The 144,179-nt window shown below is 43.1% G+C and overlaps 1 protein-coding gene across 7 annotated transcripts; it reads right to left on the bottom strand.

Moving 5' to 3' along the window:
* Positions 1-49,748: 49,748 nt before the first annotated feature.
* On the bottom strand, positions 49,749-141,908 carry LOC118369421 (potassium voltage-gated channel subfamily H member 1-like). Of its 7 annotated transcripts, none has more exons than XM_052498720.1 (16): positions 141,613-141,908; positions 139,253-139,279; positions 136,062-136,185; positions 132,819-132,925; positions 132,308-132,436; positions 131,801-131,919; positions 131,164-131,346; positions 129,580-129,804; positions 117,203-117,229; positions 116,869-117,026; positions 115,262-115,533; positions 99,629-99,840; positions 97,719-97,971; positions 91,542-91,738; positions 55,044-55,454; positions 49,749-54,932 (listed from the first exon to the last, which is right to left on the bottom strand). In XM_052498720.1, exons 1-16 carry the CDS (start codon positions 141,683-141,685, stop codon positions 54,483-54,485), a joined length of 2,967 nt encoding a protein of 988 aa, XP_052354680.1. In that variant the 5' UTR covers positions 141,686-141,908; the 3' UTR covers positions 49,749-54,482. The 7 variants fall into 7 exon arrangements, with proteins under 7 accessions (XP_052354680.1, XP_052354681.1, XP_052354682.1 ...); XM_052498721.1 differs by having other exon boundaries at positions 99,641-99,840; XM_052498722.1 differs by having other exon boundaries at positions 131,164-131,331; positions 141,613-141,907.
* Positions 141,909-144,179: the final 2,271 nt, after the last annotated feature.

Raw genomic sequence — 144,179 nt, 5'->3', positions numbered from 1 at the left:
TTCCTTATCTCTCAGATGATTATTATTTCACAGCTTTGTGAAAGTTACCTGTGGCGCTGATGTTTAGGCCGAGGTATGTGTAGTTTTTTGTGTGCTCGAGGGCGATGGTGTCTAGACTGAAATTGTATTTCTGGTCCTGGCGACTGGACCTTTATTGGAACACCATTATTTGTGTCTTACTGAGATTTACTGTCAGGGCCCAGGTCTGTCAGGGCCCAGGTCTGTCAGGGCCCAGCTCTGTCAGGGCCCAGGTCTGTCAGGGCCCAGGTCTGTCAGGGCCCAGGTCTGTCAGGGCCCAGGTCTGACAGAATCTGTGCAGAAGATTTAGGTGCTGCTGTAGGCCCTTCTTGAATGGGGACAGAAGCACCAGATCATCAGAAAACAGTAGATGTTTGACTTCAGATTATAGTAGGGTGAGGCCGGGTGCTGCAGACTGTTCTAGTGCCCATGCCAAATCATTGATATGCAGTGCATTCGGAAAGTATTCAGACCCCTTGACTTTTTCCACATTTTATTACATTACAGCTATATTCTCAAATGAATTAAATAAATAAAAATCCTCAGCAATCTACACATAATTCCCATATAATTACAAAGCAAAAACAGGTTTTTATTAATATTTTGCAAGTTTATAATAAACTTAAACCAGAAATACCTTATTGACAAAAGTATTCAGACCCTTTCCTATTAGAATCGAAATTGAGCTCAGGTGCATCCTCTTTTCATTGATCATCCTTGAGATGTTTCTACAACTTGATTGGATTCCACCTGTGGTAAATTCTATTGATTGAACATTATTAGGAAAGGCACACACCTGTCTATATAAGGTCACACAGTTGACAGTGTATGTCAGATCTAAAACCAAGCCATGAGGTAGAAGGAATTGTCCATTGAGATCCGAGGCAGGATTGTGTAAGTTGAGATTTGGAGAAGGGTACCAAAAAATGTCTGCAGCATTGAAGGTCCCCAAGAACACAGTGGCCTCCATCATTTTTAATAGAAGAAGTTTGGAACCACCAAGACTCTTCTTAGAGCAGGCCGCCAGGCCAAACTCAGGGGAGAAGTGCCTTGGTAAGGGAGGTGAACAAGAATCCGATGGTCACTCTGACAGAGGGGCAGAATTCCTCTGTGGAGATGGAAGAACCTTCCAGATGGACAACCATCTCTGGAGCACTCCACCAATCAGGCCTTTATGGTAGAGTGGCCAGACAGAAGCCACTCCTCAATAAAAGCCACATGACAGCCTGCTTGAAGTTTGCCAAAAGGCACCTAAAGACTCTCAGAACATGAGAAACAAGATTCTCTGATCTGATGAAGCCAAGATTCAACTCTTTGGCCTGAATACCAAGTGTCACGTCTGGAGGAAACCTGGCACCATCACTACAGTGAAGCATGGTGGTGGCAGCATCATGCTGTGGGGATGGTTTTCAGTGGCAGGGACTGGGAGAGTAGTCAGGATCGAGGGAAAGATGAACTGAGCAAAGAGCAGAGATCATTGATGAAAACCTGCTCCAGGGCGCTCAGGACAGACTCAGGCGAAAGTTCACCTTCCAACAGGACAATGACCCTAAGCACACAGCCAAGACAACGCAGGAGTGGCCTCAGGACAATTCTCAATTCTCTGAAAGCCAGAGCTCTGACTTGAACCTGATCGAAGATCTCTGGAGAGACCTGACAATAGCTGTGCAGCGACGCTCCCCATCCAACCTGACAGAGCTTGAGAGGATCTACAGAGAATGGGAGAAACTCCTCAAATGCAGTTGTGCCAAGCCTGTAGCGTCACACCCAAGAAGACTCAAGGCTGTAATCACTGCCAAAGGTGCTTCAACAAAGTACTGAGTAAAGGGTTTGAATACTTATGTAAATGTGATATTTCACTTTAATATTCTTAATAAATGTGCAAAAATGTCTAAAACCCTGTTTCTGCTTTGTCATTATGGGTATTGTACGTAGATTAATGATGAATAAAAATAATTGAATCAATAGAATAAGAATAGAATAAGGCTGTAATGTAACAACATGTGGAAAACGTCAAGGGGTCTGAATACTTTCTGAATGCACTGTATATGTTGAAGAAGGTGGGTCTAAAGTTGCATGCCTGTCTCACCCCACGGCCCTGTGGAAATAAAATAAAATGTTTTTTGCCCAAACCTGCACACTTGTTGTTTGTGTTCATTGATGTTATAATGTCTTGTGTTTTTCCCCTAACACTGCTGTCCATCAATTTGTATAGCAGGCCCTCATATTCCAAATTGAGTCAAAAGCATTTTTGAGGTCAAAAAGAGAAGACTTTGCCTTTGTTTTGTTTGTTTGTCAATTAGGGTGTGCAGGGTAAATATGTGGTCTGTCATGTGGTCATTTAGTAAACTGACAATTTGACATTTGCTCAGTCCTTTTTTTTACTGAGGAAATGTACGAGTCTGCTGTTAATGATAATGCAGAGGATTTCCCTGAGGTTGCTGTTGATGCATTTCCCACGGTAGTTATTGGGGTCAAATTTGTCTCCACTTTTGTGGATTGGGGTGATCAGCCATTGGTTCCAAATATTGGGAAAGATGCCAGAGCTGAGGATGATGCTAAAGAGTTGAAGTATAGCCAATTGGAATTTGTGGTCTGTATATTTTATCATTTCATTTAGGATACCTTCAACCTCACAGGCCTTTTTGGGTTGGACGGTTTGTATTTTGTCCTGTTGTTCATTCAATGTAATTGAAGAATTCAGTGGGTTCAGGTAGTCTTTAATAGTTGATTCTAAGATTTGTATTTGATCATGTATATGTTTTTACTCTTTGTTCTTTGCTATAGATGCAAAAAGATTGGAGAAGTAGTTTATCCATACATGTCTGTTTTGGATAGATACAGTGGGGCAAAAAAGTATTTAGTCAGCCACCAATTGTGCAAGTTCTCCCACTTAAAAAGATAAGAGAGGCCTGTAATTTTCATCATATGTACACTTCAACTATGACAGACAAAATGGAGGAAAAAAATCCAGAAAATCACATTGTAGGATTTTTAATGAATTTATTTGCATATTATGGTGGAAAATAAGTATTTTATGTCTCTATGTTTTTGGTTGGATATGTTTCTAAAATGTTTTCTTAGGTTTTTGTATGCTTCATCAAACCATTTGTAATCTTTGTTAATTTTCCAAAGTTTACACTTTCACTGTTACAGTGAAACGATTTGTCCAGGAAGTTGTCTCGAAGGGATTGAATTTGTTGTTGCTTAATTGTTTTGTTGGTAGGCTTCTACAATACTTTCCTTCCATCTATAGAATGTCTTCTTATTATGCAGTTCCTCTGGCTTTGATGCCTCATGATTGAGTATTGCTCTGTTCAAGTAGACTATGATTTTGCTGTGATCTGAAAGGGGTGTCAGTGGGCTGACTGTGAACGCTCTGAGAGATTCTGGGTTTAGGTCAGTGCTAAAGTAATCTACAGTACTACTGCCAAGAGATGAGCTGTAGGTGTACATACCGTAAGAGTCCCTCGATGCCTACCATTGACTATGTACAGACCCAGCATGTGACAGAGCTGCTGGGGTTGTGACCTGTTTTTGTTGTTTTGTCTTAGTTGTGTCTAGGGGGGCATATGTGGGAGGAAATGCTGTCACCTCCAGGTAGGTATTTGTCCCCGTGTTGCTGAGAGTGTCAGATTCTTGTCCAGTTCTGGAATTTAGGTAGCCACAGACTAGTACATGTCCCTGAGCCTGGAAATGGTTGGATGGAGAAGCTGTCATCATTTAAAGCATGGGGATTATTTTGGGGGATATAGGTAGCACACATGAGTACATTTCCTCAGTTGAGATAATTTACTCATTAATTTCTAGCCAAATGTAAAATGTTCTTGTTTTGTCGCTCTGGATAAGAGCGTCTGCTAAATGACTTAAATGTAAATGTAATAGAGGGTTAGGTCTGCTCTATATCAAATTAGCCTACCCCCTGAGTCGCTTCCCTATCTCACACCTGGTAGTTTGGTAGATGGGACTACCAGCTCTCTGTAAGCTGGAGGGCAACCAGTGGGTCCTTCTCCTCTATACCATGTTTCTTGTAGGATGATAATGTCTGTATTTCCAATTTCTTCCAGATGTTTATGCCAAAGGCAGATGACCTCAGACCTTGTATATTCCAGGATGAGATAGTAAAAGCTTTGTGTTCTATAGTGTCTAGTGTTGTTTTCAAGGGGTTTAGGCCCGGACCACTACAGTTGGTATGAGCAGATCATGTTGAGCATCTGATACTTCTTTGGTCGCAGGATGGGTCTTGGGCGAGTGTATTAGTGGGGGTTGGGACTGTTGCTCTGCTTACGGCCTGGATATATGGGGGGGGCATAGGTCTGATCTGGGGGGCTTATATAGGGTGTGGCCAGGGTTTGTTTGATGGGGTCTCGGCTGGTTGGGGTGGGGATATGGCAGGTGATACTGTGGTCTGGGTGTAGGTCCTCTTGGCGTGGGTTCTCTCGGTGCAGGTCCTTCGGGAGGGGATCTTGCAGGTCTGGGAGGGTGTTTCGCTGGTCACGGCAGGGCGTCTGTTGCTCTTGTGTGAGGTGCTAGGTCTCCAGTTGAGGTTGACGTCCTTCAGGGTCCTGGCAAAAATTGGGACTGCTGCCTTGTAGAGGTGGACCTGGTCGTAAAGGCTGTTCAAGTCCAGGGTGGAGTGGTGGGCCAGGTAGATGGCACACCAGGTTTTATGGCAGTCCCGGGAAATGTTTGCATTTACCCGCTGTATGGTGACAGGGTAAAAGTATTATTGTGGTCTCTCTGTCTCTCACTCTCGCTGTCACACCCTGACCATAGTTTGCTTTGTTTGTTTCTATGTTTTTTTTGGTCAGGGTGTGATCTGAGTGGGCATTATATGTTACATGTCTAGTTTGTCTATTTCTATGTTTGGCCTGATATGGTTCTCAATCAGAGGCAGGTGTTAGTCATTGTCTCTGATTGGGAACCATATTTAGGTAGCCTGTTTGGTGTTGGGTTTTGTGGGTGATTGTTCCTGTCTTTCGGTTTGTTACACCAGATAGGGCTGTTTTTGGTTTTCTTGTTTTTTTTTGGTATATTGTTCTATTTTCATCTTTATTAAAGATGTATCACAATAACCACGCTGCGTTTTGGTCCACCTCTCCTTCAACAGAAGAATCCCGTTTCTTTGTCTCTCTTTCTCTCTCTCTCTCTCTCAATTCAATTCAAGGGGCTTAATCTCTCTCTCTCTATCCATCTCTCTGTCTCTATCTATGTGCTTCAGTGACACCATCCTATGGCAATTACTGTATATGCTTTTTCCTTTTCACACAAGGGTTTTGCTTTAACGTTAATCTCACATCCTTGCTCTCATTATTTCTTTACAGTCCAATGCAGACATTTTTTTTTATCTCAATATCATTGAACTGTACTGTGATTATTTTACATTATTTGACATTTTTTTTAATAAACCAAAAATGTTTCTTAGCAAAGAGCAATTTCTTAAGCAACAATTTGGCTAAGACTGTCTGGGGGTGGTCTGAGTGGAGAGAGAGAAACTGAAAACTAGCTCTTATTGGCAGAGACTCTTATTGGTCTATTAACTAATTTACCACCTGTTGATGTCACCAGGCAGGCCAGAACTCCATTCCATCAAAACGGGCTGAAAATCCAGGCGATCTTTTCAAACAACTCAACACGAAAAGGGCATTACCATCATTTTCACAATTTCACAATATTATTCCAACCTCATAGTGTGGAAATATATATAAAACACAGGAAAATCACAATTTTGACTGTACTGGGCTTTTGAGTTTCTATCATGTCACGTTCCGTTCCAATGAGCCAGATTGGACAGATGAAAAATGTGTAATCATTCGTCACAATGCATGAGGAGACATTTCTCAGCTCTCCTGTGCCTCCTGCCTGCCAATCAAAACCCTCGGGGGACGCACCAATGGTACTTGTTGACGTCTGGACCGGTCTAAGTGGGATGTTGTCATGACGCCAAGCGGCAGGTGCTTGAACGTGTCTATAATAGCAACATGAAGGGCAATTTAACAGGAAACAATCAGTCTGTCTTGTCTGGTAATGATGAAGAGACAGAGACCAAGACCCTCTCCAAACCACCCCACACTCCTCCTCTCTCTCTTTGTCTTTCTTTCTTTCTTTCTGTCTCTCTCTCTGCCTTTCCACTCTCTGTCTATCTCTATTTCTCTCTCCCACCCCCTGCCCCTCTTCCCTTCTTGCTCTTTCTCCTGCATTCTCTCTACACCTCTCTCTACCTCCCTCTCTTCCCTTCTTTCTCTCTCTGCCTTCTCTCTACCACTCTCTCCCTCCCCCTCTTCCATTCCCTCTCCCCTCCTTCTCTCTACACCTCTCTCTCTACCTCCCTCTCTTCCCTTCTCTCTCTCTCTCCTGCCTTCTCTCTACACCTCTCTCTCTCCCTCCTTCTCTTCCCTTCTCTCTCTCTCCCGCCTTCTCTCTACCACTCTCTCCCTCCCCTTCTTCCATTCCCTCTCCCTCCTTCTCTCTACCCCATTCTCTCTCTCCCTCCTCTCTACCCCTTTCTCTCACCCTCCTTTTTCTACCCCCCTTCCCTTATCTCGCTCTCTCCCTCCCCTCTCTACCCTTCTCTCTCTCTCCACCCCCTCTATTTACTTCTCTCTCCCCTCCCTCCCCCTCTCTTCCCTTCTCTCTCGCTTCCATTCTCTCTCTCTCCCTCCCCCTCTCTCCCCTTCTCTCTCTCTCCCTCCCCCTCTCTCCCCTTCTCTCTCCCTCCCCCTATCTCCCCTTCTCTCTCTCTCCCTCCCCCTATCTCCCCTTCTCTCTCCTCCCCCTATCTCCCCTTCTCTCTCCCTCCCCTATCTCCCCTTCTCTCTCCCTCCCCCTATCTCCCCTTCTCTCTCCCTCCCCCTATCTCCCCTTCTCTCTCCCTCCCCCTATCTCCCCTTCTCTCTCCCTCCCCTATCTCCCCTTCTCTCTCCCTCCCCCTATCTCCCCTTCTCTCTCCCTCCCCCTATCTCCCCTTCTCTCTCCCTCCCCCTATCTCCCCTTCTCTCTCCCCCTCCCTTCTCGCACTCTCTTTCCATTTTACTCCCCTACTCTCACTCTCCTATCAACTGTGACGCAAGGAACCCAGACTTTCCAAATAAGCCTCTGGAGTAACACAGTGGGACCATAACAGAGAAGGAGAGAGGGGGAAAAGAACAAAAGAAGAGAAAAGCAGAATGCTTTAGACCTGTAGCTCAGAGAGAACAGTTCCATTGCTTTACCCATATACTAGACTATGATCTGCCTCGTATGCCTACTGGGCAAAAGACAGCTTGTAGTACTGTAAAAACGGTAGAAAAGTATAGCCTAAATAATGAGTTTTATATCCACTGTTATTGTTGCACAGACGCAATGCAACACAGTATCAAGTCGAATCTTGAGCTAGCTTACCATTTGTATATGACATATCCAGTCTTACCTACAGCTTCCAGTGGAATACAGGCTTGCATGGCAACCATCCAGTCCAGGTGGGGAACTGCAATGCATTTCATTAACATGAGATCAATATCTTTAAATCATACATGTGTTTTATTGGTGCTGAGTGGGTCTGAAGTGATTTATCTAACACACACCGTTTCACTACTCTTCCAGATTTAGACCAACTCCAGGTATGATTGTGCTGTTTAATAATTAAGTCCACAGCGAACATTCAGCACAAGGCAACGATTAACTGCGCTGCCTCCCAGATTGTGGGACAATTTAAGGCCTTTAAAGTGATTTATTATTTTGTCTGCAAGTATTTGGGGATTTTATAAAGGTTTAGCCCTGAAATGTGAATGTTTTTTTTTTAGTGTGCATCCCAAATGGCACCCTATTCCCTGTATAGTGTGCTACTTTTGGCCCTTGTGCACTATGTAGGGAATAAGGTGCCATTTGGGATGCACCCTTAGTCTCCATTGTCACTGTACTACTATCCTCGCCTTGTGAAATATCTTATTCTTAACGCCTCATTAGTTTCAATTACAGATACTAATGGTTCTGTGTACCATTTAGTCCCCCTGGTTGTACTAACAGTATGGAGGGTGGTGTGACATCACATCATTTAGTCCCCCTGGCTGTACTAACAGGATGGAGGGTGGTGTGACATCACATCATTTAGTCCCCCTGGCTGTACTAACAGGATGGAGGGTGGTGTGACATCACATCATTTAGTCCCCCTGGCTGTACTAACAGGATGGAGGGTGGTGTGACATCACATCATTTAGTCCCCCTGGCTGTACTAACAGTATGGAGGGTGGTGTGACATCACATCATTTAGTCCCCCTGGTTGTACTAACAGGATGGAGGGTGGTGTGACATCACATCATTTAGTCCCCCTGGTTGTACTAACAGTATGGAGGGTGGTGTGACATCACATCATTTAGTCCCCCTGGCTGTACTAACAGTATGGAGGGTGGTGTGACATCACATCATTTAGTCCCCCTGGTTGTACTAACAGTATGGAGGGTGGTGTGACATCACATCATTTAGTCCCCCTGGTTGTACTAACAGTATGGAGGGTGGTGTGACATCACATCATTTAGTCCCCCTGGTTGTACTAACAGGATGGAGGGTGGTGTGACATCACATCATTTAGTCCCCCTGGCTGTACTAACAGTATGGAGGGTGGTGTGACATCACATCATTTAGTCCCCCTGGTTGTACTAACAGTATGGAGGGTGGTGTGACATCACATCATTTAGTCCCCCTGGCTGTACTAACAGTATGGAGGGTGGTGTGACATCACATCATTTAGTCCCCCTGGTTGTACTAACAGTATGGAGGGTGGTGTGACATCACATCATTTAGTCCCCCTGGCTGTACTAACAGTATGGAGGGTGGTGTGACATCACATCATTTAGTCCCCCTGGCTGTACTAACAGTATGGAGGGTGGTGTGACATCACATCATTTAGTCCCCCTGGCTGTACTAACAGTATGGAGGGTGGTGTGACATCACATCATTTAGTCCCCCTGGTTGTACTAACAGTATGGATGGTGGTGTGACATCACATCATTTAGTCCCCTGGTTGTACTAACAGTATGGAGTTAAATGTGACATCACATCATTTAGTCCCCCTAGTTGTACTAACAGTATGGAGGGTGGTGTGACATCACATCATTAAGTCCCCCTGGTTGTACTAACAGTATGGAGGGTGGTGTGACATCACATCATTTAGTCCCCCTGGTTGTACTAACAGTATGGAGGGTGGTGTGACATCACATCATTTAGTCCCCCTGGTTGTACTAACAGTATGGAGGGTGGTGTGACATCACATCATTTAGTCCCCCTGGCTGTACTAACAGTATGGAGGGTGGTGTGACATCACATCATTTAGTCCCCCTGGCTGTACTAACAGTATGGAGGGTGGTGTGACATCACATCATTTAGTCCCCCTGGCTGTACTAACAGTATGGAGGGTGGTGTGACATCACATCATTAAGTCCCCCTGGTTGTACTAACAGTATGGAGGGTGGTGTGACATCACATCATTTAATCCCCCTGGTTGTACTAACAGTATGGAGGGTGGTGTGACATCACATCATTTAGTCCCCTGGCTGTACTAACAGTATGGAGGGTGGTGTGACATCACATCATTTAGTCCCCTGGTCTGTACTAACAGTATGGAGGGTGGTGTGACATCACATCATTTAGTCCCCATGGCTGTACTAACAGTATGGAGGGTGGTGTGACATCACATCATTTAGTCCCCCTGGTTGTACTAACAGTATGGAGGGTGGTGTGACATCACATCATTTAGTCCCCTGGCTGTACTAACAGTATGGAGGGTGGTGTGACATCACATCATTTAGTCCCCTGGCTGTACTAACAGTATGGAGGGTGGTGTGACATCACATCATTTAGTCCCCCTGGTTGTACTAACAGGATGGAGGGTGGTGTGACATCACATCATTTAGTCCCCCTGGCTGTACTAACAGTATGGAGGGTGGTGTGACATCACATCATTTAGTCCCCCTGGTTGTACTAACAGGATGGAGGGTGGTGTGACATCACATCATTTAATCCCCTGGCTGTACTAACAGTATGGAGCGTGGTGTGACATCACATAATTTAGTCCCCCTAGTTGTACTAACAGTATGGAGGGTGGTGTGACATCACATCATTAAGTCCCCCTGGCTGTACTAACAGTATGGAGGGTGGTGTGACATCACATCATTTAGTCCCCCTGGCTGTACTAACAGTATGGAGGGTGGTGTGACATCACATCATTTAGTCCCCCTGGCTGTACTAACAGTATGGAGGGTGGTGTGACATCACATAATTTAGTCCCCCTGGCTGTATTTGCTGATGGTGATGCACTATAATACTGTTAAGTTCTCTTCTGCATTGATGGTGATGTGACATCATCATAGGGTGATGAGCCCACTGAAATGTTCCGACATCCATCCTCTCTAGCCTAGTTAAATGAGTGCTGCATTCAATGAGTGCTGCATTCAGGATACTTTAACCAGGCTATATCTACTGTGTTCCAGTCAGCTTTAACCAGGCTATATCTACTGTGTTCCAGTCAGCTTTAACCAAACTATATCTACTGTGTTCCAGTCAGCTTCCGCTACAAGACCATGGTGCTTGCCTACGGAGCTGTGAGGGGAACGGCACCTCAGTACCTCCAGGCTCTGATCAGGCCGTACACCCAAACAAGGGCACTGCGTTCATCCACCTCTGGCCTGCTCGCCTCCCTACCACTGAGGAAGTACAGTTCCCGCTCAGCCCAGTCAAAACTGTTCGCTGCTCTGGCCCCAATGGTGGAACAAACTCCCTCACGACGCCAGGACAGCGAGTCAATCACCACCTTCCGGAGACACCTGAAACCCCACCTCTTTTCTAAGGGGATACCTAGGATAGGATAAGTAATCCTTCTCACCCCCTACCCCCCTAAATTTAGATGCACTATTGTAAAGTGGCTGTTCCACTGGATGTCATAAGGTGAATGCACCAAGTTTGTAAGTCGCTCTGGATAAGAGCGTCTGCTAAATGACTTAAATGATGAAATGATAAATGAACCAGGCTATATCTACTGTGTTCCAGTCAGCTTTAACCAGGCGATATCTACTGTGTTCCAGTCAGCTTCAACCAGGCTATATCTACTGTGTTCCAGTCAATTTTAACCAGGCTATATCTACTGTGTTCCAGTCAGCTTTAACCAGGCTATATCTACTGTGTTCCAGTCAGCTTTAACCAGGCTATATCTACTGTGTTCCAGTCAACTTTAACCAGGCTATATCTACTGTGTTCCAGTCAGCTTTAACCAGGCTATATCTACTGTGTTCCAGTCAGCTTTAACCAGGCTATAGCTACTGTGTTCCAGTCAATTTTAACCAGGCTATAGCTACTGTATTCCATTCAGTTTTAACCAGGCTATAGCTACTGTGTTCCAGTCAGCTTACATTTAAGTCATTTAGCAGACGCTCTTATCCAGAGCGACTTACAAATTGGTGCATTCACCTTATGACATCCAGTAGAACAGTCACTTTACAATAGTGCATCTAAATCTTAAAGGGGGGGGTGAGAAGGATTACTTATCCTATCCTAGGTATTCCTTAAAGAGGTGGGGTTTCAGGTGTCTCCGGAAGGTGGTGATTGACTCCGCTGTCCTGGCGTCGTGAGGGAGTTTGTTCCACCATTGGGGGGCCAGAGCAGCGAACAGTTTTGACTGGGCTGAGCGGGAACTGTACTTCCTCAGTGGTAGGGAGGCGAGCAGGCCAGAGGTGGATGAACGCAGTGCCCTTGTTTGGGTGTAGGGCCTGATCAGAGCCTGGAGGTACTGAGGTGCCTTTCCCCATCACAGCTCCGTAGGCAAGCACCATGGTCTTGATAGCCATCATAGATGCGAGCTTCGACTGGAAGCCAGTGGAGAGAGCGGAGGAGCGGGGTGACGTGAGAGAGAACTTGGGAAGGTTGAACACCAGACGGGCTGCGGCGTTCTGGATGAGTTGTAGGGGATTTAATGGCACAGGCAGGGAGCCCAGCCATCAGCGAGTTGCAGTAATCCAGACGGGAGATGACAAGTGCCTGGATTAGGACCTGCGCCGCTTCCTGTGTGAGGCAGGGTCGTACTCTGCGGATGTTGTAGAGCATGAACCTACAGGAACGGGCCACCGCCTTGATGTTAGTTGAGAACGACAGGGTGTTGTCCAGGATTACGCCAAGGTTCTTAGCGCTCTGGGAGGAGGACACAATGGAGTTGTCAACCGTGATGGCGAGATCATGGAACGGGCAGTCCTTCCCCGGGAGGAAGAGCAGCTCCGTCTTGCCGAGGTTCAGCTTGAGATGGTGATCCGTCATCCACACTGATATGTCTGCCAGACATGCAGAGATGCGATTCGCCACCTGGTCATCAGAAGGGGGAAAGGAGAAGATTAATTGTGTGTCGTCTGCATAGCAATGATAGGAGAGACCATGTGAGGTTATGACAGAGCCAAGTGACTTGGTGTATAGCGAGAATAGGAGAGGGCCTAGAACAGAGCCCTGGGGACACCAGTGGTGAGAGCGCGTGGTGAGGAGACAGATTCTCGCCACGCCACCTGGTAGGAGCGACCTGTCAGGTAGGACGCAATCAAGCGTGGGCCGCGCCGGAGATGCCCAACTCGGAGAGGGTGGAGAGGAGGATCTGATGGTTCACAGTATCGAAGGCAGCCGATAGGTCTAGAAGGATGAGAGCAGAGGAGAGAGAGTTAGCTTTAGCAGTGCGGAGCGCCTCCGTGATACAGAGAAGAGCAGTCTCAGTTGAATGACTAGTCTTGAAACCTGACTGATTTGGATCAAGAAGGTAATTCAGAGAGAGATAGCGGGAGAGCTGGCCAAGGACGGCACATTCAAGAGTTTTGGAGAGAAAAGAAAGAAGGGATACTGGTCTGTAGTTGTTGACATCGGAGGGATCGAGTGTAGGTTTTTTCAGAAGGGGTGCAACTCTCGCTCTCTTGAAGACGGAAGGGACGTAGCCAGCGGTCAGGGATGAGTTGATGAGCGAGGTGAGGTAAGGGAGAAGGTCTCCGGAAATGGTCTGGAGAAGAGAGGAGGGGATAGGGTCAAGCGGGCAGGTTGTTGGGCGGCCGGCCGTAACAAGACGCAAGATTTCATCTGGAGAGAGAGGGAGAAAGAGGTCAGAGCACAGGGTAGGGCAGTGTGAGCAGAACCAGCGGTGCCGTTTAACTTAGCAAACGAGGATCGGATGTCGTCGACCTTCTTTTCAAAATGGTTGACCAATAGTCATCTGCAGAGAGGGAGGGGGGGGGGGATTCAGGAGGGAGGAGAAGGTGGCAAAGAGCTTCCTAGGGTTAGAGGCAGATGCTTGGAATTTAGAGTGGTAGAAAATGGCTTTAGCAGCAGAGACAGAGGAGGAAAATGTAGAGAGGAGGGAGTGAAAGGATGCCAGGTCCGCAGGGAGGCGAGTTTTCCTCCATTTCCACTCGGCTGCCCGGAGCCCTGTTCAACCAGGCTATATCTACTGTGTTCCAGTCAGTTTTAACCAGGCTATATCTACTGTGTTCCAGTCAGCTTTAACCAGGCTATATCTGCTGTGTTCCAGTCATCTTTATCCAGGCTATATTTTCTGTGTTCTGATAGGGAGAATTCAAAGGAGCCTCTTCAACACAGATGAGTGTGTTTGTGTGCGTGCTTGCGTGCGCATGTATTCATATGTGTGTGCGCGCATTCATGCATGTGTGTCCGTGCGTGTGTGTGCGCATGTGTGGATTTGTACGATGGGAGACATCACAGAGACATCACAGAGCTACCAGCCCTGCCCACAGTCATCCTGGCCTCATTAGGGCTCAGGGTTTGCTTCCACTCCAACCCCACTTCCCATTCCTCACCCCCCTTCTGCTGCATGGGGACCACCAGCCCTCTGGCAGAACCTTGTATGGCATATCAAATTAAATCAAATTTGATTTGTCACATGCGCCGAATACAACAGGTGCCCATAGGTTACTGTCAGTAACACTGGGTAAAGGAGAGTATTACTTGTTTTACTGTAAAGTACAGCAATAGAACCTCACTGTCCATCATCCCTCCCTCTTCTATTGTTTTGGGACCACCAGGCAGCCTTGTTGCAGCTAGGCCTTATATCACACTGTACTGTGATGTAAATATATGACCATCATAGTTACTGGGATGTAAATATATTACCATCATAGTTACTGTGATATAAATATATGACCATCATAGTTACTGGGATGTAAATATATGACCATCATAGTTACTGGGATGTAAATATATGACCATCATAGTTACTGTGATATAAATATATGACCATCATAGTTACTGGGATGTAAATATATTACCATCATAGTTACTGTGATATAAATATATGACCATCATAGTTACTGGGATGTAAATATATTACCATCATAGTTACTGTGATATAAATATATGACCATCATAGTTACTGTGATATAAATATATGACCATCATAGTTACTGTGATATAAATATATGACCATCATAGTTACTGTGATATAAATATATGACCATCATAGTTACTGGAATATAAATATATGACCATAATAGTTACTGTGATGTAAATATATGACCATCATAGTTACTGTGATGTAAATATATGACCATCATAGTTACTGTGATGTAAATATATGACCATCATAGTTACTGGGATATAAATATATGACCATCATAGTTACTGTGATTTAAATATATGACCATAATAGTTACTGTGATGTAAATATATGACCATCACGGTAATTGTGCTATAAATATATGACCATCATATTTACTGTGATATAAATATATGACCATCATAGTTACTGTGATATAAATATATGACCATCATAGTTACTGTGATATAAATATATGACCATTATAGTTACTATGATATAAATATATGACCATCATAGTTACTGTGATATAAATATATGACCATCATAGTTACTGTGATGTAAATATATGACCATCATAGTTACTGTGATATAAATATATGACCATCATAGTTACTGTGATGTAAATATATGACCATCATAGTTACTGTGATATAAATATATGACCATCATAGTTACTGTGATATAAATATATGACCATCATAGTTACTGTGATATAAATATATGACCATCATAGTTACTGTGATATAAATATATGACCATCATAGTTACTGTGATGTAAATATATGACCATCATAGTTACTGTGATATAAATATATGACCATCATAGTTACTGGGATATACATATATGACCATCATAGTTACTGTGATTTAAATATATGACCATCATAGTTACTGGGATGTAAATATATGACCATCATTGTTACTGTGATGTAAATATATGACCATCATAGTTACTGTGATGTAAATATATGACCATCATAGTTACTGGGATATACATATATGACCATCATAGTTACTGTGATGTAAATATATGACCATAATAGTTACTGTGATGTAAATATATGACCATCATAGTTACTGTGATTTAAATATATGACCATAATAGTTACTGTGATGTAAATATATGACCATCACTGGTAATTGTGCTATAAATATATGACCATCATAGTTACTGTGATATAAATATATGACCATCATAGTTACTGTGATGTAAATATATGACCATCATAGTTACTGTGATGTAAATATATGACCATCATAGTTACTGTGATGTAAATATATGACCATCATAGTTACTGTGATGTAAATATATGACCATCATAGTTACTGGGATATAAATATATGACCATCATAGTTACTGTGATTTAAATATATGACCATAATAGTTACTGTGATGTAAATATATGACCATCACGGTAATTGTGCTATAAATATATGACCATCATAGTTACTGTGATATAAATATATGACCATCATAGTTACTGTGATGTAAATATATGACCATCATAGTTACTGTGATATAAATATATGACCATCATAGTTACTGTGATATAAATATATGACCATCATAGTTACTGTGATGTAAATATATGACCATCATAGTTACTGTGATATAAATATATGACCATCATAGTTACTGTGATGTAAATATATGACCATCATAGTTACTGTGATGTAAATATATGACCATCATAGTTACTGTGATATAAATATATGACCATCATAGTTACTGTGATATAAATATATGACCATCATAGTTACTGTGATATAAATATATGACCATCATAGTTACTGTGATATAAATATATGACCATCATAGTTACTGTGATGTAAATATATGACCATCATAGTTACTGTGATATAAATATATGACCATCATAGTTACTGTGATATAAATATATGACCATCATAGTTACTGTGATGTAAATATATGACCATCATAGTTACTGTGATGTAAATATATGACCATCATAGTTACTGTGATATAAATATATGACCATCATAGTTACTGTGATGTAAATATATGACCATCATAGTTACTGTGATGTAAATATATGACCATCATAGTTACTGTGATGTAAATATATGACCATCAAAGTTACTGTGATGTAAATATATGACCATCATAGTTACTGTGATATAAATATATGACCATCATAGTTACTGTGATGTAAATATATGACCATCATAGTTACTGTGATGTAAATATATGACCATCATAGTTACTGGGATATAAATATATGACAATCATAGTTACTGTGATTTAAATATATGACCATAATAGTTACTGTGATGTAAATATATGACCATCATGGTAATTGTGCTATAAATATATGACCATCATAGTTACTGTGATATAAATATATGACCATCATAGTTACTGTGATATAAATATATGACCATCATAGTTACTGTGATGTAAATATATGACCATCATAGTTACTGTGATGTAAATATATGACCATCATAGTTACTGGGATGTAAATATATGACCATCATAGTTACTGTGATGTAAATATATGACCATCATAGTTACTGGGATATAAATATATGACCATCATAGTTACTGTGATTTAAATATATGACCATAATAGTTACTGTGATGTAAATATATGACCATCATAGTTACTGGGATATACATATATGACCATCATAGTTTCTGTGATTTAAATATATGACCATAATAGTTACTGTGATGTAAATATATGACCATCATAGTTAATTGTGCTATAAATATTTGACCATCATAGTTACTGTGATATAAATATATGACCATCATAGTTACTGTGATGTAAATATATGACCATCATAGTTACTGTGATGTAAATATATGACCATCATAATTACTGTGATGTAAATATATGACCATCATAGTTACTGGGATATAAATATATGACCATCATAGTTACTGTGATATAAATATATGACCATCATAGTTACTGTGATGTAAATATATGACCATCATAGTTACTGTGATGTAAATATATGACCATCATAGTTACTGTGATGTAAATATATGACCATCATAGTTACTGGGATATAAATATATGACCATCATAGTTACTGTGATTTAAATATATGACCATCATAGTTACTGTGATATAAATATATGACCATAATAGTTACTGTGATGTAAATATATGACCATCACGGTAATTGTGCTATAAATATATGACCATCATAGTTACTGTGATATAAATATATGACCATCATAGTTACTGTGATATAAATATATGACCATCATAGTTACTGTGATATAAATATATGACCATCATAGTTACTGTGATATAAATATATGACCATCATAGTTACTGTGATGTAAATATATGACCATCATGGTTATTGTGATATAAATATATGACCATCATAGTTACTGTGATGTAAATATATTACCATCATAGTTACTGTGATATAAATATATGACCATCATAGTTACTGTGATATAAATATATGACCATCATAGTTACTGTGATATAAATATATGACCATCATAGTTACTGTGATATAAATATATGACCATCATAGTTACTGTGATATAAATATATGACCATCATAGTTACTGTGATATAAATATATGACCATCATAGTTACTGTGATGTAAATATATGACCATCATGGTTATTGTGATATAAATATATGACCATCATAGTTACTGTGATGTAAATATATTACCATCATAGTTACTGTGATATAAATATATGACCATCATAGTTACTGTGATATAAATATATGACCATCATAGTTACTGTGATGTAAATATATGACCATCATAGTTACTGTGATGTAAATATATGACCATCATCGTTACTGTGATATAAATATATGACCATCATAGTTACTGTGATGTAAATATATGACCATCATAGTTACTGTGATGTAAATATATGACCATCATAGTTACTGTGATATAAATATATGACCATCATAGTTACTGTGATATAAATATATGACCATCATAGTTACTGTGATATAAATATATGACCATCATAGTTACTGTGATATAAATATATGACCATCATAGTTACTGTGATATAAATATATGACCATCATGGTTATTGTGATATAAATATATGACCATCATAGTTACTGTGATGTAAATATATGACCATCATAGTTACTGTGATATAAATATATGACCATCATAGTTACTGTGATGTAAATATATGACCATCATAGTTACTGTGATGTAAATATATGACCATCATAGTTACTGTGATATAAATATATGACCATCATAGTTACTGTGATGTAAATATATGACCATCATAGTTACTGTGATATAAATATATGACCATCATAGTTACTGTGATATAAATATATGACCATCATAGTTACTGTGATATAAATATATGACCATCATAGTTACTGTGATATAAATATATGACCATCATAGTTACTGTGATATAAATATATGACCATCATAGTTACTGTGATATAAATATATGACCATCATAGTTACTGTGATGTAAATATATGACCATCATAGTTACTGTGATATAAATATATGACCATCATAGTTACTGTGATGTAAATATATGACCATCATCGTTACACACAAGATCCCACCCCGTGGGGTCAAAATGATCACAAAATGAGCAAAAATCCCAGAACCACACGGGGGGACCTAGTGAATGACCTGCAGAGAGCTGGGACCAAATTAACAAAGCCTACCATCAGCAACACACTACGCCGCATAGTTACTGTGTTACTGTGACAGGGCACTATAGGAAATAGGCTGTCATTTAAGTCTGAGGCAGTGATTCTCAAGTCTTGGAGTATGTGCCTTAGGTTAATGTCAGTTTTCCTGTAATAGACTGGAGAAGGGAGCCCCAGACACTTACTAATAATACCAGTCTTGCACTCAAGTGCTGATGATGCATTAGTCATAGGCAGCAATTCTGAAGTCGTGGTTTAGGACCCAAATTGGGGTCGCGAGAGGTTTAAAAACGGTTGCAGACCTGTTTCTAAGAATATATATCTTGTAGAATATTTCAAGTTTCGGGGATATAGCAGTAACCATTACATTGAACCAATAATCCCTCTTTTGCTCTGTAGGCACCTAGGTTATTATAGTTGAGCTGCAATGGATTTGGACTGCAAATGACTCACGACTCCACAAGCCACACCTCTTCATTCTCTACCTCCTAAATTATTTTATTGCAGTAGAAAGCTGCATTGTGGAAATCACTAGAATAATACAGATATAGGATCTTAATTTGATCACAATCTTGTTGCTGAGAATTGCCCTAACGAAAAATGTATCAACCCCTACATTATTATTTCCTGTAGTAGCAAACTGGCTCAAATAAAAAATGGCACTCTATTACCTACATAGTGCATTACAGACCCTGAGTGGCCTTTTCGCCCCATTTGTACTTAATGCAGACCTCTCTGGTGCTAATCAGCACACAAAGGAAGCCATGTTGGCTAATTACAGGTCTCTGATTTGAATCCTTAATAACAGTAATCAAACTGGCGTTTCTAGTCCAATCACAAACCCTCCACTCTGGGTCATATTTATTCGGCACTAAACGGAATAAAATGGAATGAAACAGGAAGACAACTACCTTAACTTGACCAATGAGAAATGTTCATTTTTGTTATCTGTTCCAGTAGGTTTAATTAATTAATTTATTTACCCCATTTTCTCCTCAATTTCATGGTATCCAATTGGTAGTTACAGTCTTGTCTCATCACTGCAACTCTCATACGGACCCTGGAGAGACGAAGGTCGAGAGCCGTGCGTCCTCTGAAACACAACCCAACCGAGTCGCACTGTTTCTTGACACAATTCCCACTTAACCCAGAAGTCAGCTGCACCAATGTGTCAGAGGAAACACCTGGCGACTGTGTCAGCATGCACTGCACCCGTCCCACCACAGGAGTCGCTAGTGCGCAATGGGACAAGGACATCCCTGCCGGCCAAACCCTCCCCTAACTCGGACGACGCTGGGCTAATTGCTGCGACAGAACCTGGACTCGAACCCTGAATCTCTAGTGGCACAGCTAGCACTGTAATGCAGTGCCTTAGACCACTGCACCACTCGGGAGGCCTGTCGCAAAAGGTTTTGAATCTTTTTATGTTGTGCCTTGACATTGACACGACTCTAGCAGAAAGGAAGGGTTACCGCCTGAAGACTTTGGTAAAGGCCAGCTACAGTGGTAATTTCAAATACAATTAGATTGCTACTGGGAAGATGCAAATATGCTTTTTCAGTTCTGCCCACAAATGTTCTATAGGATTGATGTCAGGGCTTTGTGATGGCCACTCCAATATCTTGACTTTGCCATTTTGCCACAACTTTGGAAGTACGCTTGGGGTCATTGTCCATTTGGAAGACCCATTTGTGACCAAGCTTTAACTTTCTGACTGGTGTAATGATATTTCCACATAATTTTTCTCCCTCATGATGCCATCTATTTTGTGAAGTTCACCAGTCCCTCCTGCAGCAAAGCACCACGCAACATGATGCTGCCACCCCCGTGCTTCACGATTGGCATGGTGTTCTTCAGCTTGCAACCATCCCACTTTTTCCTCCAAACATAACTATGGTCATTATGGCCAACCAGTTCCATCTTTGTTTCATCAGAAAAGAGGACATTTCTCTAGAAAACTTTTATGCCTATTTCCTCCAGCATCTTCACAAGGTCCTTTGCTGTTGTTCTGGGATTGTTTTGCACTTTTCGCACCAAAGTACGTTCATCTCTCGGAGACTGAACGCGTCTCCTTCCTGAGCAGAATGACGGCTGCGTGGTCCCATGGTGTTTATACTTGTGTACTATTGTTTGTAATGTTACATACTGTAGGTGTGTCTCTGCCAAAATTGGCCTATGTTAGTCTTGGGTCTGTCCTTGTTCATAATCCCATTCTAATCCTGTCCCAACCTTCCGGCTGGCAGTGGGCTGAAATTTACAGCAAGAGGAGGTGAACCCCCACTCAGGGGTACCGCAGGGGAGGTGAGACCCCACTCAGGGGTGCTGCAGGGGAGTTGTCCCCCAACCCGGGTTTAGGCCGATGTCTGTTCACATGATGTAATGAACTGAAATTCAGACAACACACATATCTCTCTTTTCTCTGTCACATCTCTCTCTTTTCTCTGTCACATCTCTCTTTTCTCTGTCACATCTCTCTTTTCTCTGTCACATCTCTCTTTTCTCTGTCACATCTCTCTCTTTTCTCTGTCACATCTCTCTTTTCCTCTGTCACATCTCTCTCTTCCCTCTGTCACATCTCTCTCTTCCCTCTGTCACATCTCTCACTTTTCTCTGTCACATCTCTCTCTTTTCTCTGTCACATCTCTCTTTTCCCTCTGTCACATCTCTCTTTTCCCTGTCACATCTCTCTTTTTCTCTGTCACATCTCTCTCTTCCCTCTGTCACATCTCTCTTTTCCCTGTCACATCTCTCTTTTCTCTGTCACATCTCTCTCTTTTCTCTGTCACATCTCTCTTTTCTCTGTCACATCTCTCTTTTCTCTGTCACATCTCTCTCTTTTCTCTGTCACATCTCTCTCTTTTCTCTGTCACATCTCTGTCTTTTCTCTGTCACATCTCTCTCTTTCCTCTGTCACATCTCTCTCTTCCCTCTGTTACATCTCTCTCTTCCCTCTGTCACATCTCTCACTTTTCTCTGTCACATCTCTCTTTTCCCTGTCACATCTCTCTCTTTTCTCTGTCACATCTCTCTCTTCCCTCTGTCACATCTCTCTTTTCCCTGTCACATCTCTCTCTTTTCTCTGTCACATCTCTCTTTCCCTCTGTCACATCTCTCTTTTCCTGTCACATCTCTCTCTTTTCTCTGTCACATCTCTCTCTTTTCTCTGTTCTCTCTCTTCCCTCTGTCACATCTCTCTTTTTCTCTGTCACATCTCTCTCTTCCCTCTGTCACATCTCTCTCTTTTCTCTGTCACATCTCTCTCTTTCCTCTGTCACATCTCTCTCTTTTCTCTGTCACATCTCTCTCTTTCCTCTGTCACATCTCTCTCTTCCCTCTGTCACATCTCTCTCTTTTCTCTGTCACATCTCTCTCTTTCCTCTGTCACATCTCTCTCTTCCCTCTGTCACATCTCTCTCTTTCCTCTGTCACATCTCTCTTTCCTCTGTCACATCTCTCTCTTTTCTCTGTCACATCTCTCTTTCCTCTGTCACATCTCTCTCTTCCCTTCACATCTCCTCTTTCCTCTGTCACATCTCTCTTTTCTCTTTCTCTGTCACATCTCTCTCTTTTCTCTGTCACATCTCTCTTTCCTCTGTCACATCTCTCTCTTTTCTCTGTCACATCTCTCTCTTTTCTCTGTCACATCTCTCTCTTTCCTCTGTCACATCTCTCTCTTCCCTCTGTCACATCTCTCTCTTTCCTCTGTCACATCTCTCTCTTTCCTCTGTCACATCTCTCTCTTCCCTCTGTCACATCTCTCTCTTTTCTCTGTCACATCTCTCTCTTTCTCTGTCACATCTCTCTTTTTCCTCTGTCACATCTCTCTTTTCTCTGTCACATCTCTCTCTTTTCTCTGTCACATCTCTCTCTTTTCTCTGTCACATCTCTCTCTTTCCTCTGTCACATCTCTCTTTTCTCTGTCACATCTCTCTCTTTTCTCTGTCACATCTCTCTCTTTTCTCTGTCACATCTCTCTCTTTTCTCTGTCACATCTCTCTCTTCCCTCTGTCACATCTCTCTCTTTCCTCTGTCACATCTCTCTCTTCCCTCTGTCACATCTCTCTCTTTTCTGTCACATCTCTCTCTTTTCTCTGTCACATCTCTCTTTTCTCTGTCACATCTCTCTCTTTTCTCTGTCACATCTCTCTCTTTTCTCTGTCACATCTCTCTCTTTTCTCTGTCACATCTCTCTCTTTTCTCTGTCACATCTCTCTCTTTTCTCTGTCACATCTCTCTCTTTTCTCTGTCACATCTCTCTCTTTTCTCTGTCACATCTCTCTCTTTCCTCTGTCACATCTCTCTCTTTCCTCTGTCACATCTCTCTCTTCCCTCTGTCACATCTCTCTCTTTTCTCTGTCACATCTCTCTTTTCTCTGTCACATCTCTCTCTTTCCTCTGTCACATCTCTCTCTTCCCTCTGTCACATCTCTCTCTTCCCTCTGTCACATCTCTCACTTTTCTCTGTCACATCTCTCTTTTCCCTGTCACATCTCTCTCTTTTCTCTGTCACATCTCTCTCTTCCTCTGTCACATCTCTCTCTTCCCTCTGTCACATCTCTCTCTTTTCTCTGTCACATCTCTCTCTTTTCTCTGTCACATCTCTCTCTTTTCTCTGTCACATCTCTCTCTTTTCTCTGTCACATCTCTCTCTTTTCTCTGTCACATCTCTCTCTTTTCTCTGTCACATCTCTCTCTTTCCTCTGTCACATCTCTCTCTTTCCTCTGTCACATCTCTCTCTTCCCTCTGTCACATCTCTCTCTTTTCTCTGTCACATCTCTCTTTTCTCTGTCACATCTCTCTCTTTTCTCTGTCACATCTCTCTCTTTTTCCTCTGTCACATCTCTCTCTTTTCTCTGTCACATCTCTCTCTTTTCTCTGTCACATCTCTCTCTTTCCTCTGTCACATCTCTCTCTTTTCTCTGTCACATCTCTCTATTTCCTCTGTCACATCTCTCTCTTCCCTCTGTCACATCTCTCTCTTTTCTCTGTCACATCTCTCTTTTCTCTGTCACATCTCTCTCTTTTCTCTGTCACATCTCTCTCTTTCCTCTGTCACATATCTCTCTTTCCTCTGTCACATATCTCTCTTCCTCTGTCACATCTCTCTCTTTTCTCTGTCACATCTCTCTTTTCTCTGTCACATCTCTCTCTCTTTCCTCTGTCACATCTCTCTTTCCCTCTGTCACATCTCTCTCTTCCCTCTTCACATCTCTCTTTTTTCTCTGTCACATCTCTCTCTTTTCCTCTGTCACATCTCTCTCTTTTCTCTGTCACATCTCTCTCTTTCCTCTGTCACATCTCTTCCCTCTGTCACATCTCTCTTTTTCTCTGTCACATCTCTCTTTTTCTCTGTCACATCTCTCTCTTTCCTCTGTCACATCTCTCTCTTCCTCTGTCACATCTCTCTCTCCCTCTGTCACATCTCTCTCTTGTCACATCCTCTTTCCTCTGTCACATCTCTCTCTTTTCTCTGTCACATCTCTCTTTTCCTCTGTCACATCTCTCTCTTCCCTCTGTCACATCTCTCTCTTTTCTCTGTCACATCTCTCTCTTTCCTCTGTCACATCTCTCTCTTCCCTCTGTCACATCTCTCTTTTCCTCTCACATGTCACATCTCTCTTTTTTTCTCTGTCACATCTCTCTCTTTTCTCTGTCACATCTCTCTCTTTTCTCTGTCACATCTCTCTTTTCTCTGTCACATCTCTCTCTTTTCTCTGTCACATCTCTCTCTTTCCTCTGTCACATCTCTCTCTTCCCTCTGTCACATCTCTCTCTTTCCTCTGTCACATCTCTCTTTCCTCTGTCACATCTCTCTTTCTCTGTCACATCTGTCACATCTCTCTCTTTTCTCTGTCACATCTGTCACATCTCTCTCTTTCCTCTGTCACATCTCTCTCTTTTCTCTGTCACATCTCTCTCTTTTCTCTGTCACATCTCTCTCTTTTCTCTGTCACATCTCTCTCTTCCCTCTGTCACATCTCTCTCTTTCCTCTGTCACATCTCTCTCTTCCCTCTGTCACATCTCTCTCTTTTCTCTGTCACATCTCTCTCTTTTCTCTGTCACATCTCTCTCTTTTCTCTGTCACATCTCTCTCTTTTCTCTGTCACATCTCTCTCTTTTCTCTGTCACATCTCTCTCTTTTCTCTGTCACATCTCTCTCTTTTCTCTGTCACATCTCTCTTTTCTCTGTCACATCTCTCTCTTCTCTCTGTCACATCTCTCTCTTTCCTCTGTCACATATCTCTCTTCCCTCTGTCACATCTCTCTCTTTTCTCTGTCACATCTCTCTTTTCTCTGTCACATCTCTCTCTTTTCTCTGTCACATCTCTCTCTTCCCTCTGTCACATCTCTCTCTTCCCTCTGTCACATCTCTCTCTTTTCTCTGTCACATCTCTCTCTTTCCTCTGTCACATCTCTCTCTTTTCTCTGTCACATCTCTCTCTTTTCTCTGTCACATCTCTCTCTTTTCTCTGTCACATCTCTCTCTTTTCTCTGTCACATCTCTCTCTTTCCTCTGTCACATCTCTCTCTTTTCTCTGTCACCTCTCTCTTTTCTCTGTCACATCTCTGTCTTTTCTCTGTCACATCTCTCTCTTCCCTCTGTCACATCTCTCTCTTTTCTCTGTCACATCTCTCTCTTTTCTCTGTCACATCTCTCTCTTTTCTCTGTCACATCTCTCTCTTTCCTCTGTCACATCTCTCTCTTTTCTCTGTCTGTCCCTCTTCTTTCTCTTTTGAAATCAGTTTCTATTCCTCACTTCATCCCTGTACATTTTCAGATTTCGAAACGTGACCCTTAACCTACCATTCAGAGGCCTAGCAAAAACGTTTAGCAACTTGTTTCTCATTCTCTACCTCTGTCTCTACCTCTCCCTCTCGTCTCTGAGGAAATCAAATGTGGACATTCTTGAGAGTGCATAAACCTTTTCCGCTAGACTTTTAAGCAAAGATCTAAACAGTTTCCTGGCCTGCTGTTAAAAGCAGTGGTGAAGCTGAGTGAGAATGTCCAGTCACACTGGGCTTGTAGTGCTGTCAGGATACTCAGCTCTATAGTAGTGTGTTTACACCGCCCTGTCCTGCCTTGGGGTAGTGTAAACCCCTTTGTGGTCTACTGTTGAAGCATGTTTAAACCTTCCTGTCTTGTATTGGAGTCGTGTGTAATCCTTTCTGCTCTTTGGATGTCTGTGTAAATCTAATTGTCTTGTATTGGGTTAGTATGTACCCCATCTCTGATCAGTACAAGTGTGCATAAACCACCTTCACTTGTATTGTTTTGTATTGAGTAGTATGTGTTATTGCCGTATCCGTTTTTACAATCCCCTTTGCTCTGTAGAAGTGTTTAAACTTCATTGTCTTATATTGGAGGTAGTGTATTGGGGGTAGTGTGTAGCCCTCTCTGCTGGAAGTGTTTAAACTTCTTTGTCTTGTATTTTGCATAGTGTTTTGGGGGTAGTGTATAAATCAAATCAAATCAAATCAAATTGTATTGGTCACATACACATATTTAGCAAATGTTACTGCGGGTCTAGTGAAATACTTGTGTTTCTAGCTCCAATAGTGCAGTAGTATTTAACAATTCACAACAATACACAAAAATCTAAAGTCAAACAATGGAATAAAGAAATATATCAATATTACGATGAGAAATGTCGGATTGGCATTTACTAAAATACAGTAGAATAGAATACAGTATATACATATGAAACGAGTAAAGCAGTATGTAAAAATTATTAAAATTACCAGTGGTTTCATGTCTATGTATATACGGCAGCAAACTCTAAGGTGCAGGGTTGAGTAACCGGGTGGTAGCCAGCTAATGATGGCTATTTAATAGTCTGATGGTCTTGAGATAGAATCTGTTTTTCAGTCTCTCTGTCCCAACTGTACTGACCTCGCCTTCTGGATGGCGCCAAGGTGAACAGGCCGTGGCTTGGGTGGTTGATGTCCTTGATGATCTTTTTGGCCTTCCTGTGACATCGGGTGCTGTAGGTGTCATGGAGGGCAGGCAGTGTGCCCCCGGTGATGCATTGGGCAGACCGCACCACCCTTTGTAGAGCCCTACGGTTGCGGGCGGTGCAGTTGCCGTACCAGGCCGTAATACCGTACCAGCCCGACAGGATGCTCTCAATTGTGCATCTGTACAAGTTTGTGAGGGTCTTAGGGGCCAAGCCAAATTTCTTCAGCCTCCTGAGGTTGAAGAGGTGCTTTTGCGCCTTCTTCTCCACACTGTCTGTGTGGATGGACCATTTCAGATTGTCAGGGATGTGTACACCGAGGAACTTGAAGCTTTTCACTTTCTCCACTGCAGACCCAGGGCCCCAAGCTTAATGAGTTTGGAGGGTGCTATGCTTTTGAAGAATGAGCTGTAGTCAATGTACAGCATTCTTACATAGGTATTCCTCTTGTCCAGATGGGATAGAGCAGTGTATTGAGATGGAAATTTACATTTACATTTACATTTAAGTCATTTAGCAGACACTCTTATCCAGAGCGACTTACAAATTGGTGCATTCACCTTATGACATCCAGTGGAACAGCCACTTTACAATAGTGCATCTAAATCTTTTAAGGGGGGGGGGATTACTTTATCCTATCCTAGGTATTCCTTAAAGAGGTGGGGTTTCAGGTGTCTCCGGAAGGTGGTGATTGACTCTGCTGTCCTGGCGTCGTGAGGGAGTGTGTTCCACCATTGGGGAGCCAGAGCAGCGAACAGTTTTGACTGGGCTGAGCGGGAACTGTACTTCCTCAGTGGTAGGGAGGCGAGCAGGCCAGAGGTGGATGAACGCAGTGCCCTTGTTTGGGTGTAGGGACTGATCAGAGCCTGGAGGTACTGAGGTGCCGTTCCCCTCACAGCTCCGTAGGCAAGCACCATGGTCTTGTAGCGGATGCGAGCTTCAACTGGAAGCCAGTGGAGAGAGCGGAGGAGCGGGGTGATGTGAGAGAACTTGGGAAGGTTGAACACCAGACGGGCTGCGGCGTTCTGGATGAGTTGTAGGGGTTTAATGGCACAGGCAGGGAGCCCAGCCAACAGCGAGTTGCAGTAATCCAGACGGGAGATGACAAGTGCCTGGATTAGGACCTGCGCCGCTTCCTGTGTGAGGCAGGGTCGTACTCTGCGGATGTTGTAGAGCATGAACCTACAGGAACGGGCTACCGCCTTGATGTTAGTTGAGAACGACAGGGTGTTGTCCAGGATCACGCCAAGGTTCTTAGCGCTCTGGGAGGAGGACACAATGGAGATGTCAACCGATGAAATTGCATCGTCTGTGGATCTATTGGGCTGGTATGTATTGAAGTGGGTCAATGGTGTCAGATAAGGCAGAGGTGACATGATCCTTAACTTCTTGCATCGAGCCATCCCGGATCCGGGATCGTGAATACAGCCTCAAGCTCATTACCATAACGCAACGTTAACTATTCATGAAAATTGCTAATTAAATTAAATTAATCTATTTGCTCTCAAGCTTAGCCTTTTGTTAACAACACTGTCATCTCAGATTTTCAAAATATGCTTCTCAACCATAGCAAACTAGCATTTAGCATTTAGCGTTTAGTGTTAGCATTTAGTGTTAGCATTTAGCATTAGCGTTAGCATTAGTAGGCAACATTTTCACAAAAACCAGCAAAAACATTCAATAAATAATTTACCTTTGAAGAACTTCGGATGTTTTCAATGAGGAGACTCTCAGTTAGATAGCAAATGTTCAGTTTTCCTGAAAGATTAGTTGTGCAGGAGAAATCGGTCCGTTTTCTGCGTCATGTTTGGCTACCAAAAAAAAAACGAAAATTCATTCATCCAAACGCCAAACTTTCCTCCACATTAACTCCATAATATCGACTGAAACATGGTAAATGTTGTTTAGAATCAATCCTCAAGGTGTTTTTCACATATCTCTTCATGATATATCATTCCTGGAAGTCTCCTCTCTGTCTCAATCACATGGATCAATGCGAGCAGCTTGGAGATTACGCAACAATTTCAACAAAGGACACTGGGCGGACCCCTGGTAAATGTAGTCTCTTATGGCCAATCTTCCAATGATATGCCTACAAATACGTCACAATGCTGCAGACAACTTGGAGAAACGATAGAAAGGGCAGGCTAATTCGTGGCGCTTTCGCAGCCATATAAGGAGACAATGGAAAACAGAGCCTCAAAAATCCTGCTCATTTCCTGTTTGAAGTTGCATCTTGGTTTCGCCTGTAAGATCAGTTCTGGGGCACCCACAGCAGCCTTGTGAGGGTTAACACGCTTAAATGTCTTACTCACATCGGCCATGGAGAACGAGTCCACAGTCCTTGGGAGCGGGCCGTGTTGGTAGCACTATGTTATCCTCAAAGCGGGTGAAGAAGGTGTTTAGCTTGTCCGGGAGCATTACGACGGTGTCCGAGACGTGACTGGTTTTCCCTTTGTAATCCGTGATTGTCTGTCGACCCTGCCACATACGTCTCATGTCTGAGCTGTTGAATTGCGACTCCACTTTGTCTCTGTACTGACGTTTTGCCTGATTGATTGCCTTACGCAGGGAATAACTACACTGTTTGTATTCAACCATATTCCCAGTCACCTTGCCATGGTTAAATGCGGTGGTTCCCGCTTTCAGTTTTGCGCAAATGCCGCCATCTATCCACGGTTTCTGTTTTGGGCAGGTTTTAACCTCTCTGCGCACGGAACCCACGAGCGGGCTGAAATTCCACAACATACGGTGATCACTACATAAATAGTCATATTAAACATTCATGAAAATACAAGTGTCTCACATGTATCGAAAGCCTAGAATCTTGCTAATCCAACTGCGTTGTCAGATTTAAAAAAGGATTTACTGTGAAATAATACGATGCGATTATCTGAGCATAGAGCCCCATAAAAATAATAAAAATTAACCAGCACAGGTGTAACATAATCACAAACTGCATTAAAATAAATAGTTTACCTTTGACGATCTTCGTCTGTTTGCAATTCCAATGCTCATTGTTACACAATGAATGATCTTTTGTTTGATAAAATCAGTTTTTATAGCCTAACACGAAACACTTTGTGAACCGCTTGTGTTGTGAATTCCGTCTCATTCCATTTTCGACGACACATTCCAGGTAAATAACCCACACAGAATGTGAATTTTCCAGTCATGTTTGGTTTTGCTGCAATCAAACTGGTTTGTTTGTAACACAATCAAACCTGATGGGCCATTTCACAGGACGTATTGACTGAAAGAAACCGATTTGAAGACTACAAGTCATGACATTGTGCACCAATGATTTGCCCGCTGTTTCGTTAATTGACTGTCTTTTAACCCAATGACCACTGATCATCTTGAAATCTAGCTGGGTAGATAGCCAATGAGCTGAGCTAAACGGAAATACGCCATGTTTATGTGTTGCAAGACCAACCCATGTAGTCAGCTCCAGTGTCAAGTGAGTCATTCACTATTGAAGTTTCATACCGGAAGGAGAAACAAATATTACGCACTGCATTGTTTGGTGAACGCGCAGAGTCAGCTATTTATATATCAATCATTATGGCGACGAAGTCAGGGAAAGCTGAATCTAAGTCTAGATATACAGATGTACACACAATTTTAGAATAAATTGATTGGGAAGGTGAGACAGAGATTGTTGTTGGACGATTCATTTAGCGATTGTGGAGGAATATTTTTTGAACGGGAGAGGACATCATTTTCGACTGGTAAGTTCTTATCATGCTAATGCCCTTGTTTGAAATTAATAATATAAAATATTATTTGTGATTTTATTTTTATTTTAGAAGCAATATATAAACATGTAATGTCATGAAATGTGAGATGCGTGTGTCTGCCGCCCCACCCCAATTCACATGAAATAGCCTATTTGAGGCTGTTGAGGAGAGGGCAGGACCACATCAATGGCCAAAGTGAAATGGAGACAGTAGATACAGCTGGTCTGTTGTAATATAATAAAGACAGTAGATCTAGCTGGTCTATCATAATATAATAGAGACAGTAGATCTAGCAGGTAATAATAATATAATAATATATTCAACCTAATATATTCAACCTTCAACTCTGTATTATACCTGTTGATACAGGGCTCATATGTGAAACTATTCTAACTGAACATTTTCTTTCACAGTGACACTGACTCTAAATGGGAGTCTTATCCGGTGTCCTGTGTGAATAAGTATGCTCTCTCTAATTCTCTCTTTCTCTCTTTCTCTCGGAGGACCTGAGCCCTAGGACCATGCCTCAGGACTACCTGGCATGATGACTCCTTGCTGTCCCCAGTCCACCTGGCCGTGCTGCTGCTCCAGTTTCAACTGTTCTGCATGCAGCTATGGAATCCTGACCTGTTCACCGGACGTGCTACCTGTCCCAGACCTGCTGTTTTCAACTCTCTAGAGACAGCAGGAGTGGTAGACATACTCTAAATGATCGGCTATGAAAAGCCAACTGACATTTACTCCTGAGGTGCTCACTTGCTGCACCCTCGACAACTACTGTGATTATTATTATTTGACCATGCTGGTCATTTATGAACATTTGAACATCTTGGCCATGTTCTGTTATAATCTCCACCCGGCACAGCCAGAAGAGGACTGGCCACCCCTCATAGCCTGTTTCCTCTCTAGGTTTCTTCCTAGGTTTTAGCCTTTCTAGGGAGTTTTTCCTAGCTACCATGCTTCTACACCTGCATTGCTTGCTGTTTGGGGTTTTAAGCTGGGTTTCTGTACAGCACTTTGAGATATCAGCAGATGTACGAAGGGCTATATAAATACATTTGATTTGATTTGATTTGAAAACAGAGTATGGTACAGTCACAGATGTCTCTCTTGAAGGAGATCCTCGCCCTGAGCTCATCTACTTTATTGTCCAGAGACTGAACATTAGTGAGTAATATACTTGGAAGCGGTGGATGGTGTGCATGCCTCCTGAGCCGAACTAGAGGTCCACTCCGAATACCTCTACCCCGCTGGCGGCATCTTGGAGCAGCCTCTGGGAAAGTTCAATTGCCCTGGGGGGTACAAACAAAGGACCCAATTCAGTAAAGTCGTATTCCTGTTCAAGTTACCGCCACTCTGATATCCAACATTTCTTTCCGGCTGTATGTAATAACACAAAAAACATTATTGAGATAAAAATGTAAGAAATAACATACAAAAACAAAATACTGCAAAGCTGCTTAGGAGCTAGAAGCAGAGATGCTGTCTTTCGGCGCCATCTTGAAATGGGAGGTAGTGTGTATGGTGTAGGGGGTAGTGTGTAGCCCTTTTTGCTCCATTGATGATCTGTAGAAGTGTGGTTAAATATTGTTTTTAATCTTTTATTGGAGTCGTGTGTAATACCACCGTACTGTTGAGGTGATCTAAAGTCCCCTCCTGTATTCCCCTGTTTGTGGTAGCTAGAGGCCTATTTTTCTCCTGGCCGTGGTCAAAGTCCAATACCCCTGGTGTGCCTTCTAAATTAGTGTCTGCAGATCTCATCTCGTCTGGTTTAACAAAGCCCTGGCAGAAGAGGTAATGAGCTTTGGGCTTCAGTGCTTGATCCCCTCTCTCTCTCTCTCTCTCTCCCTCTCTCTCTCTGTGTGTGTGTCTGAGTGTGTGTCTGTGTGTGTGTGTGTGTGTGTGTGTGTGTGTGTGTGTGTGTGTGTGTGTGTGTGTGTGTGTGTGTGTGTGTGTGTGTGTGTGTGTGTGTGTGTGTGTGTGTGTGTGTGTGTGTGTGTGTGTGTGTGTGTGTGTGTGTGTGTGTGTGTGTGTGTGTGTGTGTGTGAGAGAGACAGAGAGAGAGAGACAGGGAGAGGGAGGACTTCACACAATTTCACTTCCAAGACATCACAGAATGGGACAAACACCAAATTGAGACTCTGCATTTCCTCTGTGTACAACGTAGAACACCAAATAATGCATGCAGAGCAGAATTAGGCCGATACCTAATTATCAAAATCCAGAAAAGAGCCGTTAAATTCTACAACCACCTAAAAGGAAGCGATTCCCAAACCTTCCATAACAAAGCCACCTACAGAGAGATTAACCTGGGGAAGAGTCCCCTAAGCAAGCCGGTCCTGGGGGCTCTGTTCACAAACACAAACACACCCCACAGAGCCCCAGGACAGCAGCACAATTAGACCCAACCAAATAATGAGAAAACAAAAAGATAATTACTTGACACATTGGAAAGAATTAACAAAAAAACAGAGCAAACTAGAATGCTATTTGGCCCTAAACAGAGAGTACACAGTGGCAGAATACCTGACCACTGTGACTGACCCAAACTTAAAGAAAGCTTTGACTATGTACAGACTCAGTGAGCATAGCCTTGCTATTGAGAAAGGCCACCGTAGGTAGACATGGCTCTCAAGAGAAGACAGGCTATGTGCACACTGCCCACAACATGAGGTGGAAACTGAGCTGCACTTCCTAACTTCCTGCCCAATGTATGAGCATATTAGAGATACATATTTCCCTCAGTTTACACAGATCCACAAAGAATTCGAAAACAAATCCAATTTTGATAAACTCCCATATCTACTGGGTGAAATTCCACAGTGTGCCATCACAGCAGCAAGATGTGTGACCTGTTGCCACAAGAAAAGGGCAACCAGTGAAGAACAAACACCATTGTAAATACAACCCATATTTATGCTTATTTATTTTCCCTTGTGTGCTTTAACCATTTGGAATTGTTACAACACTGTATATATTTATATAATATGTCTTTATTGTTTTGAAACTTCTGTATGTGTAATGTTTACTGTACATTTTTATTGTTTATTTCACTTTTGTATATTATCTACCTCACTTGCTTTGGCAATGTTAACACGTTTCCCATGTTAATAAAGCCCCTTGAATTGAATTGAGAGACACAGAGAGAGAGAGAGAGACAGGGGCAGAGAGAGGGAGGGAGAGACAGACAGACAGCCAATCAGAGAGATTGTGAGACAGAGAGAGAGAGAGAGAGAGAGACGGACAGAGGGAGGGAGGGAGGGTGAGTTGGTTCACCCCCAGCATTTACCCTCGGTGCTCTGTGCAGTATCACTTAGTACCTCATGCTCTCCCCTTTTCATTTACCCTCGGTGCTCTGTGCAGTATCACTTAGTACCTCATGCTCTCCCCTTTTCAATTACCCTTGTTTTTAGATGAAAATCACAAGCCCAAAAAATAGAGAAATAGTCCCTCGCCCGATAGCTTCATAATCACCAAAACACCATCTCCTTTTTCCCTTTATCTATTTAAAGGAAAGATACAGTTAACTGCCAAAATAAAGGAAACACCAACATAAAGCACCTTAATAGGGTGCTGAGCCAGAACAGCTTAAATGAGCCTTGGCATAGATTCTACAAGTGTCTGGAACTATTGGAGGGATGCGACACCATTCTGCCAAGTGTTCAGTTGGGTTGAGATCTGGTGACTGAGACAAACACGCACAACAAAACACACACACACACCCTTTAAAGCCCCCATGCAGGCTTAATAAAGACATTTAATGGAATAAATCACTAATTTCATGAAAATAACTATATATTTTTAAATATATTTTTTTAGCATTTATTTCCGTGAGCCTCCTTTTACCATTTGAAATGCTCAGTCTGATCGTGTGTTTATACAAATGTTAATATATTTACATATACAGCCCTGATTGGCAGATAGGATTGTCTAGAAAACTAGCGGCCAGCTATCTAAACTTGAAGTAAGCATGGTCAAATTACCAATCAGGGTGGAGCCCATAGATCATCAGTTATCATATTAAAAACTGCAAACATTTGCCTCAACCCTATGGCTAAATGTGTAGAATAGTCAGATCAGATTGCCAAAAACTCTATCCTACCTGAACAGGCTGAAATTCAAGGCATTTTTTTTACAAAAAGGGCCTTATCATCATTTTCACAATTCCACAGTGTGATTCCGACCTCATAGGGTATAAATGTCACTTTAAAAAAACACTTTTTTTTGACTGCACTGCCCTTTTAAACCCCCTATGCTCCTTTGAGACTCCTCTTTCAAAGTCACTGAGATCTCTTCTTCTAGTCATGGTAGCCAAAATAATGGGCAACTGGGAATATTTATACATGACCCGAAGCATGATGGGATGTTAATTAACTCAGGAACCACACCAATGTGGAAGCACCTGCTTTCAATATACTTTGTATCCCTCATTTACTCAAGTGTTTCCTATGTTTTGGCAGTTACCTGTATGTGTAAAGAAAATACTGGTTCCCTAAAAATAGAGAAAATTTTGTTTAAAAAATAAATATATATTTTGAATTTTACCCCTTTTTCTCCCCAATTTCGTGGTATCCAATTGTTTTAGTAGCTACTATCTTGTCTCATCGCTACAACTCCCGTACGGGCTCCGGAGAGACGAAGGTTGAAAGTCCTCTGATACACAACCCAACCAAGCCGCACTGCTTCTTAACACAGCGTACATCCAACCTGGAAGCCAGCCGCACCAATGTGTCAGAGGAAACACCGTGCACCTGGCAACCTTGGTTAGCTCGCACTGCGCCCAGCCCGCCACAGGAGTCGCTGGTGCGCGATGAGACAAGGACATCCCTACCGGCCAAGCTCTCCCTAACCCGGACGACGCTAGGCCAATTGTGCGTCGCCCCACGGACCTCCCGGTCATGGCCGGTTACGATAGAGCCTGGGCGCAAACCCAGGGTCTCTGCTGGCACAGTTGGCGCTGCAGTACTGCACCCTTAACCACTAGAGGCCCTAGAGAAAGTTTCCTGATCACACTAAGATGGGAACTTATTTTTTAAGACTGGATTTGTATAGCCCTTGAACATGAAAGTGATGGCTCTACAATGATTTTATGTCAAAGAAACTACTCCCGAGCCCAACACCAAACAGCTTACTCCCGAGCCCAACACCCAACACCTTACTTCCGAGCCAAACACCCTATTCCCTAGCCCACCACCTTACTCCCTAGCCCAACTCCCTTCTCCCGAGCCCAACACCCTACTCCCTAGCCAAACACCCTATTCCCTAGCCCACCACCTTACTCCCTAGCCCAACTCCCTTCTCCCTAGCCCAACACCATACTCCCTACTCCCTACTCCCTAGCCCAACACCTTACTCCCTAGCCTGACACCCTACTCCCTAGCCCAACACCCTACTCCCTAGCCCAACACCTTATTTCCTAGCACAACTCACTTCTCCCTAGCCCAACACCCTACTCCCTAGCCCAACACACAACACCCTACTCCCTAGCCCAACTCCCTTCTCTCAAGCCCAATGCCTTACTTCCTAGCCCAGCTCCCTTCTCCCTAGCCCAACTCCCTTCTCTCTAACCCAACTCCCTTCTCCCTAGCCCAACACCATACTCCCTACTCCCTACTCCCTAGCCCAACACCTTACTCCCTAGCCTGACACCCTACTCCCTAGCCCAACACCCTACTCCCTAGCCCAACACCTTATTTCCTAGCACAACTCACTTCTCCCTAGCCCAACACCCTACTCCCTAGCCCAACACACAACACCCTACTCCCTAGCCCAACTCCCTTCTCTCAAGCCCAATGCCTTACTTCCTAGCCCAGCTCCCTTCTCCCTAGCCCAACTCCCTTCTCTCTAACCCAACTCCCTTCTCCCTAGCCCAACACCCAATACCCTACCCCCTAGCCCAACTCCCTTCTCCCAAGCACAACACCCTGCTCCCTAGCCCAACACCCTACTCCCTAGCCCAACACACAACACCCTACTCCCTAGCCCAACTCCCTTCTCTCAAGCCCAATGCCTTACTTCCTAGCCCAGCTCCCTTCTCCCTAGCCCAACTCCCTTCTCTCTAACCCAACTCCCTTCTCCCTAGCCCAACACCCAATACCCTACCCCCTAGCCCAACTCCCTTCTCCCAAGCACAACACCCTGCTCCCTAGCCCAACACCCTACTCCCTAGCCCAACTCCCTTCTCCCTAGCCCAACACCAAACACCATTCTCCATAGCCCAACTCCCTTCTCGCTAGCCCAACACCTTACTTCTTGCCCAACTCACGCCCAACTCCCTCACGCCCAACTCCCTTCTTCCAAGCCCAATATCCCTAGCTCAAAATTCTACTCCCAAGCCGAACACCCTATTCCCTATTCCCTAGCCCAACACCCTACTCCCTACTCTCTAGCCCAACACCCTACTACCTACGCCCAACACCCTTTCTCTAGCCCAACACCCTACTCCGTACACCCAACACCTTACTCTCAGCCAAGCAATTTACTCCTATGCCCAACACCTACTCCCTAGCCCAAAACCCTACTCCCTAGCCCAACACACCATTCCCTAGCCCAACACCCTACTCTCTAGCCCAACACCCTACTCCCTAGCCCAACACCCTACTCCCTACTCCCTGACCCAAAACCCTACTTCCTGGGCCAAAACCCTACTCCCTAGCCCAACACCCTACTCTCTAGCCCAACACCCTACTCCCTAGCCCAACACGCTACTCCCTACTCTCTATCCCAACACCCTACTCCCTACGCCCAACACCTTACTCTCAGCCCAGCAACTTACTCCTATGCCCAACACCTACTCCCTAGCCCAACAACCTACTCCCGAGCCTAAAACCCTATTCCCTAGCCCAACACCCTACTCTTTAGACCAACACCCTACTCCCTAGCCCAACACCCTACTCTCTAGCCCAACACCCTACTCCCTAGCCCAAAACCCTACTCCATAGCCCAAAACCCTACTCCCTAACCCAACACCCTATTCCCTAGTCCAACACCCTACTCCCAACTCCAAGACCCTAATCCCTAGCTCAACATTTTACTCCCAAGCCCAACACCCTATTCCCTAGCCCAATACCCTACTCTCTAGCCTGTTAGGCCGCCCCATCCCGGATCCGGGATCGTGACTACAGCCTCAAGCTCATTACCATAACGCAACATTAGCGAAATAAATGAAATAAATATGCCTGTCCTCAAGCTTATCCTTTTCTTAACAATCCTGTCGTCTCAGATTTTCAAAATATGCTTTAGAACCAGAGAAAATCAATAATTTGTGTAAGAGTGGTGATAGCTAGCTTAGCATTTAGCGTTAGCATTTAGCACGCAACATTCACAAAAACCAGCAAAGGGATCAAATAAAATAATTTACCTTTGAAGAACTTCAGATGTTTCAATGAGGAGACTCTCAGTTACATAGCAGATGTCCAGTTTTTCCTGAAAGATGCTTGTGTAGGACACAACGTTCCGTTTTGTTACTATGCATTTGGCTACCGAAACTAACCGAAAATTCAGTCACCTAAACGTCGAACTTTTTTCCGAATTAACTCCATAATATCGACTGAAACATGGAAAACGTTGTTTGAATCAATCCTCAAGGTGTTTTGTCATATATCTCTTCATTGAAATGCCAGTCCTAGAAGCGTGCATTCTTCTCTGATTCGGATGGAAAAATACTGGGACCTGACTTTTGCGCACCAATTTCCACGCAGACACCATGCGGGACACTTGGTAATTGTAGGCTCTTATGGCCAATCTTCCAATGATATGCCTACAAATACGTCACAATGCTGCAGACACCTGGGGAAACGATAGGAAGTGTCCGTTCATTCCTGTCGCATTCACAGCCATATAAGGAGATCATGGAAAACGTGCCTTCAGAAATCCTGTTGATTTCCTGGTCACTCAAACATCTTGGTTTTGCCTGTAGATATTGTTCTATGGCACTCACAGTGAAAATCTTTGCAGTTCTGGAAACGTCAGAGTGTCTTCTTTCCAAAACTATCAATTCCAAGCATAGTCGAGCATCTTTTCGTGACAAAATATTGCGCTAAAAACGGGCACGTCTTTTTATCCAAAAATGAAATACTGCCCCTATAGGTCTAACAGGCTAGACCAACACCCTACTCCCAAGCCCAACACCCTAGCCCAACTCCCGAGCCCAACACCCAACACCCTTCTCCCTAGCCCAACTCCCTTCTCCATAGCCCAACTCCCCTCTCCCAAGCCCAACACCCTACTCCCAACTCCAAGACCCTAATCCCTAGCTCAACATTTTACTCCCTAGCCCAAAACCCTACTCCCTAGCCCAAAACCATACTCCCTAGCCCAACACCCTACTCCCTAGCCCAACACCATACTCCATACTCCCTAGCCCAAAACCCTACTCCCTAGCCCAAAACCCTACTCCCTAGCCCAACACCCTACTCTCTAGTCCAACACCCTACTCCCTACGCAGCAACTTACTCCTACGCCCAACACCTACTCCCTAGCCCAACAGCCTACTCCCTAGCCCAAAACCCTACTCCCTAGCCCAACACCCTACTCTCTAGTCCAACACCCTACTCCCTACGCAGCAACTTACTCCTACGCCCAACACCTACTCCCTAGCCCAACAGCCTACTCCCTAGCCCAAAACCCTATTCCCTAGCCCAACACCCTACTCTCTAGCCCAACACCCTACTCCATAGCCCAAAACCCTACTCCCTAACCCAAAACCCTATTCCCTAGTCCAACACCCTACTCTCTAGCCCAACACCCTACTCCCTACGCCCAACACCTTACTCTCAGCACAGCAACTTACTTCTTAGCTGAAAACCCTACTCCCTAGCTCAACACCCTACGCCCAACACCTTCTTCCTAGCCTAACACCCGACTCCCTACTCCCTAGCCCAACAATGTTAGGGCTGCTACTCTCTACTGCATTGTTAGGACTGCTACTCTCTACTATATTGTTAGGGCTGCTACTCTCTACTGCATTGTTAGGGCTGCTACTCTATGCTGCATTGTTAGGACTGCTACTCTGCTGCATTGTTAGGGCTGCTACTATCTACTGCATTGTTAGGACTGCTACTCTCTGCTGCATTTTTAGGACTGCTACTCTCTGCTGCATTGTTAGGACTGCTACTCTCTACTGCATTGTTAGGGCTGCTACTCTCTACTGCATTGTTAGGGCTGCTACTCTCTACTGCATTGTTAGGGCTGCTACTCTCTGCTGCATTGTTAGGACTGCTACTCTGCTGCATTGTTAGTGCTGCTACGCTCTACTGCATTGTTAGGACTGCTACTCTGATGCGTTGTTAGGGCTGCTTCTCTCTGCCGCATTGTTAGGACTGCTACTCTCTGCTGCATTTTTATGACTGCTAATCTGCTGCATTGTTAGGGCTGCTACTCTCTACTGCATTGTTAGGGCTGCTACTCTCTACTGCATTGTTAGGGCTGCTACTCTCTGCTGCATTGTTAGGACTGCTACTCTGCTGCATTGTTAGTGCTGCTACGCTCTACTGCATTGTTAGGGCTGCTACTCTCTGCTGCATTGTTAGGACTGCTACTCTGCTGCATTGTTAGGACTGCTACTCTCTGCTGCATTGTTAGGGCTGCTACTCTCTACTGCATTGTTAGGGCTGCTACCCTCTGCTGCATTGTTAGGACTGCCACTCTCTGCTGCATTGTTAGGACTGCTACTCTCTGCTGCATTGTTAGGACTGCTACTCTCTGCTGCATTGTTAGGACTGCTACTCTACTGCATTCTTAGAACTGCTACTCTACTGCATTGTTAGGGTTGCTACTCTCTACTGCATTGTTAGGGCTGCTTCCCTATGCTGCATTGTTAGTGCTGCTATGCTCTACTGCATTGTTAGGACTGCCACTCTCTACTGCATTGTTAGGACTGATACTCTACTGCATTGTTAGGACTGCTACTCTACTGCATTGTTAGGACTGCTACTCTCTGCTGCATTGTTAGGACTGCTACTCTCTGCTGCATTGTTAGGACTGCTACTCTACTGCATTGTTATGACTGCTACTCTGCTGCATTGTTAGGACTGCTACTCTGCTGCATTGTTAGGACTGCTACTCTACTGCATTGTTATGACTGCTACTCTCTACTGCATTTTTAGGACTGCTACTCTACTGCATTGTTAGGACTGCTACTCTACTGCATTGTTATGACTGCTACTCTGCTGCATTGTTAGGACTGCTACTCTGCTGCATTGTTAGGACTGCTACTCTACTGCATTGTTATGACTGCTACTCTGCTGCAATGTTAGGACTGCTACTCTACTGCATTGTTATGACTGCTACTCTGCTGCATTGTTAGGACTACTACTCTACTGCATTGTTAGGACTGTTACTCTGCTGCATTGTTAGGACTGCTACTCTACTGCATTGTTATGACTGCTACTCTGCTGCATTGTTAGGACTACTACTCTACTGCATTGTTAGGACTGTTACTCTGCTGCATTGTTAGGACTGCTACTCTCTACTGCATTGTTAGGACTTCTACTCTCTACTGCATTGTTAGGACTGCCACCCTACTGCATTGTTAGGACTGCTACTCTACTGCATTGTTAGAGCTGCTACTCTCTGCTACATTGTTAGGACTGGTATCAATTTGGAAGAGCGAGAAAAACAAGCATGGGAGAGTGTTGTCTTTTGTAATAGTGTGTGAATGCCTTCCTTGGACTATTGTCTGTCTTATGTGCCAAGCAATTTCCTCAAGTGGTGGAGATTATAAGAGCAGGTGCACAGTACAGTCAGTGTCTGATTGGTAACACTAGCGTTAGTTATTAACATGACCTAACATGACATGACTTAACATAACAGATGTCATAGGAAATCAAAAATAACTGATTTCTGGTTATCAAAGCTGGTTTGATGCTGTCATGTCAAATTCAAAAGTGTACACTAGCTAGCTAGGTAATGAGCAGCAGCTTGGTTCATGACCCCTGCACACTTAAGGATCAGCAGTAATGTGGCATTGGTCAGCGCTAATGTTGGTGTTTCATTTAAAAGGCATCAGGGAGCCTAGCTGTTGGGCCAGTAACCGAGAGGTTGCTAGTCCGAATCCCTGAGCATACAAGGTGAAACATCTGTCTATGTGCCCTTGAGCGAGGCACTTAACACTAATTGCTCCAGGGCGACCCTGACCGTGTCCCCAATCTCTGAGAGTGTATCAGGGGGAGTTGGATATGCAAAAACAACACGTCCAATTCACACGTGTATAATACACACAAAGAAGCACCCAACAAATGATTATTATTATTCATTAATAGGCTTCATTGTGTAATTGAGAACATCAGATCCCCAAGCAATGAAAGCATAGCATTGAATCCCTGAGCAATGAGAACATGGTATGGAATCCCTGAACAAATAGCTACATGCTACTTTTAGATCATGTGTAATAGTCTGAACTCTCTAAGGAATGTACAGGTATCAGATTGTCAGTCCTGTTTGTCAGAGGAGCAGATCTCAAACATGACAGGCTGTTTCCCCATTGATGACCTATCATAGCCTCCCTGCCTGTCCCTAATGATACTGATCTGGATATGATGTGATGTATTTTTTGAAAAGACAATGGATCTCTTCTAAAGCCCTCTAAACAGTGCTGGGATCAGATTGAACATTTTGGTCCTCTAACATGTATAGGAGATGTACATACACTACTGTACTGAACATTCAGTACTTTCTAAATTACCATAGCCATGAACTGAATAAGTATGTTTTTTTATGTTGTTTATCGATCAACTAATAGTAATTACATTATATTTTGTGTTATAGTTTCTGTTCAGTTATGTGAATCAAGTCACACCATTGTCATATTCCTCTTTGGCTTCACATTCTGACAACATAGTCAGGGTTTCTCTCTACCTCTCATTTTCTGGCGCAGATACTTATGTAGCTTCCACTGTGGCAAGTCTTGGAACCTCTTCTGGCTGTCATGTGTATGTCTCTTCTGACCCACCATTGCCGCATCCGGCTTCAGTATCTCATTCTGACCAGTATCATTCTCTCCTCTTTGGAACCTCTTCTGGCTCAGATTTGTAGCTAGCACCCATTGTGGCCAGTCTCAACTCCTCTTCTGGCTCAGATTTGTAGCTAGCTCCCACTGTGGCCAATCTCAACTCTTCTTCTGGCACTTCTCTCTGTCTCCCTCTCTGTCTCTCTCTCTCTCTGTGTGTATCTATCTCTCTCTCAATTCGATTCAATGCGGCTTTATTAGCATGGAAACGTGTTGCAAAATGTGAGAAGACACAAAACATCAACAACATTTTTTGTTGTTGAAATTAACAGAAAACACTCACAATGGATTCAAAATGATAAAGACATATCAAGTGTTATATGATCAGCTATGTACAGTGTTTTAGCAATGTGCAAGTAGTTGTAGTAAGAATAAAATAAATTAACAAATAAATATTAGTTGTATTTACAATGTTGTTTGTGCTCCACTGATTGCCCTGTTTCTCATGGTAACGGGACACAAATATTGCTGCTGTGATTGCACAATTCGATATTTCACCTAACAGATATGGGATTTTATCAATGCTTGATTTGTTTTCAAATACCTTGTGGGTCTGTGTGATATGTTTGAAATATATCTCTCTAAAAGGGTCATACATTTGGCAGGAGGTTAGGATGTGCAGCTCAGTTTTGACCTAATTTTGTATGGTATGTACAGTATAAAAAGCAGTTTGCAAGTTATAGAAAGCTTTTGTGAGAGAAAAGGCACAACAATAAATAACAGTATCAGCGTAAAAGAGAAGTTGCGCATTTTGCAAACGTTTGTCAACATTATGTATATACATAGTGAATAAGAGGGGACCAAGTACAGAGCCCTGGAGTACACCATTACAGTCAGACAATTTAACAGACATAAGACCATCAAATTGAGTGCACTGAGTTCTATCAGACAGATAGTTAGCAAACCATGCAACTGCATGCTCCGAAAGACCTACACTGTATCAAAAGCTTTCGATAGCTTTCGATAGATCAATAAAAAGTGAGACACAGTGCTGTTTTATGTCAAGGGCTTCAGTAATATAATTTCAAATCTTCATGGCTGCTGTAATTGTGATATGCTTCTTCCCGAAGCCCAATTGGTGCATTGATAAAATAGAGTTAGTATATAAAAACTATTTTAGATGTTCACTAACAAGAGTTTCAAGTTTTTTTTGCCAGGGGTAACAGCTTTGAGATTGGCCTATAATTATTTTAAAGAGTTGGATCTCCCCCTTTTACAAGTGGTAGGACAAATTATAATTTCATTACATTCCAGGGTTAGATTGAAAATATATGTCAGTCTCTGTCAGTCTCAACAGTCTCTGCTGGAGTGGGAACACAACCCACCCTAAATCACCAACTCCACAGACTCTGCTGGAGTGGGAACACAACCCACCCTAAATCTTGTTACTCTTCAAATGGGCACAGAAAACAACATTTAAGAGTCAACTAAGGGCCTTTTACACTGGTGCACTTTAGCAATTTACAGTACAGAAAACCTAATTGCAGTGCAGCTCATATGGGATACTAAGAACATGAATGTGATTAAAAAGATAACACATTTCAATATATGCATCTCCACATCCTATTTTTCTATACTTTTCTAGTGTCCAGTCCAAATTAACTATTCTGATAAGGGTAACCTGATTTTACTATAGAAAATGACATTAAGCCTTCCCAATAGAACCTCATGTAAATGCAGACAAACAATACCGTTTTGAAAATGTCATATTTTATACTAGGTAGCCTAGTGGTTAGAGTGTTGGACTTGTAACAGCAAGGTTGTACGAGTTGACAAGGTAAAAATCTGTCGTTCTGCACCTGAACAAGGCAGTTAACCCACTGCTCCTAGGCTGTCATTGAAAATAATAATTTATTCTTAACTGACTTGCCTAGTTAAATAAAGGAAAAATAAAATAAAAAATATGTTCTGGTTTATATTGGTTGTTGTTCGTCTTATCTCGATCACCAACTGGAGTTTATAGTTTTACCCACCTTTATGTATCACTACGTCACTGTAAACCACCCCACAGTGGACTCTACGTGGGTGGACCAACCCACCCTAAACCACCCCACAGTGGACTCTACGTGGGTGGACCAATCCACCCTAAACCACCCCACAGTGGACTCTACGTGGGTGGACCAACCCACCCTAAACCACCCCACAGTGGACTCCACCCTAAACCACCCCACAGTGGACTCTTGGACCAACCCACCCTAAACCACCCCACAGTGGACTCTACGTGGGTGGACCAACCCACCCTAAACCACCCCACAGTGGACTCTACGTGGGTGGACCAACCCACCCTAAACCACCCCACAGTGGACTCTACGTGGGTGGACCAACCCACCCTAAACCACCCCACAGTGGACTCTACGTGGGTGGACCAACCCACCCTAAACCACCCCACAGTGGACTCTACGTGGGTGGACCAACCCACCCTAAACCACCCCACAGTGGACTCTACGTGGGTGGACCAACCCACCCTAAACCACCCCACAGTGGACTCTACATGGGTGGACCAACCCACCCTAAACCACCCCACAGTGGACTCTACGTGGGTGGACCAACCCACCCTAAACCACCCCACAGTGGACTCTACGTGGGTGGACCATCCCACCCTAAACCACCCCACAGTGGTCTCTACATGGGTGGACCAACCCACCCTAAACCACCCCACAGTGGACTCTACGTGGGTGGACAACCCCACCCTAAACCAACCCACAGTGAACTCTCCCTAAACCAGCCTCTGCTCTGCTGACTCTGCTGTCGGAAACCTGGCCATCAAGCTACCAATGAGACCTGCTGTGTATAAAAAACACTGGACTCATTTACAGACTATAAGGAAGTGACAACAGGAAACCCGGACGTCAAACTTTTTTACCTTTATTTAACTAGGCAAGTCAGTTAAAAACAAATTCTTATTTACACTGACGACCTACACCGGCAAAACCCAGACGGCGCTGGGCCAATTGTGCACCGCCTTATGGGACTCCCAATCACGGCAGGTTGTGATAACGCCTGGAATCGAACCAAGGTCTGTAGTGACACCTCTAGCACTAAGATACAGTGTCTTAGACCACTGCACCACTCAGGAGTCCAATGGGAAGTGCTGCATACTATCCTAGTTCAGTTTTAATATGTTGATAACCTGACTGAAGTTTGCAGTATCCAACATCTGTGAAGTTTTGGATCTGTTTTCCCAAAAGCAGCATTGTACATTTTCTGGAATGGAATGGCTGAAACCATCTCAGTATATTCTTTTGATTGTCTTCCATGTTAGCACTAGTTAGCATTACCTGCGCTAATCCTGTATCTGTGTCGTAGCACTAAAGGAATCAGCAGATCTCTGTGGTTTAAATCAGATTAACTAACACGGAGGGTCACGGGAGAAACCCTGCTAATTAGACAAACCTAGCACTACCTTGAAAGGGATTTAATCTGCATCCTAAATGGCATGCTATTCCCTATGTATTGCAGTACATTTGACCAGGGCCCAATAGGGTGCCATTTGGTACACAGCCTTAGGTCTTATAACGTTCCAAGAATTCAAAGATCCAGCCAAAAACATAATACGATCTGCAGCGTTAAATCTTAAAAAGCTTACGATAAGAAACCCGCCACACAACCCTATTAGTGACGGATTACCAGTATAGCAATAATTTCATCACACGTAACGGTTGCGGTAGCTTCAAAGGGTGCCCCATCCATCTTTCGGAGCCCTGTGTTAATGTTAGTGTTAGTCATTTAGGCTGTTCTGTTTAATGATGTGGCAACCGCCAAAGGCCTGCTTTTATAGAGGCTGTTCATCGCCCTAATCTTTGGGTTGGCAGTGACTGACGTCGGTTCGAAATGGGCCATTGTCTATTCCTCTGTCACTAGATCCCTCACTCCCTATTTTTCTGTATTTCACTTTGTTTTTTGTCTTTGTTTTATATCTCTGTCTTTCTCTCTCTGTGGACATCGGTCTCTTTCTCTCTCGGTCTCCCTCTCCATCCCTCATTCGGGGGATGAGGGCCCGGTGTGGTGTAAATTGAATGTTAATTTGATGTTTTTAAATCAGGTGCTCGAGCGTTCAGTAAACATTGCACTCTTTCAGGAGGCAGCTAGATTTAACCCCTCGTCTGTCTGTTACCCAATGTAAGGTGTGCGTGTTGGTGGCAGGGAAGTCTGGTATAAACTGAGTATTTAATAAGAACTCACATACAAACTACAAAAAACAAAATATTCACAAAAAATAAACTCAAGGAGACGGGTGAATTGGAGGACAGAATGTACCCCTGACACAGGGATTCGGAGACATATGACGTCACTCCTGGGAAGTGCAGCGTCTACCAGGAGATCTATCGCACAATCGCCCCGTCGATGAGGTGGTAATTGAGTCTCCTTCTTTTTAGAGAAGATGAGAGCCAAATCGGCCTATTCAGGGGGAATGCGCATGGTGGAGACCTGATCTGGACTCTCCACCGTAGCAGCACCCTAAACACCTACTTGAGCACTCTCTCGACCACACCGTGAGAACCCTCTGTTGCCAAGAAACAGTGCGGTTATGACAAGCTAACCAGGGTAGGCCCAGCACCACGGGAAACACCGGAGAGTCAATAAGGAAAATACTAATTTTCTTTGTATGACCCCCCTGTGTCACCATGCCCAAAGGAGTGGTGACCTCCCTAATTAACCCTGACCCTAATGGTCGACTATCTCAAATCAAATCTAATTTTATTTGTCACATACACATGGTTAGCAGATGTTAATGCGAGTGTAGCGAAATGCTTGTGCTTCTAGTTCCGACAATGCAGTAATAACCAACAAGTAATCTAGCTAACAATTCCAAAACTATTACCTTATAGACACAAGTGTAAGGGGATAAGAATATGTACATAAAGATATATGAGTGAGTGATGGTACAGAGCGGCATAGGCAAGATACAGTAGATGGTATTGAGTGCAGTATATACATATGAGATGAGTATGTAAACAAAGTGGCATAGTTAAAGTGGCTAGTGATACATGTATTACCTAAAGATGCAGTAGATGATATAGAGTACAGTATATACATATACATATGAGATGAATAATGTAGGGTATGTAAACATTATATTAGGTAGCATTGTTTAAAGTGGCTAGTGATATATTTTACATCATTTCCCATCAATTCCCATTATTAAAGTGGCTGGAGTTGAGTCAGTGTGTTGGCAGCAGCCACTCAATGTTAGTGGTGGCTGTTTAACAGTCTGATGGCCTTGAGATAGAAGCTGTTTTTCAGTCTCTCGGTCCCAGCTTTGATGCACCTATACTGACCTCGCCTTCTGGATGATAGCGGGGTGAACAGGCAGTGGCTCGGGAGGTTGTTGTCCTTGATGATCTTTATGGCCTACCTGTGACATCGGGTGGTGTAGGTGTCCTGGAGGGCAGGTAGTTTGCCCCCGGTGATGCGTTGTGCAGACCTCACTACCCTCTGGAGAGCCTTACGGTTGTGGGCGGAGCAGTTGCCGTACCAGGCGGTGATACAGCCCGACAGGATGCTCTCGATTGTGCATCTGTAGAAGATTGTGAGTGCTTTCGGTGACAAGCCGAATTTCTTCAGCCTCCTGAGGTTGAAGAGGCGCTGCTGCGCCTTCTTCACGATGCTGTCTGTGTGGGTGGACCAATTCAGTTTGTCTGTGATGTGTACGCCGAGGAACTTAAAACTTACTACCCTCCCCACTACTGTTCCATCAATGTGGATAGGGGGGTGTTCCCTCTGCTGTTTCCTGAAGTCCACATTCATCTCCTTAGTTTTGTTGACGTTGAGTGTGAGGTTATTTTCCTGACACCACACTCACATCTCGCTGTAGGCCGTCTCGTCGTTGTTGGTAATCAAGCCTACCACTGTTGTGTCGTCCGCAAACTTGATGAATGAGTTGGAGGCGTGCGTGGCCACGCAGTCGTGGGTGAACAGGGAGTACAGGAGAGGGCTCAGAACGCACCCTTGTGGGGCCCCAGTGTTGAGGATCAGCGGGGTGGAAATGTTGCTACCTACCCTCACCACCTGGGGGCGGCCCGTCAGGAAGTCCAGTACCCAGTTGCACAGGGCGGGGTCGAGACCCAGGGTCTCGAGCTTGATGACGAGCTTGGAGGGCACTATGGTGTTAAATAACGCTCTATCAATCTAAGGCGTGAACAGGGAAGGGCACATCCACGGGAACAATAGGGGTCCCTAAACTATGAGCTAACGCTCTATCAATGAAATTCCCAGCCGCGCCTGAATCTACGAGGGCCTTATGCTGGAAATGTGGGGAAAACTCAGCAAAAGTGACAGACACAAACATATGTGCGACAGAGGACTCTGGGTGAGAATGGTGCCAGCTCACCTGGGGTGACGCCAGAGCGCCCTGCCTGCTGCCTCGATTCCCAGAGGAACCAACCCGGCACCTACCGGCAGTGTGACCTCTGCGGCCACAGATGGTGCACAAGCGGAAACCCCCTCCGGTCTCCCTGCGCACCGCCCCTCCTAGCTCCATGGGTATCGGAGATGGGGTGCGGGAGGATGGAACCACCAGACCCCGATCTGGACGTCCGTGAGTATTCAACAGGTTGTCCAGCCGGATGGACAGGTCCACCAGCTGGTCGAAAGTCGTGACACCCAACATGATTACTCTCACCTGCACACCATTGTGTTCCCTTAACAAAATGCTATGCTTTCCAGGGTTGTGTACAGTTGGGTAAAAAAAAATCATATATATATATAATAGTCCAATTAGAATTTAGTTTTCCAAAAATAATCTAATTTTAAGGTGTGCCCAGCTGGACATGACCCAGATCATAGGCTGGATGCCTTATCACTGTACTGTAAGTGTGACATCATGTATGCAAGAGTTTGGTTTTCTACTGATGATAGATTGTCCTGTATCTTATTCTTGTTGGTGGCTTAACCTATGGATGGAGCTATGTCTACTTAGTTTATTCTAAAGGGGAAACAATCGATTATTATTTCATCAACTTCTTATTTCTTCAACATCACACAATTGTGTTTGAAATTAAGAACCCCCCCTTCAAAATCATACGACAGACTGCTATGTATAAAATATTTATTATAAATAGTATTTTACATATCATTACAAATACTCTCATTTGTGCTTACAATAATTACATGTACAGTATCATTACAGGGAACGTATGAGTATCGTGACATTACTGTCCTCATGATATATTTATATTAATGTTTGATCTTTTAGTAACACTTTACTTGAAGGGTATCTACATAAGCACTTCATAACATATGCATAACCCATATACAGCACATATACAGTACCTTTACTAACTGCTTATGACAACTACAGTAGGTCAAAAAATAGTTTCATTATGAATGTGTTAAAGTCCTTATATACTGTTGGTACCCTTAAAGTAAAGTGTAACCAATATTATCTCTCTCTCTCTCTCTCTCTCTATGACATTTCAAAGTAGTATGTACATACATAGTGCCACAAGGCAGCAACCCTGAACTGACCACAAAAATAGTTTAATGTTGTTTAAACTGGTCTGAAGTAATCATGCTCACATGTTTTAAGGAGTGCAACAAAGAATCAAGTTTAAGGGTTTTTTGGTGCTCAGGGAGTCTGGGCCGTTAAACAAGGTGTTGGTGATGATCAGGTTTTACTGACCAGGCTCATGCATGGAAGTTTGCATCCCAAATCACACCCTATTCCCTATATAGTGGACTTATTTTGACCAGGTGACGTGTTCAAAAGTAGTGTCCTATATAGAAAATAGGGTGCGATTTGGGACGCAGACAAGGACGCAGACAAGGACTAACTGAATAGCTGGTAGGTTCTTTCTCAATTGTCTAAAATGTCAGTTCTCTCATAGCTTCCTCTAGTTTATTACACTGATCGGAAAGAAGTGACCAGGTTAAAGCTAGCCTAATGACCAGCGTCCACCATAAGGTTTTAACTGTCTTTCCAATCAATGTAGATAAGGGGGGGGGACCTAGGAGAAAACTTTGAGAGACCCAGATTACCCACAATCGAATCGTGATGCTATCCATCAGAGCTCTCTATCAATTGAAGTTCTAAACAACCCTTCCCCTCTGTGATGTCATCACAGTAATAAAACCCAACACATAGGGATCACCCATTAATGCAGGCGAACACACTAAGCCAAGAATAAATAGTTCTAAAAGTTTAGCATCACATATTGCACACATGCATCAAGCAGCTGGCATATGAATGTACCTCAAGTTTCCATATAAGTGTGATAAATGCATTATTGATGTACATTTGATGATGTCATTTCAGATGGAAACATATTGAAGAATAAAGTTACATTACATCAATATGCACCAACCAAATGACATCATTGTTGTAGTTGCCCATGGTGGCCATATTGGGACACTTAACAAAAGCATGCTATAATATTTAGAAACATTTGAGCATTATAATGCATAGAGTACAGCCTCATGTTTCTCGTTCAAACAACACCCCCTTACTCAGGCATTGGCCCATTAAACATTACTATACCGTATGTCAAGCTAAATGTGTTCAAAAATAAACAAGCTATCCTCTCTTCATGTTCACTTCTCTGTATCATGGAGACCGTGAATCTAGGCCAAAGTTAAGGTATGTTTAAGTAAAGTGTGTGCATTTGTTTCCAAATTTACTAGAAAATAGTAACACATTGACACCAATAGGGGTCATTTGGGTCAGCAGTAAACAATCATAACTGTATAGGTTACAGGGTACCACTTTACTTAACGCCAACACGGATAATGCATGATGTTGTTATAATGCATTATAAGACTTGCAATATGCATATGATCCTTGCAATGTCTTATCTCATAGTGATCCTTAATACATAACAGCTATTTTCAGAAAGAAATGCTTCATATAAATGCATAACATAGCCTATAACAACACATTTTGAAGGGTCATATATGCATATGACAAGTCATAAAGCACTATACATATTGGCTTTACGTAGTGTGCTTCTGTTGACTACAATTAATATCTGTCCAGGATCGTAATTATACTATTCATAATTATTGCTAATATTGTCTGTAAGTGGAGACCCTCCACATTCCATGTTGTGTATATGGTGAAAGATAAACATGGTAACATTCATAAGTCGTAGTTTCCTTCAGATTCCAGCATGAACAAATCATCAAAATGTAGCCTAATGTAATACCATCACGATATGGGTTGGATTTTGTTCACGCATTGTAATTGCAGGCAGTTACAGCAGAGATATGATTTTTTGCTCTTTTACTACATAATTAATTGAGTGCAGTGTTGCGGCTGTCTATGTTTGTAGCCATCTGCGGAATTTGTAGCACAATGCAGCCATTATGTACCCCAATGCAGCCATTATGTAGCGTTAGGTAGCCCAATGGGAACACTGAACCGTGGAGACCTCCCTTAAGACTGATAATGAACTACATATAAATGTACTGAAGCTGGTTTAGTGAACCCCACTCACAGGATTGGTAACCTTGCCAGAGACCTGAAGACTCACGGTAGCTACCCAAACTAATGCAGAGGCTTGAATACAGGCTAACACTGTCTTGTTGCATGCAAGAGACTGGGCACGAATGCCAGTTAGTCCCATATAGTCACAGGTGGAACTCTGGCAGCAGTTAACAGCAAGATCATCATCATACTGTATATTAAGATGACACTGCTAGGATGTGATTAGTTATGTTAAACTCACTGAAGATGTGAACACAGTGGTTGAGAACTTTGGCACTGCTAGTTTCCAATTAGTGACAGAAGGTCATCTACATGTCCTGTGTATCTGTGCATGTCCCGTGTATCATGTCCTGTGTATCTATTTAAAACATTTACATTGGTTACTAATTCACAGGCCTCAAAGTTATGTCTGCCTTTGATATTCAGCAATGGAGTTCACAGTACTATACAGTAAGCTAGCCTACGGCAAGCTGCAGGGCCAAACAGTACTATACAGTAAGCTAGCCTACGGCAAGCTGCAGGGCCAAACAGTACTATACAGTAAGCTAGCCTACGGCAAGCTGCAGGGCCAAACAGTACTATACAGTAAGCTAGCCTACGGCAAGCTGCAGGGCCAAACAGTACTGAAATTAATGTATGTTTAACAATGCGAGTCATGCAGCAAGACATGCTTTGCAGTGAAGTCTTTTTTTTGTAGGAAGACACAGTTACAAATGCCATTGGTTAGATGAACAAAAAAAACGAAGAATCAGCTAAATAAAGCAACCTCCTCCACATGCAAACAGCTCAACATGGCGAGGTGGAGTGTTGTTAGTGCAACTGAAACAGTTCAGAGACATTCCCAGCACTGGAACCATCGGCCAAGAACACTGACCAAGCAGTCAACAAAAGGTGTTTGGTTGTTGGTTACTTGGCTATGGATATCATATTGAATAGAGAACTATGTGGACACCTGCTCGCAGAACATCACATTCCAAAATCATGGGCATTAATATGGAGTTGGTTCCCCCTTCGCTGCTATAACAGCCTCCACTCTTCTGGGAAGGCTTTCTACAAGATGTTGGAACATTGCTGCAGGGACTTGCTTCCATTCAGGCACAAGAGCATTAGTGAGGTTGGGCACTGATGTTGGGCGATTAGGACTGGCTCGCAGTCAGCGTTCCATTTCATCCCAAAGGTGTTTGACGGGGTTGATGTCAGGGCTCTGTGCAGGCCAGTCGAGTTCTTCCACACTGATCTCGGCATCCGTTTCTGTATGGACCTCGCATTGTGCACGGGGGCATTGTCATGTTGAAACAGGAAAGGGCCTTCCTCAAACTATTGCCACAAAGTTGAAAGCACAGAATCATCTAGAATGTCATCGTATGCTGTAGAGTTAAGATTTCCCTTCACTGGAACTAAGGAGCCTAGCTCAAACCATGAAAAACAGCCCTTACCGTTGACCAGGGCAGGGCAGAAATTTGATTAACTGACTTGTTTGAAAAGTGGCATGCTATGACAGTGCCACGTTGAAAGTTACTGAGCTCTTCAGTAAGACCATTCTACTGCCAGTGTTTGTCTCGGGAGATTGCATGGCTGTGTGCTCAATTTTATACACTTGTTAACAACGGGTGTGGCTGAAATAGCCGAATCCACTAATTTGAAAGGGTGTCCACATACAGTTATATATATATATATAGTGTATACAGAAAGTCTTGTAAAGTATTACAGGGTGATAGAATGACATTTTGAATACATACAGAATCTATTGTACACTGGTGGCACAAAGAAAGTAAAATATGTATTCACCCCTTATAGATAATCTGAGAACCACTGATAGATAGTGATCCCACTGGAGATCTACAAGGATAATGAAGGTGAACAATACAACATTCATTGCTGCTCTGCTCTTACTCCATAGACTGGTAAAAAAAATAGTCTCTCCCAAAATATATAGCCGATGTACACGAGCAGACTAGCACAACACAAGCGTACAGGAGTATAGGTGTGAACCTGTGTCTGTAGGTCACAGAGGGTAGCCAAACCCATGGTGGTCTTAAGGTCACTGCACTGTGCCTTGAAACCCTTTCACCGCACTCACCCCAGAATCTTCAAAGTGACCAATAGGCTCAACTCCAAGGTTCCATGGTCCACAGGGGTAAAACCACCAGGTTCTCTTAAAATTAACAGCATCGTAGCATCATCATCTCCTGCTTTTCACAGGCATCACCAAGGTGAGGGCTAAGTAATGGCCTCAGCTGAGACACGCCAACAACTTGCAACATCTCTGACCCTATGACCAAATTGCCCAGCATTGGGACAATAAAGATTTTCTGAATCTGTTAACCATCTTCACACACTCAACATAAGCCCCTCTGCTTCTACGAAAATATGTCCTCCTTGTCCGAGTCTGGTGAGGTGGGTCTGGAGATCTCAAAGAGAGGCTTGGGGGAGCTGGGAGCTCTCCTTTGAGCTTTGAGGAGCTTCAGAGCCTCTGCTAGCTGAGTCTCCAGGCCGGCCATGCGGGTGTTCAAGGCCTTCAAGTCTTCTTTGAGCTCCAGCTTGAGCTCCAGGAGGGAAGCATGGAGAGTCTGCTCTGGGATAGGGTAGAAGGCATGCTGCTTGGCCACCTCAGGGGGTACCACAGGGCTGCGGTCCTGTGGCGTGTTGCCCGTGGTTCGGGCGCCGTCCCCCACGTTGTCCAGGCGCAGATCACTCTTGGTAATGCCGCTGTCGCACGAGCCGGTTTTCTTGAGCGAGGTCTGGGACTCGTGGGCTGCCCCTGTCTTGGTCCGTTCGGGTAGCGTCTCCATGGACTCGGCTTTGGACACCTTGGAAATTAAAAAATATAATGTATTAATGCAGATGGCTGGAGAGCTAATGCCAGGATTCAATCGGAGGTTGGGAATTCTGGTCTAAATATGTTATGTTTCTCGTTATACCTTGTTCCAGTTGGACTCCTTGAAGCGACCCCAGCCTTTGACCTTGGCTGGCTCGGACAATTGGAGAGACTGAGCCTGGAGCTGGGCTTTTTCTGAGGGGCCGGAGGTTGTGGACGCCAAGATGGAGATTGAAGGAATGGGCGTGGCTGGACTTTCGGTGACGGTGACAATGCTGGTGGTGGTGATGATTTCATGGATGGGAATGGGCTCAACATAAACGGTCTGGCCTCTCTCCAGGTCATCGGATGGGTCAGCCCGCTCCTGATGTACACGGGCCTCCTTCTGCTGCCGGAACCGCTGGAAGAGCCGACGGACCGGATGGTCCGGCGGGAGGTTGAGGGGCGCCTCATTCTTTCGTCTCAGGCGCTCCTCCTCCTCTCGTTTCACATCGCTGATCTTTCTGAACACAATCTGTAGAGAGACAACAGGCTCTTGATTAGTTCAATTCAACTATGAACTCCATCCTGTGTTATGTAGCTCATGTTGTGCATTGGGTGGTATGTCTAACCACATTATGCTAAGCTATCCGGAGATTGCTGAAACTAACCAATAAACCAGAAGGTGCACTTTCAAATAAAATAAAAAATTTAATAAAATTGGGTCAATCAACTAAGTTTAGGTAAGTGAAAAAAACGTCAATGTGTTTCTGCACCAAATTCAGGTCTGTTCGATGATGAGCTTCTCTGACAGTTAAGACTAGCACACAGGTAAGTATCTATAGTAGGTAAGCATGGAAGTGCAGGTACAGTGCATTACTAATTTAAACCCATCAGAGTGAAAACACAGCAAATAATGCCCTTTAAGGAATCCCTCAAAGGAAATATAAACGGCTCCTCTTGTTTCTAGACTTTTTTCTCGACAGAAACTCAATCATTCTTTAGCAGAACTTTAACCAAAACACAAAGCAGCTATTTTTGATTATTCTGGGTGACATTTAGAAAAAGATTGTTGTATTTATGTTGATACACTATTTTACACAGCAAATGTTGTCCATGTTGTCCCACAAATTACATTACTTTAACCATTCATGGTCAACACATTTCTTAGGATTTGTAAATATATATTCATAAGGAATAGCACACGCAAAATATCAAAGTTCGATGCTTCGTATTTTCATTTATTTAGAGCCAGCACAAACACCTAACGTTTCAACTAGGTCTTTTTCAAGGGTGTGCTGTGTGAGAAAACTCCTGCAGTCTCTATTCATACAAGTTTGAGTGAACAACAATTGGCAATAATGGTCATTTCAATTAGACAATTGGATAGCAATCAATTAGTAAGTCACAGTTGACAATATTTTTTCGACATACAATATTTACAAAAGTCTACATACACAATACATTTAGACAAAATCATAAGTCAACATGATATTGATAGGGCATGTTTTTCAAAGCAACGCTCCCATGACGTGCAAAGGCAAAACAATATTGATAAAAATAAATCAAAACATGGCCATGATACATAAAAAATAAAGGTCTGAGATTGATTTCCTCATTAAAGGGATACTTTAACGGCAATGAGACTATTTTCTACTTGAGCCAGATGAACTTGAAAATGCCATTTTTATGTCTCTGTGTTCAGTATGAAGAAAGAGGCAGCTTTGCCAGCGTTAGCGCAATGACTGGAAGTCTATGGGAAAGAGAGAGCTAAAGAGGTAGAGAAAGATGGATAATATATGCAATGGAGTTGAAAAATATGAACTACAGGCAATCAGTGTTCGAACAGGAGATATTAAACAAAGTATTGATGAAAATGAGCTCATCTTATGATGTTCATTGCAGAAATGTACTTATTGATTCAATGGACACACACACACACACACACACACACACACACACACACACACACACACACACACACACACACACACACACACACACACACACACACACACACACACACACACACACACACACACACAAAGAATGAAATATTAAACAACAAATAGATTAGTATGGCTATCCTCACATCTATGGAGACAAAGAATTAGCAGCACATTCTAGATTGCATTTGAAAACTATTACATTTGAGTGAAACCCCAAACCCTGCAGACATATGCGAAATGCATTTATGCTTATAACAAGTTATAAATCATTATACCTGCAAGCTTGTAGAAAAGTTTTACCCAAAAGTCCAATCTGCTGGTTTATCATTAGTAGTTTGTTAAACTACTTCACAACAGGGCAGGTGGGACAGAGCCCCACCTGTTTAGCTAAAAAATATATATATACAGTGCATTCTGAAAGTATTCAGACCCTTCCCTTTACCCACATTCTGTTATGTTACAGCCTTATTCTAAAATTGATTAAATAAATACAAATTCCTAGCAATGTACATACAATGCACCATAATGACAAAGCGAAAATAGTTTTTCTTTTGTTTTGCAAAAACAGAAATAACGTATTTATATAAGTATTCAGACCCTTTGCTATGAGACTTGAAATTGAGCTCAGGTGCATCCTGTTTCCATTGATCATCCTTGAGATGTTTCTACAACTTGACTGGAGTCCACCTGTGATAAATTCAATTGATTGGACATGATTTGGAAAGGCACATACTATATAAGGTCCCACAGTTGACAGTGCATGTCAGAACAAAACCCAAGCCTTGAGGTTGAAAGAATTGCCCGTAGAGACGGGATTGTGTCGAGGTACAGATCTGGGGAAGGGTACCAAAAAAATGTCTGCAGCATTGAAGGTCCCCAAGAACACATTGGCCTCCATCATTCTTAAATGGAAGAAATGTGGAACCACCAAGACTCTTCCTAGAGCTGGTTGCCCGGACAAACTGATAAAGGGGAGGAGGGCCTTGATTAGATTAGGGAGGTGACCAAGAATGACCAAGATGACCAAGATGACCAAGGTGACCAAGATGAAACCAAGATTCAACTCTCTGGCCTGAATACCAAGTGTCACGTCTGGAGGAAACCTGGCACCATCACTACGGTGAAGCATGGTGGTGGCAGCATCATGCTGTGGGGATGGTTTTTAGTGGCAGGGACTGGGAGAGTAGTCAGGATCGAGGGAAAGATGAACTGAGCAAGAGCAGAGATCCTTGATGAAAACCTGCACCAGAGTGCTCAGGACCTCAGACTCAGGTGAAAGTTCACCTTCCAACAGGACAATGACCCTAATCACACAACCAAGACAACGCATGAGTGGCTTCGGGACAAGTCTCTGAATGTCCTTGAGTGGCCCAGCCAGAGTCCGGACATGAAACCGATCAAACATCTCTGGGGAGACCTAATAATAGCTGTGCAGCAACGCTTCCCATCCAACCTGACAGAGCTTGAGAGGATCCGCAGAGAAGAATGAGAGAAACTCCCCAAATACAGGTGTGCCAAGCTTGTAGCGTTATATCCAAGAAGACTTGAGGCTGTAATTGCTGCCGAAGGTGATACAACAAAGTACTGAGTAAAGGGTCTGAATACGTATGTAAATGTGGTATATCTGTTTTTCATTTTTAATAAATTAGCTAAAATGTCTAAAAACCTGTTTTTGCTTTGTCATTATGGGGTATTGTGTGTAGATTGATTAGATAAAAATAAAAAAATAATGCAGATGTTTCAGCCTAGCTCAGTGCTTTCTGTGGTGGTGGGGCAGCCAGTGGAAAATACGGAGTGTAGGGGTTGGTAATGTTCTCTAGTTGCGCCATGATTGACTCAGTGTTCTGTCACTCAAGGGGACACTATGAGTAAAGCTTGAAAATTCAGGCCCTTGGGTGCTGCCATAGACTTACAATAGAAGTGCACATCTTAAAAGGCTCAAGGTCATTGGCAACAGATAAAATTACTTCAAATAATGTTATATCTGCCTTAGCTTTGATTGGACTGATCATGTCAACATCATACTTTCAAAAGGATAGCTGGCAAGCTTGGATTGGACTGATCATGTTAACATCATACTTTCAAAATGATAGCTGGCAAGCTAGATAAGCAGTCGTCATCATGAATCAAGTCAACAATCTACTAGCAAATCATATTCAATCCTTGTCATATGAAGAGAAATGATGGATTATATAACGTATTGGTGCTCATCGGCCATTGGACATAACCATTACACAAGAAGTTAGAAATGGCAAAATCCATGAATGCTGAGGCACGACTGCAGCCTTGGGTTTGAACCCAGGATGTGTGACCAGGAGACCCGTGGGACAGCGCACGATTGACCCAGCGTTGTCTGGGTTAGAGGAGGGTCTGGCCGATCAGGATTTCCTTGTCTCATGGTGCTCTAGCAACTGCTTGTGGTGGGCCGGGCACCTGCAAGCTGACCTCGGTCATCAGCTCGGTGGTGTTTCCTCCAACACATTGGTGCGGCTGGCTTCCAGGTTAAACGAACAGTGTGTCAAGAAGCAGTGCGGCTTGGCTCTCGACCTTCGGTAGGAGAGTTGCAGATAAGAGACAAGATTGTATCTTCTGGCCCATGGCGTTGTATGTGAATGTTTATCCTTTATTTTTTTACCCTCTTTTTCTCCCCAATTCCGTGATATCAAATTGCTAAAGTTTGAATACATTGGCCATGCTGTCAATCCAGCATGACTTCTGCCGCATTCAAAACAACTGGAAACTCAGAACTCGGACATATCAGACTTCAGTGAGTTCAAGACAACTGGGAACTCAAAGAAACTACCTTTGACTGGGAAAATAATTTTCAACGATCATCCAACTCGGAAAGTGGGGAACTCCAGCCTCTTTCTAGAGCCCAAAAGGACCGCCACCGCCCTGTTCAAGTGAGCACAGCACAACAAGGTAAGTCTAAAAATGTCTTGTAAGTTGCTGCATGAATGATGTAATATGCCAGGGAGATAGCAATACTTTCGTGGCCACAGAATACATAAGTGTATGTTGTGTAGTAAGCTGTTAGTAGCCCATGTGTCTCACCCTAATAATTGGGTCCCTTCCCCCCCTCATAACTTAGCATACTGTTCTGACTTGGTGGTGCACATGTAGCCTATAGCCTGTTTTAGAGAAATGTAATCGTTGAATATTGTAAGAGCTTTCATAGTCTGCTTATATGCCGCCTTTATTTATCCTACAGTTCTGACTTGGTGTACAGGGAGAATAATGTAAGAGCGATAACTAAGTCCGTCCTAGCTCGGATTGCCTCTTATCCGCTCATTGTTCCCTTATGCCATAGTTTGTACATCTCAATTGTCAGTGAAACCACATTTGTTTAAGCAAGTCAGCCATGTCAGCTATTTTTTTTTAAAGGCAGTAAATGAGCCTGAATGAACTGTTTTGCTGCCCAAAAAAATGTGCGGCACTTTGCCCCACCAAGATTTACATGCTAAAATCTGCACAATATAAATCCCAAACATTTTCTGCTATTATAATTCCTCTTACCAAGTAATGCGTTAAATATCAGATCTCTCTACAGGGTTCTAAGCCTCCAACCCCCAAGCGAAATGATAGTGTCATGAACATCGAAGTCAGAGATGTGGCTTGGCATCTATTATTCAGTGAGCTGCTGAATTGCCAGCTGGCTGCTTCAGAGAACAAAAGCTTCACGTCAATTGGGTATTTTTTATTTTATGTAAGGAGGCAAGCTTAATTTAGGTTAAGCCAGTGACTCTCATCATAGGGGGGTAATCATGGCAAACACTTTAACTGTAACGGTTGAGGAGGAGTAGTAGGAAGGACGAGGAAAAGTAGTAGGAAGGATCGGAGGACCAATGCGCAGCGTCGTAAGTGTTTATGATATTTATTATAACTCAGAACACTAAAGAACAATACAATAAAGCGACAACGAACTAAACGAAACAGTCCTGTACGGTAAATACACAAAACACAGAACAGAAAATAATCACCCACCACTCAAAGGTGAAACCAGGCTACCTAAGTATGGTTCTCAATCAGGGACAACGATTGACAGCTGCCTCTGATTGAAAACCATACCAGGCCAAACACAGAAATGATAGAAAAAATAACATAGACTGCCCACCCCAACTCACGCCCTGACCATACTAAAACAAAGACAAAACAAAGGAACTAAGGTCATAACGTGACAGTAACTTTAACTCTGTCGCTAGCCCACATATACAGTGCCTTCAGAAAGTATTAAGCTTTCATAAGTTCAGGAGTAAAAATGTCTTCTACAAGTCACATAATAAGGTGCATGGACACTGTGCAACAATAGTATTTAACATGATTTGTGAATGACTACCTCATCTCTTTATCCCCCACATAAAATTATCTGTAAGGTCCCTGAGCCGAGCAGTGATTTTCAAACACAGATGTAACCACCAAGATCAGGGAGATTTTCCAATGCCTCGCAAAGAAGGGCACCTATTGGTAGGTTGGTAGTGGTATTTTTTTCTTTTTTAAGCTGACATTGAATATCCTTTTGAGCATGGTGAAGCTATTTCTTACACTTTGGATGGTGTATCAATACTAGAGGTCGACCGATTATGATTATTTAACGCCGATACCGATTATTGGAGGACCCAAAAAAAAGCCGATACCGAATAAGTTGGCCGATTTATATATATATACAGTATATCACAAAAGTGAGTACACCCCTCACATTTTTGTAAATATTTGAGTATATCTTTTCATGTGACAACACTGAAGAAATTACACTTTGCTACAATGTAAACTAGCTTGTATAACAGTGTAAATTTGCTGTCCCCTCAAAATAACTCAACACACAGCCATTAATATCTAAACCGTTGGCAACAAAAGGGATTACACCAAATTGGGCCCAATTAGCCATTTTCCCTCCCCGGTGTCATGTGACTCATTAGTGTTACAAGGTCTCAGGTGTGAATGGGGAAAAGGTGTGTTAAATTTGGTGTCATCGCTCTCACACTCCCTCATACTGACTGGTCACTGGAAGTTCAACATGGCACCTCAAGGCAAAGAACTCTCTGAGGATCTGATAAAAATAATTGTTGCTCTACATAAAGATGGCCTGGGCTATAAGAAGAAGACCCTGAAACTGAGCTGCAGCACGGTGGCCAAGACCATACAGCGGTTTAACTGGACAGGTTCTACTCAGAACAGGCCTCGCCATGGTCGACCAAAGAAGTTGAGTGCACATGCTCAGCGTCATATCCAGAGGTTGTCTTTGGGAAATAGACGTATGAGTGCTGCCAGCATTGCTGCAGAGGTTGAAGGGGTGGGGGGTCAGCCTGTCAGTGCTCAGACCATATGCCATACACTGCAATCAAATTGGTCTGCATGGCTGTCGTCCCAGAAGGAAGCCTCTTCTAAAGATGATGCACAAGAAAGCCCGCAAACAGTTTGCTGAAGACAAGCAGACTAAGGACATGGATTACTGGAACCATGTCCTGTGGTCTGATGAGACCAAGATAAACTTATTTGGTTCAGATGGTGTCAAGCGTGTGTGGCGGCAACCAGGTGAGGAGTACAAAGACAAGTGTGTTTTGCCTACAGTCAAGCGTGGTGGTGGGAGTGTCATGGTCTGAGGCTGAATGAGTGTTGCCGGCACTGGGGATCTACAGTTCATTGAGGGAACCATGAATGCCAACATGTACTGTGACATACTGAAGCAGAGCATGATCCCCTCCCTTCGGAGACTGGGCCACAGGGCAGTATTCCAACATGATAACGACCACAAACACACCTCCAAGGCGACCATTGCCTTGCTAAAGAAGCTGAGGGTAAAGGTGATGGACTGGCCAAGCCAGACCTTGGCCAGTCCAAGCCAGACCTTGGCCAGGGTTTAGGTCTCCAGACCTAAACCCTATTGAGCATCTGTGGGGCATCCTCAAACGGAAGGTGGAGGAGTGCAAGATCTCTAACATCCACCAGCTCCTTGATGTCGTCAAATGGAGGAGTAGAAGAGGACTCCAGTGGCAACCTGTGAAGCTCTGGTGAACTCCATGCCCAAGAGGGTTAAGGCAGTGCTAGAAAATGATGGTGGCCACACAAAATATTGACACTTTGGGCCCAATTTGGACATTTTCACTTAGGGTGTACTCACTTTTGTTGCCAACGGTTTAGACATTAATGGCTGTGTGTTGAGTTATTTTGAGGGGACAGCAAATTTGCACTGTTATACAAGCTGTACACTCACTACTTTACATTGTAGCAAAGTGTCATTTCTTCAGTGTTGTCACATGAAAAGATATACTCAAATATTTACAAAAATGTGAGGGGTGTACTCACTTTTGTGATATATATATATATATATATATATATATATATAGTAATAATGACAATTACAACAATACTGAATTAACACTTAATTTAATATAATACATAAATAACATTTATTTAGTCTCAAATAAATAATGAAACATGTTCAATTTGGGTTAAATAATTCTTGGCTTGGCTGGTGTAGGCGGCCAGCTGTGTTGTTGAGTTGCTGAGCAACGGAGATGCTGGGCCAAGTTTTGAACTCTGAAAAAGATGTGAGCATTGTCAGAAATTCTACAAAATGTAGCACCTCTTTGGTTCTCTATTGACACGTGAGAACAATAAATTATAAATGTATTAACTGTTGCCCCTACAAGTCTAATGGTCACTTTACAGATGCTGTAGTCTCGTTCTTATCCAATGCCTTGATATTGAGCTAGGTCTAGGCAACAAATTGTATTTTTTTCCTAATGCTAACGACCCTGGAAAATAATTTCTTAGCGGTCACAGTATCATATGTCTTGTTGTGTTAACATTTGTGGCTAACTTTAGCTAGAAAGTTAGCTTAACATAGCTAGCACGTTAGCTTAACATACCTAGCAGGTTAATGTAACATAGCTATACAGGTTAATGTAACATTGTTAGCAGGTTAGCCTTACATGGTTCAGTCTAGGGTTAGCAAACATACTAAGTAGTTGCAAATTGGTATGGTTGTGGTTAACTAAAGTTGCTAATTAGCTATGATGCTAAAGCTGTCCCGACCCGATTCAAGACGCAACCTTTGGTTTGATAGACATGTGCCTTATACCCATCCTCCCCAACCAACCTCCCTACTTTCGTTTCTGTCGAAAGTAACCTGTGGTCTTAAGTAACCAGACCATTTGTAACATATCATACGTATCGGAGGTATCGCTTCCAAAAAAGGGTACTATCATAAATCTAGTCGGAGCGAACAGGCTGCACAGGCATGCACATGTACACACACACACCTGATTTATCTGATACAAATACAGACAACAATACTGGATGTACAGTATGGAAGCAAACATATTGTACTTTACCCAGTGGTGATTTTAGCATGTAAATCTTGGTGGGGGGATTTTTTTTGTGGGATTCATTCCAGCAAAGCCCCTACACAGCACTAAACAATACATTAATTGCACAATAATGGTGACAAACGGTGCCCACAAACTATTTGTGCCTACATAAAGCTGACCCAACAGCAGAGTCCCAACACCTTACCACCGCTACACCTGGCTATCAGCGGAGCCTTGTCTGGAAGAGAAACAGTTCATTCAACCTCATTTACTGCCTTAAAAAACATAGCTGATATGGCTACTGACAATTGAGATGTACAAACTATGGCATAAGGGGACGACAAGCGGATTTGAAATGTACAGCGACAGAATTCAGAACATGAGCCGTTCTTAGAGTGTTCTCCCTGTACACCAAGTCAGAACCATAGAATAAATAGAGGGGACATATAAGAAGACAATGAAAGCTTTTAAAATGTTTGATGATAACATTTCTCAAAAACAATGTAATAGCTACATGTGCACCACCAAGTCAGAACAGTAGGTGAAATTAAGAGGTGAAAATAGACCAAATTATTAGGGTGGGGCACATGGGCTACTGACAGCTTATGGGAACAAGGTACACTTAGTATTACTTTCTTAGCTACATTATACATATCCCCCTGGCATATTACATAATTTATGCAGCAGCATACAATACATTTTTAGACTCACCTTGTTGTGCTGTGCTCACTTGAACAGGAAGGTGGCGCGACAGTCCTTTGTGGGCAAATTTTTTCATCAAACTTTGTCAAATTCTGCCATTCTCTGGATTTATGGTGCTTTCAAGACAACTGTGAACTCCCCCCAAAAAGTTCAATCATGGTGATGTCAGTGATCTTTAGGTCATTGTTCTAGAAAGAGGCCTGAGTTCCAGATTTACAATTTTGAGTTGTATCAAATAGAGGTCGACTGATTAATTAGGGCCGATTTCAAGTTCATAACAATCGGTAATCTGCCTTTTTGGATACCGATTATGGCCGATTACATTGCAATCCACGAGGAAACTGTGTGGCAGGCTGACCACCTGTTGCGCGAGTGCAGCGTCAAAAGGACCTTGTGGCTGCAAGGAGCCAAGGTAAGTTACTAGCTAGCATTAAACGTATCTTACAAAAAATATTCAATCATCACATAATCACTCGTTAACTACACATGGTTGATGATATTACTAGGTTACCTAGCTTGTCCTGCGTTGCATATAATCAATGCGGTGCCTGTTAATTTATCATCGAATTACAGCCTACTTCAACAGCCAAACGGGTGATGATTTAACAAAAGCGCAATTGCAAAAAAAGCACAATCATTTCACAAATGTACCTAACCATAAACATCAATGCCTTTCTTAAAATCAACACACAGAAGTATATTTTTTAAACCTGCAGATTTAGGTCAAATAAATGCATGTTAGCAGGTAATATTAACTAGAGAAATTGTGTCACTTCTCTTGCGTTCAGTGCAAGCAGAGTCATGGTATATGCAACCGTTTGGGCCGCCTGGCTCGTTGAGAACTGTGTTTCTTCCTAACAAAGACCGTAATTAATTTGCCAGAATTTTACATAATTATGACATAACATTGAAGTTTGTGCAATGTAACAGCAATATTTAGACTTAGGGTTGCCACCCGTTCGATAAAATATGGAACGTTTAGGTATTTCACTGAAAGAATAAACGTTTTGTTTTCGAAATCATCGTTTCCGGATTTGACCATATTAATGACCAAATACTCGTATTTCTGCGTGTTTATTATAATTAAGTCTATGATTTGATATTTGATAGAGCAGTCTGACTGCGCGGTGGTAGGCAGCAGCAGGCTCGTAAGCAGACCCTTAATCTTAAGACTTGGGACCACACAGCCACTCCACTGAATAGCAGGCTAATGATTGCTTTGCAATGCTTGCAGTTAGCCACTGATTCTTTCCAAACCACTCATTGTTGAATTTGTGATTTCCAACTTGTTGTGGAATGGGTATGTCCATTGGCCGATGAGTAACGATATGTAATAATAATAATAATAATAATAAATGCAATTTATCAGACGCTTTTATCCAAAGCGACTTACAGTCATGTGTGCATACATTCTACGTATGGGTGGTCCCGGGATCGAACCCACTACCCTGGCGTTACAAGCGCCATGCTCTACCAACTGAGCTATAATGTCTCTTCATTATTTCTCTTCATATGGGGATTAAAAAGGATTTGCCAGTTGATTGTCGACTTGATTCATGATGATCACCGCTAGCTAAGATTTTCCAAGCTCTACCCTTAGACTTGGTGGTCACGTAGTGTCCTCATGAGTGGCAGAACACTGAGCCAATCATTGCGCAACGCTCTGTATTTTCTGCTGGCTTGCCCCACCACCACAGAAAGCACTGAGCTAGACTGAAACACCTGCATTTTGGAGCTGCCTTACTCAAGAAAACAAAAAAGACACCGTGTTTCTAAATTTTTATTTTATTTAACTAGGCAAGTCAGTTAAGAACAAATTCTTATTTACAATGATGGCCTACACCGGATGACGCTGGGCCAATTGTGCACCGCCCTATGGGACTCCTAATCACGGCCGGTTGTGATACAGCCTGGATTCGAACAAGGGTGTCTGTAGTGACACCCTGGGATGCAGTGCCTTAGACTGCTGCGCCACTCGGGAGCGTATGCGGTTTTATTAACTCAATTATATATATTTTTACATTGTTTACAAACTGATATGTGATGTATTAATGCCAACATAACATGAAAAACAGGCGAGCCCCATTTGTTGCTAAAAATGTGGGGCTCGGCCCCACCTGCCCTGAATGATGGGTCGCCACTGACTGTGCCATAGTTATCTAACTCTCTTCGTTGTTGCTGTCTGCTTTGTTTGCTTTAATATTCCATATCACCTCAAGGGAGGAACCAATGCCTTGCTGTGTGCAGAGCAGTCAAGACATGTCTTGCTTTGTGCAGAGCAGTCAAGACCAATGTTGTGTACAAAGAAAAATTGTGGCCTGAGGTATTGAGGTGTTAGTGTTGCACTTTTCTCTTTAGATAAAAGACAGAGACCGGGTACACAGACATGGTAACACACACACATGCACGGACAGTGTTGGTGTGCGTATTTGTGCTTGTGTATTTTGGGACAGACATGTGCTCAGTCAGTAAGGAACTCCCATGGCGCGGTCTGAAAGTTCATAACTCGCCTATGGCTCAAGCCTTACTTTCTCATGGGGACGCTATGCTAACATAGCCTTCTGCCTCATGAACCACTCAAGCTAACGCAGAGCAAATCCAGTCTGCATAAGACAAAACAACAGCCATGGTCATTTAATATATATATATATATAAATGCTCCCCAACTTTTTATTAAAAGTGCTTTATCTGTTAGCTTATCATTGCTATTTATAATTCACTTTCACAATTTGAAACTGAAAGACAGTCTTTTCAGAGTAATACTGCACCCAAACCCAAGTCATTTGAAGGTGTAGCAGAAGACCCCTAAAGGCAAAGCAAGCAGTGTCATTTTGATTCTCTTTCGATAGATCAATGGGCATGGACGACTCACCACTTTATTGTATCCATGGCGATGCCAACAGGGTGTTACTTCTTCTAAGACTTGCCATCAGCATCTGGGTCCACTCAGCCATAACAAAACACAAAGTAGGTTGATGCTGTAGTGTATTCATGTCGTCTTCAGAGGCTCATTAGACGTATGATATGCATTGATGTGTGACACTAATGTATCCGTCTTTTCTCTGAATGCTGTTACAACGCAAAGGAAGATACAAATGAAAAAACTGTACCAGATAAGAGTTTAAACTTATAACATACCAATCTGTTTGAATTAAATCAAATGAGACATACAATATATTATATATATTTTGTATTCAAGTGTGATCCCAACGTTGGCGTCTCTTTCTCTCTTCTACTCCCTCGTTTGGCCTAACAGAGTAGTAGATTCTGTCTCTCTCCCTCTCCCTCTCTTTCTCTCTTCTACTCCTTCGTTTGGCCTAACAGAGGAGTAGATTCTGTCTCTCTCCCTCTCCCTCTCTTTCTCTCTTCTACTCCTTCGTTTGGCCTAACAGAGCCATAGAAGTAGATTCTGTCTCTCTCCCTCTCCCTGTGTGCAGTATATTGTTTGGTTTATTCTTTAGCATGGCCTTTGGCTCTCTACCACCCATGCTGACAGCAGTATAGAGAGAGCAGTGTGCTCCCTACCCAGACCAGAGTACTCATCAACCACCACTTCCACCCCCCACCCATATTTCACCAACTGGCAAACACCATCTGAAGCCCTGTGGGAGCACACACACACACACACACACACACACACACACACACACACACACACACACACACACACACACACACACACACACACACACACACACACACACACACACACACACACACACACACACACACACACACACACACACACACACACACACACACACACACACACACACACAGCCCATCTCAACTCAATCTAACACCCCTGCCCTTTTATCTCCCTCATACCATCCAACCTGACATCTGAATGACCACTCCCTCACCAGAAACCCTCATACCATCCACCCTGACATTGAAATGACCACTCCCCTCACCAGAAACCCTCATACCATCCACCCTGACAGCGAAATTACCACTCCCCTCACCAGAAACCCACCCGCTCCATATGCTACACTCTTAAGAGGTTCCATCTAGAACCTAAAAGGGTTACAAGGCTGTCCACATAGGAGAACCCTTTAAAGAACCCTTTTTGGTTCCAAGTAGAACCCTTTCCACATGGAACCCAAAAAGGATTCTACCTGGAACTAAAAAGGGTTCTCCAGTGAGGACAGCCGAAGAACCGAAGAAGAGTATAGCACTCCAAGCCCGCGTTGAAGATGCTGAGTGTTCCTGCCTGGACCAGCATGGGATTAGCGCTAGCATTAGAATGAGGGCAGGGGAAGGCAGTGGCAGAGTGTGTGCCTTTGCGATCGACTGCACAACTGATCCTCTCAAATGTCCTCTGTCTCTTACACAGCCGGCGTCCCAAATGGTACCATATTCCCTATAGCTCTATGGGCCCTGGTCAAAAGTAGTGCACTATATTGGGAATAGCGTGCCATTTAGGAGTCCACTCGCACAGAAGTCAAAACTCTGCTTCTGTGATATTTCACACCAACACTTCGTCATTAAGCTGTCTTTATAGTGACATGTTGTCCACGTCATTTAAAATGTGGTCCTTTGATTTCCCCAAAGGCAGAACAGAAAATAAATCTGCCATTCACAACAGCAGAAGTCCAAACTATGGTTAAATAAGAGGAGGAACCCAGCGAGCAAAGCGGGTTGAATGACATCAATCCACATCAAGGAGAGACGAGTGTTCGACTTGCTTTTTTAATTTGAATTGGTGTCATTACAACCAGTTACTATACCCTGATGAAGATAGATTGGCTGCCTAAACGATCTGAGCTCATGGAGTGTGCGGCCCTCCTTTCATTTTTAAATCTGGTTGAATGTCATTGCAACCCATTTATAGGTTGAAATCGGGTTGTAATGATGTTGATGCAACCAGTTTTGCCCACTGGGGAAGATGGCTAGGTGACAATACTGCAACCGTAAATTTCATCGACCACCCTAATCGTGGAAGGGTGTACTTTTCATTACTATGATTAATTTGTTTTCACTATAACTGTGACAATGGACCAAGATCCATGTTCACATACTGCCATCCTTTTTAGTCCCCTCAGAATTGAGCATTCGGTTCCCTTTGCCCCAAACACTGCTGCTGATTGTAAATTGCTTCCTGCATTGAACCGTTATTGAAGCCCTCCTCCTCCTCCATAGCCTGCCACACACACACACACACACACACACACACACACACACACACACACACACACACACACACACACACACACACACACACACACACACACACACACACACACACACACACACACACACACACACACACACACACACACACACACACACAGGATTATCTGCCACCCTGGTAGTTTACCTCATGTGGAGCCTCACACTCCTGTTCAATCACACAGCTCCTTCCCAACTCTCTATAATTCAATACATTTCTCAGAATATTAAATACACTGCATCGGAAAGTATTCAGACCCCTTCCCCTTCCCCTTTTGTTAACGCTCATCAATCTACACACAATACCCCATAATGATAAAGCAAAAACACGGTTTTAGTCATTTTTGCAAATGTATTAAAAAAACAACAACAGAAATACCGTATTTACATTATATTCAGACCCTTTGCTATGAGACTCGACATTAAGCTCAGGTGCATCCTGTTTCCATTGATCATCCTTGAGATGTTTCTACAACTTTATTGGAGTCCACCTGTGGTAAATTCAATTCATTGGACATGATTTGGAAAGATACACACCTGTCTATGTAAGGTCCCACAGTTGACAGTGCATGTCAGAGAAAAAACCAAACCATGAGATCGAAGGAATTGTACGTAGAGCTTAGAGACAGGATTGTGTCGAGGCACAGATCTGAGGAAGGGTACCAAAACATTTCTGCAGCATTGAAGGTCCCCAAGAACAATTTGCCTCCACCGTTCTGAAACGGAAGAAGTTTGGGACCACCAAGACTCTTCCTAGAGCTGGCCGCCCGTCCAAACAGCAATCGGGGGAAAATGGCCTTGGTCAGGGAGGTGACCAAGAACCCCATGGTCACTCTGACAGAGCTCCAGAGTTCCTCTGTGGAGATGGGAGAACCTTCCAGAAGGACAACAATCTCTGCAGCACTCCACCAATCAGGCCAATATGGTGGAGTGGCCAGGCAGAAGCCACTCTTCTGTAAAAGGCACATGACAGCCCACTTGGGGTTTGCCAAAAGGTACCTAAAGACTCTCAGAACATGAGAAACAAGATTCTCTGGTCTGATGAAACCAAGATTGAACTCTATAGGTTGAATGCCAAGCGTTCTGGCGGAAACCTGGTACCATCCATACGGTGAAGCATGGTGGTGGCAGCATCATGCTGTGGGGATGTTTTTCAGCGGCAGGGACTGGGAGACTAGTGAGGATCGAGAGGAAGATGAACGGAGCAAAGTACAGAGAGATCCTTGATGAAGTCCTGAGTGCTTTGGAGCAGGTTTTCAGACTGTGGCGAAGGTTCACCTTCCAACAGGACAACGACCATAAGCACACAGCAAAGACAACGCCGGGGTGGCTTTGGGACAAGTCTCTGAATGTCCTTGAGTGGCCCAGCTAGAGCCTGGACTTGAACCCGATCGAACATCTCTGAAGAGACCTGAAAATAGCTGTGCAGTATGCTCCCAATCCAACCTGACAGATCTTGAGAAGATCTGCAGAGAAGAATGTGAGAAACTCCCAAAATACAGGTGTGCCAAGCTTGTGGCATCATACACAAGAAGACTTGAGGGTGTAATCGCTGGCAAAGGTGTTTCGTCAATGTACTGAGTAAAGGGTCTGAATACTTTTTTAAAAATTGAGTTTTTATGGGCTATTTATGAATATCTGCATCTTTCTCTCCATTAAATAAGTCCTTAACTATGGGTCAGAGAAAGGTGCTGTATAAGCTAAAACTCTCTTAAATTCTCTCTCTCTCAGAAAGATTCAAAATAAAGAATTTTACAATGAATAAGTGGTAACTGATGTAATATAACGTATTTATAATATTATGTGGAAATGCAAAATGCTCTCACACAACTGTAATGTACTTTGTTATATTATGTAAAATGCTAAATATTATCTCTCTGATTGTTGAAGTGTGGTTTATTTGTCAGCTTTGTCTTGGTTCTATCACAATGATTACATCAGCCCCCATCCGGCAAATCTGAGGCGCGTTCAGCAGGATGCAACATTTTGGAACGATTTTGGAATGTTCAGATAGAAATATGCTATGTCGAGCAAATATGCCTCAGTTCCATTGGTGGCATTTCAATTCGTGGGCGCAGGTTATAATATGGCTGTAATCGTTTTAATAAAAACATTTTTTTTTTAAATAAACACTTTAGTTTAGTCAATATTTCTTGAACTGCATTGTTGGTTAAGGGCTTGTAAAGTATTTCACGGTAAGGTCTACACCTGTTGTATTAGGCGCATGTGACAAATACAATTTGATTTGAAATTTCCTGAAATGTCCTGAAACATTGTAAATAAAATCAAGCACCCATAATACAGGAAATGTGTGTGCATACCAGCGTTACCGTCTTCCAATACATTTTCCCATATAACAACAGTTATTTCTCATAATTAGTAACATATCTCTGAGGAATTGGATGCTGCTGCTGGTTGTCTCTCCAATCAATGACACAACAGGTTGGTGATGAATAGCCCTTATGCCAGAGGACAACGCTGAGCGTTCAACATATGCTCATCATTGCTCATACAGGTCACGCACACACCCATAACCATATGATATAATGACAGATTATTCATCATCATCCACTTTGATTAAAATGAATCACGCTTCTCGGATTTAATGGTAGTCCCACAAACCTGGGTTGCATAAAATACACTGGTGTGGCTTATGCAACTGTAATTGTCACAACTAACATCTTTCAATGGTAATGGTATTTTCCATTATACTGCACAGCCCTGGAAAAAAACATGAATCCTTTGCTGACCCTTGCCACATTCGAATGTAGCTGAGAAATCTAAGGTGATCAGTACAGTGCCTTGCAAAAATATTCATCCCTCTTGGTGTTTTTCCTATTTTGTTGCATTACAACCTGTAATTTAAATGGATTTTTATTTGGATTTCATGTAATGGACAAACACAAAATAGTCCAAATTGGTGAAGTTTTAAAAAATGTTGTATTCAACCCCTTGTCTATGAAGCCCCTAAATAAGATCTGGTGCAACCAATTACCTTCAGAAGTCACATAATTAGTTAAATAAAGTCCACCTGTGTGCAATCTAAGTGTCACATGATCTCAGTATATATTCACACATCTGTTTTGAAAGGCCACAGAGTTTGCAACACCACCAAGCAAGGGGCACCACCAAGCAAGTGGAACTATGAAGACCAAGGAGCTCTCCAAACAGGTCAGGGACAAAGAAAAAAATATCAGAAACTTCGAACATCCCACGGAGCACCATTAAATACATTATTAAAAAATTGAAAGAATATGGCATCACAACAAACCTGCCAAAAGAGGGCCGCACACTAAAACTCATGGGCCAGGCAAGGAGGGCATTAATCAGAGAGGCAACAAAGAGACCAAAGATAACCCTGAGTATCTGTCCATAGGACCACTGTAAGCCGTACACTCCATAGAGCTGGGCTTTACGGAATAGTGGCCAGAAAAAAGCCATTGCTTAACGAAAAAAATAAGCAAACACGTTTGGCAAAAGGTATGTGGGAGACTTCCCAAACATATGGAAGAAGGTACTCTGGTCAGAGCTTTTTGGCCATCAACGAAAACTATGCCTGGCGCAAACCCAACACCTCTCATCACCACGAGAACATCATCCCCACAGTGAAGCAGCATCATGCTATGGGGATGTTTTTCAACGACAGGGACTGGGAAACTGGTCAGATTTGAATGAATGATGGATGCCGCTAAATACAGGGAATCCCTAATCAGAAACCTATTTCAGTCTTCCAGAGATTTGAGACTGGGACGGAGGTCAGCTTCCAGCAGGACAATGACTCTGGGCATACTGCTAAAGCAACACTTGAGTGGTTTAAGGGGAAACCTTTACATGTCTTGGAATGGTCTAGTCAAAGCCCAGACCTCAATACAGTTGAGAATCTGTGGTATGACTTAAATATTCCTGTACACCAGCGGAACCCATCCAACTTGAAGGAGCTGGAGCAGTTTTGCCTTGAAGAATGGTAAAAAATCCCAGTGGCTAGATGTGCCAAGCTTATAGAGACATACCCCAAGAGACTTGCAGCTGTAATTGCTGCAAAGGATGGCTCTACAAAGTATAGTTATGCACGTTCAAGTTCTGTTTTTTTGGTCTTATTGTCACGCCCTGGCCTTAGTATTCTGTGTTTTTCGTTATTATTTTGGTTAGGCCAGGGTGTAACATGGGGATTTATGTGGTTTGTTTTGTCTGTGGTTGTTTGTAGTATGGGATTGTGGTTAGAGTAGTACTCTAGGTAAGTCTATGGTTGCCTAGAGTGGTTCTCAATCAGAGGCAGGTGTTTATCGTTGTCTCTGATTGGGAACCATATTTAGGCAGCCATATACTTTAGGTCTCTTGTGGGTGATTGTTCCTGTCTCTGTGTTTGTTTGCACCAGATAGGCTGTTTAGGTTTATTCACGGTTATTGTTTTTGTATACTGTTCATGTTTTCATCTTTATTAAAGATGTATACAAGTAACCAAGCTGCATTTTGGTCCGCCACTCCTTCAACTCAAGAAAACCGTTTCAGAATCACCCACCACAACAGGACCAAGCGGCGTGGTGACAGGCAGCGGCAGCAGGAGCAGCGAAAGGAGGAATGGACATGGGAAGACGTTTTGGACGGCAAGGGTTGTTACACTTCGGAGGAAATACTGTCTGGAAGAGAACGCCTCCCATGGGAACAGGTGGAGGCACTTAGGAGAGCAGAGGCAGCCGGAGAGAGGAGCCGGCGATACGAGGGAACACGGTTGGCAAGGAAGCCCGAGAGTCATCCCCAAAAATGTATTGGGGGAGGCACACAGGGAGTATGGCGACGCCAGGTAGGAGACCTGCGCCAACTTCCTGTGCTTACCGGGGGGCTAGAGAGACCGGGCAGGCACCGTGTTATGCTGTGGAGCGCACAGTGTCTCCAGTGCGGGTGCATAGCCCGGTGCGGTACTACATACCAGCTCCTCGTATCGGCCGGGCTAGAGTAAGCATCGAGCCAAGTGTCATGAAGCCGGCTTTACGCATCTGGTCTCCAGTGCGTCTCCTTGGGCTGGCTTACATGGCACCAGCCTTGCGCACGGTGTCCCCGGTTCGCCTGCATAGCCCAGTGCAGGCTATTCCACCTCGCCGCACTGGCAGGGCGACCGGGAGCATTCAACCAGGTAAGGTTGGGCAGGCTCGGTGCTCAAGAGCTCCAGTGCGCCTGCACGGTCCGGTCTATTCAGTACCACCTCCACGCACCAGCCCTCCGGTGGCAGCTCCCCGCACCAGGCTTCCTGTGCGTGTCCTCGGCCCAGTACCACCAGTGCCAGCACCACGCACCAGGCCTATAGTGCGCTTCGCCTGTCCGGCGCTGCCAGAGCTCCCGCCCCTAGGTCTCTTGTGGGTGATTGTTCCTGTCTCTGTGTTTGTTTGCACCAGATAGGCTGTTTAGGTTTTTTCACGTTTATTGTTTTTGTATACTGGTCGTGTTTTCATCTTTATTAAAGATGTATACAAGTAACCACGCTGCATTTCGGTCCGCCTCTCCTTCAACTCAAGGAAACCATTACACTAATTTCTTGTTTGTTTCATGAAAAAAAAATATTTTGCATCTTCAAAGTGGTAGGCATGTTGTGTAAATCAAATGATACAACCCCCCCAAAAAATATATTTAAATTACAGGTTGTAAGGCAACAAAATAGGAAAAATGCCAAGGGGGTGAATACTCTCGTAAGCCACTGTATTATTACCATATAACGTTTTCCTACTCTCATAAAGTCAGACATTCTACTCTACTAAAGTAATATCCCATGAAGATACATATTACTAGATTATTGTAATATTATTATATATTAAACATTTGTTTTAATGATGTGTGATATCCTCTCTCATTACTCTGTCCTCTAACTCCCATTACCCAGCATGCACCATTCTGTAAATGCTCTTCTGTCCCTCCCGCGCCCATGGACAGGAAATGGTCTGGTAGAAGACATGTTTCTGATACGTCTGTACAACCCTAGCTCCTAGGTGAGATTGATGTTGTTAGGAAGGAGGAGGTCTGTCTCAATAAATCACCCGAGTTTAGTTAAGGTCTATAAATCTGCCCGGAGACCAGCCATTAAACACACTGCTGCAGATGGTGGGAGACAGAGACTGTCACTACAACTCAGAATCAACATGTTCTAGCCACTCAAATCCTTCCCCTTCACTCCCATCTACAGCAAGTCTCCATTCCAGTCTTCCCCTTGTTCTCCCAATTCTCTTCCTCTATAGCACTTTGCCACTCTTTAAAAAGGCCCACTACTTAATTCTGAGGAAACAATAAAACAGCAGCCCACCACTTGGTTTCTCATACAGCAACTCTTCTATCCATTCGTCTTCCCTATTTCCCTTCTCTAATGCTCTATCCTCCCTCTTCCTTTCTGTAGCTTCTTATCTGCCATCCTTTCATTTCCTTGGGATCATGTCTAAAGTCTCAATCCACATAGTGGTGTTTCATATGGATGAGAGGACATTTTGCTGACAAATGGCGGGCTTTTGTAAGCTCATTACACAGCCCTCATAGGAAAAGCTCTGTTAACAGCAGAGGGAGTAAACTTTGTTTTACAGGTCACAGAGGCGGCAACCTTTGTTTTACAGATTTCCTTGGTAGGGTAAGGTCCTTTGAAGGGTAAAGTGGTCGCTCTTGGGATGTTTAGTGAGCAGAAAGGACGAGATCAGCAGAGATCAGGGCATAGGCTCAGCAGAGTTTGGTGCTGATGAGGCAGGAATGGACAGACGAGTGAGGAGGAGGGGATGAGGAGGAGGAAGGGTGAGGCCAAGTCTGGGTCTGAGGGGTAAGTTCAGCCTGCCAGGGTTCATCGGTACTGTAGCATTTACTGTGGACAGACACAACCCAATGCACCAAATCTTCCTAGTAAGTCTCAATAGCACAATACTGTTCATAGATTGAGATAGAAATACTAAATAGTTCTCTATGGATACAACTGGCCAACTAAGTGCAGTCAGTCTGTTCTTTCTTTCTTTTTAGATCTGACTGATTTATAGTCCATGTTATCAATTGTCTGTAGTGGCTGGCTTTTGAATTTATACTAAGGCTATTGAATTAGCAGCAATGAGCAGCACCAGGAAACCAAACTAAAGCTACATGCCTTAATGGTCCACTCTTCAATTCTCCAAGCATTCGGCTGCTGCGAATTTCCCGTTTACTGCTTTGTGTTGAAGCAGATCACATACATTCTAAAAAGTCTACTATACTCAATATATTGAAACAACAATTTGCATCCAGGATAATAAGTCAGCACGCAAATACACACAGGAGAGGGAGCACTATATATTTATTTAACTAGGCAAGTCAGTTAAGATCAAATTCTTATTTACAATGACAGCCTAGAAACAGTGGGTTAACTGCCTTGTTCAGGGGCAGAACGACAGATTTTTACCTCGTCAGCTCAGGGATTCGATCTCGTAACCTTTCAGTTTCTGGCCCAACACTCTAACCACTAGGCTACCTGCCGCCCCAAAATACCATATGAATGACATCAGTAAGCAGAGGGAAGTCCCCTGATGCTTCACTCAGTGCTACGGTAAGCGCTAGCTGTGTGGAGGAAGTCTCAGGTAAGCTAATACATTCTGGAACCAAAACGTTCCATGGTCATCAAAGTATTGGATTTCACCAAAGCAGATGAGGTAAGCTCTAGAGACCTTGAGTTTTACAATCTCAGCTAATCCCTAAAACAAACGTGGCCCATGCACCACTTTCCCCCAATGGGGTTTGGCATCTCAGGGGCCAATAGGTTGATATTAATGAACGTCACAATAGGCCACTATGGCGTAAACTGGTCATGGCAGCTTCAGACGGAACATGGATCTATGTTGTCAATGGATTTAAAACTGAGTGGTGTTTGGAGATTTTGTTAGGTATGTTAGTAATGGATTTAGCTCAACTGGCGCAGGATGGGGCATCACAGTCAGTGGTGCTGCATTATGTGACCAATCAAAAGGACATTCCACTCAATCTGCTCACCGATTGGCTCCTGAGAGCGAACCGGGTGAAGCGTGCCAAGTAACCTTTTCTAACCTCTGTTACATTGCTATGTAATCACTCACCCTTTACACCACACACACACACACACGCACACACACACACACACACACACACACACACACACACACACACACACACACACACACACACACACACACACACACACACACACACACACACACACACACACACACACACACACACAAACACACACACACACACACACCCCAAATGCCTGTAAATCTACCTTGGAAGACATGGTAGCGATCATAATAACTAGTAAACAAGAGACAGATGATCAACAGATCTGTCAGATAACATCATGGACCCCGTCAAGTCAATACCAATCCACATTACAGCGCCACTCTAGGGACCTAATTGACCTGTAAGGGCATTACTTTTGACATAGATTCATTTGTGGAATTCTCAGGGGGCCACGTTACAGGGGTAGAGCCCCCATTGGTGTCTCCTCTGGATCTGTGTCCTGTTACAGAGAGTTATAGCTATGGAGTGCAAGAACAGATTGATTATCTCCTATCCCACCTGAGCCCTCGGAGAGGCCGGATGGTCGCAAATGGACACCGTAAATCAGTGAAGGCTGCTGAGGGGAGGATGGCTCATAATAATGGCTGGAACAGAGCAAATGGAATGGCATCAAAAGACGTGGTTTCCATGCCATTATTATGAGCCGTCCTCCTCTCAGCAGCCTCCACTGCCATAGATAGCTGCAGCATCCCATTGTCTGTGTATGGTTGTCTTATCTGCATTGACTCACATGCGGAGGTCATTTACAGCAGAATCAAGGCTTATGCGCGGTCGCACAGATGCACAAATGTACACACACATCCACACGCATGCACTCTATCACTGACACACAAACACTGTAATCTCAGCATGGTTTTACACTGATAGTGCAGAACTAGCCAGCTGAAGTACGTGTTGTTGACTGATGTGGTGTGGCAGTAGATGAAATGGGATGAGTTTCCCCTACACAATGTCAAGTGCTTTGAGCATATTGTGAAATAACTATATTTATCATAACTATTGTTATTAATACTTAAGTCTGTGTACTGCCTTCCCCATGAGTGAGTTTACATGAACTCGCTCAAAGCCTTTATTTTAAAAAATCCCATATCCTGTGATTTCAGTACATTATATGTATTCTAAAATATATGTAGCTACAACACCTGCTTGCAATTCAGTATTGTGTGTTTGCATTGCGACTGTAGCTTACAAACATGTCCTTAATTAAATTAAACACCTTGCATGTTTGGTTGTAGCTGGGTCATTCATGAATTGCAGTGGTATTTGGGCATGGCATTTTGGAAAACACTTTTCAAAATGTTTTGTTTATTTAAATGTATTCTAAATCAACTAATATGGCAGCTTAATAATTGTTTATATGTTTTACCATTATGATTACATTGTGCCACCAGTAGGAGTTGTAACACCAATGACGTTAACAGCAATGACACATTTGAGGTAATTGAGGATTTTCTTAAACGATAGCTACATATGTTCAAATCTAAGGTTATTAACCCGTATATTATTTACTGATGAAGTGATATGATTCCAAATTTTACTCAACATGCAATCTTCCTTCATTTAAATTGAATAACACCAACTACACCTTTTGTCTGACTGACTCTTCCATAATATTTTTTGTTAACCTTTCTTTAGGCAGGGAGAGTCCCATTGAGACCAATGTTTCTTTTTCGAGGGAGCACTGCATTCAGACCCCCCCAAAATTACACAGAATTACATTACAAGGAGCAGAAGAAAAATAATAACAATTAAAAAAATATTTTAAAAACACAAATCATTTTTTTTAAAACACACTCCTCAATGAAGAGATCCTCCAACAATCTGAATTGCCTGAAAGGCACCAATGCGTTCCAATTGTAGGGTATTCTGTAGATTGTTCCATCAATCAATATATCAAACACATAACGTAGAGGAATATTTACACTAAAATGTTATGCTGATGTATGGCTTACAAAGACACAGCATTCCCTAGACATTAGTCTGCTGATCAGGCAGTTTGCATCAATGTACAGTACCAGTCCAAAGTTTGGACACACCTACTTATTCTGTCACACCCTGATCTGTTTCACCCGTCTTTGTGCTCGTCTCCACCCTCCTCCAGGTGTCGCCCATCTTCTGCATTATCCCCAGTATATTTATACCTTTGCTCTATGTTTGTCTTTTGCCAGTTTGTTTTGTTTCGTGATACCTATCAGCGTTCGTCCCCTTGCTCCTGTCTGTTCTTGTTTTCTAGTCTTTCCTGGTTTTGACCTTTCTGCCTGCTTTGACCCTGAGACTGCCTGCCGTTCTGTACCTTGCCACACCTCTCTGGATTATTGAACCCTGCCTGCCCTGACCCTGAGACTGCCTGCCGTTCTGTCCCTGTTGCACCCTTTCTGGATTACTGACCTCTGCCTGCCCTTGACCAGTTGTTTGACCCATTACTAGCAATAAAAACTTTTGTTACTTTGACACTGTCTGCATCTGGGTCATACCTGAAACCCGATAGAACAAACTGGCCATGACTGACCCAACAGACTCAGACTCACACCAGCTCCACAATACTGTCTCCCTGCAAAGAGACACCATTGGAAGACACGAGGAGGTACTTCAAGGTCTTATGGAGGGACTCCATACCCTGGCAGAATGACATGACCAGGTATTCAATACTTTGCTGGAGAAATTCCGCAGATTCCCCAATGGGCAGCGGATAACGCCCGTAATCTCCCAGCCTACCCCAGTGTCCCGAGAACCCCGCTTACCTCCTCCGAAGCGCTATGCTGGAGATTCCAGATCCTGCCGGGCTTCTCTCCCAGTGCTCCCTCATTTTTGTGCTGCAGCCTTCTTCGTTCCCCTTGAACCTTTCGAGGATAGCGTACATCCTCACGATGGTGTCAGGCGGTGTGGGAGCAGCAATCCGCCATCTGCCTCAGTCTGGAGGAGTTTGTGGAGGAAGTTCGGAAGGTGTTTGATTCTCCGTTGTCCGGTAGAGAGGCTGCTCGTAAGCTGCTCCAGCTACGTCAAGACCACTGTAGTGTGGCAGACTACGCAGTGGATTTTCGCACGTTAGCGGCTGAGAGTGCCTGGAACCCAGAAGCAATCAACATGTTTCTGCACGGAGTATCGGAGGAAGTAAAGGACAAGTTTTCAGCCCAGGAACTGCCGACGGATCTCAACTTGCTCATCGCCTTGACCATTCGAATCGATGGGCGACTACGAGAACGAAGGAAGGAGAGGAGATTCGACTTCACTTGCCCGTCCAAGGATTCCACATCGCCTCCGAGGCATCCCGGAAGTCCCCGACGGCTCCATTGTCAAGAGAACACGATGCTACCCGAGTTTCCACGAGAGTCTCCGAAGACTGACGATTCAACTCTTCCCAAGCCTATGCAACTAGGCAGAGCTAGGCTGTCTCCAGCTGAACGGCAAGACAGGCTTCACACTAAGAGTTGCCAGTATTGCGGGACTACGGGTAATTTCCTCACCACCTGTCCACTAAAAGACCACCGGTAGGAGCGAGTACTCTGGTGGGTCATACAGAGAACTTTCCTCTCCCTTTACTCGCATCCCTTTTCATGCCATGTTGCTGTGGGGGAACCAATTGAAATCTCTCCGGATACTCATCGACTCTGGGGCTGTTGAGAGCTTTATGGACGTAGCCTGGCTTCCGCTATGGATATCCCCACTCAGCCCCTCTCTATTCCCATGGATGTTAGAGCACTGGACGGGAACTCTATAGGCCGGGTCACCCACAATACCACCCCATCAACCTACATGTGTCAGGGAACCACAGCGAGATCCAGTTCCTTCTGCATCAGATGACCTAGCCTCCACAATCACCAGACCTCAACCCAACTGAGATGGTTTGGGATGAGTTAGACCACAGAGTGATGGAAAAACAACCAACAGGTGCTCAGCATATGAAGGATTTCCCACAAGACTGTTGAAAGAGCATTCCAGCTACCTAATGAAGCTGGTTGAGAGAACGCCAAGAGTGTCATCAAGGCAAAGGGTGGCTACTTTAAATAATATAAATATATTTTGATTTATTTAACATTTTTGGGGTTACTACATGATTCTATATGTGTTATTTCATCATTTTAATGTCTAGACTATTATTCTACTATGTAGAAAATAGTAAAAAATAAAGAAAACCCTTGAATGAGTAGATGTGTCCAAACTTTTGACTGGTACTGTAGTTCAAGCATCTATCCAGCTCATCAGGCAGAACTGTGTTGAGTTAACATTGTTTTCACCATACCTTATTGACGTAAACATGTCTTTTTGGCTTCTTGATTGAATTTGCAACATTTAAGTCTTACATGAACAAAGGTTTAATCACAGGCATGTATCATTATCATTAACATTATCATCTAGAAATGTAGTAGTGAAAATTATAAAATGAGAATATTTGTAAATAATATGCACACATTTTCAACTATCCAAATGGTTCTTACAACCTTTTCATTTCTCCCTTCCTCCCTTTCCCTCTCTCCCGCTCCCCTAAATCAGTCATTGGTGTATTGATTGAGCCATGCCAGGCTGAGGTCCAAGAGCGCCTTGATAGCCAGCGTTTTGCAGCGATGAGTAAGCTATCTATCCCACAGTACAGCACACAGCTGTGGTTAAGTGGTGAGCCTGTGCTCAGTTCACAAAGTAACAACAGCTGTTGAGCAACTTGAGGAGACGTAATTACTTTGTGTTTCATTGGATTTTTAACTGTCATGGTCAAAACATATTGATTCAGTGGTTGTGAAGATGCTCTGCTTTTTTGACACCACACTCCACAAAGAAAATCCTGCAGGCTCTAGTTTGATCTTATCTTGATTATTTTCCAGTCATATGGTCAAGTGCTGCAAAGAAGTACCTAGTTAAGCTGCAGCTGGCACAGAATAGAGCGGCGCATCTTGCTCTTCACTGTAATCAGAGGGCTAATATAAATACTATGTATGCCAGTTTATCTTGGCTATGAGTTGAGGAGAGACTGACTGCATCACTTATTTTTATAAGAAACATTAAATATGTTGAAAAATCAAAATAGTTTGCATAGTCGCTTACACACAGCACTGACACGCACCAGACATGCCACCAGGGGTCTTTTCAGTACCCAAATCCAGAACAAATTCAAGAAATCACAGTATTATATAGAGCCATGATTGCATGGAACTCTGTTCCATCTCATATTGTTCAAATGAACAGCAAACCTGGTTCCAAAAAACAGATAAGCAACATCTCACGGCACAACACCTCTCCCCTATTTGACATAGATACTCTATGCATTGATACTGTAGGTAGGCATTTAAAATGTACGTAGTTCTGTCCTTGAGCTGTTCTTGTCTATTAATGTCCTGTATTACGTCATGTTTCATGTTTTGTGTTGGACCCCAGGAAGAGTAGCTGCTGCTATCGCAACAGCTAATGGGGATCTTAATAAAATACCAAATATCAAAGCTCTCACATCATGCTCAGAGAGAAGATCACACATCACAGTGCAGAGTAGGACACAGACAGACACACCTCTGCTGCAGCCCTGGTACATCCTGTCACAATACCATCATAAGTAAGCTTTGTACATCTGATCTCATCTGATCTGATCCACCATCATACAATCTATCATCTAAGATCTCAGAATCACCCCTTAATGATTCATTCATTCCAAAGAAAAATCATCTAGAAGGTGATCGGCATGAATTTAGTCTATAACTGAAAATCAAAGAGTTTATGCTGATACTGCTAATATAAAAGTGATATGGACTTCAAAATACCAGGTTGTAATCTGCTATTGACTTTTCTCTGATTGTTACAATGAGATGATATTGATTAGATTAGAAGCTTAGGTCAGGATTCATTAGATCAGTGGTTACTCGGGTTAGCCTGAAAAACATAGCATAGCATATATTGCATTTGTTTAGTTGGTGTCTACGGTGTAACTACGTAGGAGCTGTTAAATTAGAGGGCGGCTGCTCTTACGATTTAGTTTATAAGGATCCCCATCAGCTACTGCACACGCAGAAGTTACTCTCCCTGGATTCCACATAAAACGTACAAGTACATGACAAAGTACAAAACATTATAGACAAGAACAAAATATTAAATTATAAATAAAATAAAAATAAGAGATATATATGAAAGACACCAAGTGGCCCTTATCACGAAACCACACCTATCCTTAGTGCATTCTGAAAGTATTCAGACCCCTTGACTTTTTCCACATTTTGTTACATACCAGCCTTATTCTAAAATGGTTTAAATGTAAAAAAGAAAATTCCTCATCAATCTACACACAATACCCCATAATGACAAAGCAAAAACAGGATTAGATTTTTTTTGCAAATGTATTAACAGAAATAGATAATAATACCATATTTACAAAAGTATTCAGATCCTTTGCTATGAGAATCGAAATTGAGCTCAGGTGCATCCTGTTTCCATTGATCATCCTTGAGATGTTTCTACAACTTGATTGGAGTCCACCTGTGATAAATTCAATTGATTGGACATGATTTGAAAAGGTACACACCTGTCTATATAAGGTCCCACAGTTGACAGTGCATGTCAGAGCAAAAACCAAGCCATGAAGTTGAAGGAATTCTGAGACAGGAATCTGTCGAGGCACAGATCTGGGGAAGGGTACCAAACCATTTCTGCAGCATTGAAGGTCCCCAAGAACACAGGAACTAGAGGTCGACTGATTATGATTTTTCAATGCCGATACCGATACCGAGGACCAAAAAGGCCGATAATGATTAATCGGCAGATTTTTATTTATTTATTTGTAATAATGACAATTAGAACAATACTGAATGAACACTTATTTTAACTTAATATAATACATCAATAAAATCAATTTATCCTCAAGTAAATAATGAAACATGTTCAATTTGGTTTAAATAATGCAAAAACAAAGTGTTGGAGAAGAAACTAAAAGTGCAATATGTGCTATCTAAGAAAGCTAACGTTTCAGTTCCTTGCTCAGAACATGAGAACATATGAAAGCTGGTGGTTCCTTTTAACATGAGTCTTCAATATTCCCAGGTAAGAAGTTTTAGGTTGTAGTTATTATAGGAATTATAGGACCATTTCCCTCTATACCATTTGTATTTCATTAACCTTTGACTATTGGATGTTTTTATAGGCACTTTAGTATTCCCAGTGTAACAGTATAGCTTCCGTCCCTCTCCTCACTCCTCCCTGGGCTCGAACCAGCAACACAACGACAACAGCCACCATCGAAGCAGCATTACCCATGCAGAGTAAGGGGAACAACTACTAGAAGGCTCAGAGCGAGTGATGTTTGAAACGCTATTAGCGCGTGCTAACTAGCTAGCCATTTCACTTCGGTTACACCAGCCTCATCTCGGGAGTTGATAGGCTTGAAGTCATAAACAGCTCAATGCATAAACAGCTGCTGGCAAAACGCACAAAAGTGCTGTTTGAATGAATGTTTACGTGCCTGCTTCTGCCTACCACCGCTCAGTCAGATACTTAGATACTTGTATGCTTGTATGCTCAGTCAGATTATATGCAACGGCAGGACACGCTAGATAATATCTAGTAATATCATCAACCATTTAACTAGTGATTATGATTGATTGTTTTTATAAGATAAGTTTAATGCTAGCTAGCAACTTACCTTGGCTTACTGCATTCGCGTAACAGGCAGTCTCCTTGTGGAGTGCAACGAGAGAGAGGCAGGTCGTTATTGCGTTGGTCTAGTTAACTGTAAGGTTGCAAGATTGGATCCCCTGAGCTTATAAGGTGAAAATCTGTCGTTCTGCCCCTGAACGAGGCAATTAACCCACTGTTCCTAGGCTGTCATTGAAAATAAGAATGTGTTCTTAACTGACTTGCCTAGTTAAATAAAGGTATAAAAAAATAATAATAATAAAAAAAATCGGCGCCCAAAAATACCAATTTCCGATTGTTATAAAAACTTGAAATCAGCCCTAATTAATCGGCCATTCCGATTAATCGGCCAACCTCTATTTGGAACCACCAAGACTCTTCCTAGAGCTGGCCGCCCGGCAAAACTGAGCAATCAGGGGAGAAAGGGAGGTGACCAAGAACCCCATGGCCACACTGACAGAGTTCCTCTATGGAGTTGGGAGAACCTTAAAGAAGGACAACCGTCTCCGCAGTACTCCACCAATCATATCTTTGTGGTAGAGTGGCCAGACGGAGCCACTCCTCAGTAGGCACATAACAGCCCGCTTGGAGTTTGCCAAAATACATAAAGGAATCTCAGACAATGAGAAACAAGATTCTCAGGTCTGATGAAACCAAGATTGAACTCTTTGGCCTGAATGCCAAGCGTTATTCTGGAGGAAACCTGGTGAAGCATGGTGGTGACAGCATCATTTTCAGTGGCAGGGACTGGGAGACTAGTCAGTTTTACTCACTGCTTTAGCACACTCTGCTAACCCTGATGTCCTTGCCGTGTCTGAATCCTGGCTCAGGAAGGCCACCAAAAATTCTGAGATTTCCATACCCAACTATAACATTTTCCGTCAAGATAGAACCGCCAAAGGGGGAGGAGTTGCAGTCTACTGCAGAGATAGCCTGCAAAGTAATGTCATACTTTCCAGGTCCATAGCCAAACAGTTCGAACTACTAATTTTAAAAATTACTCTCTCCAGAAATAAGCCTCTCACTGTTGTCGCCTGCTACCGACTCCCCTCAGCTCCCAGCTGTGCCCTGGACACCATTTGTGAATTGATCGCCCCCCATCTAGCTTCAGAGTTTGTTCTGTTAGGTGACCTAAACTGGGATATGCTTAACACCCCGGCAGTCCTACAATCTAAGCTAGATGCCCTCAATCTCACACAAATCACCAAGGAACCCACCAGGTACAACCCTAAATCTGTAAACAAGGGCACCCTCATAGATGTCATCCTGACCAACTGGCCCTCCAAATACACCTCCTCTGTCTTCAACCAGGATCTCAGCGATCACTGCCTCATTGCCTGTATCCGCTACGGAGCCGCAGTCAAACGACCACCCCTCATCACTGTCAAACGCTCCCTAAAACACTTCTGTGAGCAGGCCTTTCTAATCGACCTGGCCCGGGTATCCTGGAAGGACATTGACCTCATCCCGTCAGTTGAGGATGCCTGGTCATTCTTTAAAAGTAACTTCCTCACCATTTTAGATAAGCATGCTCCGTTCAAAAAATGCAGAACTAAGAACAGATATAGCCCTTGGTTCACTCCAGACCTGACTGCCCTCGACCAGCACAAAAACATCCTGTGGCGGACTGTAATAGCATCGAATAGTCCCCATGATATGCAACTATTCAGGGAAGTCAGGAACCAATACACGCAGTCAGTCAGGAAAGCTAAGGCCAGCTTCTTCAGGCAGAAGTTTGCATCCTGTAGCTCCAACTCCAAAAAGTTCTGGGACACTGTGAAGTCCATGGAGAACAAGAGCACCTCCTCCCAGCTGCCCACTGCACTGAGGCTAGGTAACACAGTCACCACCGATAAACCCATGATTATCGAAAACTTCAACAAACATTTCTCAACGGCTGGCCATGCCTTCCGCCTGGCTACTCCAACCTCGGCCAACAGCTCCGCCCCACCCAAGCCTCTCCAGGTTCTCCTTTACCCAAATCCAGATAGCAGATGTTCTGAAAGAGCTGCAAAACCTGGACCCGTACAAATCAGCTGGGCTTGACAATCTGGACCGTCTATTTCTGAAACTATCCGCCGCCATTGTCGCAACCCCTATTACCAGCCTGTTCAACCTCTCTTTCATATCGTCTGAGATCCCCAAGGATTGGAATGCTGCCGCAGTCATCCCCCTCTTCAAAGGGGGAGACACCCCGGACCCAAACTGTTACAGACCTATATCCATCCTGCCCTGCCTATCTAAGGTCTTCGAAAGCCAAGTCAACAAACAGGTCACTGACCATCTCGAATCCCACTGTACCTTCTCCACTGTGCAATCTGGTTTCCGAGCCGGTCACGGGTGCACCTCAGCCACGCTCAAGGTACTAAACGATATCATAACTGCCATCGATAAAAGACAGTACTGTGCAGCCATCTTCATCGACCTTGCCAAGGCTTTCGACTCTGTCAATCACCATATTCTTATCGGCAGACTCAGTAGCCTCGGTTTTTCGGATGACTACCTTGCCTGGTTCACCAATTACTTTGCAGACAGAGTTCAGTGTGTCAAATCGGAGGGCATGCTGTCCGGTCCTCTGGCAGTCTCTATGGGGGTGCCACAGGGTTCAATTCTCGGGCCGACTCTTTTCTCTGTATATATCAATGATGTTGCTCTTGCTGCGGGCGATTCCCTGATCCACCTCTACGCAGATGACACCATTCTATATACTTCCGGCCCGTCCTTGGACACTGTGCTATCTAACCTCCAAACAAGCTTCAATGCCATACAACACTCCTTCCGTGGCCTCCAACTGCTCTTAAACGCTAGTAAAACCAAATGCATGCTTTTCAACCGATCGCTGCCTGCACCCGCATGCCCGACTAGCATCACCACCCTGGATGGTTCCGACCTTGAATATGTGGACATCTATAAGTACCTAGGTGTCTGGCTCGACTGCAAACTCTCCTTCCAGACTCATATCAAACATCTCCAATTGAAAATCAAATCAAGAGTCTGCTTTCTATTCCGCAACAAAGCCTCCTTCACTCACGCTGCCAAACTTACCCTAGTAAAACTGACTATCCTACCGATCCTCGACTTCGGCGATGTCATCTACAAAATTGCTTCCAACACTCTACTCAGCAAACTGGATGCAGTTTATCACAGTGCCATCCGTTTTGTCACTAAAGCACCTTATACAACCCACCACTGCGACCTGTATACTCTAGTCGGCTGGCCCTCGCTACATATTCGTCGCCAGATCCACTGGCTTCAGGTCATCTACAAGTCCATGCTAGGTAAAGCTCCGCCTTATCACTGGTTATCACTCGTTCACTGGTCACGATAGCAACACCACCCGTAACACGCGCTCCAGCAGGTGTATCTCACTGATCATCCCTAAAGCCAACACCTCATTTGGCCGCCTTTCGTTCCAGTTCTCTGCTGCCTGTGACTGGAACGAATTGCAAAAATCACTGAAGTTGGAGACTTATCTCCCTCACCAACTTCAAACTTCTGCTATCTGAGCAGCTAACCGATCGCTGCCGCTGTACATAGTCTATCGGTAAATAGCCCACCCATTTTTACCTACCTCATTCCCATACTGTTTTTATTTATTTTATTTTCTGCTCTTTTGCACACCAATATCTCTACCTGTACATGACCATCTGATCATTTATCACTCCAGTGTTAATCTGCAAAATTGTAATTATTCGCCTACCTCCTCATGCCTTTTGCACACAATGTATATAGACTCTCCTTTTTTCTACTGTATTATTGACTTGTTAATTGTTTACTCCATGTGTAACTCTGTGTTGTCTGTTCACACTGCTATGCTTTATCTTGGCCAGGTCGCAGTTGCAAATGAGAACTTGTTCTCAACTAGCCTACCTGGTTAAATAAAGATGTTCTCAACTAGCCTACCTGGTTAAATAAAGGTGTTCTCAACTAGCCTACCTGGTTAAATAAAGGTGTTCTCAACTAGCCTACCTGGTTAAATAAAGGTGTTCTCAACTAGCCTACCTGGTTAAATAAAGGTGTTCTCAACTAGCCTACCTGGTTAAATAAAGGTGTTCTCAACTAGCCTACCTGGTTAAATAAAGATGTTCTCAACTAGCCTACCTGGTTAAATAAAGGTGTTCTCAACTAGCCTACCTGGTTAAATAAAGGTGTTCTCAACTAGCCTACCTGGTTAAATAAAGGTGTTCTCAACTAGCCTACCTGGTTAAATAAAGGTGTTCTCAACTAGCCTACCTGGTTAAATAAAGGTGTTCTCAACTAGCCTACCTGGTTAAATAAAGGTGAAATAAAAATAAATAAAAAAGATTAATGGAGAAAAGTACAGAGAAATTCTTTATGAAAACCTGCTCCAGAGCACTCGGGACTTCAGACTGGGGTGAAGGTTCACCTTCCAACAGGACAACAACCCTAAGCACACAGCCAAGACAATGCAGGAGTGGCTTCGGGACAAGTCTCAATGTCCTTGAGTGGCTCAGCCAGAGCCTGGACTTGAACCGGATTGAACATCTCTGAAAAGACCTGAAAATAGCTTTTCAGATCCAACCTGACAGAGCTTGAGAGGATCTGCAGAGAAGAATGGGAGAAACTCCTCAAATACAGGTGTGCCAAGCTTGTTGGGTCATACCCAAGAGACTCAAAGCTGTAATCGCTGCCAAAGGTGCTTCAACAAAGTACTGAGTAAAGGGTCTGAATACTTCTGTAAATGTGATATTTCTGTTTTTATTTTTTTATTTTACAAATTTGCAAACATTTCTTGCTTTGTCAATATGGGGTATTATGTGTAGATTAATGATTGGGAAACTTTTCATTTAATACATTTTAGAATTAGGCTGTAACGTAACAAAATCTGGAAAAAGTCAAGGGGTCTGAAAACTTTCTGAATGCACCGTATCTCACCCACGTTAGAAGTTCAGAACAAGAACGTGTAGGCTATATAGAAATAATAACAGTCAAATTGAAAATATTTAAAGGGAAATTTAAAAATGTACATTCATCTCCAGCACCACCCCATCAACATATGTGAAAATGGCATGTTTCTATGTTTTGTAATAAAAAAGATAGAGGAAGGTAAATGTTTCCAATGACATCCTCAACCAATTAGTAGACAATTAGCAGGCAATGCCAACTCATAATTGGTTGAAAATCACACAACGCACACCGATGATGTCATTGGAAACACTTATCTTCCTGTATCTTTTTTAGTACGAAACATAAAAATGCGCCATTTTCACATGTTGATGTTGAGGTGGTGCTGGAGATTGTGAAAGTTCCCTTTAAACAAAAATAATACAGATTTATATCAGCCTAATCGAGGTGTAGATTAAAGCATACATTCCAGTGTTCAAACTTGTAACATGGCTGCATTTAACAGGGATTTCTACTAATGCGACTATGGCAATGTTTGCGATAGAAGGAGCCTCTTCTGGATTTGACCACTCTAATGCATTGAAACCTCTGACACATCCTAAACAAAAGCAATGATAGGCTATGTGTTTGTCGGTCACTGTGGGTTACCGCTGATCTGATTTCAATCCTGGCCTTAGATGCCCTGTGCGGATGATGAGAAGGGAGAACAGAGAGAAATATATATATATATATATATAGCGAGAGAGAGAGAGAGAGAGAGAGAGAGAGAGAGAGAGACATGAAAGACAGGCATAGGAGACAATGAAGATAAAATAACAATAGATATGGGAAAAGAAGTTGAGTTTGATAGGCAGGGAGGAATAAGAGTGGCCTGGTGAACCAGCCTGATCACTTAGATGAACGAGTCTGGTGAACAGCTATTAGGCTGGTTCTATGAGGCTAGAAAATAAGTGGATGGTCCAGTAAGTTACTGACCCTCTTCCGCAGGTTGTAGGTGAGCAGCAGGTTCCGTGAGAAGTGGTTAGAGAAGGCCGTGTAGAACTCCAGAACCTTCTGCAGGGCGTCTCGTTTGATGACGTGGAGGTCACAGTAGGTCAGGGCACGCACGTTGGCACACGCCTGGGCTAGGGTCACCTCCTTCCAGAACACATCCCCAAACACGTCCCCCTTACCTGCAGAGAGAGAGAGAGAGAGAGAGAGAGAACCGATTAAGATATTACTTCTTAAATGTAACAGATTTCCATCTGAGATTTACTTATGAATAACTTTTTTTAATACTTTAGAAAGATTTCCGAAATATTTTTTTTACCTGCAGAGAGCAGCTAAAATGCCCGGTTTACAACTGAGTATTTACCCATTTACTTCTGAGACATAACAATAGTTAGTTTATCCCAGTGACTAAGCCGGAGATGTGAAGACGAACGTTTGCTCCCATAGTTAATGCCTAGGCTTTGGCTCAGCAGGATAACAAAGTGTTTTGGCTCAAACCCTGTCAGTCACAGCAACGAAAGCCTGTTTGAACCCATTCATGTTACTGGCTGAAATATACAACTTGTTGATGTGAATCATATCAATGTTTAGTGAATTGACAAATCATTCACAGACACTATATACATTTGTTCTGATCATTGGGTCTGGCTTCTGAGAGGATCCTATTTGTGATTCTGTAAAATTGCATTTAAAATGGATGAGCTTATTAAAAAGAGAAGACATTTCACAACAATACCTAACAGTACAGCTGTCTATGAACTGACAATAATTGAAATTATTAAACTACAATATTCAAAACGGCTTTGATATCTTTGTTGAATGATTGAAAGTGAATGGGAAAATGTTTGATGCTGTCATTGCAAAATATAACAAGATGATTCATTATATTACCTAATGATGTTTTCCTACTTGGAACTCACAAGATTTCATGCAATTGCACAAGACATGCATTCAATTACACATCCACACGCGCATGTACCAGACCTTGGTTCAAATACTATTTCAGGTATTTCAATTACTTTTCAACGATACATTTGAAAACAAGTATTCAGATAACCTTTATTTTAAAAAACAAGTAGTTGAATTTTGGAATGTATTTGGAAACACTCACCAATACACAAAAAAAGTATTTAAATAACAAAATACCCAAATACACATGTATTTGAACCTAGTTCTGGCGCGCGCACACACACACACACACACACACACACACACACACACACACACACACACACACACACACACACACACACACACACACACACACACACACACACACACACACACACACACACACACACACACACACACACGTCTTCTCGTAATCAAACACATAAAAATATTCTATATTCATGTGGGAAAAGAAACAGGAAATCTCTCCCATCAGTCACTTTGCTAATCACCACACTGCAAAGAAATCCCAATAGAAGTTAATTGACTGAAAAACAGTCATTATGGTGTAGCAGATAATCTATGGTGATAGAATTATTATTATGATTAAAGTCAGGATCATCTCCTACTCTCCAGAGAAGCTCTGACTAGCACAGCACAAAGTAACAACGTAGCACAGTAACGCTCAGCACAGTACAGCACCGCTCAGATCAACACAACACAGCCCAGTATAACACAAGCTAGAACAAAACAGAACAGCACAACACAGAACACCAACCTGCTAGATTTTAGTTGATCTACTCATCTAGACTACTAATCTCTCTCTCTCCCTCCCTCCCTCCCTCCCTCCCCCCACACACACACACACACACACACACACACACACAGTGTATGCATCCACTACTGTCATAGTAAGTAAATGTTTCCTCAAGAAAGCAGCTTTACAGTACAGTTATTGAAAAGCTGCCAACATCTATCAAAAACACGGCTAACATCCATCAAATACACGGCCAACATCCATCAAATACACGGCCAACATCCATCAAATACACGGCCAACATCCATCAAATACACGCCATCTGTTTATATCCGTCTCTTCCTAATTAAAGCGGACATCTGCCTCAGCTTTACGGTACGTTGTTGAAAAGCTGGCAACATCCATCAAATACATGACCAACATCCATCAGATACACGACCAACATCGGCCAACATCCATCAAATACACGACCAACATCCATCAAATACACGACCAACATCCATCAGATACACGGCCAACATCCATCAAATACATGACCAACATCCATCAGATACACGACCAACAACGGCCAACATCCATCAAATACACGACCAACATCCATCAAATACACGACCAACATCCATCAGATACACGGCCAACATCCATCAAATACACGACCAACATCCATCAGATACACGACCAACAACGGCCAACATCCATCAAATACACGGCCAACATCCATCAAATACACGGCCAACATCCATCAAATACATGGCCAACAACCATCAAATACACGGCCAACAACCATCAAATACACGGCCAACAACCATCAAATACACGGCCAACAACCATCAAATACACGGCCAACATCCATCAAATACATGGCCAACAACCATCAAATACACGGCCAACAACCATCAAATACACGGCCAACAACCATCAAATACACGGCCAACAACCATCAAATACATGGCCAACAACCATCAAATTCACGGCCAACAACCATCAAATACACGGCCAACAACCATCAAATACACGGCCAACAACCATCAAATACACGGCCAACAACCATCAAATACACGGCCAACAACCATCAAATACACGGCCAACAACCATCAAATACACGGCCAACAACCATCAAATACACGGCCAACAACCATCAAATACACGGCCAACAACCATCAAATACATGGCCAACATCCATCAAATACATGGCCAACAACCATCAAATACACGGCCAACAACCATCAAATACACGGCCAACAACCATCAAATACACGGCCAACAACCATCAAATACACGGCCAACAACCATCAAATACACGGCCAACATCCATCAAATACACGGCCAACATCCATCAAATACATGGCCAACATCCATCAAATACACGGCCAACATCCATCAAATACACGGCCAACATCCATCAAATACATGGCCAACAACCATCAAATACACGGCCAACAACCATCAAATACACGGCCAACAACCATCAAATACATGGCCAACATCCATCAAATACACGGCCAACAACCATCAAATACATGGCCAACAACCATCAAATACACGGCCAACAACCATCAAATACACGGCCAACAACCATCAAATACATGGCCAACAACCATCAAATACACGGCCAACAACCATCAAATACACGGCCAACAACCATCAAATACACGGCCAACAACCATCAAATACACGGCCAACATTGAATTACAGAGCGTACCTGGGTGTGTGTATGGCCCCATACAAAACAGTATGATAGTAGTTTGAACTAACTCAGTGGCCTTGTGGCTAGAGTGTTTGCCCTGAGATCGGAAGATTGGGAGCTCGATTCCCGGCAGAGTTATACTAAAGATAGTAAAAAATGGGACCTGGTGCGTCTCTGCTTGGCACTCAGCATTAAGGAGATAGATTGGGGGTAGGGCCCAGCGGTAGTCCAGCGTACTGTCCAGGGGGGGTAGTTGTACATCAAGTTGCCTCACGCTACAGAAACAGGAGATCCTGCTCCTATGGGCTGTTCTGGCTCACACAAGCCAAGGCTCCTTACTTACTTATAGTTTGCCGGTTGCTGGTAGTCAGTCCTAACAATGTAAATTCACACTCAAATTTTGGAACTAACAAATCTAACATATCATTTGCGATGGGTTTGGAGTTGATGAGTTTGTCAGCATAATCAGATTGGATTGAATAAAAAAGCAAGGCTTTCATGTCTTACAGCCTAAAACAAACCAAGGCAGTGATAGAGAGGCAAAAATGGAACAGCAAAAACAGCTAGAGTCAATTCTCGTAAAACTATCATTGTTCTCCGCAGCTGTGGAAATGTGAATCAACTGCAAGGTCGTTCTAAAAAGATCTTGTGAAACATCACAGCAAAGTAGAAAAATATATGGTAAATAGAAATCCAATCTGGATGGTTTTAAGAGATAGATGGGAGGTTGAATGGAGCTGAAGGTTGGGACTGGATGGTTTTAAGAGATAGATGGGAGGTTGAATGGAGCTGAAGGTTGGGACTGGATGGTTTTAAGAGATAGATGGGAGGTTGAATGGAGCTGAAGGTTGGGACTGGATGGTTTTAAGAGATAGATGGGAGGTTGAATGGAGCTGAAGGTTGGGACTGGATGGTTTTAAGAGACAGATGGGAGGTTGAATGGAGCTGAAGGTTGGGACTGGATGGTTTTAAGAGATAGATGGGAGGTTGAATGGAGCTGAAGGTTGGGACTGGATGGTTTTAAGAGACAGATGGGAGGTTGAATGGAGCTGAAGGTTGGGACTGGATGGTTTTAAGAGATAGATGGGAGGTTGAATGGAGCTGAAGGTTGGGACTGGATGGTTTTAAGAGATAGATGGGAGGTTGAATGGAGCTGAAGGTTGGGACTGGATGGTTTTAAGAGACAGATGGGAGGTTGAATGGAGCTGAAGGTTGGGACTGGATGGTTTTAAGAGATAGATGGGAGGTTGAATGGAGCTGAAGGTTGGGACTAATAACAACTAGTAACAAGATGTAAAACATACTGTGTCCGTAAAACGTACATAGGTTCAGAATTTTTGTGAAAGAGCAAAGTTTGACCGATATTGCAAATAGAACCGGAATGACATCAGAAATAGATGGGAGAGGTTGAGGGTAGAGGAAGGACAGGAGTGAAAACAAACAAAATATAACTATTGTAAAATAGACTGTGTCCATAAAATGTATATAATATGTATAAACTGGAAGTAGAAGCCTAAGCATTGTTGTTTTATATATATATATATATATATATATATATGGGGGATTGGAATTGATGCAAACAATTACATTGATGGAAGCTACAACCTATCTGCAACATTAAAGCTGATCTACCCCCTTCTGACAAACCAAGAGCGAATGAGGTAAGCAACTAGAGTTAATTAGTTAATAGAATGATCACGGTGCTACGTAGATCTACATTCAGCAGCTGGTGCAGCAATGATTCTGTATAGCAGCTGCCATTAGTTTAATGAGACTGTGATTTACAGCAGTAGCTAATTCATCACCCAGGGTTCAATCAACATGAACTAACCAGGTCAGCAACACAATAGAAAATAACCACAGCTACTGTTTGTTAGTAGGTAGTAGTAGTTAGTAGGGGACAGTAGTTAGTAGGAGATGGTGTTGCATTTTTACTGTTTACCATTTTTTATTATGTTGGTGTGTATGTTTGCCTGGCAATGTTGGCTGTTTGCCCAGCAACAGTCTAACGGTCTGTATATGCACTCACACAAATCCGCCGACACACACACACACACACACACACACACACACACACACACACACACACACACACACACACACACACACACACACACACACACACACACACACACACACACACACACACACACACACACACACACACACACCATGGAGAACAACCAAAACATAATACGAGAAATAACAAAGAATCCATCACTCAGATCAATAACAAGGTGTGATTTACAGCCACTCAACATTTAACTATGTAGCCTTCACCCTCCACTCCCACATCAACACCCTGGTAATGTCTCTACAGGGACTGTCTTTGGGATTAGACTATAGCTCCTTTCACACAAGGTAGCGATGAACACCACGGTACCGATGTGCACCGGCTCAACTTAAACACTGGTCCATGGACAGCAACTCACTCAAAATAGCCGCAAACCATCCTATACAATAGACAGCAGCAAAGCACCCAAGATGGCCACCATGTAATCCTACATCGTCATACTGTATAATACACAACTACTCACCCATGATGGCCACCATGTAATCCTACATTGTCATACTGTATAATAGAAAACTACTCACCCAAGATGGCCACCATGTAATCCTACATCGTCATACTGTTTAATACACAACTACTCACCCAAGATGGCCACCATGTAATCCTACATCGTCATAATGTATAATAGAAAACTACTCACCCAAGATGGCCACCATGTAATCCTACATCGTCATAATGTATAATAGAAAACTACTCACCCAAGATGGCCACCATGTAATCCTACATCGTCATAATGTATAATAGAAAACTACTCACCCAAGATGGCCACCACCTCATCATCTTGGATGACCTCCAGGGATCCTGACACCACGAAACAGAGGCTGTCAACACTCTCCCCGGCATGGTAGATGAGGTCGCCAGGGGCACAGTGGATAGTCTGGAACTCCATGGCCAGGGCACGCAGGCACCCGTCACTGGCCAACCTGAATGCAGGGTGTTCTTTGAAGACTTTCCTGTTGAGGTGGACGCAGATATCTGCCCTCATGTCCTTAGGGCATATCTGCAATACCTGGGACAGGGAGAGCAGAGGGATAAAAGTTAAATAACCTAATTGTATCACCTTCCAAACTCATGGTCTTTGGTGAACCAGTAGTTTCTCACTGACAGCCATGATAGCGTTTAGATATATTACTTTAAAATCTTTATTGTGAAATATTCTAAGGGTGTCGCAACAAGGCAACCAACCAAAAACAGATTGCTAATACTTATAATAATAGCAACAAAATTAAATCTTAGCTAGACTTTTAATCTTGTATTGAGTGATAATGCATTTAAAAGTACATTTATTTTCTTACCAAGATAAATATTTTTTTACCACATTGACAGATCGCTTGTCTTATTTTAACATAAAAAAAAGACTTGATATAAGGTGGAATAAGATAAAACCCCCACTATTAAAATTATCATACTCCACTTCTATCAAGCCAATGCGGTAAGATAATTTATCTTGATAAGAAAAAAGTAATTTTAAGAGCATTATAACTCAATACAAGTTTTTTTTAAAATCTAGCTAAGATTATATTTTTTTGCAGTGCATCAACAACAACCACCATCATCATACAGTAATGGTGCACATTGGGCAAAAGTACAAGTTAGAGGGGAACAGAAAATACAACAGTACATCAATGTTAAAATCCTGTTATTTTAATCTTCTTTTTCTGTCTTAAAAAAAGGAAAAAAAGGAAGTATAAGTGTATAGACTAACCCCAACAATGTTTTAAGCTTAGTGGTATGGGTTAAGGTTAAGTATGTGAACAGAGCACACTAAGAATCACCCAGAACTACCACTCAAACCAGCCTCCTCTCTACAGGCCTGGCTGGGATACTGTTGTTGTCACAGCAACAGCCACAGTTAAACACCTGGGAGGCTGAGGTGAGTCCATGGGTGATAGCAGAGAATCCTTAAAGGATTTTACCCTCCTTCGCTCATCCATCCTCTCTACGCTGTGGGAGAAATGTGCCTGGAAGCTTACATAGTGTTGCTTTCTACGGTCACTGAGGTAATCCCAAAGCATACAGCATAGGAATGTGTCTAAAATCTGTACTGAACTGCACATACTCACCCCAGCTATCAGGCAGCCCCAAAAGGACAACACACTGTATTTTATATTTTTATTTAACTAGGCAAGTCAGTTAAGAACTAATTCTTATTTACAATGACAGCCTACCCTGGTCAAACCTGGACGACTCTGGGTCAAATGGTTCACTTATTAGACACATTTCTTACATTGATTTCCTCACTGTTTTTTCTGTAAACTGCTCATAATTGGTTTAAAACCATGTCACATTCAGGCATTTAATTAATTGGAAACAAATTTCACATTGGTTAAAAATACCACCAGTTCGCTAATCAGCCAAAGTTTGTGTCATAACAGGGTCTTAACAGTCACTTGTCATAAACTAACACCAGCTGTCATGACTAATTATAATAATTAGTTAATATGACAGGTACAAAGCATTATCCATTAACTCAACACCAACACTCAACACCCTCCCCCACACTCCCACCCCAAGTGGACTGGTCAAGCACATCGAAACACAGAGCCACAATCACCACAATACAAAGGGGCCAGCTAGCTGTGGAAGCTACCATGCAGAACCAACCAACCAACGCGGGGGGTGGGGGGGGACAGCATGCAAGCCAAGGTAATGAATGTCAGGCTTACAGTTTGAGATACCTTTTCAGTATCTATGCCCCGGGACATGGACCAGGTGGAGGCGATGTAATCCATTACCCTCTCGCTCAGCCCCTTGGGCACCTGGTAGAGCTTGAGGAAGTCACGGACGCTGTTCAGCATCTCGTGGTAGCGGTTGGTGTTGGCGTACATCTGCTGGAAGATGGTGGTGACGTTACCGAAGATGGTGGCATAAAGAAGGGCTGTGAAAAAAGAAAAAGAAAGACGAGGAGGGAGAAACATTGAGAACATTTAGAGAAGATTACCTTGCAAACCAAAATAGGTTGTGTGAAAGTTCCCAGAACATTCGTTAGGTCTCGGCAAATGTTCTCATAACACAAAAACTGTCCATTTTGTATAAAACATTCACCTGATGTTGCAAGAGCTAGAACTAGGGCTGAATCGTGACCACAGTAAAATTCCATGTGACAGTTGAGTCACCATATTCTCGTTTTATGCATGCTGGACATGCTTTGGTAGTACCCAATTTGATAACAACCATCAGGTCATAATGTCCTGGTACTTATGGCTCTATTGTCCCTCTAAACACTCTAACATCAAAGAATATGCAATCAAAAATCACATCAAACACTTATCCAAACAGGGGCCAATCCTACTTTTAAAAGTCACCTCACTGTGACCAATGTGAAGAAAGAAGTTGAACAGCAGGTTGAAACAGTGTAAAACATGGTTGTTGTGGATGTTTCAACGCCCAACACAACAAAAAGGACAGTGCTTTCTAATGTGATGATTCATTCAAAACACTCATATGCATATTATAGTTTACTCATAGGTTTATGAGCCCCAAAAAAACATGAACAAAAATGATTGTGCCATTATACAGTGCATAGCCTACCGCATATTACGCATAGCAGAAAAACATGAACAAAAATTATTGTGCCATTATACAGTGCATAGCCTACCGCATATTACGCATAGCAGAAAAACATAAACTAAACTGATTTAAGATGTATTTGGTAAATAATTGGTCTAGCCTTTGAGTGGACTGTATTACTATGCATACTGGGTGGACTGGTTACCTTGTGCTACGCTCCAAAATGTCTATCCATGGGTCTGGGAGACAACGTATAGCCCAAGGCGATGCTGTTGGTTCATTGATTGTGCATGACGGCTTACAGTTATCCTACAATTAGTGCATTTGATTTTGAACAGCCTAGTAATAGGAACATTTTTATATTTTCATAATTCATTGGGTGACACATTACTATACCTATTACCTATTCAGAATATCTCACCACCATGTTTCCAGCCCCCCGCTATTCCTTTCTCGAGCGGGCAGACGGGCTGTCAACAGTTCTAGTGAAATGTTTCGTTGCGAAAACCTGTTACTATCGATGTTCCCTAACAGATTTCACGTGGCCTCCATTCGCTATTCGACTGCATAAAGATGATATGCATGTCCCTGTTTCTACCCATTTGATAAATGGTTATTCTAAATCGAAAGACAAGATTCAATTGAGAATATTCCGATGGGTGAAAATATGATCAGTTGATGAGAGAACAGCTGTTGAGCCTGAGGCAAGGAACAGAGCGCAAGCTATTTTTCTACTTTCTCAAATCATCAATAGCCTATAGTTATACCATGCAGCCCTTGGAATGTATTATATATGTTTTGACTTATCAGGTTTGTATCATTCACAACTAAAGTTGCCAAATAACTCTAAATCTAGTTTTAAATGACCACTTTTATGCTTGATATAGCCACTTCATATGCACACACGCTCCGGAATGGGAAAAATATCCTTGACATTTTATTCAGCTCAGTTCAATTCTATTCTTATTACTATGAAATTATATAAAATAATTGCATGGGACTTAAGAATATATTGTCAGCTAAATGAACAAGCCTACAGCCTATGGTATGGAGCATAGCCAGATAACTAACAGTAGGCCAACTCATTCTGTTCTTCTGAAATACATGTTCTTCATATCATGTTTCTTTAAACCTGACTAAAATGAATAATGGATGTATTGTGATGGTATATATTACATTTATTTATTATACTTTTATTGAAATGTAGACGTTCCAAAAGGTGCACATCAGCTGCTTGTATGCCTGGAGATGCTAAACGTGTTTATGTTCATTAACGGTCAATTACCTGAGCCATGATACCAGTCTTTTGAATGACAATTACCAGACAAAATGTAATGACCGTCACAGCCCTACCTAGAACACATGTAGCCTGTTATTTAATGGTTCCCAGAATGTTTCATTGTGTTGTGGGTACAGTCTGGTGACAACATTGTGGGGACATCACAAAAGATACATTCTCAAAACACAAAAACTGTCCAGTTGCGTGGATGATTCTACAATGTTTCTTTGCTACTGGCGATAACAATGTCATACTATTTTTGGGGTGGCAGCTTAGCCTAGTGGTTAGAGCGTTGGACTAGTAACCGGGAGGTTGCGAGTTCAAACCCCCGAGCTGACAAGGTACAAATCTGTCGTTCTGCCACTGAACAGGCATTTAACTGTTCCCAGGCCGTCATTGTAAATAAGAATGTGTTCTTAGCTGACTTGCCTGGTAAAATTAAAAATACTATTTTTGACCAGACAGAATCAGATAGACGGGCTACAAATACAGAGGGGACACTGTTTTTCTCACATGGATGCTTTCTCCTGTGAGGTACATTCAGCCTCTTGCGAATTGAAGGAAAATAATTAAACACAGAGACAAAAAAAACATAAAATAATTAGTCAATTTCCTGGGGAAGCCTGGCTTCCCTTTGCATCCATGAATACACTTTTACCTTGTTTTGCCCGTCCTCAGGTACTTATAACAATTTAACAATATAACATTTTCTAAATGTTCTTGAAATTATTACCTAATATTACCACAACATGCTCAGCTGTAGCTCTTTAAAGCAGATTGGAATACATCCCCATTATGTTTCTCTCCCGATTTAATGGCAATTCACATTTGATGGTAATATAGAGACACATGGCATTTTCATTTCATTAATAGTACATTTGAACAGCATTCAAATAAAACAGATAACATATGAGGTGGAAACAATATGGTTAACAAAGTGCACATGTGGGGTTTGAACCTCCAATGTCTGGTTCCCAAGCCAGGTATTTTATCCTCTTTGCCACCAGGCAACCCCTGAACGTTTGCATAAGTGTTCAAACCCTTTACTCCGTACTTTGTTGAAGCACCTTTGGCAAAGATTACAGCCTCAAGTCTTCTTGGGTATGACGCTACAAGCTTGGCATACCTGTATTTGGGGAGTTTCTCCCATTCTTCTCTGCAGATCCTCTCAAGCTAAGTCAGGTTGGATGGGGAGCGTCGCTGCAGTTATTTTCAGGTCTCTCCAGAGATGTTCAAATTAGGTTCATGTCTGGGCTCTGGCTGGGCCACTCAAGGACATTTACAGACTTGTCCCAAATCCACTCCTGCTTTGTCTTGGCTGTGTGCTTTGGGTCGTTGTCCTGTTGGAAGGTGCCCCAGTCTGAGGTCCTGAGTGCTCTGGAGCAGGTTTTCCTCAAGGATCTCTCTGTACTTTGCACAGTTAATCTTTCCTTCGATCCACTACTCTCCCAGTCCCTGCCTCTGAAAAACCTCCCCACAGTATGCTGCTGCCACCACCATGCTTCACCATATGGACGGTTACAGGTTTGCTCCAGACGTAACACTTGGAATTCAGGCCAGTCTTTATTTCATCAGACCAGAGAATCTTGGTTTATCATGGTCTGAGAGTCTTTAGGTACCTTTTTGGCAAACTCCAAGCGGGCTGTCAGGTGCCTTTTACTGAGGAATGGCTTCCGTCTGGCTAGTCTATCATAAAGGCCTGATTGGTGCAATGGTGCAGAGATTGTTGTCCTCCTGAAAGTTTCTCCCATCTCCACAAAGGAACGCTAGAGCTCTGTTACCTCCCTGACCAAGGCCCTTCTCCCTCGATTGCTCAGTTTAGCTCCAAACTTCTTCCATTTAAGAATGATGGAGACCTGTGTTCTTTGGGATCTTCAATGCTGCAGAAATATGTTGGTACTCTTCCCCAGATCTGTGCATCGACACAATCCTGTCTCAGAGCTCCAAGGACAATTCCTTCGACGTCATGGCTTGGTTTTTGCTCTGACATGCATTGTCAACTGTGAGACCTTATATAGACAGGTGTGTGCCTTTCCAAATCATGTCCAATCAATTGAATTTACCACAGGTTGTAGAAACATCAAGGATTATCAATGGAATTAGGATGCAACTGATCTCAATTTCGAGTTTCATCGCAAAGAGTCTGAATATATACACTACCGTTCAAAAGTTTGGGGTCACTTAGAAATGTCCTTGATTAGCTGTTCAGGAGTCTATGGCTTCGGGATAGAAGCTTTAAGAAACCTTTTGGACCTAGACTTGGTGCTCCAGTACCACTTGCCGTGCTGTAGCATAGAAAACTAGTCTATGACTAGGGGGGCTGGAGTCTTTGGCAATAATTAGGGCCTTCCTTTGACACCGCCTGGTATAGAGGTCCTGGATGGCAAGAAGCTTAGCACCAGTTATGTACTTGGCCGTACACACTACCCTCTGTAGTGCCCTGCAGTCGGAGGTCAAGCAGTTGCCATGCAACCCGTCAGGATGCTCTCGATGGTGCAGCTGCAGAAACTTTTGAGGATCTGGGGACCCATGGCGTTGTCGTGACCTCGTCATGATTTTCTTGGTGTGTTTGGACCATGATAGTATGTTTGTGATGTGGACACCAAGGAACTTGAAGCTCTCAACCCGCCGTACTACAGCCCTGTCGATGAGAATAGGGGCGTATTCGGCCCTCCTTTTCCTGTAGTCCACGATCATGTCCTTTGTCTTGCTCACATTGAGGGAGAGATTGTTGTCCTGGCACCACACTGCCAGGTCTCTGACCTCCTCCCTATAGGCTGTCCCATCGTTGTAGGTGATCAGGCCTACCACTGTTGTGTCGTCGGCAAACTTAATGTTGGTGGAGTCGTCATTATTATGTTAAACCCGAAAACAAATATGCTATGAATGTCATAAAAAACATACTTCTTTGGACATTTTGGAACATTATGCAACCTCTGTAAATATCACAAGAATATTATTGCAACATTACAACACACTCTACAACATATTGCAACATTACAACATTACAACACGTCCTGTGCAACCTGAGCTTACTTTGTGTTTTGGAAACCTCTCTCTTGTATTGTATCCACTGTTCCCACATTCTAATTAAATGTTCTGGGAACCTTAAATGAACAGACGAAATGTGTTCTGGAAACATTCTTATTCTTTTAACCCTAAAAGAACGTTGGTAGAATCATCCGTACAACTGGGCAGTTTTTGTGTTTTGGGAATATATTTTTTGTGATGTCTTCAATGTTTTTTCCAGACTGTTCCCACAACCTAATGAAACATTATGGGAACATTCAAGAACAGAATGTGTTCTGGAAACGTTCTTGAAACATCAGTCCAATGTTTTATACAAACATTGTACTGTATAACCATCAACACGACTGGACAGTTATGTTATGAGAGCATTTGTTGCAACCTAACGAATGTTCTGGGAACTTTCACAGAACCAATTTTGGTTTGCTGGGAAAACCTTACTGGTAAATTGTGTTATTATATTACCTGGAAACCTAATGAGAACTTTTGGGGAATGTTCTGTGGTAGTTTACAGATGTTGTGCCTGAAAGTTTAGTGAATGTAAGGAAAGCATTACTGGTACATTGTGTTATTACTAAGCTAAGGATCCTGGGACAAAACACCTCCCTTTACAACTGGATCCTGGACTTCCTGACGGGCCGCCCCCAGGTGGTGAGGGTAGGTAACAACACATCTGGCACGCTGATCCTCAACACTGGAGCCCCTCAGTGGTGCGTGCTCAGTCCCCTCCTGTTCACCCACGACTACATGGCCAGGCACGACTCCAACACCATCATGAAGTTTACAGACGAAACAACAATGGTAGGCCTGATCACCGACAACTACGAGACAGCCTATAGGTAGGTCAGAGACCTGGCTGTGTGGTGCCAAAATAACAACCTATCTCTCAATGTAACCAAGACTAAGGAGATGATTGTGAATTACAGGAAAAGGACGACCGAACACACCCCCATTCTCATCGACGGGGCTGTGGTGGAGCAGGTTGAGAACTTCAAGTTCCTTGGTGTCCACATCACCAACAAACTACAATGGTCCAAACATATCAGTCATGAAGAGGGCACGGCAAAGCCTATTCCCCCTCAGGAGACTGAAAAGATTTGGCATGGGTCCCCAGATCCTCAAAAGGTTCTACAGTTGCATCATTGCCTGGTGCGGCAACTGCTCGGCCTCCGATCGCAAGGCACTACAGAGGGTAGTGCGTACGGCCCAGTACATCACTGGTGCTAAGCTGCCTGCCATCATATCTACATGTACATACTACCTCAATCAGCCCGACTAACTGGTGCCTGTTTATAGCCTCGCTACTGTTATTTTTCCACTGTCTTTTTACTGTTGTTTTTATTTCTTAACTTACCTATTGTTCACCTAATACCTTTTTTTTACTTAGAAATTGCACTGTTGGTTAGAGCCTGTAAGTAAGCATTTCACTGTAAGGTCGACAAATAAACTTTGATTTGTTTTGTTAATATTATCTGGAAACCTAATAAGAACTTTTGGGGAATGTTCTGTGGTGGTTGTTGCAGATGTTGTGACTAACATTTTAGTGAATGTAAGGAAAACATTCCAAGGATATTTAAATGAAGACAAAAAAAATGTATATCAAATGTTACCATGCTATTATTAGGATTTTATCTAACGTTAGGATCTAACTATAACTTAAATGGGAATCTTAGCTAATGTTCCCGGTTTGTTGGGAAGAGTCCAAGAAAGTTAGCTTCACAGAGAAGAATATTACACATTTAAGGAGAAAAGCTTAAAGTTAACAGATGGCAGACTTCAGGAATTGATCCAGGAATTGATCCAGTATTTAGAAACGTGCTAAAATGTGTTAGCCTACGTAATTGTAAGTAGCTGAAATACATACTTTAAGTCAAGTTATCAAAGCTTGTTGATCTGTAAATGTATCAAAGATTCACTGAAGGTTCAGACAGAGGTATCCTGCATATTTGAGGACAAACATAGAAAAGAAGAGTCAAGAACCAAAGTGACAAACATGCAGTTTGCTTGGAAGTGTTTATGCGACATTGGTGACAGGGTGGCAGTTTTGCTTGCGTGTGTGCATGTGCGCATAGAGGAAACAGGAAACAGAGCTTTAGAGGTGGTGACAGAGACGCAGAGCTCTTCTGACCGTGCCTGTCTATCAGTATCATGGTCTATGTTGCATGACAAGCCTTTAGGTCACTACATGGATATCAAATGACTCAGTTTTACAACCTTTGGTAGTTCAACCTTTTCCTGCACAGTCTAAAGCGGTGGTTCTCAAACTTTTTGTCCACCAGGGACAGGCAAGATGTGGTACTTCCTTCTTTGAGGGCTTACTTTTAAATTCAATCAGTGTTAGCTAACTATGAGTGATTGGTGCCAGTCTACGGACCGGAGGTTGAAAAACATTGAACTAAAAGGTCTCCAATCAGTGTGGATGTCTTCAATAACTGGAATCAGGGATTCTACATGAATACATGTCTCCAGGTTTTTATTTTGGAGGGGTGGGGTATTTTGGAGGGGTGGATATTGCGGAATTACAACACCTTATGTTTCAGCCTTAAAATGAACAGATACTCATGACATCTGTGTTTATTTATTAAGCATTATACAACAGTTGGGTCAAATCCATAATGCTGATTGGTTAAAACCACCTTCCAGCCGGTGTCCATTCCACAAGTTACCACCGGCCTATTTAATGCCTATTTACTCTGACCTGACAGTCCAGAGCTCTGTTTTCATGTCATCTGACCAAAGCACCAGTTTCAATCCAAGTGGCAATAACACTACAGGTGTTAACATTTGTTAGATGGCGTGAAAATAGAGCTCTTTGGCCACACACATCAGTGGTGGGTTTGGTGTCGAAATGAGAACATAAGGGCAGAAAATATACCCATAATTACTGTAAAATATGTTGGTGGATCTTTGATGTTATGGGGCTATTTTTACTTCCACTGGTCCTGAGGCCGGTGTTGAGTTCAACGGAATCATGAGCTTTACCCAGTACCAGGATATTTTTGCCAAAAACCTGGTTGCCTCTGCCAGGAAGCTGAAACTTGGCCACAAGTTAATCTTCCAGCAAGACAACAACCCCAAGCACACATCAAAATACACAAATAATTGGTTAATTGGCCATAAAAATCTACATCAGGTCTCCGGACTTGAAACCCATTGAAGACCTGAGGTTTGAATTGAAGAGGGCAGTCCATAAGTGCAGGAGGAGGATCTGGAAGGATTCTATATGGAGAATTGGTCTAAGATATCTCCCAACTCATAACATATTTTAGAAAAAAGCTCAGTGCCATTATCTTCATAAGGGGTGTCAATAATTTGACCCCATTTAAATAAATAAAAATCACTTGTTAAAGTAAATCTATTTCTGACTGATTATTATTATTTTAATGATTTATTTAATACAGTAATTTTTGCTCATCATCATCAAGGGTGACAATAATTTGGGACCCCACTCTACCTCTACACATTCATAATACAAAGAGTACTTTTTCAACAGGCTATTGTGCAGCTTTAGCAGGGAAGCCTTTCTGTGGGCTGTCAGAAAGACTATGGCGAACTAACAAGGTTTAACAAGACTGCTTAGGTTGATAGAACTGCATCTGATTGAAAAAGGTCAGCTCTCTCTCTTACACACATACAAACTTTCTGTGCTTTATTCTGCAAAATAACAATAATCGTATGCCTTACTCATTGGTTCTACTACAAGGGCAAATGGAGGGTTTGGTCAGTTTTCTGTGTAAAAATCTGTTTGAATTTCATGCTTATTCCTTTCCAAAGAAATAGGAATCCAAACCCTGTTTCTTCAGAGTAAAGTGTGAAGGGTGTCTCATTGAGTAATAAGGCTGTCATAAGAAGAGCTGCAGAAATATTTTCTTTACACCATGTAAATGAATGTAATGATTGCACAATGAACAATTGAGCTAATTTAACAGCTTATTATAGCTGTGGCAATTTTCTGGAAGATGATAGCTTTGAGACATTGATGCTCCTTTTTTCCAAACCAAACACCACCTATAACATTCTGCAATGCCAACAGTATTTGACAAAGTACTCTATTTGAGGCCAGAGGGACCACAACAAAATTATCGCCTGAAATGGGTGCCATGTTGAAATTGAGTTTCCCATCATTGTAGCAGGAGATAGCAGTTAACACAGTTTAAATTACATTTCTCTCCCCACTTTAGAGTGCAGCGACACTGGTTTGTATTGATTTTACCTATCTGCCAAGTGTGTGTATTTGTGTATGTGCAAAAGCATCAGTTTCATGACAGGACGCAGTGATAAAGTGTTGTCACTATGATCTATGACAGCAGACACAACTTATCTCCTGACACACTCCAGTCTACTGTGTTTCTATCTAAACACTGATGTATAGGATACTGCAGATATACAAAACGATCATTTTCCATAATGATGTATATACAAAAAAAAACAGACATTGTATAGGGGAAAATGGGGTAAGTTGTTTCAAAGGGGTAAGTTGAGCCACCTTTGTTTCTCGAAAACCATACACAAAATGTATATTTTGACCAAATATTTAGGAAGAGGTCATCATGTCATGGAGTCCATAAAAGAAGCAACCAGATGGAAAATGTAAGGTCCAAATGATTTTCACAAAGTCAAATGAATTTATTGTTTGAGGTTTCATGATGCTTGTATCTAAACCAAAGTAGATAATTTAAAGATTGTTCATTACATCATATAGGGTCTCTATACATTTCATCATGAGGTCCTAAACCTAGCAAGAAAGTGCATCCTTGTAGCTGTGTGGGCTAATATAGTCAAAATGTTTGCTTTGGGGGCCTCCCGAGTGGCACAGCGGTCTAAGGCACTGCATCGCTGCGTCACTACAGATCCTGGTTCGATCCCAGGCTGTTTCGCAGTTGGCTGTGACAGGGATGCCCGTGAGGTGGCACACAATAGGCCCAGCATCGTCCTGGTTAGGGGAGGGTTTGGCCGGCCGGGTTGTCCTTGTCCCATCACTCTCTAGCGACTCCTGTGGTGGGCCCGGGCGCAATGCATGCTGACACGGTCGCCCGGTGTACGGTGTTTCCTTCAATACATTGGTGCGGCTGGTTTCCGGGTTAAGTGAGAAGTGCGGCATGGCAGGGTCGTGTTTCTGAAAATGCACGGCTCTCGATCTTCGCCTCTCCTGAGTCCATACGGAAGTTGCAGCGATGGGACAAAACTGATTACCAACTGGATATCACGAAATTTGGGAGAAAAAGGGATATATTTTTCTTTTCTTATTGTTGAGCCAATGGCAAGTTGAGCAAACTGAAGTGTCTTCTTCCCAGGAGTAATACAAGGCATTATTGCTGGAATATGAGGTAACCACAGCGCCTGGCCTATGTTAAAAGCGTACACAGTGTTTGTTAGGTGTAAAGCCTGTGTTAAAATATGCATGTGATGAATGTTATGTTTGGGAAATAAAGATATGCATGGTTTTTAAAAAGTAATGGTAATATTTCATTCAGTACAGAAACTTGTAGGTAGCTTAACTAACCCTGTCCTATGACTCACCTTACTCCATACCTAGGGTAAGTTGTGCCAAGACCCCACTTTTTTTGGGACAAGCTATGTTTTCAAAACTGTAATGTTTACATACATTCTGATTATTTCCAGGAATACACAACATCCGGAAATATATGGAGATATCTTTATTAGAATGAATACTACATTTCTCTTGATGGAGTGATGCTGAATGCAAAGAATGGCTCAAATTACCCCAATCCCCCCTACAGTGCTTGCATTCACACACACAAATGTGCCTAGAATGCAGTATGAAGAGGGTATTCATAGTCTTACTCAATGTAGCTTTCCAAAGCAAAACTGTTACTGTAAAATTGTGTCCATACCATCCCTATCATTAATTGCACAAATATGAAATTGGCTCATATTGGTGCGATAAACCTTATTGTCAAACAAAATGTTGAGCCATTCTTAGCGAAAAAGTCCCCACGGCAACTTTAAAAATCCTTTGTCCGTTAATTTGCTATAAAATAGTATTGTGACAGAGGATTTGAAGCAGGGCTCAATGGGACTTCCCTGCATGAATAAAGATTAAAAAAATGTCCTGCATGCTGTCTGCAATGTGAAGCATATGTGACAGAATATTATATCATTATGTTGTCACTGCTGCCTTTGAAGATGATCAGATACTACACAGGTCCGTGTGACTCCAGTGCTCCTCTCTACTGTAGCTCTCTCTCTTCTCTCTACTGTATACTAGAACTCTCTCTCCTCTCAACTGTAGACTAGAGCTCTCTCTCTCCTCTCTACTGTAGAATAGAGCCATGTTACTAGGGGTGCTTGGACAGGATGGAAGGTAACACCTGGAGCCATGTTACTATACTAGGGGTGCTTGGACAGGATGGAAGGTAACACCTGGAGCCATGTTACTAGGGGTACTTGGACAGGATGGAAGGTAACACCTGGAGCCATGTTACTATACTAGGGGTGCTTGGACAGGATGGAAGGTAACACCTGGAGCCATGTTACTAGGGGTGCTTGGACAGGATGGAAGGTAACACCTGGAGCCATGTTACTAGGGGTGCTTGGACAGGATGGAAGGTAACACCTGGAGCCATGTTACTAGGGGTTCTTGGACAGGATGGAAGGTAACACCTGGAGCCATGTTACTATACTAGGGGTACTTGGACAGGATGGAAGGTAACACCTGGAGCCATGTTACTAGGGGTGCTTGGACAGGATGGAAGGTAACACCTGGAGCCATGTTACTAGGGGTGCTTGGACAGGATGAAAGGTAACACCTGGAGCCATGTTACTAGGGGTGCTTGGACAGGATGGAAGGTAACACCTGGAGCCATGTTACTATACTAGGGGTGCTTGGACAGGATGGAAGGTAACACCTGGAGCCATGTTACTAGGGGTGCTTGGACAGGATGGAAGGTAACACCTGGAGCCATGTTACTAGGGGTGCTTGGACAGGATGGAAGGTAACACCTGGAGCCATGTTACTATACTAGGGGTGCTTGGACAGGATGGAAGGTAACACCTGGAGCCATGTTACTAGGGGTGCTTGGACAGGATGGAAGGTAACACCTGGAGCCATGTTACTAGGGGTGCTTGGACAGGATGGAAGGTAACACCTGGAGCCATGTTACTAGGGGTACTTGGACAGGATGGAAGGTAACACCTGGAGCCATGTTACTAGGGGTGCTTGGACAGGATGGAAGGTAACACCTGGAGCCATGTTACTAGGGGTGCTTGGACAGGATGGAAGGTAACACCTGGAGCCATGTTACTATACTAGGGGTGCTTGGACAGGATGGAAGGTAACACCTGGAGCCATGTTACTAGGGGTGCTTGGACAGGATGAAAGGTAACACCTGGAGCCATGTTACTAGGGGTGCTTGGACAGGATGAAAGGTAACACCTGGAGCCATGTTACTAGGGGTGCTTGGACAGGATGGAAGGTAACACCTGGAGCTCGGTATGGCACGGGATCGAAGGCAGTGGAAAAAGACCTGCTCTGCTCTTTGTGTGTGTTACTGTACCATTCTCTTGGCAGTGAGAACCTAATAAGTACTTCTGCGATAGAGAGAGTGTGTGTGTGTGTGTGTGTGTGTGTGTGTGTGTGTGTGTGTGTGTGTGTGTGTGTGTGTGTGTGTGTGTGTGTGTGTGTGTGTGTGTGTGTGTGTGTGTGTGTGTGTGTGTGTGTCATCAATGCGACAGCCACGTCATTGTCCCTCTGGGTATATGAATGCATCAGCAAATCAATATTCCATATGATGTGACAATAATATGCTAATGTTCATATTCAGAAACTGCAACGAGCCACAAAAAGTGATTACACAGTCTACAAAATATACCGTACCTGTACTATACATTAAACATGCATCCCCAGGAAGAATGGCTGCTGCTTTGGCAAAAGCTAATGGGTATCTGAATAAACCAATAAACAGAATCACTGACAGAGCAGTGGTGTTATAACAAGACCGGATGGAGAGATTCAGGTGAAACAGGGACAAAGGTATTAACACACATAATGTACTTCAAAATATTTTAGAATGCCTAAGATTGGTAGCACTTTACTGTAGGGGGCCTTATGAATGCATTCATAATACTTTATAACAGCTACATAACACATAAAGACAGGACACCTACAGTAAAGAATCACCAATCCTAGGCATCTGAAAGTCCTAACCTTTTTAAGTACATTGTGTGTGTTAATACCTTTGTCCCTGTTTCATCTGAATCTCTCCATCAGGACGTTATAACACCACTGCTCTGTCAGTGATTCTGCTTTAAATGGGATCAGCCAACAGCTGTCTTTCTTTAAAGACAATTTACAGACAGTTGTCAAAAACCCTATAATGCTCAGGGCCAACCGTTGCTATAGTGACAAGACAGCTGTATAATTCCCCTGTCAATGATGTGATCTTCGGCTGCTGCCAATAACAAATCACAGCAGTTGGTAAAAATAGAATCGTGCCGAGTCGGACATTTTTATAGCGAATAATGAAATAGTCTGTCAGGGTTTAAACTGAATAGAATCATACAGTAGTCATTCCACTTGAGTCTTCTGATGCCTTTCCAAGCTTCTTTCTATTCAGAACAAAACCTACAGCATGACCTTCACAATACACAAACCCCAACTCTTGGATTGTGTCTCCATCGTTAAAGTGTATAGAATCCCTACTAGGACTTACTTTATGCCACAATGGTGCACAAAACAACCTTGGAGCTCTGCAGGTTATGAAATGGAAACAAGGAGAGAAACCAATTCAGTATTGAAATGCACCTGTACAACCGCTGTACCTCTCACCGTCTCCCTCTTTGTCTCTCACCATGGAAACGGAGGCTGAGGTGCAGGGAGTGCATCTGAACCTGTTGTTCAGTGGGTGCTGTAAAGTAGTGAGTGAAACAGGTCTGCTTCCCAAACTACAACCTGTTCCCTATGTAGTGTAGTACTTTTGACCAGGGTCCATAGGGGTCTGGTCAAAAGTAGAGCACTAGGTAAGGAATAGGGTGCCATTTGGGACACACACAGGGTGTAAGAGCAGCTGAGGCAGATGGTGCTGGAGGTAGTGAGTGATTGCAGGGGGTTTGCTCGGCTCAATTGATCCTGCCTAGTATATTTCTCCTGGTTCTCCTGCTGCAGCTAATCCTAGACAACCGAGAGCCAGCCAGCCATATAACTGGTCTACGGTCTGTGCCCTATATGGCATGTGTGTGTCAGTCTCTGGCTGTCTTTAGACGTAGCCTTGCGAAATGGATGGATGGAATAAAAAGGATGGCTAGGTGATGATCATTCCCTAAATGTTGCCATAACCACTGACAGATATGATATGAATCTCACCAGGTGAGATGATTCATCACCCCTGAATTAACGTTTCAAAGAGCTCAGGAGTGGCAAACATTTGTTATTTGCATACAAATGCTCATGCTGTTGTGATGCAAATATAATGATGCGAAATAGTGTCCGAAAATGGTTTTGGGGACAGTAGAGTGTTTGCTGTGCTCACTGTTTCCTGGCTGGATGAAGTGCAGGGCCATCGATTCAGACAGTTTAAGGGGACATGATATAATGGGTTGGTCAAATCAATTCAAAATAGAGACCTTAAAAGGCCCAATACAGCCATTTCTATCTCAATATCAAATCATTTCTGGGTAACAATAAAGTACCTTACTGCAATAGTTTTCCATTAAAATTATTTAAAAATATATATATTTCTCAAGCAATAATTTTGCTAGGACTCACTGGGAGTGGTCTGAGTGGGGAAGGGAATAGCGCCAAAGTGATGGAGGAGCCTAATGTGATGTAAATGTGAAAACTAGCTGATATTGACAGAGAGGTTTGGAATGCTCTTTGTTATTGGTCTATTAAATTTATACCGCCTGGTGACGTCACCAGGAAAGCCAAAACTCCACGGATGAAAAACCTGCTAATTAAAAGTTCCTATGTAGATTGTATTTTCAACAAGCAACTATCAGGAAATAACAACGATCAAATTTGACTTTTACAGTGTTAGTTTCATCAGCTGTGATACATTATGATACAAAACAGAGGAAAAACTGAATTTTGACTGCCTTGGCCTTTTAGGGTCAGTGGAGCCCAAATGTATGATGGGGTGAACATGACAATATTACCAGATCGAGCTGCTCCAGTGTTCTGTTTATATAGAATCAATGAATTCAATTCTAACAACAACATCATGAGACTTGAGAGCATCATTTATTCATTCAGAATGCTACCACAAGGGGAAAAAGCAAACATAAAGGAACCCTTAACCCTTAGATCTGTTTCCCAAACCTCTCAGAGTTCCCCCAGCCAGTCCAGAATGTATTCCAGAATCCAAAGCTGATTCAAATGATCACCTAACCATCAAGCCCTTCTGTTAAATCAGCAGCGATAATTCTGGAATACATCATATGTGGACTGGATGGGGGTACTCCAGGAGAGGATTGGGAAACATTGCCTTAGATCATGACAAAAAAACATGGAGTCCCATGTACTCACATCCGATCATCATCATGGCGACAGCGAAGATCTTCTCTCCATCGGTGGTGGGGGCGATGTTTCCAAACCCTATACTGGTCAGAGAGGTCATGGTGAAGTATAGAGATGTGATGTAGACCGAGTCTTTGTTGGGGCCACCCTCCCACTTCCCTGTCCCGCTGGCGTTGAAGCGGTATGGAGAGCCCACCGTCTCCCCCAGCATGTACAGCCAGCTGTCTGTCCGCAGGATGCCCGTTTCCTCGTCTATCACCTCATAGTCACCAATACTGTACCTGTTATAGTCAGTCAAGATAAAAAGATATTCAGCCACTCTTGGTAGAACAATGGACATTTGCTTTAAAAAATGTATCCTTTATTGTTAAAGCCTAGTTAGACAACCAACCAGGTGATACCGGTTAGGTTGAGAAGAGAAAGAACCATGTTAGGGGTAGGAGTTAGGTTTAGGGGTTATGGTTAAGGGGTAGGGGCTAGGTTTATGTTTAGGGGTAGGGGTTAGGTTTAAGGGGGATGGGAAGGGATAGGTTTCTGTTTAGGGGTAGGGGTTAGGGGTAGGATTTAGGGTTACTGGAAGGGATAGGTTTATGTTTAGGGGTAGGGGTTAGGGGTAGGAGTTAGGGTTACTGGAAGGGATAGGTTTATGTTTAGGGGTAGGAGTTAGGTTTAGTGTTAGTGTTAGGGTTAAGGGTACCTCTACAACACAGGTCAGAAGTTGGTTCACTTTGCTTAGGGGATTAAGAAAATAATGCATGTCAATGCTGGTGAGAAACAGAAACGCACTTCTCCCACATGACATTGTCAACACCACAGAGCATGGCGCTTTTTAAAGGCGCTGTTTCTCAACCCTGTTACTCATTGACTCCCAAGTCGTTTTGTTTTGTATTTTTGTTCTAATCCACCGCTAGGACATCTGATTCAACTTGAACACTAATCCACAACTAATCTTCTAGATTAATTAAATTAGGTGTGGTAGAACAAAAGCATTCCACAGCTGGGGATCAGAGGGGAATGGATTAAGAAACACTGAAGAAATATGCAATTAACAAATACAGTAGTCAGATTGTTTTTACTACTGTGATCATATATCAAAATATGATAAAATGTATTTTGAAGGGTACCAACATAATGGCTTTCTATCACATGAATAACTCCTATAACAGGTTTTGCCAACCCTCTCCTTGGGGACCACCAGACGGTTTACATCTTTGTTGTCTAATCGTCAAGGCTTGACTAGTTCAAATCAGGTGTGCCAGTTTAGGGCTACCGCAAATATCTGCAACATCTGGTGGTCCTGGATGAGAGGGTTGTAAAGTACTGTCATGACACATTAAAGGCAGACTCAGCGATATGACGTAGATGCACAATGTGAACAGCATAGTGGGACAATTTCCGCAAATAAGACCGTTGAAGCAGGAGCTTAAACTTCTCCTCTGTTTTGTCCCGTACCTACCATGTTGTAACAGCGTGAAATGAACCTGTGCACATGCTCAGATACTTTGTGTGACTGTGTGAGAGCAAAGTCTTGCATGTCGCTATTGTAATGCTGCTCGTGACAACATCATTTCACTGAAATCTACTTTTAATATACAGTAAATCAGTCAGAACAGTACCAGATGCAGGCCAGCCAGTGGGCAGCCAGGCCAAAGACACACACCAACAGGACGAGGACGGCGGCTCCATACTCAATGTAGTGGTCCAGTTTACGAGCTACCCTGCCCAAACGCAGCAGCCGGACCACCTTCAGAGAACTGAACAGACTGCTGATCCCCTGAGAGAGAGAGAAAGAGAGAGAGATTTAAATAATGTCTCAGTTCTATGGAAACAGTAGGATTGTCCTGTATTTTAGGAGCCATTACTTCAGGTGCATACAAATACCAGGATTAACACAACAGCATCATATTTTTACCCAAACCAACTCAGTGAGTTTGATAATGAAAGGCCTACTTGAGTGACAGCTCGATGGTTCCAGTTCTTCACGTTCCACAAATAAACACAGGTAGAGGGACCATGCAAACAGAATGAAACAGGGGGACGAAGAAGAAAAGAAAGAAAGTAGTGAGCATGATCAAAACCGAAAAGAAGATCAAATTAAAAAAACTAAACATAATACAAATTATTAGGTAAATCACATTAATGTAAAAAGGATCATGTGATAAAAAATACAAAAGGTTGCGACACTAAACCTAATCTCTGTTAGACTTGATTTTTATTACGAATGTGGTTTATTCAGCATGGTGGAATGCGACGAACATGTTACCTAGTAACAATTTCAGTTGACCAATTTCAATGCACATCCCAAAATATTACAGTGAAGCTGCAAATAAACTCCTCAAAAAAAGAAACGTCCCTTTTTCAGGACCCTGTCTTTCAAAGAACATTCGTAAAAATCCAAATAACTTGACAGATCTTGGTGGTCGAAGTCACAAATTGAATACCGAATTTTTCTGGATACATGCATTTACATTCAATATGCAAGATGTGAGCGCAAGATACATCTTAGACGCAAGGGTATAGTACATAATGAATTGCATGGCAATTCCGCCTACAGTTTGGTGATCAGAGTGGAATGGTATAATAACCTTGGGGGTTAAAAGACAAACAGCTCAAAGGCAGTGAGACAATTATTCTTCTGTCTCAAGATTATGTAGTCATCCTGATTTCCGTATACATGCATCATTGCAGACGCTGGCTGAAATGAAACTGATGCAACTTTCAGTTGAACAATGAGAGCAGAGAAACATCTGCTACTATGGGTACAGCTTGAGCCAGTTCAAGGTCGGATTGTCACGAGTTGAGGCCTCTACTGTGTGATCTGGGGCCCAGAGAACGATGGAGAGACCATTTTAAGCTATATGTGTGAAATTATGCAGGTCACTCATGATATGATTGCAAGCAAAGATATGCAATATGTAAGCATCTGATTGGAGTTGTCCTCCGTTCTCAATAACTCCTTTGATTGATTAGGCTCCACCCTATATGATCTCAACTCTACTCTTTTTAGCTGCAAACTGAAAAAACGGTCTATTACATGTACTAGGAATAGCAAAGTCAACATTTCCACTTGATTATTTGTAGTGGCAGTTTAGACTCGAAACAGACACGTTCGCCATAGACTGCTGTCACGCCCTTAGAGATCCTGTTTATGTCTCTATTTTGGTTTGGTCAGGGCGTGAGTTGGGGTGGGCATTCTATTTTTGTTCTATGTTTTCTATTTCTGTGTGTTTGGCCAGATGTGGGTCTCAGAGGCAGCTGTCTATCGTTGTCTCTAATTGAGAATCATACTTAGGTAGCCTTTTCCCACCTGTGTTTTGTGGGTAGTTGTTTTCTATTTTTGTGTCTGCACCAGACAGGACTGTTTCGGTCGTGCTCGTTGTTGAATGTTGAATTGAATGTGTTAGCTAACTTTCAAACTAAACATATCTTAGTAATGCTGTACTTATCCCTTGTAGGTATAAAGCATGTTGAGGCCTTTATAATGTTATAACTTTATGCCTAAAATAAGCCTCACAAATCCTTTATCAAGCCTACTGTATGTAGATGCTTCACAAATCCTTTATCAAGCAGATTTAAACTCATCAAAAAAAGAAACGTCTTCTCACTGTCAACTGTTTTTTCAGCAAATTAACAAGATTCAACAACAGACATAAACTGAACAAGTTCCACAGACATGTGACTGACATAAATGGAATAATGTGTTCCTGAACAAAGGGGGTGTCAACAGTAAAAGTCAGTATCTGGTGTGGCCACCAGCTGCATTAAGTACTGCAGTGCATCTCATCCTCATGGATGGCACCAGATTTGCCCGTTCTTGCTGTGAGATGTTACCCCACTCTTCGACCAAGGGACCTGCAAGTTTCCGGACATTTCTGGGGGGAATGGCCTTAGCCCTCACCCTCCGGTCCAACAGGTCCCAGACGTGCTCAATGAGATTGAGATCTGGGCTCTTCGCTGGCCATGGCAGAACACTGACATTCCTGTCTTGCAGGAAATCACACACAGAGCGAGCAGTATGGCTGGTGGTATTGTCATGCTTGAGGGTCATGTCAGGATGAGCCTGCAGGAAGGGTACCACATGAGGGAGGAGGATGTCTTCCTTGTAACATACAGCGTTGAGATTGCCTGCAATGACAACAAGCGCAGTCCGATGATGCTGTGACACACCACCACAGACCATGACGGACCCTCCACCTCCAAATCAATCCCGCTTCAGAGTACAGGCCTCAGTGTAACGCTCATTCCTTCGACGATAAACATGAATCTGACCATCACACCTGGTGAGACAAAACCGCGACTCGTCAGTGAAGAGCACTTTTTGCCAGTCCTGTCTGGTCCAGCGATGGTGGGTTTGTGCCTATAGGCGGCGTTGTTGTCGGTGATGTCTGGTGAGGACCTGCCTTACAACAGGCCTACAAGCCCTCAGTCCAGCCTCTCTCAGCCTATTGTGGACAGTCTGAGCACTGATGGAGGGATTGTGCATTCCTGGTGTAACTCGGGCAGTTCTTGTTGCCATCCTGTACGTGTCCCGCAGGTGTGATGTTCGGATGTACCGATCCTGCGCAGCTGTTGTTACACATCTGCAGTTCTCATGCCTCCTTGCAACATGCCTAAGGCACATTCACGCAGATGAGCAGGGACCCTGGGCATCTTTCTTGGTGTTTTTCACAGTCGGTACAAAGGCCTCTTTAGTGTCCTAAGTTTTCTTAACTGACCTTAATTGCCTACCCTCTGTAAGCTGTTAGTGTCTTAACAACCATTCCACAGGTGCATGTTCATTAATTGTTTATGGTTCATTGAACAAGCATTGGAAATAGTTTAAACCCTTTATAAAGAAGATCTGTGAAGTTATTTGGATTCTTACGATTTTTCTTTGAAAGACAGGGTCCTGAAAAGTTTAGATGATTCACGTGAGCAAATGTACAACCAAAAGTACTAAAATTACTTTATGATCAAGCCCTTTAATGACATTAGGCCACATGAATCCCCAGTCATACAGAAATGTATATGTTGTTTTCCCTGTCCATAGCAGCTGGCTGGACAGAGTCTGGTTTTCCCTGTCCATAGCAGCTGGCTGGACAGAGTCTGGTTTCCCCTGTCCATAGCAGCTGGCTGGACAGAGCCTGGTTTTCCCTGTCCATAGCAGCTGGCTGGACAGAGCCTGGTTTCCCCTGTCCATAGCAGCTGGCTGGACAGAGTCTGGTTTCTCCTGTCCATAGCAGCTGGCTGGACAGAGCCTGGTTTTCCCTGTCCATAGCAGCTGGCTGGACAGAGCCTGGTTTTCCCTGTCCATAGCAGCTGGCTGGACAGAGCCTGGTTTTCCCTGTCCATAGCAGCTGGCTGGACAGAGCCGTGTTTTCCCTGTCCATAGCAACTGGCAGGACAGAGCCTCATTTTCCCTGTCCATAGCAACTGGCTGGACAGAGTCTGGTTTCCCCTGTCCATAGCAGCTGGCTGGAAAAGAGTCTGGTTTCCCCTGTCCATAGCAGCTGGCTGGACAGAGCCTCGTTTTCCCTGTCCATAGCAGCTGGCTGGACAGAGTCTGGTTTCCCCTGTCCATAGCAGCTGGCTGGACAGAGTCTGGTTTTCCCTGTCCATAGCAGCTGGCTGGACAGAGCCTCGTTTTCCCTGTCCATAGCAGCTGGCTGGACAGAGTCTGGTTTCCCCTGTCCATAGCAGCTGGCTGGACAGAGTCTGGTTTTCCCTGTCCATAGCAGCTGGCTGGACAGAGTCTGATTTTCCCTGTCCATAGCAGCTGGCTGGACAGAGTCTGGTTTTCCCTGTCCATAGCAGCTGGCTGGACAGAGTCTGGTTTCCCCTGTCCATAGCAGCTGGCTGGACAGAGTCTGGTTTTCCCTGTCCATAGCAGCTGGCTGGACAGAGTCTGGTTTCCCCTGTCCATAGCAGCTGGCTGGACAGAGTCTGGTTTCCCCTGTCCATAGCAGCTGGCTGGACAGAGTCTGGTTTTCCCTGTCCATAGCAGCTGGCTGGACAGAGCCTGTTTTCCTGTCCATAGCAGCTGGCTGGACAGAGTCTGGTTTCCCTGTCCATAGCAGCTGGCTGGACAGAGTCTGGTTTTCCCTGTCCATAGCAGCTGGCTGGACAGAGTCTGGTTTCCCCTGTCCATAGCAGCTGGCTGGACAGAGTCTGGTTTTCCCTGTCCATAGCAGCTGGCTGGACAGAGTCTGGTTTCCCCTGTCCATAGCAGCTGGCTGGACAGAGTCTGGTTTCCCCTGTCCATAGCAGCTGGCTGGACAGAGTCTGGTTTTCCCTGTCCATAGCAGCTGGCTGGACAGAGTCTGGTTTCCCCTGTCCATAGCAGCTGGCTGGACAGAGTCTGGTTTCCCCTGTCCATAGCAGCTGGCTGGACAGAGTTTGGTTTCCCCTGTCCATAGCAGCTGGCTGGACAGAGTCTGGTTTTCCCTGTCCATAGCAGCTGGCTGGACAGAGTCTGGTTTTCCCTGTCCATAGCAGCTGGCTGGACAGAGTCTGGTTTTCCCTGTCCATAGCAGCTGGCTGGACAGAGTCTGGTTTTCCCTGTTCATAGCAGCTGGCTGGACAGAGCCTCGTTTTCCCTGTCCATAGCAACTGGCAGGACAGAGCCTCGTCAGGCTGACAGTGAATGTCCTGGTGTCTGTCAGCATTAACCGTGGCGCGAGTTGAGAAGCTGAAAGACTAGAGGCCGACAAAGTGCTGTACCTGCATATACAATAGACTTGGTGCCTCTCACAGTCCTGTTAGCATCAGCCTGTTAAGCACCACTGCAGCACTTTATACCACCGACACAGCCAAGTCCTTCATCCACCAACAACTCACAAAGGGACACATCGGGACGCTACCACAGATGTAGGCACAAACGGAGGCATGCACACACACAGTACTGGCTCCTAACTTGAGTCTAGTTTGGTTTGTCTAAATGACAACTGAAGGTAGCAACCGTTTGTAGCCCTAGGCCACATGGAAACACATTCCACGAGGGCTGAGTGTCTGGGGGTTTTTCACTCCTCCCTTGTACTTGATTGATGCATGAAGGTCACTAATTAGTAAGGAACTACCCTCACCTGGTTGTCTACGTCTTAATTAAAAGGAAAAACCAAAAACCTGCAGACAGTCGGCCCTCTGGAGAATGAGTTTGACACCCATGCCCTGGGCCTATAGGGGCAACAGTGTGCGTGTGTGTGTGTGTGAGAGAGAGAACAGTGTGCACATTGTGCAGTGCATGCTAATAATGAAGGTGACCTGAGTAATCAATAGGCCTGGTAGTGTATCATTATCCATCTGTAAATCTGTTGACACCAAAACCCTGCATGGTACAATGAGCCAGAGATGCATTAAACGTTATATTTCAAACTAAAAAGGTGCTTAAATGGCATTTACGTGCATTGACCCTCTATTACACCCTGTGCTTTCACATATCCAGTAGCGTCAGGGGCCATATTCACTAAGGAAGTGAATGATATTAATAAACGTTATAATAAAAGGCTTGCATGGAGAAAATCGGACCTATAAAATGACAATGGATGGCCTGCTCTATAAGCAGTGAATACCTCCAGGGCTGTATTTACTAAGCGTGTCAGAATAGGAATGTAAATCTATCAAGGATATAGTTCCACCTGTCCATATAATCATTCATTCATTCTGATCTAAAAGGCAAAACTGTTCCTATATTTATAGATTTTTTTATTTAACCTTTTTTTTAAACTTTACCAGCACTCCTACTCTGAGACTCTGAATACGGACTCAGATCTGTCACGAGAAATAGCTTGAGATCAGAATGGACCTGAACAATATTTAAAGACTTCAAAGAAACACCAATATCATGTTTTATTCAATGTTACTATCCATTAGATAGACTTGGCACTGTTTTAAACAATAATTGGTTGTGGGATTGATTGTGAGAAACTTTAGAGGTGCCGATTTGGCTTAAATTGGGGGAAGGGAAATGGAGTGTATTGATTGTAGAGGCACTTATTGCATCTTAAATGACTCAGCTTCCTGTTTGGTCAGAGCTCCATTTGACCAATTACTATTAATGTTAGACCTCTCTCACACACACACACATCTGAGATGTACTCTTTGTATATGTGTAGGCCTATGTACATATTCCTCTGCATAGCCAATCACACATTGGTTGGTAAATGTTCATACATACGTAGATCCAGTCCTGCAGCTGCACGTCTGGCTAGCGGCGCTGCTAACACTACGGCTACACTTTGACGGCTACGCTAATTCTAGTTCTATGATTGTAGCTGTGCGGCTGGCTAGCAGCGCTGCTAACACTACGGCTACGCTAATTCTAGTTCTATGGTTGTAGCTGCACGTCTGGCTAGCGGCGCTGCTAACACTACGGCTACACTTTGACGGCTACGCTAATTCTAGTTCTATAATTGTAGCTATGCGGATGGCTAGCTGTGCTAACGCTATGGTACAGTAGCTATCCCCTCCATCAGAGATCTCATTTACATGACGACAGGAGAAATCCCGAATCCCTTGACACATAATTAAAGCAGACGTCAAACCAGGCGGACAAGTTATTTTTAGAAGAAAGAAAATCTATAGAAAAGGGGAGATAGAAAAGACAAAGATAATTTTTTTGTTTTGTCTCTTTGCATCTCTCTCCTTGCACGTTGAGAAACTAACAATGCATTTCAGTGAGACATCAGTCTCCAAACCAAATGCTGTACTGATGGCTAGGGGTAGAATTCACATGTAAAACACAAAGAATTAGGCTAGCAGACTCTTCTCCCAACTCCATTTTATGAGATCTTCTTCACAAGCAGGGTTAGGGAGCAACATATAACATTTAATCCGTTACATGTAAGAGATTACAAAAAAACGGGAACTGTAATCCGTTACCAGCAAAAATGTTGTAAATCAGATTACAGACACTTTAAAAACTAGATGATTACTTTGAGGATTACTTTTAAATTCAGAAAGGATGTTTGAAAAAAAGATCTTTGACACTTCTCTGTTTTCTCAATGACATTCAAATCAGAATTGAGTGAGTCTGACCACAAGTCAGAGACCACTATGACGACACACCAAATGGGTTTGATGGATCATAGGAACAGGCTTTTGTAGGCTACAGTCCAAGCTATGTCTTCCAATGGAGCGACTGCTGTCGGCATCCAAAGATCATCCAACTTGAATAAACGCTTGGCGGTAAAGATGACAGTAGTGGTGTCGTCTACGGCGATATGGATATCATGTATTATTGATATCTACAAAGCACATTGATGTGAATCACACTGCTGCCCTCACATTTAGCTATTTGCGCCTGACGGATTGTGGTTGTTGTGGATGGCTTGTTCACAAATCGAAATGTATATTTGAACCCAATAATGGTTCAAATCAAGAAGTTTAAGCTGCCTATTAATCATTGTTTTTGAAACCAGTGGACACCCAGAAAAAAATGCCTATTGCAACAGCTGCATAGTGTGGATCCCAGCCTATAGAATAAAAGTAGGGCTTTTATTACTCAATCTAATTCATGCTGATAAATAAAATACATCCATAGACCTAATGCTCAAACTCACACACTTTTGATTGCCCCTTTTTAGGTCTATCTGTAGTTCCTACATCCGTTTTAGGATTTATAAATTATATAATATATATATATAATTTAATCATATTATTATTATATGTAGTAGAAAGTGATGGGTTAGAAGAAGCCTACATAACCAACCCATGAAGTAATATTTAACATCCATATATGGCCAGCTATGTAAACTTTAACATTGATTTATCCTGCAATAGGTGTCGTTCAATTGGTAACATACTGTACATTGTCTTCTTCTAATACCTCTTAAGGGGAAAGTAATCTAAAAGTAACTGAATGTAATCAGATTACGTTACTGAGTTTGGGTAATCCAAAAGTGACATTACTGCTTACAATTTTGACAGGTAACTAGTAACAGATTACATTAAAAAAGTAACCTACCCTACCCTGTTCACAAGGTAATAATGGAGGGGACAATATGACTAATTACCCTCACAGTGACCTCGATCTGTTTCCCAACCCTTCCCCTGAAGAGAAAAATGTATGTCAGCCAGCTCATTTCAAAAGGAAAAGAGAGTGACAGACAGGGTATACATAACTGGTATCGTAGTGTCTGTCAGACTGTGTGGATGTGACGACTAATGAGGAATTCTATTTTGGTATGCAGATATTTTGCCACTAATCATTTGAACCAATCACGATTCCCAGGTGTTCATATCTTTCAAATTTTTGAAATGGGAGGGGAGACATTTGGCCCATAGACTTGCCCGTAACTTGCAACCAGAGAGGAGGGATGCTACCGCTCTGTTTCCACTCTTCCTTCTAGGAAGTTTTATAACACGTCTTCGCACAGAACTAAATCGAGCATCTGACGCAATTATGCAAGGTTTTTGTTCTGGGTTTCCGAGATTAGGAACTCAGAAATGTCTGTTACTCATACCCAAGACACTCTGGGACTTACAATATATCGGCGTCATCTCCAATTATTCATCTAAGGTTGGTGTCAATTCTATTTCAAGTCAGAAAAAAAAATGAAAAGTTCAATTCCCATTTGCCTCATTCAAAAGCAATATCAGTTCACTTCATGAATTGACTAGATTCAAATGGAACCCAACCCTGTGCCTCAGACATGTTTACCTTGACTTACAGATCTGAAACAGGTGTTTCCAAATCTATCGATACCATCATCACCATGGGGTGTGTGACTACTGACACACTACAGAATTATCTCGTAAGGAGACTGACCCTAAGTAACCAAAAATTACATAGCACTTCATAGATTTAAAATGACAGCAATAATACACTGAGGGTACAAAACATTAGGAACACCTTCCTAATATTGAGCTGCCCCCCCTTTTGCCCTCAGAACAGCCTCAATTTGTCAGGGCGTGGACGCTACAAGGTGTCGAAACCATTCCACAGGGATGCTGGCCCATGTTGACTCCAATGCTTCCCACAGATGTGTCAAGTTGGCTGGATGTCCTTTGGGTGGTGGACCATTCTTGACACACACAGGAAACTGTTGAGCGTGAAAACTCAGCAGTGTGGCAGTGATTGACACAAATCTGTGTGCCTGGCACCTACTACCGTACCCCTTTCAAAGTCACTTAAATATTTTGTCTTGCTCATTCACCCTCTGAATGGCACATGTACACAATTCATGTCTCAATTGTCTCAACGCTTAAAAATCCTTCTTTAACCTGTCTCCTCCCCTTCATCTACACAGATTGAAGAGGATTTAACAAGTGACATCAATAAGGGATCATAGCTTTCACCTGGTCAGTCTGTCATAGAAAGAGCATGTAATGTTTTGTAAACTCCGCGTATATTTCCTATTACTGCAGCAGTCAGTCATAATCCCCCTTAATTAAGGAAAAAACATGCATTTGTGAAGTGTTCCAAAAACACATGTTTAATGTGATCAGATAATGTTATATGAAGTTCATTTGATAACATGTGACAACATATAAACAACATGTGATAACATGGAACTACACATGTGAAAACATGATCACATGTAAAGTGTTCCAAAAACACAAGTCATGTGATTTTCCACAAGTGAAATCATGTGGTTTTTCTGCAAGGGATTTGCCTGTGACTCAATGATTTAACACTCATGGATAAATGGGTTTAATTTCATCATTAAATAATGCGTGAGGAGGGTAGGAGGGACGGGGCTAATATGTTTCTCTTTGGAGGATATTTTCTTTTTATTCAAAGAGAATCCTCCCTTTCCTTGCATCCCCTTCTTATCTCTTGGTGAGCAGCTTCTTGTCGTAAAGGTGGAGACTCAGAGAACCGTAAAAACCAGAGGGGTCTTTATTTACTGTGACGCGCACACACACAACACACACACACAGAAGACGGAGTCACATATTAGAACCAACAACCCACCCTTATAACTGAATATGGCTGCCATAAGACGAATAAATGCGGGCAGGTTTGTGGTCATTCAAATGGAACCTGACTTCCAGTAATATAAACTGGTCAACAGGTTGAACTCATATCTAGACACACACATCTAGTAAAATAAGCCAATATAACAGGCGGCACTCTGGGTAGTCAGGAAAAGACTGAGAAAAGGCGGTGTTGGGTTTCTGGAGGGGTAAGGAGTAGGACATCAGATTATCAGGATTAGGACAGTAGGTGCCGTCATTAGCCAAACATAACTTAAATGGTCAGACAGGAAAAGAAACGCTCTGACATTTCAATAATTTAATGGCTGGTTCAAATGGCTCACTGAGCTTAGACTACTAGGTCATGGTGCTGGCAGGGGCAACACCAGGGATGTGGGGTAAAGCATGGTGCTAGCAGGGGCAACACCAGGGATGTGGGGTAAAGCATGGTGCTAGCAGGGGCAACACCAGGGATGTGGGGTAAAGCATGGTGCTAGCAGGGGCAACACCAGGGATGTGGGGTAAAGCATGGTGCTGGCAGGGGCAACACCAGGGATGTGGGGTAAAGCATGGTGCTAGCAGGGGCAACACCAGGGATGTGGGGTAAAGCATGGTGCTAGCAGGGGCAACACCAGGGATGTGGGGTAAAGCATGGTGCTAGCAGGGGCAACACCAGGGATGTGGGGTAAAGCATGGTGCTAGCAGGGGCAACACCAGGGATGTGGGGTAAAGCATGGTGCTAGCAGGGGCAACACCAGGGATGTGGGGTACAGCATGGTGTTGGCAGGGGCACACCAGGGATGTGGGGTAGAGTATGGTGCGAGCAGGGGCAACACCAGGGATGTGGGGTAAAGCATGGTACTAGCAGGGGCAACACCAGGGATGTGGGGTAAAGCATGGTGCTAGCAGGGGCAACACCAGGGATGGGATGGTGCTAGGGGCAACACCAGGGATGTGGGGTAAAGCATGGTACTAGCAGGGGCAACACCAGGGATGTGGGGTAAAGCATGGTACTAGCAGGGGCAACACCAGGGATGTGGGGTAAAGCATGGTACTAGCAGGGGCAACACCAGGGATGTGGGGTAAAGCATGGTGCTAGCAGGGGCAACACCAGGGATGTGGGGTAAAGCATGGTGCTAGCAGGGGCAACACCAGGGATGTGGGGTAAAGCATGGTGCTAACACCAGGGATGATGGTGCATGGTGCTAGCAGGGGCAACACCAGGGATGTGGGGTAAAGCATGGTGCTAGCAGGGGCAACACCAGGGATGTGGGGTAAAGCATGGTGCTAGCAGGGCAACACCAGGGATGTGGGGTAAAGCATGGTGTTGGCAGGGGCACACCAGGGATGTGGGGTAAAGCATGGTGCTAGCAGGGGCAACACCAGGGATGTGGGGTAAAGCATGGTGTTGCAGCGGCAACACCAGGGATGTGGGGTAAAGTATGGTGTTGCAGCGGCAACACCAGGGATGTGGGGTAAAGCATGGTGTTGGCAGGGGCAACACCAGGGATGTGGGGTAAAGCATGGTGTTGGCAGGGGCAACACCAGGGATGTGGGGTAAAGCATGGTGTTGGCAGGGGCAACACCAGGGATGTGGGGTAAAGCATGGTGTTGGCAGGGGCACACCAGGGATGTGGGGTAAAGCATGGTGTTGACAGGGCACACCAGGGATGTGGGTTAAAGCATGGTGCTAGCAGGGGCAACACCAGGGATGTGGGGTAAAGCATGGTGCTGGCAGGGGCAACACCAGGGATGTGGGGTAAAGCATGGTGTTGACAGGGCACACCAGGGATGTGGGGTAAAGCATGGTGCTAGCAGGGCAACACCAGGGATGTGGGGTAAAGCATGGTGCTAGCAGGGGCAACACCAGGGATGTGGGGTAAAGCATGGTGCTAGCAGGGGCAACACCAGGGATGTGGGGTAAAGCATGGTGCTAGCAGGGGCAACACCAGGGATGTGGGGTAAAGCATGGTACTAGCAGGGGCAACACCAGGGATGTGGGGTAAAGCATGGTGCTAGCAGGGGCAACACCAGGGATGTGGGGTAAAGCATGGTGTTGGCAGGGGCAACACCAGGGATGTGGGGTAAAGCATGGTGCTAGCAGGGGCAACACCAGGGATGTGGGGTAAAGCATGGTGTTGGCAGGGGCAACACCAGGGATGTGGGGTAAAGCATGGTGCTAGCAGGGGCAACACCAGGGATGTGGGGTAAAGCATGGTGTTGGCAGGGGCAACACCAGGGATGTGGGGTAAAGCATGGTGCTAGCAGGGGCAACACCAGGGATGTGGGGTAAAAGCTATAAAAAGCTAAATTACCTATATATTGTCAGACTGACCTCGTCCACATTTTAGAACACATTGATGAGTTCATATAGCAGGCAGGAGAGCAGGTCGATGACGAACACCCACCACACACACACACACACTACTGACCTCGTCCACATTCTCAAATGCGTTGATGACGTCGTAAGGCAGGCAGGAGAGCAGGTCGATGACGAACCAGGTCTTCAGGTAGTTCATCCTGATGAGCTTGGGGTCAGAGATGACCTCTCCGGCCGGGCCCACAAAGGTAGTGTGGAAGTTGAGCACGATGTCCACCAGGAAGATAACGTCTACAATGCTGTCCACCACCAACCACGTCACATTGTTCTGCTTGGTCTGGAAGAGGAGAGGAGAGAATATTTGGTATAGTATCGGAGAGAATCTTTGGTGTAGTAGGGAAGAGAATCTTTGGTATGGTAGGGGAGAGAATCTTTGGTATAGTAGGGGAGAGAATCTTTGGTATAGTAGGGGAGAGAATCTTTGGTATAGTAGGGGAGAGAATATTTGGTATAGTAGGGGAGATAATCTTTGGTATAATAGGGGAGAGAATCTTTGGTATAGTAGGGGAGAGAATCTTTGGTATAGTAGGGAAGAGAATCTTTGGTATAGTAGGGGAGAGAATCTTTGGTATAGTAGGGGAGAGAATATTTGGTATAGTAGGGGAGATAATCTTTGGTATAATAGGGGAGAGAATCTTTGGTATAGTAGGGGAGAGAATCTTTGGTATAGTAGGGAAGAGAATCTTTGGTATAGTAGGGGAGAGAATCTTTGGTATAGTAGGGGAGAGAAACGTTGGTATAGTATCGGAGAGAAACTTTGGTATAGTAGGGAAGAGAATCTTTGGTATAGTAGAGGAGAGATATTTGGTATAGTATCGGAGAGAATCTTTGGTATAGTAGGGGAGAGAATCTTTGATATAGTAGAGGAGAGATATTTGGTATAGTATCGGAGAGAATATTAGTAGAGCAGAGAGAATCTTAGTAGAGCAGAGAGAATCTTAGTAGAGCAGAGAGAATCTTAGTAGAGCAGAGACAATCTTAGTAGAGCAGAGAGAATCTTCGTCGAGCAGAGAGAATCTTCGTAGAGCAGAGAGAATCTTCATAGAGCAGAGAGAATCTTAGTAGAGCAGAGAGAATCTTAGTAGAGCAGAGAGAATCTTAGTAGAGCAGAGAGAATCTTCGTAGAGCAGAGAATCTGTGTTACAGTAGGGGAAAGAATCCACTATACATCCGAGATTATTACATTTATAATAAATTATTACAAAGTTATTACATATATATTGTATCCCTAAGGACAGGATCTTTATTTTTGTAGAGAAGAGACAGTTTATAACATAAAATAGAGTGGTTGATGTCACAAGCCTGGATAGCTCTAGGATGTGTTGATAATATACTGTTTGTTATGGTTGAGTTTGGTCAAGTCCCAAATGGCACCCTAGATAGGATAATGCACTATATTTCTTGCACTGGTCTTTTCCAACAAGCACTGACTTTGCTGATAGCTTCTTTATTGAGGAAAAATGTACTTACTACGACTGTGACATGTGGTTGTCTCACATAGCTATATTAATGAAGATGAATGCACTAACTGTAAGTTGGTCTGGATAAGAGCATCTGCTAAATGACAAAAATGTAAATAATGGCAGCCATCTTGGTCAGGGATAAATTATATGTAATTCAATTCAAAGGTTCAGACCTTGAAGGAGACGTTGTAAGGAACCATGATGGCGGTGTAGAAAGTCAGGATGAGGATGACCCAGTCCCAGGTGGTCTTGAAGGCGCAGTAGTGGAGGATGATGTGGGGCGGCGTCTTGGGAGTCTCCTGCTTGTACTGGGGGAGGATGTCTGAGCCCAGCTGGAGGACCTGCAGATTGTATATCTTTGATGAGTTTGATTGAATAAAATCAAAGAAGGGTTTGGGGTAAACAGAGAGGTTACAGTTCACTTAAAGGTTGCTTACAGATTGTTACATCCATATATGGTGTGTGGGAGAAAAGTGTGTGTGTGTGTGTGTGTGTGTGTGTGTGTGTGTGTGTGTGTGTGTGTGTGTGTGCTCGCGAGTGTGTATATGAGTGTACATGTGTCATTTCAGTGCATCTCTGTAATCACAAAGGACAGAGACAAATGAATACACAGCATGGGGGCACATGCCTCACCCATAGCCAAATGGAATGGCAACAAGCTCACACACATCTTCCCCCATACACACGCATGGCTTAGCTTTATGAGAGTAGAGTTATAAACATTCACAACTGACATAAATACAGACGCATGCCTTAGCTTTATGAGAGTAGAGATATAAACATTCCCAACAGACAGAACTATGAGTGTACCTCAGCTAGGCGGGAGTGCTTGTGAACGTTCTCTCCCTTGTGTACAGTAGGCTGTAGCTGCTGTAACACTCCTCTACTGCTGGTCAGAGCACGAGTTAGCCGAGCGAACTTCCCCCAACCTGAGGCAACAAAAAAACATGTTTTGGGGTTAGCAGTCTGTGTGAAGATAATGACAGTGCTAATAGTTTTACAAAATATGATAAAGATTGAACTTATTAATTAGTCAGAGTGTTATTACTAATAAAACAATGTGTTTCAATAAAAAGCAACACCCTGATAAAGGCTTTAGACAAAACACATTTTTTTATAATAATGTTATGATATTTTATTGTAAAACACACACACACACACACACACACACACACACACACACACACACACACACACACACACAGCCTACCCTAAAAAGCTTTGTATAATAAAGACTATTTGTATAATCTACAGGGGACTATCCCAGGAAGGTACAGTAGGATCACATCCTCTGCTGCCACTCAAACTGTCACTCACCTTTCGAGGTTTCATCTTCTATTGGCTGTTTAAAGGCTGTGATGTCACTGAAGGTGCACAGAAACAGCACCACTTTTTCCTGTTCGTTTCGTATAGGGGCTATCTTCACGAAGAACCATACCGGCGTTCCTGAGACGAGAGAACATACACTGGTGAATATACACAGCTTCATCTATAGCAGTATTTGTTTGATACAAATTGATCAAATGGGGAACACAACCATGAACAGTAACATATTTGGGGAGTTATAATTGGGCCTGTATTCACAAAGCATGTCAGTGTAGGAATGCTGATCTAGGATCAGGTCCCCCCTGATTCATTATGATCTACAAGACAAATTGGATCCTGACTCAGCACTCCTACTCTTGCGACGCTTTGTGAATGCGGCCCCTGATCGCCAGCGTTCGTGCTGTTCCATGCGGCGTTGGAACATCATTGTTCATATTCATAAGAAATGGCTGAATACATTTTCATTATGAGGCATTAAAAAAAAAATTAAATTGGTACTTACTGTTCTTTTTATACATGAGTATTTCAAACGAATTCATCTCGTAGTTTTCAAACGTTAGCCGTACTTTCTGGCTAGTATCTTTGTCTGTGAGCTCCCCGTACATGAAGCTAGGAAACACAAAACAATGGGTTTATTTTTATGACAAAAAAAAACATTACAACTCAAGTACGTAGAGGGTGTGTTAAGTGTAATTACCAGTTTTTCGTATGATTGCACAAACAGTGTCATAATCTGAATTCTCTGTCCTTTTCACTTCTCTCTCATTCCCTCGCTCTGACTCTTAACTGTCTATTTCTCTCGCCCCCCCCACCCCGGGAGTATTCATTGCCTAAACGTTCTCCATACCTTACAGGCCTGTCCCTGTGGGCCGAATGGGCTGATGCTTGTAGATGCTAACAGAGATGACACCATCAGGGGACTCTTCCAAGACACACACACACACACACACACACACTTCTGTCCCTCGGCCTCACAGTGACTCAACATCAGCGAGTCAAATCCCAGATCCCATCACAGATTACACCCGTGTGGGCAGAGGTGTGACAGGCAGATTGTCTTGTTTCTCACCTAAGGAAGTGTTTGTAGACACTGGCCTAGTAGATATGTTCAAGCCCATCTGATTCAACTAGTCAAGGGCTTGATGATTAAACAACTAATGTGTTGGTTCATTAGTTAGTCTCAGGTGTGCTAGAGGTGGATTTGATCATGTGAAAGGCCTGGTGGTCCCAGAGGTGCTGCCGCTATAGAATGTTAGAATGCTCCAGCAGCACAGTGGTGGCATACTGATCATGATGCTACACATTGGGCCAGAGGTTCTTTCCAAGAAAGGTATGAGAAAGATCAGCCAGCCAACTGTCAGCTCTGTAGCAACACACACACTTTATTTAACCTTTAAGCAGGGAGGTGCTGAGACCAAGGTCTCTTTATCAGATGAGCCCTGCACGAACACATCAATAAACATCATTTACACTACACATCAATTACACATATACATATTTTAAAATTATTTTGAGTTACTGACCTCAGAAATTGCAGCCCAAATAAATGCTTCACAGAGTTCAAGTAACAGACACATCTCAACATCAACTACAGACTGCATGAATCAGGCCTTCATGGTCAAATTGCTGCATAGACAGCACTACTAAAAGACACCAACAAGAAGAAGAGACTTGCTTGGGCCAAGAAACACGAGCAATGGGCATTAGACCAGTGGAAATCTGTCCTTTGGTCTGATGAGTCCAAAATGTGAGATTTTTTGTTCCCAACCGCCATGTCCTTGTGAGACACAGAGTAGGTGAACGGATGATCTCCGCATGTATGGTTTCCACTGTGAAGCATGGAGGAGGAGGTGTGATGGTGCTTTGCTGGGGACACTGCTGGTGATTTATTCTGCAGCGATACGCAATCTCATCTGGTTTGCGCTTAGTGGGACTATCATTTGTTTTAAAACATGACAATCACCCAAAACACACCTCCAGGCTGTGTACGGGCTATTTGACTAAGAAGGAAAGTGATGGCGCTGCATCAGATGACCTGGCCTCCGCAATCATCCGACCTCAACCCAATTTAAACAGTTTCGCATGAGTCGGACCGCAGAGTGAAGGAAAAGCAGCCAACAAGTGCTCAGCATGTGTGGGAACTCTTTCAAGACTGTTGGAAAAGCATTCCTCATGAAACTGGTTGAGAGAATGCCAAGAGTGTGCAAAGCTTTCATAAAGGCAAAGGGTGGCTACATTGAATCATCTAAAATATATTTTGATTTGTTTAACACTTTTTTGGTTACTACATGATTCCATATGTTTTATTTCATAGTTTTGATGTCTTCACTATTATTCTGCAATGTAGAAAATAGTAAAAAATTAAGAAAAATCCTTGAATGAGTAGATGTGTCCAAGCCTTTGACTGGTACTGTGTATATATACACACACATACACTCTCTCTCTAACTCTCTCTGGTTTAACACACTCTGGTTTCACACCACTGATTGCAGTTCTCGAGGTATGGTCTGTTCCAGTGTGTCTATAAATAAGTCTGGAGTTCAGTTAGCTTTGAATTGTGAATGACAGGGTCATTCTAATGAGACTATTTTGGGGGCTGCTCGAGAGGAGTGAAGACGCAACGGCTCCCAAAGACTAGTCTCTTCTTCTGACATTACTCCTGACAGGAACATATCTTGACACACCATGCACCGGCAGTCTGGGTTGTGTTCATTAGGGCACACTGCAGCAAAATGTTTTGCAAAAGAAGATTAAGACAAGCATTTCTTATTGGACAATAACTGCTAGGGTGCAACATCTCCCTAAGACTGTCGGCTTCATCTGACATCACTCCTGACAGGAACATGTCTCGACACATCACGCGCTAGGATCGGTGCCGCTCCCTTCAGACGGAGGTTCTTCTCAGATAGAATTGCCAGACAAAGGTTACCGTAAGGTTCCCGAAATGTTGTGTTTGATTCCCCACTATATGGTCGACCCAAACAACAATGTGTTGGCTCAGATGTTTTCTCATGTTGTCCTTCCCAACACAGTCCGAGAATCTATGGTGATGCGTCACCAGGCCCGCCCAGTACAGTTCGGCTCAGTACTGTGAAAAGTGTATTGGTGTCAAGTTATCAGTTGTTTTTATATGGAAGATGTGCTCATTGTTCTCACAACTTTAGTTTGAACTTAAAGAACAGAGAATAGTACGTTAAATAAGGAATATAATACCTTTATCCCAGCAATTGTAAAATGCGTAAGAAGAGCTTTAAAAACACCCATGCTTTTTCACACAATAACAACTAATCTGGCTTTGTTAGGAGCTGAGCAAGCAGAGCTTGTTGACATTGAACAAGTCACCTTCGGAGAGTCTGAATAGGGGTTTGTTTCTTATTTTTTGCTGACTGGGATTAGCTGTAGAGGATGGGCTTTAGTTTGGCAAGGAAAGGTGATTCTCTTGTTTTACTCAATTTTTCTTTTCAATGTAAATTTTTCTGCATAATTATATAATCCTGTTGGGCTGAAGTAAAAGAGGTTATCAACGAAGCAAAGAATCTGGTAATTGAATATACAGTATCTGAAAATAATTCTGCATGTAGGAACGATGGAGTAAAATGAGCTGAAGAAGAAGAACCCAACAACAAGTACAAGAAAGCTAACTCTGGAACTACTGCACCTCAGTGTTTTCTGAGATGTAGGCGGTTATTGTTCAGTGTTGCTGTTAAATAAATCTACAAAACAGATGGAAGGCAGTGTACTGTACCTGCATGTGCTGCTCTTTTGCATGACTTCTGCCCTGTGGTACCCCGACAGCTTGCAGAAGCCATCGTTGCTATAGACGATGGGCCAGTCCACGATCTGAGCATTCCCAAGAACAAAATTGGTATCTGTCGAAGATGAGGGGGAACAGAGTAGAAGGTAAGGCTCACTCGTTTGAGGTTGCTCAAAGTTATCAACAACACATTACATGGGGTGGGGAAAAAGAGTGGAGGCGGGCAGGATTGGGACCAATTACATTTCAGTACAGTCATGATGAGGAACTGAATTGAATTCATAATTTGGAAAGAAAATCCAAATGCATGAATTGAATTTCAGTGAGTTCCAAAGAAACTGAAGTGAAATGGTGTTGACACCAATCCAGGGTCGGCATCGACAGGCGACAGCACAGTCATATCGCACGATGGAAGCCACTACAGTACAGTGTGAAAACAGAACAGCAGAATAATCCTTCACATACGGGCACTGTACTCAGTCTCAGACCATCCTTACCCTTAATGCTGAGTAAGTAAGCACTGCATGTGGGGAGGGTTAGTGTCTGTTAGGCTGGAAGGGGTATACATAAGACTGTCATAATGCCTACGTAAGCATGACATAATGCCTGCATAAGCATGACATAATGCCTACATAAGCATGACATGACACCTGGGGCTTCATTTTGACCGAACAAAAATGTGCAGATTGTGTTAGAGAAGTCACTCCCAACACTGGAGACAACAGCATTTATTTCAAAACCACTCATTGTACCTATGAGAAAGTAGACAATCCACACAGGGTTTAAATCAAAGAGTGTAGATTTGTTTTGAAATAGATAGCTATGATGCTGGGTATGTAAAGTGATACCATTTTTAGCACTGTCAAAATCCCACTCCAAGTGTTCCTGGTACAGTACATGTACAATTGATGATTTCTCACAGAGAACATGAACTTCTCAGAGGTTTAAAGTAAACTTAAACATCAACAGGTTAACAAATACTACCAGGTGATTATAAAATATGATCGTTTGTTGTTTCTTTCCCTTATGTAATGTAATACCCCTTCAGATATACAGAAAGGCATAGAAACGCCTGTCTGTCCCAGCCAACAGACTCACTGAAGCTTACCACAGCACACTTCTATGCTGACAATGGTGATTCTATGCCGCTAAATAGCACATGTATAATATCACATTTGTACGAATTTGTGATTTTGGGCAGGAAGGAAAAGTAAGCTCTAAAAAAACAATACAAGAGTCAATGTGATGAGGATCAAATAGGCTTTTGATCCATTCACAAATGACTGACATAGGAGCTACTCAGACAGCTACAGAGCTAGGAAAGTCTGCACCTAAAGCTTCAACCATTGACTGTATTACCTAACTGGAGTCAACAGGACTCATGCACAGGACTGGCCACACACACACACACACAGTTAATTTGCTGTGTTCCACCATCTTTTTATGGAAGAGAAGATACACTGGCAATTCTAAGGATACTTCTGACAAAGGATTATAGAAAACTCCCAAATCTTAGGGATGGTTTCCACCATATATAAAATCCAGATTTAACCCTTTGCTGACTGCAGAACACAAAGGAAGAAAGACGGAGTCCGAGTTATACTGTACATTCACACCACTGTGCAGTTACATCCCTGTCCCAATATGAGTTGGGTGTAATACCTATGAACAACACTGATCTCTGTTATTCTGCATGTTCAAAGGGAAACTTAACTTCACTCCAATCCTCTGAAGCAACACACACACACGTGTGCGCACGCTCTCGTTCTCTCGCTCATCACAAACACCCTCTTGAAAGTAGGTTAACGTCTCAGAATCCAGGGGGGAAAATGGGAATAGGAGAATAATTATCGTAGCAGTGTATGTCGAGCCTCAAGATTTCATTCCATGCAGCTTTTAAAAGACATGCTACTGTAAATTCCTCCAGGTACTCTGGGCCTTGTATTGTTGCTGGGCAGGATTTAACATTTCTGAAGGCAAAATAGCATTACCATGAGAAAACATGTTTACACAATAGTACCCAAATGAGTTTATATTTGTTCCATACCGTAAACATGGTGTTGTTTGTCTCATTTATGAAACTGCTGTGCTGGCAGTTTGTATCGAATACTATAGCCTCTGTATTGATCACTAAGACAATATAGCACAGTGTGTGTGTGTGTGTGTGTGTGTGTGTGTGTGTGTGTGTGTGTGTGTGTGTGTGTGTGTGTGTGTGTGTGTGTGTGTGTGTGTGTGTGTGTGTGTGTGTGTGTGTGTGTGTGTGTGTGTGTGTGTGTGTGTGTGTGTGTGTGTGTGTGTGTGTGTGTGTGTGCATCAGCTCTGTCTCCTTGTCGTTAACTTTCGGGAGGTTTCTGGCCTGTCAGCTCTGAGATTAGGGGACTGACAGACACAGGTACATGCCTGACAGACTACAGGGAAATCTCTCTTTGTTGATTCCTCTACTATTGCACAGTATGTTGTTTACATTGTTGTTATAAAAAAGCACAATTGAATCTGCCAGTACATAGTCAACCTGGCATCCATTAAAAGGGGCATGCTACAGTAGCATACTAAATAACAAAATTATGTCATGTCTGTGGTGTCAAAAAGTCACACGGAATCAACATGGAATGGCAACAAAACACAAACGAAATGTACTACTCAACAATAGAAAATACACAAACTATCTTACCAAACTACAAACTTCCCCAAGATAAATGAAGACAAACACTAACATAACTGACACAAGCACAACTACAGGGCTATGAAGTAGAACGTTCCATGCCAACATGTTATTTTACAATGTTTTTTAAAACAACCGTAGGATGCCGTCGCTGATAGCTAGCTAAACATCCGTCATCTATGCCCCAACAAAGAACAAGTGTCCTAGGAACTGAATTAACAGTCACAAACAGTTACAAGCACAGAACGTCTCCGAAACTTTAACTGGGTAGTTAGTGTCTATGAATCAAAATGAGTAGAAGTTAAGGATGTTAAATGAAAAGAGAACAGGTGTCAATAAGAAGCAGGTGTCTGTCCCCAGGCCAGGGTTTTAAGCCTATGTCATAGACTTGGATTCATTTGCTTTGCAAATGAACAGCAATTGGTACAGAACAACAGACATAGTACATGGAGTTAATAGACGGTGAGATTAGGGGGAAAACATGAGCAGCAGCACTACAAAACATGGGTTGGGTTTATACCTGTCTGTCTATGTGATAATGTCCATACTGAAAAGTTGAAAAGAAAAATGGTTAAAGTAACAGTGACAAACTCATTTCACACAAACTGGTACGTTTCATTTGAGTGATTTTTGTAATGCTTTTTCCACAACCAAAATTTCACACGTCAACATATTGAGATACACACGTTCTTTGAGCTCTTGAACTAAAAGGAGTAGTTGTGTGACTTTGCAATGAACTAGCTACACAACTTGGGTTATGGCCCGGTCTCAATGCATCCTACTAATACCCTTGTTCACTCTTCCTCCTGAACTTGGATCAATGAGTCCACTCTAATCCATGCCAAGTGTCTCCTTCTGCCCTGCTATGACTGGTGTGTGGAGTAGCTTGGTGTATAATGGCTGCCGTGCTTCACCCAGGGTCCTGTTCATTAGGGAACCAAACAGGAGAAAATGGACTTGTACACCTAGAGTTACACAAACTGTAATGCTTCCCTAATAAACACAACCCTGGTTGGTGCTTCTACTCATTGGTTACCACTATACATCACTAAACAGACAGTGGGGCCCCAATAGACTACAGTTGGGCAACAATGGCTGACAACAGTATTTTCTGAAAATGTTGAATTGACGAGGAGAAAACTTTAATGGATTGAGGACTGTGCCATTCAAGTAGTTTATTTTGGTATTACATAAGGTCATTCTTACAAAAGCAAAGGTGTAGTTGATTGTCCAAGGAGGGATGCTCATGAATGAGAGGGGTGTCCCCAAAATTGGGGTGTGCCTCAAACATGTAGGCCTGGTGCAATTGCACATGGGTAATGTAGCCTGCCCACCTGGCCCCGCCTTGCTGCCTCATTGGATATGGATGTCTCCTTCCATCCCACCTACACCTGTCCTACTAATTTGTGTTTCTTTCATAAATTTGGTAGGCTACCAATAACTATGTACTTTGTTTAGTTATTTTGGCAGAATTGATTGACCATGCACTTAAGCAAACTCCAGGAGAATGCTACTTGCCCCAATGCATAGTGCCAACTGTAAAATTTGGTGGAGGAATAATGGTCAGGGGCTGTTTTTCATGGTTCGGGCTAGGCCCCTTAGTTCCAGCGAAGGGCCATCTTAACGGTACAGCATACAATGACATTCTAGATGATTCTGTGCTTCCAACTTTGTGGCAACAGTTTGGGAAAGTCCCTTTCCTGTTTCAGCATGACAATGGCCCTTGGCACAAAGCGAAGTCCATATAGAAATGGTTTGTTGAGATTGTTGTGTGGAAGAAATTGGCTGGCCTGCACAGAGTCCTGACCTCAACCCAATCAAACACCTTAGGGATGAATTGGAACACGGACTGTGAGCCAGGCCCAATCGGCCAACATCAGTGCCCGACCTCACTAATGCTCTTGTGCCTGAATGGAAGCAAGTCCCCGCAGCAATATTCTAACATCTAGTGGAATGCCTTCCCAGAGGAGTGGAGGCTGTTATAGCAGCAAGGGGGGGGGGGGCAACTCCATATTAATGCCATGATTTTGAATGAGATGTTCTAGGAGCAGGTGTCCACATACACTACATGACCAAAAGTATCTGCATGCGTAATTGATGCATAATCATGTGCATAATGAGACCCATACACCGTAGCTACTAGCTACTGTTGTGGAGAAAAAACATGTATGGGCCCTGTGTATATAGGTTGGACTACATGTTGAAAACAACGACTATATCCATCCTCTCAAAGACACACCAATAAAGAGGATGGAACAAAGAGCCTATTATTTCGGGTGTATTTTCTCAAAACGAAAAGCAAATAGTATAGTTTAGTATAGTATAGGACAAACAACTTTCAAGTGCAATTTAATCATCCTATTTTATTTAGTATATAAAAATGTGTTTATTCAATATTTATTTTACTGTATAGGCAGACTACGGAGAAATAGCCTAGGCTATTTTTGGCTGCATAATTTTCAAAATTGTGCGTTGCTGCTGATTCCAGGGTAGTAAGGTTGCACTTAGGATCAAATAAGAAGCGACTTTCTGGGGATGGGATGTGCCCAAGCCTGACTGTAAAAAATAGGTGTGCCTGACAAATAGCCTAGTAATTGTATCCCATTTGATAAGTTCATAAACTACCATACAACTTTTACTAAGCATAGATGTTTGGAAAGGTCATGGAACATGTTTCCATTTGTGTTATGGTTATTCCGAAGAATCCAAGTCACGACGACGTCGAGGAAGAAAAATCGCGCAGTTTCTCGATCCTAGTCATTCGTATGCTTTTTTACATGCCAAATATTTAAAACCCCAACAGAAAACTTTTTGGGGGATACTCCATTCTCAAGATAATTATCATAGGCATTACACATCTCATTGGAGCATGGTCCTTACCGTTAGATCGTCTGACAATATTTTCTAAAAAAGTGTTTTGAGGGGCTACAAGTCCTCTCCTTCCTCCGGCCATCCTGGTTCGTCATTCAGTCGTCCGTGTGTGGAAGCTGTCGGTGGGGCTGTATGCTGTCAGCAAAACTATAACTCCAGACGTCTGTCTTCATGGTCCCTTTTATCTGTACGGAGTGAGTGAGCTTTAGATAAAGAGCTCGTCTATAGCTGCTACTGCTACAAAGACTTCTCCCAGTCGCTGGCTGCGCTTCCCCAGTCAAGCAAGCGCCAACAGTACGTCAGGACGCGCATAGGAAATTATCCTCCGCGCTTGTTTGAGCGCAGCGGCGCGCCTGACTTGTGGTCCACGGGCTTTAGTGGTTCTTCATTCAAACTACGAGTGCCATCTGCCGGTGATATATGGCAGTGATTCTGAACCCTCTCCTCGGGGACCCCCAGCCGTTCCATGTATTTGATCTATTCCGGAGCTATCGCACCTAATTCTACTTCTCAAGTCATTATCAAGCTCTTGACTAGGCGAGTTAGTTGGGCCAATTCAGGGCTACAGCAAAATTGTGAAACGTCTGGGGATCCCTGAGGAGAGGTTTGAGAACCACTGATATATGGTACACCATCCTGTAGAACCATATTATACATCCACTAGAAAAGGAGTTTCCCAAACTCGTTCCTGACCCCCAGATCAACTTAATGTTGGTTATTTGAATTAGCTGTGTATTGCTCAAGCAAAAATCAAATAAGTGTAACAGGGCCCCAGGACCCGAGTTTGGGAAACAAATCAAATCAAATTTTATTGGTCACATACACATGGTTAGCAGATGTGTAGTAAAATGCTTGTGCTTCTAGTTCCGACCGTGCAGTAATATCTAACAAGTAATCTCACAATTTCACAACAACTACCTTATACACACAAGTGTAAAGGAATTAATAAGAATATGTACATATAAATATATCGATGAGCGATGGCCGAATGGCATAGGCAAGATGCAGTAGATGGTATAGAGTACAGTAAATACATATGAGATGAGTAGTGTAGGTTATGTAAACATTATATAAAGTGGCATTGTTTAAAGTGAAACATGTATTACATCCAATTTTGAATGATTAAAGTGGCTAGAGATTTGAGTTAGTATGTTGGCAGCAGCCACTCAATCTTAGTGATGGCTGTTTAACAGTCTGATGGCCTTGAGATAGAAGCTGTTTTTCAGTCTCTCGGTCCCAGCTTTGATGCACCTGTACTGACCTTCTCCTGACACCACACTCCCGAGGGCCCTCACCTCCTCCCTGTAGGCGTCTAGTCGTTGTTGGTAATCAAGCCTACCACTGTAGTGTCGTCTGCAAACTTGATGATTGAGTTGGAGGCGTGCATGGCCACGCAGTCATGGGTGAACAGGGAGTACAGGAGAGGGCTGAGAACGCACCCTTGCGGGGCCCCAGTGTTGAGGATCAGCGGGGTGGAGATGTTGTTTCCTACCCTCACCACCCGGGGGCGGCCCATCAGAAAGTCCAGGTCCCAGTTGCACAGGTCGGGGTTGAGACCTAGGGTCTCGAGCTTAATGATGGGTTTGGAGGGTACTATGGTGTTAAATTGCTGACCTGTAATCGATGAACAGCAGTCTTACATAGGTATTCCTCTTGTCAAAATGGGTTAGGGCAGTGTGCAGTGTGATTACGTTGTCTGTGGACCTATTGGGGCGGTAAGAAAATTAGAGTGGGTCTAGGGTGTCAGGTAGGGTGGAGGTGATATGATCCTTCACTAGTCTCTCAAAGAACTTCATGATGACAGAAGTGAGTGCTATGGGGCAATAGTTGATAGTTACCTTAGCTTTTTTGGGATCAGGAACAATGGAAGCATGTGGGAACAGCAGACTTGGATAGGGATTGATTGAATGTGTCCAAAACACACCAGCCAGTTGGTCTGCGCATGCTCTGAGGATGCGGCTAGAGATGCCATCTGGGCCGGCAGCCTTGCGAGGGTTAACACGTTTAAATGTTTTACTCACTTTGGCTGTGGTGAAGGAGAGCCCACAGGTTTTGGTAGCGGGCCGTGTCAGTGGCACTGCATTGTCCTCAAAACTAGCAAAGAAGTTGTTTACTTTCTCTGGGAGCAAGACATCGGCATCCACGACGGAGCTGGTTTTCTTTTTGTAATCCGTGATTGACTGTAGACCCTGCCACATATGTCTTGTGTCTGAGCCGTTGCGACTCTACTTTGTATCTATACTGACGGTTAGCTTGTTTGATTGCCTTGGAGGGAATAGCTACACTGTTCGTATTCCGTCATGTTTCCGGTCGCCTTGCCATGATTAAAAGCAGTGGTTCGTACTTTAAGTTTTGCACGAAGGCTGCCATCAATACATGGTTTCTGGTTGGGGAAGGTTTTAATAGTCACCGTGGGTACCCTGCACCTTTGAGAGTGAAATGGGCCTTCTTTTGTACAAGTTGTGGGTCTATTTGCATCCTAAACTGTTTAAACACATTCTGAAAGATCATCGTCAAGTACGCCAGTGGTTCTCAAACCTCTCATCGGGACATAAAGAAGTTCCATGTAGGCTACT

The sequence above is a fragment of the Oncorhynchus keta genome, chromosome 36 (genome assembly GCF_023373465.1).
Source record: "Oncorhynchus keta strain PuntledgeMale-10-30-2019 chromosome 36, Oket_V2, whole genome shotgun sequence".
NCBI lineage: Eukaryota > Metazoa > Chordata > Actinopteri > Salmoniformes > Salmonidae > Oncorhynchus > Oncorhynchus keta.
This window is presented reverse-complemented; position numbering and strand designations above follow the sequence as displayed.

Coding starts and splice junctions, on each gene's coding strand:
- LOC118369421 (XM_052498720.1), bottom strand. CDS start 141,685: ATGGCCGGAGGAAGGAGAGGACTTGTAGCCCCTCAAAACACTTTTTTA. Junction 132,926..136,061: donor CAAAAGAGCAGCACATGCAG/GTACAGTACACT, acceptor TGTGTTTCCTAG/CTTCATGTACGGGGAGCTCA. Junction 115,534..116,868: donor CACTGGCTGGCCTGCATCTG/GTACTGTTCTGA, acceptor TGACTATAACAG/GTACAGTATTGGTGACTATG.